Source organism: Dermacentor albipictus, chromosome 1 (genome assembly GCF_038994185.2).
Source record: "Dermacentor albipictus isolate Rhodes 1998 colony chromosome 1, USDA_Dalb.pri_finalv2, whole genome shotgun sequence".
Lineage (NCBI taxonomy): Eukaryota > Metazoa > Arthropoda > Arachnida > Ixodida > Ixodidae > Dermacentor > Dermacentor albipictus.
Genome location: NC_091821.1, coordinates 139,199,110 through 139,343,288, shown reverse-complemented (window position 1 = coordinate 139,343,288; position 144,179 = coordinate 139,199,110). Strand labels below are relative to the sequence as shown.

General features: G+C 45.2%; 2 protein-coding genes across 2 annotated transcripts; one reads left to right on the top strand and one right to left on the bottom strand.

Moving 5' to 3' along the window:
• Positions 1-11,529: 11,529 nt before the first annotated feature.
• LOC139050256 (proteasome subunit beta type-5-like) lies at positions 11,530-59,092 on the bottom strand. The gene is made up of 7 exons (XM_070526448.1): positions 58,897-59,092; positions 58,685-58,835; positions 47,761-47,872; positions 45,806-45,905; positions 40,208-40,237; positions 26,530-26,734; positions 11,530-11,675 (listed from the first exon to the last, which is right to left on the bottom strand). Exons 1-7 carry the CDS (start codon positions 59,041-59,043, stop codon positions 11,584-11,586), a joined length of 837 nt encoding a protein of 278 aa, XP_070382549.1. The 5' UTR covers positions 59,044-59,092; the 3' UTR covers positions 11,530-11,583.
• A 43,806-nt stretch (positions 59,093-102,898) lies between these two features.
• LOC139050263 (phosphoenolpyruvate carboxykinase, cytosolic [GTP]-like) lies at positions 102,899-124,023 on the top strand. The gene is made up of 10 exons (XM_070526456.1): positions 102,899-103,145; positions 107,791-108,057; positions 109,044-109,228; positions 109,489-109,692; positions 111,402-111,589; positions 111,959-112,172; positions 114,030-114,335; positions 118,217-118,312; positions 119,159-119,400; positions 123,380-124,023. The coding sequence occupies exons 1-10, from the start codon at positions 103,039-103,041 to the stop codon at positions 123,596-123,598; spliced, it is 2,028 nt and encodes a 675-aa protein (XP_070382557.1). The 5' UTR covers positions 102,899-103,038; the 3' UTR covers positions 123,599-124,023.
• Positions 124,024-144,179: the final 20,156 nt, after the last annotated feature.

Here is a 144,179-nt window from a genome sequence, read left to right as displayed (position 1 = left end):
TATTGCCTTCCCGGTCTGCAACTCCCTTCACAAAGGCGGATGGGGGATTGCTGCCAGGGCTTCACGGTGCATTACAGCCATCTTGCCTCGGGACCCACGTTACCTGGAACAGTGCCAGGCTCTCGCTACACTGTCGGGAAGTGTCAAGCAGTGAATAGCTCCACCTGCGGCGAGCGAGGTGAGGGACGCCAACTCGTTTGCACGTGCCGCGCCTCGGGAACGGGGTAGATCTGCTTCTGCTTTCCTTACTTAGGTGTGGCGCGATTTGATGTGGTCTGGTGAACTCGAAGGAGGCTCAGGAAAATGTCCCGTATCTAACACTACGCGAGGAAGACGGACATTTGGCGCTCCCCCGACCACCGCCCGCTCTGCTACCACTGCGGCGAAGCTGGCCATGTGTACCTGGGATTTGCGAGGCTTCGCCGTCAACGCAGCGCGCCCGAGGGAAGGTGAACGCGCTCGTGACATCGCCGACTACCTCGCCGCTACTCAGTGGAGCCCTCGACGACCGTCCCGTTCGCCGTCACCAGGCCGCTACCTGTCACCGCAGCGCCGTCCATACAGTGGCCCAGCCCGGGGCCGTAAGCCCATATCCGGAAAACTAAAATCAGCAACCGATGGAGGTACGGTTGCTGTTCGTCGACCTGACGAAGATCCTCCGCCGGCTAAGAAGACTACATAAGGACACGCCGTCGTCCCGATGAAGTCTGGAAGCAAAGAATACGCAGACGAAAGACCACCTGACGACGCCACGTACCAGCCACAGGTCAACGCGACGCAGCCGTGATCCGACGCCAAGGCCTAACTGTAACGAACTGACACGTTAACTCGTTTATCTTTTACGGGTCAGCGCTTTTAACGTTGTTAAGAATGGCCTGCTGAGGGGGCAACGTGCAAGTTATTTCAGCCCGCTGCACGTGTTTCGATCCACCCGCGGTGGGGGCGCCCTTCAGAGAACCAGCGAGGACAGCGCTAACCAACCGTGAACTTCCTTTGGAGAACTGCGGACTACGTCCACTCTGGAATTTAGAGGCGCCGGCTGGGGTCGGGCGTGACCACTTGGCTACGGGGACGCAGGACAATGGGCACCACGACGACTGTGCTGCCAAGGTCGTCTGCCCGCGGAGGGGGCACTGAAACCTGTGTGTGCGTGTGTGTGTTTGTAAAACGTCCCGCAGAGACGAGCTGTTGTCGGCGGCTAGAGTGTGCTCGTCGTCGTGCTCTGTGCTCGTGAATGTACTCGTGGGCTGTGTGCTCGTAAGCTGTGTGCTGTATGCTCGTCTTGCGTGCTCCATTTGGGAGCCACGCATAGACTGTCGAATGTATCTCGTTTAAACTGTAAATAAACCCTGTTCACCTAGTTCCTCCCAAGTTCCTCTCTACGACCTTCAACTCCTTCAAATGGTGGCAGCGGTGAGATCGTCCAACAACTCCTACAACTGGTAACAGCGGTGGGATTGTCCGACAACTCCAATAACGTCTAAGAAATGTTATCGCTCAGCGCAGGACGCGTCTACATGTATCGGAAGTTTCTAGAATGTTACCGATCACAATTCATGCTGGCTTTTCTTTTCGACCAACAAAGTGCGAAATGTACAAGAAAACGATACAGTTGTATGACAAAGGCGATTATGAAGCGATAAATGAGGGCCTTTGCACATTTTTTCCCACATTTGAGACAACTTTCCACCACCATAATGTTGACGCCAACTGGACACGTTTTAAAGAAAAGCTGAAGGAATTAACCGATAAATTTGTACCTAAAGTAAGTTTCAGAGCCAATCGTCACAAGCCATGGTTTACGAAAACATTAAAAAGGCTTGAAAATGAAAAGAAACGTCTATTCCGGGTTGCGAAGATTAGAGATCAACCAAAAGCATGGGAGAAATATTATGAAGCAGATAAAAACGACCTTTCTACTCTACATCAAGCAAAGCACTCTTTTTACCACTTAGAATTGCCCAAGCTACTAAAATCTAATCCCAAACAGTTTTGGAAAACACTGAAAGACGACGAACCACGAGAAATCGTACTCACCAGTGACCTGAATGAAAGAATTACCGGGCGTGGACTGTGCGAACTTGTTCAACACCACGTTCAGTACTGCATTTTCTGATGAAGGGACCGCACCCCCATGTTTACCTTTGCTTGACTTTCATTGTGACATGCCAGCGATAAATTTTTGTGAAAATGGAATTTCATCCATAATAGAAAATATTAAATTGTCATCTTCTGCTGGAATGGACGAAATTAATACCAAAATCTTGAAAAACACCAAACACAACGTCTCACTTTATCTCACCCTAATTTTTTCACAGTCACTTTCTACAGGAATCATTCCAGACGACTGGAGGACAGGGAAGGTCGTTCCTGTTTTCAAGTCAGGTATAGCAGAAATTCCCCACTAAATTACCGCCCTATCTCTCTAACAAGCGTCCCCTGTAAAATCATGGAGCATGTGATCTACTCCCACATAATGAATTTCCTTGACAGTAATCACTTTTTCTATCCTTCACAACATGGCTTCCGCAAGGGGTTGTCATGCGAAACACAGCTTGCAGTTTTTCTACACGACATCCACACTAACCTGGATAGTAACATACAGACCGACGCGATCTTTCTTGATTATGCTAAAGCGTTCGATAAAGTGCCTCACCAACGATTACTTGCGAAACTCTCCCCGCTAAATTTACATCCTACTATCTTAGCATGGATTGCAGAATTTCTTACTAATCGATCGCAGTACGTTGTTATAAATAACCACCTATCCACACCGGTTCCAGTAACGTCAGGCGTCCCCCAGGGATCGGTTCTTGGCCCGCTCCTATTCTTGATCTATATCAACGACTTACCTTTGCATGTATCCTGTAATATGCGCATGTTCGCGGATGACTGTGTTATCTACCGCGCCGTACTTAACACTTCGGATCAGATAACCCTACAAAGTGACTTTACTAATATTTCAGAATGGTGTACCACTTGGTTGATGACACTAAACGTTAACAAATGCAAAAGCATGTCGTTCACCCGCAGCCATAACCCTCGGACGTTTGCGTACACAATTAACAATTTCGCTCTTGAATCAACTGACACTTTTAAATACCTCGGTGTCACTGTATCAAACGACCTCAACTGGCGTACGCATGTGCATACCGTCATTTCAGCTTCTAACAAAACTTTAGGTTTCCTAAAACGTCATTTGCGGAAAGCCCCAAATCACGTAAAATTACTTGCCTACACATCACTTGTACGACCGAAACTAGAATACGCCTCAGCAGTCTGGAATCCGCATCAAGCATATCTCATCGACGCTCTTGAAGCGGTACAAAACCGCGCTGCTCGATTCATCCATTCATCGTACTCATATCACGTAAGCGTTACGTCACTGAAATCACTATCTGGGCTTCCGGACCTCGTTTTACGTCGGCGCATCGCTTCCATCTGTCTTTACCACAAATTCTTTTACAGTCCTATCCTTCATCAAGCACCATATATCACGCCCGCAGCGCGCATATGATACCGGACGAGCCACTCGCTGCAAGTTTCACGACCACGCTCACGAACATCAACATTTTTAACCTCGTTTTTTCTTCGCATGACGGCAGACTGGAACGGCCTCCCCGCCGCCATTGTCGACATAATCTGCCCATCCGTATTTTTACACCATGTTACTGACCATCTCCAACTACATTGTACATTATTTTTTCCTTATATGTGTTGTTTGTATTTACATACGTGTATGTTGGTCTACATATATAGGCTTTGATATGTGTAAATACATGTGTGAATATACTTGAATATGTATACTATGTATGTATATATATATGCGTGCTTGAACTTGAACGTTACTTGAACTAGTGTTAATTCGAATCTTGTACCCACCCCTTATATAATACCCCTGAAATCGGGGGTCTTTAAGGAAAATAAACTGAACTGAACTGAACTAATGCTTCTATCCGCTGTCTGTTGTGGCCGAACCTTGTGCATTTCTTGGACGTTAAAAGCGCTCCTCCGTAAAAGATAAACGAGTTCACGTGCCAATATTTCACATAGTTTGCGCTATCCGATTGCCGACCTTTCACGCAACAAGCCGGTTCGGGAGACTCCATCGCGGCGACCGTGTGCAGTGGCTTTCACTGTGCTTTCAGTGAGCCCAAAATTATTATTTAGACGGTAATAAAGTTCTCTAGTTTTGATAGTGCTCACAGAAATGTGCAGGAGGGCTGCCGCGTGTTTTTATTAAAAGCCAAACCTATGAGCGCGCCGCGTGATCTCTCGTACTACGCAAGGGAGGCGCTTCCGACAGGTGGCGACTCCGTAAGACTTCGCCCCCAATACTGTTATTGCAGCAAACATGCATCTTGCAAGTCCTTTCTATGTCGTGCCTGGCACATATAAGTTTTGAAGCACAGTGCCATTCAGAATTCTCTTGAAGGAATTCGTGAAGGATTTTAAGCACTATTATTTTTATTAGTACTTAACATTTAGAGCCATTTTCCTGGCACTTTTAATTGCGCATGCAGTGCACAAAGGTGATATGTAATTGTACATGCACAAGTTTCTTGCACTTGTACAGGATCATAGTAAAAACTGGAAGTTAGCACCAACATTTTGCCTTTTGGTGGGAGTAACGTCAGCCTCTTCAAGTAATCCAGTTCATGGATTAGAATTGTGCTATCGGCCATAGGCGATTTTAAAGAAGTCTGTATAGTCCAAAAAATAAACACCCTATATTTGCTATGTCCTTAGATTTATCAACATACAGCAATTTTCGAAGCACTCATACAAAAATGCCAAACTATTCAGTATATATCACAGCCAACCAGTCAAGCATCGACTAAGTTATATAAACTAAAATATGCAACTGCATACATATAAACAGCCCTTTCTTCCCAAGTGTGCCTGCCTGTGTGCCAATAGATTCTTGAAGCGTTGGAAGCCACGAGGCGAGAATGGGACAAATTTATACGCTCCCGCTCGTGATGCAAGGAAGAAAGTCATTAACTTTATATGGTGGGCGAATGGAAGCTAGAGGGCACACAAGTGCTTCGTTACACAGGTCTAGGTGCTCGACCGCAGTATGCGTCGGCATGGCAGAAGCCTGCGTACGGTTTGCACATCGCGCTGCTGTGCCTGCGGCATCATGGATGAAGTCATTTAAGGTGGGATGTGGGGCTAAAACAGCTATTATCACCAGAAAAGTCAATTTTCTAATTTTGTTTGTTTTAGATATCTAAACATACATGTAAAGAAGCCCCTTACCAAGTTTGGTTATTATCTGTCTGATAGAAAGGAGAAAATGAGCATTTGCTTTTACTTGGCGGTGAATGCGTTTCCTGTTGAAAGCAGCTACAAACAGTTTTCAAGATGTCGCCGTAGAGCGGGAGAGGAGCCAAATGCGGAGTCAATTCACTCGTTAGCAAGCTTGTTTTTCGCGCTTTCTACTGATGGAGACCTTTTGTTGAGAGTAATCAAAAACATGCAAAGAAAAATAAATAGACATCTTTGTTCACACCGAGTCCAGATTTTCTGCAATACCAAAAATGAAGCCGGGATTTGTGGATGCAACTCTCGACATTCCTTTCTTCCCAGCCGAGGGGTTTTTCTGCCCAGCCCTCTTAATCGACGGCGCTGGTAATCTTTGTATTATTGCTCTGGGTGTTTTTCTGCTAGTTCATTGTGATCGGCAGGTGGATGGCACTGTGGTAGACTATGCCTGCCACAATGTCTTCGATGTGGAAAAACTGGAAAAGCAATTGCCTGCGAGCAGTGTTGAGTTGAAGGAGATGGCTCATCCTATGCAGCAGGGGGCATTCGATTGAGCACTGCTGTCGAGACAGTATGGCACATTCTGAAATCTGAATAAATTTTCCTCAGTTGGCACTTTTTGGCCAATTTGGACTTACAAGACTGCATATAACAATTGTTTTAAAACTGCAATGACAAAAATTGTTTGCAGATAGATAGAAAAATGGCTGTGGCTTAGCTAAGGTTAAGCCCAGGATGCGAAGCATACTAGCGTTTATTTTAACGCGACAGCGTTACGGAGCTCGTGTCGCAGAAAAGCCGGTGTCGTCGGTGTCTGCGGCGTTGGCCGTGAGCGATAAATCCCAGCAGGCACTTCATGAATAAAAAACAACTTGCAAGATGGGCTGGGTGGGAATCGAACCAGGGTGCCCGGAGTGTGAGACGGAGACGTTACCACTCAGCCACGAGTTCTTTTTTTTCTTTATTGCCTGACTTTGACAAAGAAAGAACAGCAATAGCAATACATAAAACAAAACATAAAAGATACAATGAACACGTCGTATTGACATAAACAGCCTGGTGGGAGGCTGGCTTTGCCACATTAAAATTCATTTAGAGCCATCAATGGCTCCACCCACGACAGCCACTCGGGAGTATCCCCACCGGCCTTCAAATTCTCAACAAACCGATGCACAGTTTCACGAAAAAAAATTCGCGTTGGTCGTGCGTCGGGATCGCAGTAGTATCCTGCCATTCGAGAGCGCCAAATACTGTGGAGGCCAATTAACATTATTTAATCAAACGGAAAACCATCCTCGTTAGCAATGGGTCGATGCCGTATTCCATGAGGGTCGAGGGGAAACTGTTTCTTTAACGTTCTTTGTAGTACGTCCCCAAAAAATACCCCTCCCCAACAATGCAGAAAAACGTGATCCATTGTTTCTGGTTGTTTCGATGCTTCAAAGCGGTACAAAAGCGCCTCTAGTGAACGCGGTGTTGCCTTTGAAACGAGCTGTTTTTAAGGCTCAGGCGTGCGTCGCTTGCTCAGGCGCACATTTCGTTGTCGCGCCGAACGCTGCGTTGCTCGACGCTCACCGCGTCCGATGCGGGGCGCGTAGTCGCTGCGCCGTAGCCCATTGTCTTACACCCCTTGGCGGGTCGACGGGAACGCTGTCGCGTTCCACGCTTGAAGGCGAAGCTTAAGCGTCCGCTTTGCAGCTGTTATGACGTCATATGGTAGCTACGCGGCCGCGCGCGGCGCAGCAAGGAAGAGCGCGGTTGTGCGGCTAGTATGCTTCGCATAATAAACTTTATTGTCCAACGGATAAGGTGATCTACCCACCCCCCGACGCGCAGGTCAGGAGGCGAGTGCCGCCGCCTCAGATGCAGGCTGGGAGGTCTTGGGTCCCAGCAGCCTCTTCAGCCAGTTGGACGAGCCGGAGCTGGAGCTCAGAGTCCGAGCTGAGCAGCAGGGTCTCCCAGGTGTCTCTACTACCTATTTTGTGCGTTCCCCCGGGAGAGTACGGACAAGCAGTCGCGTGGAGACGACTGCAAACTTATACGCATCCGCACCCGGTTATGGCGAACCACATGTTCCCCAAGGCCAGGAGCGATAGATGTAATCTTTGTGGGGCGAGAGGGAGCCTCGACCACATAATATGGGAAAATTGTTTGCAAGATTGTTTCTAGGCAGGAATTTTGTGAGGAACAAGATTATAGATGTCTTGAATTTCTAAATTAGTTCTATCAGTTAGTCAGGTGGGGTTTAATAGCACAAAAGCGGCTAAGGCTATGCTGCGCCAAACACGAGGTGTTTTAAAATCCAGTTTATGAATGAAAAAGCTTTGTTAATAATCTATATTTTATGTAAAAATCCAGTGTCATCTAGAAATTTACGGACGTCACATAATGAAACTAGCGGATCATCACCTAAAATTAGAGCAGAAAGGTATGTGTAGTTGATATAATTTGTGCAAAAGTTTTCGTCTGTGTTTCAATCTGCGTACAGTGCTCACGGAATGAAACGCGACAGCGAGTATTTGGTAGAACCCAGCATATGTGCAGAGAACTCGAGAGTACCATGTCATGTCGCTAAGAATCTGGTCACTAAAGGCGACTCTGGCTCCGCTCTAGGTGTTCACACCAAAGTTACGTCGATGTGACACGAACTGCAGCCGGTGGAAACGAAAGTATGGGCATTAGTTAGCCCTAAATTGACGCGTTTCATTCCGTGAGCACGGTACATGTGAGTAATGTGCATAACTGTTAGTGGCTGTTGACATTTCTCGCATGTTGGTGTGTCTTCTTTCGTAAGTAATTGTGTGTGAGGTGTGTGTGTCCAATGCGTAGTCAGCATAAAACTACTTCGAAGAACCGTTCCTGGTGATGTCTTCCACTCGCCAACTATGGGTTTCGCGAGATGTAGCTTGTTGTCGGCACGATCCCATTCGCGTTGCCATTTTGCCGTTAAGGCTTTTCTAATCGCACGGATGCTATCTTTGTATGGAAGTGTTGTGTTTGCTAACCCTTTGTACGTTGCCATCGATGCACATCTATCAGCTGCTTCGTTACCTGGTATCCCAACATGACTTGGAACCCAGCAGAAACGAATTGACCTCCCGTATTCGTTAAGCATCACCATGTTTAAAATGTTTCCTATCAGGGGTTCACACTCAAATTTCAGGTGTAGAGACTTCAGAGTGCTCAAAGAATCTGTGTATATGACTGCATTTTTGTGTTTATCAGTGTTAATCTTTTTAACAACAACCCATATAGCAAAAACTTTAGCCGTGAAAACAGAGGCGTGTTGTGGCAATCGAATACTTATTTCCCAATATTCCGTTACGGCTCCCACACCCACGTGATTTTTTGCTTTAGAGCCATCGGTGCAAAATTCCATGTAATTTTGGTATTTGTCCTGAAAAGCGTGAAATTCTTGTATAATGTGTTTGTGTGGGCTGTCTTTCTTCTTTAAATGTGTCAATGTCCAGTCACATAACGGTTCAAAATCATACCACGGGGGCAAACGCTGTGGCGTTCTGGAAACCTGGAGGACTTCGCAAGGAATGTCATAATCCCGAACATATTCCTCATATCGCAGGATAAGCGTTTTAATCATGTTCGGTTTATTTGTATAGTGTAGGTGTGAGTTGCATTGTGTGAGGATGTTGTAGCAAATGTGTTGCGATGATGACTGAATTCCGAGTACGTAAAAGAAAGTGAGTAATGCTCTGCGCTGCTGTAATGAGGGTTCATTACACTCAACATATAAACTTTGAATAGGTGACGTTCTGTAGGCACCACTGGCCAGTCGCAGTCCAAGGTTATGTACTGCATCAAGTCGTTGGATGTAGGACTGTCTGGCTGAGCCGTAAACAATGGAGCCGTAGTCTAAAATGCTACGAACAAGAGACCGGTAAATACGTAAAAGACACGTTCGGTCGGAACCCCAGTGCTTATGAGATAAAACTGAGGATATTCGATGCTTTGTTCACCTTAATGTTTAAGTGTTTTAATTTGGGCTAGGAAGTTTAGTTTTTTGTCAAAGATTACTCCCAAGAAATTATATTCTTGTTTTACCTGCAGCGCGACATCATTCAATTATAAATCCGGGTCTAAGTACAACCCTCGTTCTTGCGAAAATAGCACTGTAACAGTTTTCCGAGTTGAAAAGCAGAAGCCATTTTTCTCAGCCCACTCAATTAGTTTATTTATTGTTATCTGGAGCTGCCTTTCACATATTGCCAAGTTTAAGGCGCGGCACGCTATTTGCAGATTATCGACGTATATGGAGCGCATAACAGAGGTGGGAATGACTTTCTTGATAGAGTTCATTTTTACTATAAAGAGTGTTGTGCTAAGTACGCAACCTTGTGGCACGCTGTTTTCTTGGACAAATGTGCACGAGAGCACATTGCCTAGACGGATTTGGAATGTTCTGTTGGACATAAAATCAGCGAGACATCAGCGCCGTTAACGCGGCGAGATCACGCAAGATTCCAAATCTCCACGTGGTGTCATACGCTTTTTCTAAATCGAAGAACACTGCCAGGCAGTGCTGTTTGTGTAAGAATGCTTCATGTATTTCGTGTTCAAGTCGGACGAGGTGGTCTGTCGTTGTACAGCCTTTTTTTATAGCCGCACTGATGAATATCAATGGAGTTCCGTATATGAAGCGTGAAAGTTAATCTCGCATTTACGACACTTTCATACGATTTCGCCAAACAGCTTGTCAGGGCAATGGGTCGAAAGCTGCTTGGGGATGTGGGGGATTTACCAGTTTTTAAAAAAGGCACAACTATTGCGTTTTTCCAACTTTTTGGCACGCTTCCACATTCAAATACTTGGTTAAAAAATTTAAGGAGAGCATCTACGGATGCTTGGGACAGGTGTGCAAGCATGGAATAATGGATCTGGTCAGGACCTACTGCAGTTTTTTTGCCAGCACAGAGAACCCTGTTAAGTTCGTGTACCGTGAATGGAGCGTTGTATTCGTCGCTTGACATGCTAGCAGTTGGTAGTTTCTTCTTTTCTGCCGACAGTTTGTATTTTAGGAACATGTTTGAATAGTTAGCCGAGCTGCAGATGTAGAAATGCTCCCCAAGTATATTCGCTTGTTCTTGTAGTGTTGTTTGAGTGCCTGAAGGTGTAAGTACGGGTATCGTGTATGATGAGTAGTCCCCCTTAAACTTCCTGACCTGTTTCCACATCCTTTTGGATGTGACGGTGCTATTAATTGTAGATACATATTTTTGTAGATAATTGTAGATGCATATTGTAGATACACAAATTGGTTCTATCAAGAAAAAATTATTATATTTCTTGATCACAGTAAAAACACACACATGCAAATTTAGTTACTTAGAAAAGCTTTATCTTCATAATCTTTAAAATGATAGTTTTCCTAAGGTAAGACATTCATTTGCTCAATGGGACTTGCAACTTTTTTTTTGCACTTGTGCTAGAGTAATGAAATTTACGACATGTTCTAAAGACAAGACAAGGAATTCTGACGAATTTTGTTAAAATCAGCATGCCTGTTCTAAAATTGACTTTTCAGCTCTGCATCCCCACTTAAAAGTGGTTGAACCAGGAACAGGATTTCTTGAACACATGAATAAACTAAATTGCCTTAAGTGATACAGTGCCTGTCAATAATGAACATCTTTTTCACCAAATAAGTGTAGTGGTGAAGCACCAATTAAGGAGAAAGGAAAAGAGGGCGTGGTTAGCCAGTGTGTAGAATCAAGCTTTCCCATCGTTTTGACCATACTTACGGCAACTTTACAAATCGTGAGCAGAAGCTGGCTACCGTTAACTATATCTGGAAAGAAGTGAAAAAGGCAACAAGTTCACAAAACCACAACTTCCAGCTACTTCCCAGAGAACCACATAACTGTCTGAATAAATACCAATATATATAACCAAATAATTCCACACTTGCACCACCAGTTAACCACCTATTGCAAAAGTTTTCAGTTCAACAAACTAGGAATATTGGACACATTGCTGTGCACGAGTGCTGCTGTTGCTGGACCAATTTCTGAGTTAGGAAAACTGACTGAACACACACCACATATACTATGCAATAATTTGAAGTGTACAAAAACCAAGCGTTACAATTAGTGCATGCATTGTGTTCATATGTAATCATGAAACCAGTATGCTCATTTTAAATCTTGCAAGACCGTGTGACATGCCATTAATGTCAAAAGCAATGGCGATTCAATTTTGGTCTGCATAGAACATCACATATACTTTAGAAAAGGAAAACTAATCTAGTTACAACTGGGATTACTGTTTATTTGTGCAATGAAAAATTGCAGGGACAAAGTATCACTGCATCTTCTCTGCTTGGTACTTGTAGTACAAGTCCTTGCAGTCTTCTTCACTGATGCACTCCCAGCCAGTTTCTTTCACACGGTACACTGCACAAGAATACAACAGGATTAATGATCTCCCTATCTCTTACTGAGTGGCTGACATAAACAGTGCAGGCACTGGCATAAAATTGTTTGTGCAAGTGTTGCAAGCACCTCTTATTCACAATGTAGGTATGAATGGCTTTAGATCTTAGCATGTGCCCTTGTGTGTCTTGAGAAATTGATCATCAGCTCAATCAGAAGAGGTGCTTTTGTAGGAAAATTTAGATTAAATTCTGCATCACAAACAAATGACGAAACCCAGCCTTTGAAGAAGCGTACACAAGATGAGAGAGAGAGAGAAAAAAAAAAGAAAGCCATACATACGGGATTAGCAAGAGAGTTTAATGAAACACTTGGTTCGAAAAGAACCTGCAGTTTTAGTGCCAAAACAATGATCTGATCGAGAGGCACGTCATAATGGGGGGGGGAGGCTTCGGATTAATAACGTGCATGTTTTTGTTCAAGCTAAGCAAGCTAAGGCAAGAACTTAAACATACAGTTGAACCCACTTAAACAATATTCAAGTGCCATGAAAGTTGCATGAAAATAGGGGGATGGCAGAGCTGATATGAGAAAACTATATCGGCAGGGAGGCCAGTGCCCCTCCCCACCACCTTCCTCTGCCCGGCTGCTGATTGTGTTCGCTCATTTAACTGTGTCCTGGGTGCTCCCATCGCGTGTAACAGGCCGTGGCTGTCGGCATTAAAGAATGGCACTGCTATAACTACAAAGAGGTGTCATGTGTGGCAAGCAATATGCGAGCACTGCCGAGGCATCATTTTGGTGGCCCCAAAAGGGGCCTTTCAAAATTGCGAGAAGGCTGCCGCGGCAGCCTGTCAGCTTGATAAATCCAGAAGAAACGCTGAGGAGAGATCGCCACAAGCATCTCACCATGCAACATGAAATTGAGGACTGCAGACAAAACTTGGTATTGCGAACTTTCCAGTGCACTCACCAATTTCAGTTTGTGTCTGAATAACAAATAAGTTACAGAGCTTATAGTTTTTATACTTTTGCTCATGGGTGTACACCTAGAGGACAATAACTTTTCCCTCTTCCTCCTTTCCCTTGTTTGTTGTATCACAGCTCATCTTCAGATTTTCAGCACTTGTGTTCTGCTTTGTTTTGTTGGTCTTGCACATCATTTTCCTTGATGCTGGTTACAACTGCTGCATGCACTATTGTGCATGCCAGAATGGGTATATTGCAAGCACGTGTACATTGTCAAAGTCATGGGGGCGTAACTGGTTGGAAAGAGCTGGGGCCGTATTCTGTAGCGGTTCCTTTGGGAACCGGTTCCTTTTGGCTGTTGCCATTGGTCGGCGCTTCGATGTCGTCATCCCTGGTGGGCGGGACGACAAATTTTGATGACGTCACGCAGGTTGCCAATCTTCTGGAAAGGAACCGGTTCCCTGCTAGGAGCGGAACCGCGGAGAAGTGGTTCGTTTGAGAGTCGCGCGCGGGGGCGAGCATGATGTCGAGGGTTGCTAGAGCAACCGCGGCTGCCGGCTAATCTCGCGCCAGCTGACGAGCCGGCACCTAGATGAGACGAGACAGAGACGGCAATGGCGGCTCCCTTGGTTGTGCTGCTGGCAAGTGCCAAAAGACAACGACGAGACGAGAGGCAACGACGCGACGCGTTCGGCATGGCCGAAGAAGAGTTTCGAAGGCATTTTAGTCTCTCCAAAGACATAGTGCGACGTCTTTGCGATGAGCTGGAAGGACATCTCGGACCTCAAAGATTGCGTGGTGTCGACACTACGATGAAAGTGCTGTGCGCGCTGCGGTTTTTTGCCACCGGGAGCTTTCAACAGTGCGTCGGGAATGAAGAAGCGATTGCACTGTCGTAGCCTTCGGTCAGCCGGATCATTACAGCCGTCGCCAAGGCCATTACGGTTGTGGGCAAGGAAAAAGGATGGGTTAGATTCCCATCCACGGCGCAACAAAAAGCCGCCGTCAAGGAAGGCTTTCTTAGCCGTGGAAAAATTCCAGGAGTTCTAGGATGTGTGGACGGGAGTCTGATAGCCATTGTTCGCCCTAAGAAGCTCGGCCCCGGCGAAACGGAATCGTACTGGAGCCGTAAAGGGTATTACACCCTCAACTGCATGATTGTGAGTATTGTTCATTAACAAATATTTTCGATATGTGTTTGCGCGAGTGCACGTTGTAAAAAACTTCGTTTCGTTATTTTTCATCAATTGCCGGTGATACTTCCGTTCCTATTAGAGAAAGTAGCGTTTGTGTTGTATGTGTAATGACGACTTTGATCTTTGCATAGAACACGGCCGCACTTTTTCAGTGCTCTCCAATCACAGTTGAATAGCCTTTTCGATGCTACAATGTAAACACATTACGCGCGACTTAAACCGGAATAGACGCCGTAGCAGTGAAGGGAGTCTTCGTCTGCGAGCGATCCTAACAGAAGACGAGCCCTTCTGATTCTTATTCGACGTAAAACTAAAGCATTGTGGCCAGCAGACTGTAAACACGAAAAGGAGCATCCCATCAATGAAAATGGTGTGAGGGAGAATGAGAATGTGTGGACACCCATTTGCTCTAGCTGTCAATACGGCACATGCTGTTTCCGCGTTCTTTCGCTTGTAATAGGCCCTTTGTCTGAAAAAAAAAAAAAAAACACAGGTGGCACTCTTTAGCAGAATCTTGTACAATATGGACGGAAGAAACCAAAGGAATTATTTTGCACATTGTGTTGTTACCGTATGCCATACATGAGCATGTGAACACATGCCAACATTGCATTTGTAGGTTAAGATGACATTGTTATCATGCTGATCATTAGTTCAACTGCCTACTGCGTATGTTGATATCTCCTTTTCTGTAATTGTGTTCACTGACTGAACAGTAACTGATTGTCAAGTATTGTTGTAAGCAAAAGGTTGTGCCAGATATTTGTTGCAGTGGCACTGACACCTTCTCTTTGCTTTCCCTTATGAGGTGTGCGACGCGAAGCTGAATATCCTGGAAATTGACCCACGGTTTCCGGGATCGTGCCACGATTCTTTCGTCTGGAGGCATCCTGCATTTCGCCGCCGCCTCACTCGTGGCCTGTTACTTCATGGAGAAGTCTTGCTTGGTAAGTGCACCTAAAGTAGCAGTGCTTCTTCCACATGTAAAACATACAGTCAAATAGTTTTGCATCCTAGCAAGCTTTAAGAAAGCGTGATTTGCTAGAAATGTGTTGTGAATGCAGCAGTACCTAATGAACCTGCAGCGACTATCGAGAGAAACAAGTCTCTCTTAAAAGGCAGATATTTATACCAGCATGTATACAACAGCTGACATGTTATGCTGTTTATTTATTAATTTCAATACACTGAATACCATGTGGAGCGCTACAGGCAGGGGTGGAATTCTACAGAACACGTCGAAATGGCAGTTTTCAAGTATAGTGGAAAAGGGTTGGTGACAATGGACTCGGGGACCTGGTCCCTGTCCTTGGAACAAAGGAATAAGCATGTGCATGAAACTTTCGGCATTGACGTTAGTGATAGGTGTAGTATATATTGTAGAATGGTGCAAGTTGCGTTATTTTGCTTTGCGTCGCAATGTGTGCGATTTTTTTGTTGCAGCGACATGTGGTGCTGGAGTGATTAGAAAGAATCAAACGGGTAGCTCGATTTTGGGTACCTTCATGAGAAGAGGTACGAAAGGTAGAGCAAGGATCCCAGATACTGGCAGCATATTCGAGAGTAGACCTTAGAAGTGTTTTATAAAATAACACTTCTGAAGAGAGAAGAGCTAATAAGTTTTAGTGGAAGATGTACATTTAGGGAGGGGCAAATAGGATGAACGGAGCAGAAAACCACGAGTATGAAATAAATATTACATGTCCAACTTAACCTGAGAACGAGATTTGCAGCCAAGACAACAGGTGAAATTGGGCTTTCTTTAAAATGAGTTGAACTTTCTTTACAACTTTCCGGGAAGGTCAATGTTTGATAGATATTGCAACAATAAATCCAAGACCCGCTCCTGTTGTAAAAGGGCCCTGGCGTAGACTGTGTTCTTGCATTGTACCTTAATGTATCCATTTCGTTCACTGACATGCAACACTTTACAGGGGACTCTGGGTACCCGCTAGAGCCATGGATCATGACTCCTGTGCCTGGTCACCCAAATCGCCTCACGGCAGAGGGGCGCTATAATGAGGCACACGCATCAATGCGAAATGCCGTTGAGCGGTGCATACGAGTCGTCAAGAACCGCTTCCGATGCCTGCAGAGGTATTGGGTGCTCCACTACTCGCCTCAGAAAGCAGCCACTATTGTTGCAGCTTGTGCAGCGCTGCATAACCTCTGCCTTGCAGCAGGCGTGCCTCTGCCAGATGACCCAGATGACGACGGTGCACATGACGACAGCGCACAGGGGCCAGCCCCAGGCACAAGTGCCGCTTCAAGTACAGGTGCCGCCGCAGGCGCACCCTGTACAGCCTTCTCGAGCTTTGTTTCAAAGAGGCCGTGCGGTGCGCGAATCCATAGTTGGTGTGTTTCGGCTGCCCAGAAATTTGCGCATTGCCTACCTGCAAAGTGTGCGCCGGCGCATTCGCTGGCAAATGAGACGGAGACATGTGCTGGTGTAACATGTTTTATTTTAGAGCGCAGCTCTTTGGCGTCCGTTCCTGGGTTTCGCGTCGGCGTTGTCGTCGGCCTCGTAACCAGCTCCGCCCCCCTTTCATCCCCCCAGCGCTAGCAGCGACCGACTGATACCGCTGGATGCCGCTGACGCCGCTAGAGAGTCAAGATAACGTGACTGCATAGAACACCGTCGCCGCCATGCAGAAAGAGGAGGAAAGGGTCCCCCCCCCCCCTGGTTTCCGCAGCTGGGGTTGACTCACTATCGGCATCAGCGGCATCAGTCAGTCGCTGCTATCTCTTCCCTCCTCCCTTTATCGTGTTGTCCGCTTGCTGCACGCGCTTCTGCCCCCATCGTTTGCCGCTGGGTGTACACGCCGCCCCCCTCCCAACCCTTCCTGCGAGTCTCCGGTTGTCAAAGCGCCGGCTCGAACTTTGAAGTTGGCGAACTGTGCGCCGCAAAGTTGCCCAACGGCTTGCTGGTAGTAGCTGCCTACTTCGCCCCTACCGCACTCACGAAAGACGTCGTGCACTTCCTGCAACTCGCATTAACCGTCCATCGATCCACACCGATGTTAGTAGTGGGGGACTTTAATGTTGACATAAAGACAAACAGCAATTTCCTAACAGTTATGCGGGAGAACATCCCGTTCCTCTCGCTCGTAACGCGTCCCACGGCTGTGACAACCTCGCGAGGCACTTGTATAGATCTCGTCTTTGAGAATCAAGCATTGGTGTACCAAGTCGAACATATATCAGTCTATTTCTCCGACCACAAAGCTTCCTTCATGACTGTCAAGAACTGTTAGTGGAGTCTTTGTTAAAGGAATACGTGTGAAAAATAAAAAAAAAATTTCTGTGATAGCGCATGCATGTGTTGCTCGATTTCTTTGCCTCAATCTATCGAAAAGGTGAAACAGCTTATTTGCTGCGCTCAAATTTCGCATTAGGAAGTAACGTAATCGTCGGTAATTTTTTTCTTTTCATGAAGTAAATAGGCCGTGCACTTCAACATAACACATTGCGTGTGCTCGCATGTGGCTAATCGTAGTATGCTGCATACTGCGGTAGTGAAAAGCACATGATTTGTCTATGTTAAGCATGACAGATACACATGCAGTGACAAATAACCATGTGCCATTATGTTACTCCTTTGCTTTGTTCACTGTGCTTTTGAATATTGTCTCGCCAGGGAATTTTCTTTAAATAAAGGTTATTTCCAAGGTGAATGGCAACCAATCTTGCATTGTTGAATATTGCTTTGCGATGCCTATTTTACTGTGCAGTATGCATTGTTCCAAAGCTGAAGGTGTCTGTTCATGTGTGACACACAAGCACAGCACAAGTTACACAGCAACTGAAATGTTGTTCAGAGCAATCTGTATAGCACATATTGAAACGTATAGCAACAAGCGAGACATGCCAAGCACTTTTTTTTGGAGCAGGATTTCTTTAAACAGCAGACACTCATGCTTCCTACTGCTTTGTTTAAACTCAAGAGTTGCTTCAACATTGCATTTCTTGCACGCATGATTTCACATAATGCTCGTAATTGCTGCTTAACAAGGTGCAACTACGCTATAACACAATATAAACAAAATCATGACAATGAAACATTTCTTTATTTTATTCATTGGGTACCTGCTTCGCCATTCAGGCATTACAACAGGGAGGGTACAACTCATACAAATGGACACTCAAAATTACATTCATAAAGCATGGAAGAAATCATCATTTGAACAAATACAGACAGTGTCAGGTGGTAGAGTATTTCAATCCCTTATAGTACGAACATAGAAAGAGTAGCGGAAAGCGTCGCTTTTAACCCTCTATTGCATGGCGTCCCATATTTGGCACATACCAGTTACCATTCTTTTTTGCGTGTGCGAGATTCCCAGTTGAGAATGTGATACCATCAGAGTAAATCTCATAGTTATGTGCACTTATTATGGGCAAATGCTGCCATCTCTTGAGCGATACGCAAAACAGAGGTGAAGTAGATTTTGGGATGCGACGTGAAACTCTGAGGGGGCAAACACGAGCAATTGTTTTTTTTTTCTCTGAAAATTTCGACCGCAGAAACATAGAAAAATTATTTTGGCATATTTTTTGGTCTCGTCAATTCAAGGCAGTTACTAGTTTTCTCAATTTTGCCTGCAACTACAGCAGAGAAACCGAAATCGGTGTGTGCCATATTTGGCACAGTATGAACTTGAAATACAAAATATGGTAACGTGCTGCCATCTGTTCAATAGCCCAAAGTTGCAGGTCACTCTATCACAAGATGGAATTTTGACGATCGGTACAGTAAGGGCGAATTGTCTACCAAACAGCCGCCTGAAAAGTGAAAAGGAACTGAAATGTAAAGGACGTGGTGCTTCAGAGGCACTCACAAGCGCGATAGATGACGTGGAGTTATCGTGTGTGCATTGATGCGATAACCGCGCCGTGACATTTCTGTCGAGCTTTGTTGGGAGAGATCCAGTCCAAAAGACTTAAGCGCTGGTTTACCTCCGCCAAGGTGTTTCACGAAATTGATTGCCCCAGCGTAGTAAAGGTCCATAACAGCTACATGGGTGGTGTTGACCTGCTGCACTCACTGTTTGGACTTTACTGCATACATATCAGAGGTCGAAGAAATGGCACTTTCGAATTTTTACGCCTATGCTAGACTTATCGGTAGTAACAGCATGGGTATTGTACAGGAGTGTGCAGGAGCAGCTTAGGAGGAGACAAGTACTACCGCTGGCTCATTTAAAAGCAGAAATTGCAGAATGCCTTACCTCGCATAACAAGTGCCTACCCAACTAACGACCAGGAAGGACTTCTAGTCAGCACATCGAATTCCAGGTTCAAGTCAAAAAAGCACAGGGACCAGCGGCCGCAATGCCACCCAAAGACGACCGATCTGACCAAGTCGGCCACTGGCCAGAATTTGACGAGAAGAAACAAAGATGTAAGCGGCCACCTTGCACAAAGAAGTCATTGGTAAGATAGAGGAAGTGCAACATTCATCTGTGCCTGAACGCAGCAAACAACTGTTTCATTTCATTCCCCACATCGCACTAAAAAGACTACCGTCCATGAAGCTTTGTTTTCCGCCCATGGCAGCAAGAGCGCTCAGCCATCTTCATGGTGTGCCATATTTGGCACAAAGCTTTATCTTTATTATTACAGTCGTGTTTGTTCATTCAATCAATAATGAAAGCTGAAAAAATGACTTTTCATAATTCATGCAATAGAGGGTCAAAAGGAATCTCACATATTTTTAATTTGTGATCTCTCCTTTTAGAAACGTGGGCGGCTGAAAATACAATTACCTGGCTATCCCTGTATTAGAGTGGTATATGTTATGAAGAAATTTTAATCTGAGGTTTCGGCGACGGTGTTCAAGAAGATGCCAATTTAATGCTTTTTTGCTTTCTGTCATGGTAAGCATCCTGTCATAATTGCCAAGGACAAACCGAACTGCCCTGTTCTGCACTTTTTCTCGTTTATCTACAAGTTCTGTAGTATATGGATCCCAGCAAACACACGCATACTCTAGTGTACTGCGCACATGTGTGAAATACAGTTACCCACTAAGTTTCTGTGGCAAGCTACTAAAGTTACGTTTCAAGAAACCTAATGCTCCGACAGCCTTGTTCCTAACATGAGTAACGTGTCTGTTCCACCTTAGATCAGCAGAAAAAAATACACCTAAGTATTTATATTCTGACACTTGTTCAAGAGTAGCATTATTTAGAGTGTTACGATTGCTGTCATATGAGCGCTTCCCGGTAAGGGTGACGTGGACACTCTTTTGCTCATTCAGTGACATTTTCCATTTTTCACACCATGTGGCAATCAAATCCAAATCTTGTTGTAGTGCTTGTTGGTCAGATTCGCTGTTGATGACCTTATGTACTATACAGTCATCTGCAAACATTCTAAATATTTATTTATTTATTTACGTGTACCCTACATGCCTTCGAGAAGGCATAGTGTAAGGGGGAAACACGGTAACATATTAGTATGGAATCGGGAAAGAAATAAACATCAGCATAATGAAAGGAGTGCACACAGAGCATGGAAAATTAATACATTAGCAAATACAATATGTAGAGCAATAACAATAAATGGTAAACAACAACATAATAGCATAATAACATTGCAAACGTTTTTACATGTTATACAGTAGTAAGTATTGTAAAAAAATTGGGAGCGCTGAAATTCTTTAACTTGTAGAAAAAAATGCAAGTAAATTACAAAAGACATGACGTGTTTAGACGGTTGAAATGGCATATTGATTGCTTAGCAGATTGCGAAATGCAGTGTGTTTAGATTGGCATGCAATGGTATCTGGTAGTGCGTTCCATAAACGGACCGCACGGGGCAAAGTTGAAAAATTAAAAGCGTGTGTGTTGCCATAAATTCGGGTGTAGCTGAACTGATTGTTCAGTCGTTGTGACGTCGAGGATGCTTCTTTCAGGTTTGATAAGGTTAGGTCAACTGTGTGAACAAATCTGTGAAATAATAATCGTATAGAAGATGATATATTGTTCGGCAAGTCGTTAATGTAAATTAAAAAGAGAAGAGGCCCAAGTACACTGCCTTGAGGTACACCAGAGGTGACGTCAGAGAGGCCAGAGGAAAAGTTAGCAACAACAGTGAACTGTTCGCGATTAGTAAGAAAATTACGAATCCATGATAGGGTTAGTGAGTTGAGTTTAATTGCTGAGAGCTTTGATATCAGGTGACTATGGGCTACACGATCGAATGCTTTCGAGAAATCCAAAAAGATGCAGTCAATTTGTTTATTACTGTTCATATGAAAGTGTAAGTCTGACGTGAATTCTAGTAGTTAGGTTTCGCAAGAAAATCCTTTTTGGAAACCATGCTGTAAATGATGATGTAATGCCCGAAGTGGTGCCATGAATGTGACTTCTGGGGTACCCCAGAAGTCACAGGTACGTATTCAGAGGAACATCCGTTGAGAGCCACAGACATCTGTCTTGAGCGAAGATACTCGGCAATCCATGCGATAACCTTCTCAACCAATTTGTAAAGTCAAAGTTTAGCGATCAGTAGACTATGCGTAATGACGTCAAAAGCTTTTTTGAAATACAGAAATATACAATCAACAATTTGTTTCTTGTCGACTGCTGAGACTAGCTCATGAGTGAATGCAAGCAATTGTGCCGTACACGAAAAACCCTGCCGAAACCCATGCTGACTAGGATGAAGAAGGTTATTGTTATCAAGATGAGACATGATGCAGGTATACACATGTGCCATAACCTTACATACATAAAATGCTAGTTAAGGATACTGGTCCGTAATTCTCAACTCTGTTCCTCTGTCCACTCTTATGAATTGGCACCACTCGCGCTAGTTTCCAATCACCAGGAACAACGCTGTTATTTAAGAAATTTTGAAATAAGCGACAGAAGTACAAAGATGCTCGAGCAATTTATAAGGAATGATGTAGGGATATCATCCGGACCACACACTTTTGTTCGTTTCAAACTCTGTAATAATCGCTCGATGCTCGTCACACTAAATACAACCTCATACATTTCGCCGGCTCCGACCGGAAAATCAACTCTATTAACCGCACCAATGTTTGAATGAGTAGACTGAAATACTGATGAAAGGTATTTAACAAAAATGTCGACCTTACTTGACGCAAGCGATAGTAAATAGCTTGACGATTTCCGCTCAAGCTCGGGCCATCTTCTGAGCGGCAACACTAGCGCGCGACCACACATCAGCCATAACGGCGGTGACTGAGCGAATCGCGACAGCACGTCGACTTGGCGTTGACCTATTGAAACCCATGCGCCTGATGTTCACCTCTTCGTCGGGCTCAAAGAACGGCGGGCAGACTCCGATGGCGCTCGCCCGCCCTCGCGGTCCGGGCAGGCTGCCTCCTCCGGTTCCTCTGTGATTAACACGTTTGTTAGAATATGGTGCGCAAAAGCTCCGTCAACGAGTGAGCTTACCTGGCTGCATCACGGCGGGCGTTATACACGTCTTTCTTCCACACGCCGCGCCATTGGGCTGCAGTTTTCACTGCCGGGCGCTCAGCGTTCAGCAAGGCAGTCACTTGCTGCCAGAGCTCCTCCTTGCGCGCCGCCGTCAGCTGTTGACCCAGCACACACGACGCCTTCGCAAGGTAGGGGTGCTCTTCAACAAATGACACGAGTATATCGCGTTGCCTCGCTGAAACATGAGGATCCAGCCGCCTAACCTTCTGCGAGGACATCGTTTCGGATCCGCGGCGCGCAAACTGACAAGTCCAAAACGTAAACAAAGCGAGGCAACTTGTTTGCATAACGTATGGCACACCACCTAGCGACTAAATAAGAAAACAACACAAATAAACTTACAACTCCCAGTAGCGGTCTGCGCCGCAAGCTCACATTTATTACTGAAAATATATTTGCAAGTGTTTTATACAAACCAATGTTTTTTTATCAAACCAGCAACATCCTTCAATTGCTATATCGTCCCCCTAGTACAAACAAAAATGATGACGTGATCGTCCGGCAGACCGCCGCTCGTTGATTGGTTCCCCTCACGCCGCCCCGTTCCACTCTTTCTCCGAGTTACGTAATCCAGACGTAACAGCCAAAAGGAACCGGTTCCCAAAGGAACCGCTACAGAATACGGCCCCTGGAAGGTGCTATGTTCATAACCAGTTTCAGGGCTATCTTCTTTTAAAAAATCTTTTACATGTTTAATTTTATAGTCACCATTACCAGGGAGCCACTGCAGCACCAGTGACAAAATACTGGTGCAGCTGTGAATAATTTAGGCTAGCAAATAACACAGTGGTGCATCTTTTGTTTACCACTCCTGTGTGGGTTATTTCTGTTGAGGGCCAAGCAAAATTGTGATGCTTAACCACATCTCTAAGTCGAGAAAATTGTTTACTACAAGAGCATTCCAGGGAAATGAAACAGTTTTTTTAAACCACTGCTTAGAGTTGTGTGTCCCAAATCTATGCCACAGACATTTGGGGGTCACTACGGTTGATGGCAATTGCAATGACCTGAAGTGGTAAGTTAACAAGCACGAAAATCTCGCCGATGTACATTTTTTTCTGAAACGTGGCGCCCACACAAGGTACTGAAACTGTGATCTTACACTAAGAGCAGCTCCAGACATGCCAGTAAGTTGGGAAAGAAAAGGTGGGCGTAGCACATTCTGACTGCACATGCTTTGAGAACACCAACATACTGTATTTTAGTGCATATAACTCGCACCAAAAGTCACAGTAAAGTTGGCGTGCAGTTTATTTGCAAATTTCACCGTAACGTGCGGCTTCACTGCAGCACATGCTTCGAATGGAGGACCTTGAGGTGTGGCTTCACTGCAGCGCGTACTGCGTTGCCATACCTCACAAGGATCTCCGCCATTCAAAGTTTCAATATCTCCTAGGGAAACCCACCCTCTACACACCCGTGCGTTGAAACTCCCTTCACGTCTCCTTCATGGCTGCCCAAACTTCTCTTCTTTACGGGTCGCCATTTTGCGTTTAGTAGTTAGCAAATAGCACATGCGGCACCGGCAAACTCGCACGTCACCCGTTCCTAAAGCGGTCTCTCAGTCTGTGCGAAGTGCTTAGTGATATGGCAGTCAGCTCAATCACCATTGAGATTTTCAACTCTGTCACATTTGCTCCACTACAGCTACCCATGTGACGGCCGCTTCATCCGCGCTGCCATCCTCTCTCGTGTGAATGCTAACTGCGAAGTGATCCAATTCAGGTTGCATGTACCGTGACTGATTTATCTATGATAATGTTCACCGTGTGAATCCAACTTTATAAGTATTGCCAAAGAATGGGGAACAGCTGCTGGCTGAAGATATGGTGTGGACCGTGACTGTCTTTTGCAGATTTGAGCAATGTTGTATGAAGTTATTTCCATGGATTATATGCGTGTACTTTCTTTACAAGCTGTTGTAACTTGGGGTGCACGTTATATGCAGAAAGATACGGTATATGTGATGGTGCCCAGCGAGATAGAGAGAGCTTGGCTTAGTAGCGCCTGTGGTGACCCCTTCACAAATGTTGAAGCCATGTGTCCATGCTGTGTGCAGCTCTGCTTAGCGGTCCACAAGAATCCACAAACACATTTTTGGCTAGTGAATTAACCATGTGGAATGCATTTTCAATGTGATTTTGCCTGAGGTATTGGTGCATCAATTTCATACTGGATAGTGATTACACTGTAGTCAAGGCAGAACTGCATCTCAAATTATTTTCAGTTGAGGCTAGAAACAGGCAGAACACCATACTGCTGCAATTACAGCATACACAATGCACAGTGTGAAATAGGTATGCCGACACCACACCCAAAAAGATACGGCAAATACAGGTGACTCACGAAAGAATGACATTAGCAGGGAAGCGAAAGAATTTGCTTTCATGAGGATTTTATCGATGCGAAATGAGACAGCGACAACAGTGAATGTTCTGCAAAACGAAACTTTAGCATCAAAATTTCATTAGCCTACTTTGGTGAGCCTTGCTTGAGTTATAGAATTATACCTCAATATAACGAAGTAGGTAAAATCGGCAATTTGCTTTGTTATATCAAAATTTCGTTCTATTGAAATTCGACCTTTTATGCAATATATATACACTCGCCAATTGATTTTTTCTTACATGGAAAGGGGGCGCAGAATTTTCCGAGTTATCTGGCAATCGAAAAAAGCAAATTTGAATGAGAAAACAATTCATTTTGATGAATCTGGGAGTCCGCGACGAATGATAAGGTTTCATGTTATGTCGACGATATATTCACATTGGCAGTACGAATTAAGCGAAGCCAACCCCACTTGTGTGCACTCTGCCCCCGCGGCTGCAAAGGGGAGCACAAATGCTTCGTCTGCCTCTCACTCCAACGGGTAACCGAAACTCAAGATTACACAACCTCCAATGCTAAACGTGCAGTGAGACAGTTTACACGGTGCCACGCCCTCTCAGCACGGCCACTCTTTGCACTTGCACACGTGGCAGATTACCTCTAAAGCAGGGTGCGCAGCTGCGTATGTGCTCAGCTGCGTATGTGCTCAGGTGCGCTTACAGCCCCCCATGGGCAGCCACCCCACACGCCCTCTCGCGCGCGTTTGATCATGTTACCGCGAGCTCGCTCCCATCCCACTTTCCCTTCGCTCACATGGGGGCGGTTGTTGCGCTGCGCGCTATTTGAGAGGTGCGTTTGCAAGCACCTCTCACATACAGTGCTTGTAATTCAATCGTTGGACCATGTGCATCTATGGAAGTTTTTACTTACTGTCTCGGCATTCCTTCATGGCGGTAGCGAAATTTCGTTATGCTGGAGATAAGGGGGATGATAAGAGTGGCAAAGAATTTAGCAGATGGATTTGCTAAATTTTACTGGCCCTGCTGTGACCACACCAGGCACATTGCAAAGTGTAAAATAGGTGTGCTGGCACAGCATAAAAGCACATGCCAATTACCATATTTCAATTACCGTCTTTGCACGATTCTACCGCACCACCGATTGTAACGCAGTTATCTTACCACCCAAATATCCTCAAAAATAACTTGGTGCAGATTCTACCATGCACATCAAGTGACGAAACCCAAGTAGACGCGTAACGTGTTGAAAAAATCTTATGGAATATACAAAAGCACACAGACACGCACACCGCTGAATCTTAGTGGCTAGTCATTGTCGAAGTCTTAGGACACCTCCTTTTCGCTGTCTGCCAACCACAGAAAGTCATCTTCAGTTCTATATAATGCATTAAAAACTCCTTTGTCACTGCCAATTGCAGACGCATGTCTCGGGAATGCATACACATGCAACCCTGCCCGGTTACCCTGTTCTTCTGCCAGAAGGATCGCCTTACGCTTGAAGGATGCCTAGTAATGAAAATGCCTTTTTTTCCATCCAGTCGCTGGACTACCAGCACAAGAGGCAGTTGAGCAGAAGCGCTATGACAGGCACATAGCAAACTGCAAAATGGCGACCATAAACCCAAGACGTAAGACGACGACGTCTGTTCGATGACATTGTGGCTAGCTATCTTGCAATGAGTTATTTTTAATGTGAGTATCGGTACTGTTTTTGATTTTGAGTAGAAATAATTACGACTAACGTGCATGTCAATTTGACCACACTTTTTATCAAAGACACATGTGCGTTAGAATCATGCAAATACGGCAATGCATTTGACTTTTCTTCTTTTGGGGTACGCCAAGGGATACACCAAAGTCATTTCAAAAAGCCAGAACTAGTACTTACCACGTACAATGCCTCCACTGGCAGAGTCCCTGAACGTGGCATGAAAAATGGCTTTGCGACCCAGCTCAAAGGCCTCCTCATCTGACATCTCGTAGCTGTATCCATTGTCAAGGATACCATAGGCATATGTTGATCCAGAGCCACATGAATACAGACTACCTGGAAGCCGGTTGCCCTCATTATCCACATAGTAGAGCCCAGGGCCCTGCAAATCCATAGAAGAAAGCCAAGGTTTTTTACCTGCAGTGCATCATCGCCGCTCGCAATCTCTGCCAATGAACACAGGTTTAGTGCCGATGCAGGCACCAGAGCATGCTCACTAGAAAAACATGCCGACAAAAACACGGTAGCTCACCAATATAAATATTCTACACAATCATTACAACTGGTTATTTTTCAAGCAGCAGATGGCAGAGGTAATTGATTATTCTACCATGTAGGGTCTGTCAGTGTAACCTGGCTGGGATGCATGTCAAAACTTTTGCACTTTTCCAACCTAGCTATTACAAAGTTTGGGTCAAGAACATGCTTTTTCTGCATTTCAGGCACCTACGTACAAGTAGAAGAGAGCAGAGGAAACTATTTTCATAGTACTCGGTTTCCAGAGTTAGAGACCAAAAAATCGAAAAAAAAGAAATGACTTTGAAACCGGTATTTTCAGAATTTACAACTATTATCCAACACTTCGCCAAATTTTGCGCACTCTAAATCAATATTTTAGCCATAATATAAATTTTTGGCACCAGTGTTGGCTAAATACGAGCCAAAGTTTCCATAAAAAAAGTGTTTTTTCCACGGCGCGTGACGACCCCCGCAGTCGTTCGGCTGCACCGACCTATATATCTTTTGAAAGAGTAGTCTCTCGTCTTCATTTTCTCGCCTCTACCGGTTCCGTCTGCGCATTGGCAGTGAAGAAATTCTGCCTCAAAAAGATGATCCAGTGCGTGCTGTAATTGGTCGACAAAGGCACGAGACCCTCAGCTAGCCACGCCATTAGCTGGACTTGCGTCGTTTGCATCACTCCGTGACCGCTGTACACACGCTGTGCGCGCCGACGACGTTTGCAACGCTGACATAGATGCTGACCTCAACTCCTAAGTACAAGGTCCGGAATATTTGGTCGCGCGTGTTCAAACAAAGATTTTGCGCTCACCGCTGCAGCGTTCTTTCTCAAATTTTGCAGAATAGGCGCATTTCGGCGTCAACTTCGTTTAGCATAACACTTGCCACGATTAGTCGCTTGTTTTCAAGACAAAAAATGAGAAACTTATCGTCTATGGGGAAAAATGGCGTCTGAAAAGCTGGTCCTAGATGGATGGATGGATGTTGTAAGCATCCCCTATGGAACTCTCCCAATCTCTTGCTATTATACCACCAAATGTCCTACCTAGGTTAAAAAAGGAAAGTTTAGCAAGAGCAATGCACCGGTGAGCACAAAATGTTTTTTTGAACATGTGCAGCCAGATATTCAGGACCCCGTACAAATTAAAGAGGGAAGGAAGAGGAAGTCTGCATACAACTTCAAGAAACGATGCGTGCTACTTCCCGATGACATCGATAACAGCCCACTTCCGCAGTCGAGCGACGCCAGAGGTCCCTATGGCGTGTTAGTCCTAGTCCCCCGAAGCGCTCCTGACAACAACAGAATTTCTTCGACATTTCGGCACGATGCTACTATTCTGCAGCCGGAATTTTTGCGGCGTATTGACAGTGAAGCTCAAGGAAAACTTTAAGCATTAGAGTCAACTCCTGCTACTGACTGAAAATCTGAACTACTAGATCGTGTTGACGACACCGCTGCCATGACAAACGAGCTGGCTATGTCTGCTGAGCATGCAGCTGCTGAAAACTTGCAGCGGGTGCTCAGAAGGCATCACCATAATGACACTAGCCAGACAGACTACATTGCTGGAGGCTACTAATGCAATAGCACTTGTATACATTCAAATATTTTGTGGTGTTCTGTTACAAAAATAGGCTCATTTTGTTTTTTCGAGTTTTCTCAGAATCTCATTTTTGGTGCTTTTTAAACTTGCCAAAGCGCTATCTCGGTCTTCAGGGCGCATAGAACCATAATTTTAACACTGGCATGTAGCTACATGTGTGTACTACACAATGCTAGGAGCACATTCTTTAATTTTCGCTTTTGTAAATTTTAAAACCTGGCTACTAATTGGACCACTTGATTGCCATGTCTGGAGACTGAACTTCAAATTGCTGTAAAACTGGCAATACCTGCAATATAAAAAAAGTAGTCCTACAGTTGTGTTGCTTACACTCTGTAGTATCCAGCTATATGCCTTTTAAACATTCTGGCTGATACTTTTAATACAATTGTTCCGATAAACAATAGGCGATTAATCTTAATTATATCTGGAACCACTCAGTCAATTTAAATAGTTATTATATTTTTGAAATCAGCAGGAAAAACATTCTGGGAGAAAATTATTAAACTTAGTTAAAAAAAAAAAGTTTCTAAACACCTTTTCCCCCTTTAAAGACGCCCTGAACCACTTTTTATCGAAGTGGAGAAAGGCATTTGAAGTGAAAATAGGCTATTTCAGAGCTACTTTGCTGCAAAAAGTACTTGAGTCCATTCGGCAGAAGCGGAGTTACTGGCAATTAAACACTGCCTCCACTGCGCTCGTTTCCTCTTCAGTGCCCTGCACTGTGAAGGCTATGATGGAGAGGGATGTGCCCTCAACGCTCTGTTTTCTAAATGTCACAGTGGCATGCAGGTAAAATTTCATTTTGGATGCCATGACTTCAGATTTTGGTGCTTGCAACCCACTAAACGTAAGCCAAACGCGGTTGTCCTCAGTGAGCTGCAGTGTGCTTAGCCAGTCCTGCTTAGCTCTAGCACGGACAAGCAACTTCAAGCCGTGGAGCGAGTCGAAGAGGTTGCCGTCACGCATCGCCTTGCGGCCATCTGGCCTTCCTGACGAGCCCATGAATTAGCTCCCCACTCTGATGAATAGAGTAGTCTCTCTCTCTTTCTCTCTCTCGTGGCGACACCCCGTGGTGGCTGCAGTACCGACACTACGTAGCAGACTGCAGCTACCAACAGCAGCCGTGTACGGGAATCCACTTTATTACAAAATAATGTGTCCAGAAGAGAGTGAGGAGCAGGCTTCTGTTGAAAAGAGAGCGTTAGAAAGGTGACTTCGCGCTCCGCTTGCGAGGTTCACGCACTGTGTACGACAGTAAACCTTGGCCGAGATATTCACAGCAACGTATGCTACCCACGAACTATGTTATTTCACCAATCCCGAGGGGGTGGTTCCTCGGGCTTGGCGGCCCGAGGAACCACCGTGGCCGGGGTGGATCCCGGCCACGGCGGCCGCATTTCGATGGGGGCGAAATGCGAAAATACCCGTGTACTTAGATTTAGGTGCACATTAAAAAACCCCAGGTGGTCGAAATTTCTGGAGTCCTCCACTACGGCGTGCCTCATAATCAGAAAGTGGTTTTGGCACGTAAAACCCCATAATTTTTTTATATATATATATATTTATATATTATATTTATAGAGCCTCTATAATGCTTTGGTGGTTTACTGTACCATTTGAACCATACCATTTGTACCATTTGATTTATCAACCACACACACATGCCAAGCTAAAGGTTCTTTTAATTCTGATTTTTTTTCAGCCGCAAAGTCTCTCCTCTAGTTCCTTTTGTATTTTGCCACTGCAAATGACCTGTAGCGGCCTCCCCTGGGCGGCACCTAGAACTTGGATAGCGCGCGCCAGCATGAGAAGAAAATAAAGACTACGCCTGGTCGTGGCACGTGAAGCCATGGCTCACAGTTCTACTGCGGCGTCGATTCAGGTCAGCTGTTTCTTTCCTTCACGCCTGAGGCATAAGCCTACAAGTGGTGACCTAGTACGAACACAATGACTGATCCGCCCGAACCCTTTTCAGAGCAGGATTCCCGTCCACGGGACAACCCGTTGCTGAAGCTTCGCCTCCCACCCTTCTGGCCTCAGAACCTGCATGTTTGGCTTCACCAGATCGAGGTGCAATTCTGCCTCTACTGCAGCACCTCCGAGGCGACGCGCTGCTACCATGTCGCCTCAGTCCTTCCTCCCAATGTTGCCAGCAAGCTCTCGAACGTTCTCTCTGCCCTCACAGGCACTACACCATATCAGCACCTCAAGTCCAAGGTACTGGAGAGATTTGTGCCATCGAAATGCACGCGCCTCTGGCAGCTTCTTACCAAGGCAGACCTTGATGACCGGTGCCCTTTCCAACTACTGCGCCGGATGCGACAGCTTCTCAGGAAGCACAACGTCCCCACGTGTTGCTTCGAGAACTTTTCCTCCGAAGCCTTTCCCAGCCGATCCGCCTTGTCCTCGTGATGGCTGGCGATGTCATCCTCGACCGCCCGGTGGACCTTGCCGATCAAGTTCATCAGGCAAACTCCTTGTCCCTCACTGCTGTCATCGATGCAGGCCTCAAGGCATTGATGATGTCTTGAGGCCTGCACCGATGACCTCGCCGCCTCAATCGCAGCACTCCGGAGCCCCCCCCCCCAAAGGGCCCAGTCGCCTCGTCTCAGTCACCGCACCCTTCCATGCGCACGTCAAGCTCAGAGTCCCAGCCCTCTGCCTCTCTGCTGGTACCACCAGTGTTACCGACATCGAGCCACAAAGTGCACACCTCCCTGTTCATGGCTGGGAAACGCCTGCCGGGATCACTGATGGCAGCGTGTGGTCTCGCTTGTTGTTCCAGCCGCCTTTTTATGGTAACTGACAAGTTATCCGGCGCCCCATTCCTTATAGACACGAGCGAAGAAATCAGCGTGGTTCTCCCAACTAAGGCTGATCGTTCCAGGTCGTCAGGGCAGTCGCTTCGTGCTGCCAATGCCTCATCTATAACGGTGTATGGACTCTGATCTCTCACCCTCGACTTCAGCTTTTGCCGCACTTTTTGATGGGCCTTTGTCATCACAGACGTAATTCACCCGATCATCAGCTCGGACTTCCTCTCCTGCTTTGACTTGGATGTCAGCGTGCGGCATCGTTGCCTCAGAGACTCGTCTTTCCATCTCTGGAGTCCTGTTTGACCTTGCTCCTATAGGCACCTGCATGCTGATATCTTCCACTCCATTCAAAAAGATCTTGGAGGATTTTCTGGAGTTAACAAAGCCATGCAACCTCACTCAGCCGCCTAAACATACGGTGACATGCCAGATCGTCACTCGTGGTCCAACAGCAGCTACTTGACCGCGCCGCTTGTTTGGGGACCGTCTACAGTCGAAACACGCGGTAACGAAATCCCGAGGGAACGAAATTCTTGCCGCAACGAAATATTTTCAGATCCCCGGTGAACAGCCATAGGAGTCAATGCATTTCCTATCTCGCGACAACGAAACTTTTTTCTATAGCAATCCCTCATCAACGAAATTTTCTGAAACGACAGTCCGCAAATAATCTACTCATGTAACACTAGTTGTGTTTGGAAACTGCTCAAATGCATTCGCTGTGCACTTAAATTGCATTAACTACCGCCACAGCACACTTGCGTGGCCGCCGCCATTATTGTTTACAATAAAAAAAGCCTCGCACCACCTCTCGTGACAGACGACAGCGATGATGATCATGGTGGTTGTTCGCCCATCGCAACGGGTGACTGCGCAGTGTCCGGGCCAAAAATGCAATTAGCATTTAAATGATACAAATTAAAAAAGACAAGAACCGTAGGCGATCTCGCAGTGAGCACATTTTATTTAATCCTGTGTGCCATTACAGCTTGTGCTAAATGCGGAGTGAAATGCCTGCGTGCGTGGCAGCCAAATCGACATCTACTACACGTGAAGGCTTTGATAACCCGGATGACGCTTTAGTATCAGTGGGCTTTGTGTACCGCCACACGTGGTCGTGTGCTCAGTGTCGTTGGTGCTAGAGTGCGTCAATTGTGTGTCTCTGTGCCAATCGGACCATTTGCTTTGACAGCCTGCTAAGATGCCGCCTCCAGCCAAAAAGAGGAAATTTATGACACTGCAGGATAAGGCTGCAATTATTGCCCAAGCTGAAAAGGGCAGGAAGAAAATGGATATCGCCGAAGAATTTGGAATTGCGTGCAGTTCGATATCGACGATTCTGAAAAACAAGGCCTCCATTCTCGGCGCGCTCGGAAATGGTGTGAGTGCGAAAAACAAAACGGTGAGCGCTGCGGCTTTTCCAGACATTGACAAGGCGGTGTTTGCATGGTTTTGTGAACAGCGTGCCAACAAAGTGCCGCTGTCTGGCAGAGTTCTTCAGCAGAAAGCGCTGGACTTCGCATGCATTCTCGGGCATACTGATTTTAAGGCTAGCCAGCCCTGGCTGGTTGAGCCGTTTCAAAGCCCACCACGAAATAGTGGCCAAAGTCATTTCCGGGGAGGTAGCAGCCGTCGACCCTTTGACAACGTCGTCGTGGCTGCTGACCAACGAAGAAGTATTGGACCAGTACAAGCCCTCGGACATTTACAACGCAGATGAGACGGCCTTACTCTACGAGATGCTGCCATCGAAGACCCTGGACTTAAAAGGCCAGAAATGCCGCGGAGGGAAACACAGCAAGCGGCGTGTAACAATTTTGTTGTACACCAACATGGACGGCACAGATAAACAGCCACTGCTTGTAATCGGCAGAAGTAAGAAGACCGCTGCTTCAAGGGAAATCGTCAGCTGCCCGTACAGTACACCGCGAACCCGTGAACCTGAAGGCATGGATGACCCGGGCCATATTTGGCAGCTGGCTCGAGGCCTACGATACGGACATGCGGAAGGCAGGCATATTGGTCTGCCTTTTTGTGGACAATTGCAGTGCCCATCATGTCAATGACGTGGAATTGGGAAACGTGCGCTTGGTTTTTTTTTCACCGAACTGCACTTCTGTGCTGCAGCCGCTTGATCAAGGCATCATTCGTAGCGTCAAGTGCGCCTACAAGGAGAGGCTGATTCAGCGTCTGCTGCTGAACCTCCAGTTGAAGCGTCCCACCGTAGTGGACATGTTCATGGCGCTTGAGATGATGGCCGCCGCATGGGCTGCGATGTCGCCAGCCGTGATAGCTAATTGTTTTAATCATGCCGGCTTCATTGCCACTTGGCAAGCATCATGCGCTGATCCAGTGGCATCGCAAGAAGATTCGCCTGAAGGTGCACTAGTTGACAGTGCTGACGGCACAGTGCCGCCATCGCTGGCCCACGCATGGGATGAACTTTCTGCCGCGACAGATGGTGTTCCGGATGGCCTCAGCATCGATGAGTTTGTTCGTGTGGATGAAAGTGTTGTCGTCCATGAAGAGATGACTGATGAGGTCATCATAAGTAGCGGTTGCCAAGGTGCTGACGACGCCGACGACCACCAGACACCAAATCAAGAGAGGACTGCGAACTCGCGGGATGTGTTGAATGCCTTCGATGTAATTCGCTCATTTTTTGGTGAGCATGATGACGATGTGGCAATGGACCACTTCTTGCAGTGCGAGTCGAGAGCAGTAAAATTGCTGCAAGGCAAGGCTCGGCAAAGTAAGCCGACTGACTTTTGGCAATAAATTTTTTTTTTTGCAAGCCAATTTCCTTCCCTGTCTTTTCTGCCTCATTCTCGCGCTAACGAAATTCCCGCAAAAGCGAAATGTTTTGCTTTCCCCGGCGATTTCGTTATTGTGGGTTTCGACTGTAGCTATCACCAAACGGGAGTTCGACCCCATTCTGCAGCTCTGCATTATATGCCCGTCGTCCAGCGCGTGGGCTTCTCCGCTGCATCTAGTGCCCAAGTATGATCCCGGTGACTGGCGTCCCTGTGGAGACCATCAAGCGTTGAACATCAAGACTGGCCACGACAGCTATCCGCTGCCTCACATCCAAAACATTACATCATGCCTTGATGGCTGTGCCATTTTTAGCAAAGTGGACCTGGTTAAGGCATACCACCCAATTCTCATCGAACCCACCAACATACCTAAGATTGCCATCACGATGCACTTTGGCTCATTTGAGTATGCGTGGATGCCTTTTGGACTTGGCAATTTGGCTCCAACCTTCCAGCGGTTCATCGCTGAGGTCACGTAGAGCCTCCTGTGTTTGCGTACCTTGATGATGTCCTCATCGCCAGCCCTACGCCTGAAGATAATGAGCACCATCTACTTGCTTTGTTCCAACATCTACAGCAGTACGGCATGGTTGTGAATGCCATCGAGTGTTTTCGGTGCATCTGAGCGAGTTTTTGGGCCATCACATATACGAGGGTACACACCCTCTCCCGTCCCACGTCAAGACCATCAAGGATTACCCCAGCCTACAACACTGCGCCAGTTACGCCGATTCCTGGGGCTTGTGAATTTTTCCAGGAGCATTATACCACACTGTGCAGAGCTGCTTCGTCTGCTCACCGGCCTCCTTCAGTCAACTGCCAGCCCGTCCCCCCGCGACTTCTTGGTTATCGAAAGCCCAGGCCACCTTTACTGCTGCCAAGCAAGCAGTCGCGAACACCGTGCTTCTTATCCACTCCACGCAGCAGCGCCCTCCCTTACTTAGTCGAAGGTGGATGCCTCCAGCGTAGCCGTCAGAGCCATCTAACAGCAGTGCATTAGCTCCCAGTGGAGACCGTTGTCTATTTACTCTCGGAAGTTACTACCTGCTGAGACCTGCTACAGCATCTTCAGCTGAGAGCTACTAGCCATTTACACTGCGATACAGCACTTTCGGCATTTTCTGGAAGGATGCCAGTTTTACGTGCTGACCGATCATAAGCCACTGGTATATGTTTTCTGCACCAACTCATCGAAGTACATGTCACGTGAACTCCGCCATCTCGCTTATATTTCGGAATTCACAACAGACATCCGCTACGCGAAAGGTGTCAACAACACCACTGCTGATACCGAACCCACAACCTTCGCATCCCATAACCATGCGAAGGTTGTGGGTTTGGTTCCCACCTGCGTCAAGTTGTTTTTTCATCCACTTTAATTTCCATTAATTTATCGTTTCTTCATTTCATTTATTAAGCACAAGTGATTTCCCCTATGTTGTCCTTGGTGTCAGTGTTTGTTGGCTTCTTTTGATAGGAGTTCTATAAAGATTTATACAGTACCAGTGGCACCCACAACGATAATTGAAGAGAGAATAGTCTAGAGGAATTTGACATCACCCAAGTAACGCCAGAAGAAGTAAAGAAAGCTTTGAGAGCTATGCAAAGGGGAAAGGCAGGTGGGGAGGATCAGGTAACAGCAGATTTGTTGAAGGATGGTGGGCAGATTGTTCTAGAAAATCTGGCCACCCGGTATACGCAATGCCTCATGGCCTCGAGCGTACCGGAATCTTGGAAGAATGCCAACATAATCCTAATCTATAAGAAATGGGATGCCAAAGACTTGAAAAATTATAGACCGATCAGCTTAATGTCCATTGACTACAAAGTATTTACTAAGGTAATCGCAAATAGGATCAGGAACACCTTAGACTTCTGTCAACCAAAGGACCAGGCAGTATTTCATAAAGGCTACTCAACAATAGACCACATTCACACTATCAATCAGGTGATAGAGAAATGTGCGGAATATAACCAACCCTTATATATAGCTTTCATTGATTACGAGAAAGCGTATGATTCAGTCGAAACCTTAGCAGTCATGGAGGCATTATGGAATCGGGGTGTAGATGAGCCGTATATAAAAATACTGAAAGCTATCTACAGCGACTCCACAGCCACCGTAGTCCTCCATAAAGAAAGCAACCAAATCCCAATAAAGAAAGGCGTCAGACAGGGAGATACGATCTCTCCAATGCTATTCACAGCGTGTTTACAGGAGGTATTCAGAGACTTGGAGTGGGAAGAATTGGGGATAAAAGTTGATGGAGAATACCTTAGCAACTTGAGATTCGCTGATAATATTGCTTTGCTTAGTAACTCAGGAGACCAATTGCAATGCATGCTCACTGACCTGGAGAGGCAAAGCAGAAGGGTGGGTCTGAAAATTAATCTGCAGAAAACTAAAGTATTGTTTAACAGTCTCGGAAGAGAACAGCAGTTTACAATAGGTAGCGAAGCACTGGAAGTGGTAAGGGAATACATCTACTTAGGGCAGGTAGTGACCACGGATCCTGATCATGAGACTTAAATAACCAGAAGAATAAGAATGGGCTGGGGTGCGTTTGGCAGGCATTCTGAAATCATGAACAGCAGGTTGCCACTATCCCTCAAGAGAAAAGTGTATAACAGTTGTGTCTTACCGGTGCTCACGTATGGAGCAGAAACCTGGAGGCTGACGAAAAGAGTTCCGCTTAAATTGAGGACGACGCAACGAGCTATGGAAAGAATGATGGGTGTAACATTAAGGGAGAAGAAAAGAGCAGATTGGGTGAGGGAACAAACGCGGGTTAATGACATCTTAGTTGAAATCAAGAAAAAGAAATGGATATGGGCAGGACATGTAATGAGGAGGGAAGATAACCGATGGTCATTAAGGGTTACGGACTGGATTCCAGGGGAAGGGAAGCGTAGCAGGGGGTGGCAGAAAGTTAGGTGGGCGGATGAGGTTAAGAAGTTTGCAGGGACAACATGGCCACAATTAGTACATGACTGGGGTAGTTGGAGAAGTATGGGAGACGCCTTTGCCCTGCAGTGGGTGTAACCAGGCTGATGATTATGATGACACTCTGAGGGCACCACTAGACAGTCTGATGAAAACTGCCTTTAAAGGGGTCCTGAACCACCCCTCGGGCTTGGTGAAAAACACAGTTCGCGAATAGCATACAATAATGTGAACATCTCAGCCAAATTTTGCAGTCGTGCGTGGTGGGTGGAGCTCACAAGTGGAGCGCATTGTCACCTTTTCCTTAAATGCTCTATTTTCAACAGAAGCCTGCTCCTCACTCTTTCCTGGACACTTTATTTTGTAGTATAGCAGATTCCCACCTACTGCTGCTATTGGTCTATAGCTGACATCAATCACGAAGGGTGTTTGGGTCAGTGCACTTCTTCCTACAGCTGCTGTGTACACACACACACACACACACACACACACACACACACACACACACACACACACACACACACACACACACACACACACACATTGATGCAGTTAAATATACAGGCTGAAGCGAGCGAAAATTTGCTTTTGAATTTCTATAATAATTACGAACTTCTGGAAGGACTCAAGTCAGGTCTCGCTAATTTCGACTAGTTTTGGGCACTCCACTAGCCTCAAACCATGCGGAACATAAGGTCAGACCACACGCAAGCTTTCCAGCGTGCGCTCACTTCTGGCTGCTCCTGGTTAGACGCCTTGGCAGACTCCGCTTCATGTTGAGCTGAGTCTGCCTTCAATAGCCCTTAAAAATTCGCAAGTTGGATGTGGCTACTATCCATCGGTCAAGCTGGTGCAGGACAAAGCTGGTCTGCACCACGTAACACGGCTAGACTGGAGTATACAAGTGTGAGCATACACCCAAGCCCTGTCGTGCATAAAGCAAACGCTGCGCATATGCACTACAGTGGCGTGTAGCTGCAGGGTGCCGCAACAAGTCCGCTGAGGACAACCGCATTTGGCGTGTTGTAGGCAGAAAAACCAGAAGTAGTGGCATATACTTCACATCCAAAGTCAAATTTAAATTGCGCGCCATGGTGACGTTCAGTAGGTAGAGTGTTGTGGGCACGTCCTGCTATGCTGTAGCCTTTGCAGTACAAGTCACTGAAGAAGTGGAAGCACCGAACAGGGGACATACAAGCCACGCTCACTTACAAATATGCGGTCAGCCACATTTCAATGTGGCATTATGTTTTAACTAAAGGTGGGTGAATACAGTAAAACCTTGTTAAACCGTACTTGCTTAAATAGTAGTTTCGGTTTAAAAGTAGTAAAGTCGAATCCACGACTCAGCGGCCATTGAACATAATGTGTTTTGTATCCGCATAAACCGTACCAGCTTATTGTGTACGCATAGGTTAAAACGTCGCGTTTCCACTTTTCGTCATGAACACGGCGATGCGTCGTCTCCATCGGGCGCCCCGGCAGAACAACAAGCCTCAGATTGGAACAACGGCTTTCAAGCGCCCTGTGTGTTTGCGCATGAAGCAACATCAACATCATTTCGACGCCGTGCCAGAGAGCATTGTGGCGTCGTGCAAGCGAGGACTTGCGTCATGCTGAAGCTCAGATAAAAAAGATGCCGGGAGCTCAGCATAAAAGAAAAATTAGACATCGTCCGTGCTATCGAACGTCACACGAAGTCTGCGCTGGCACGTGACAGGGATCTGCTGTTGACTACAGTGTGTGGCATTTGGAGTGCGAAGTTGCTCGGCAGCGCTGCTGCGACTGCGAAGAGATGTTGGCTACGAGGTTCGACTTTTCGCCATCGGTGCCTCCATTGTGGCCGAAGTGTTGACTAGCGACAGTGATGAGGATGACACGGAAAGTGACAGCACGGGTGATTCAGGCCAGACAGTGGCAGAAGCTGCGCGTTACGGCAGCCTCATGAATGCAATCGTCGCGACGAGAACAGGGGCGCGATAACCTAACTATTCCAAACGAAAAGTATTCCGAACTCCGGCACCCGGCAATGAAAAAGGCGCCCCGGGATTTCTGCGGCGCTACTGCGCGTGTGCACGGAGAATACGTAACGCCAACGAGGAATTTGTCATGCGAGTGTTTGCCGAGAAGAGGGGGCTGACTGAAAAGCTGGCATGCAGCTTCAGTAAGTTTGAGGCCGCTGTTGTCATGCTAGGCCGCTGCGGCATCAAACGAAAGTAACACTTTTGTCGCACGAAGTGAATGAATACTGCATGTTTTTTTCCCTTTCATCACACTCTCTCCGAGTTCCGTTTACGACAGTTAAGCGGGCCTCATACTATTTCGGTTAAACACTACTACCGTTTAGTATGTACTTTTTCCGAGCTCCGACCAACTACGGTTTCACAAGGTTTCACTGTATAATCTTTTTGAATAGGAATAGCAAGCATCAAATATTGAATCGCATATCGAGTAGTCAAATGCAGACGCATATATGTACAGCAAAAATACTTTTTCCGGTATAATTAAGTATCATGCTTGCAAAGATTAGTGAAAAAAAGAGTACCATCACGGACAGTTAGGATCACTTTTAAAGAAGATCACTAACTGTCATTAAAAGAACTGCCCGAATAGCCCCTCAACATCTTTATAGCCTGGTTGCAAACAAGCTTTCCAAGAACGAGTGACTGCCGTATGACTAGCTTTCCAAAAACACTAAATAAATTGTTAAAAGAAACAACGTAAATTGTGGAAAAATAAAAGAAAAAGCTGCTGAAGGACTTGTGAGCCATATACTACACATAAAAGGGTCCATTGCGAGGCAAACATAACTGGTTGCAGCACAAAAGATAAAACTGCTGCACGACTAGACTGCAAGAAACACTAAATTGCAGACTACAAGCAAAAATCACAGGTTTTCATGTAGGCTTACACCATAAAACCGAAAATGAAGCTTGCAATACCCATTTTGTTCTTGCAAAGCTTTAAAAACCTTCATTACTATTTCACTTCTGATAATTTGTGATACTTTGATTAGGAGGCAGAACAGTAACCAGACTTTACTAGTTGCCTGTTACGTAATATCTTAGTGTGAAATATTCAATGCATATTCAAAACCCCTACCTAGCTTTAACACAATAAAAAAAAAGGAGAAACAACAAATGCTTGTCTTACCCGTTTGTCCCAGCCACAGATCATGACGCCCTAGAAATGAAAAAGGAAAAACTAAATAAATAAGACGTGCACATAAGAATGAGAAATGAGAATGAGAATCAGTTTCTGGCGCTGATTTCGCTGTTACCGTTTAGAATATTTTGACTGGTTTTTTTTTGTCACGTCCCTTGGGCTACAGGGCAGCTCGTGACATTCTCGCTTTTTTATCTCAATGCGAAGGTAACATAAAAAGTGACACTCAAAGCCACGTCCCCACTTAAGAAGCACAGCATTTTTGAGACAGCAGCTTGCAATTCCAGTGAGAAAAGAAGAGACCACCAGGGACCTCAGCCTGTCACTGTCAACTATGAACAGCATTGTTTCCAAAGGACTGTGAATGCTCGAAAAGAAGCTGTTAGTACCGAACATGTGGCCCAAACAGCAGATGGAAATCGCAAGCTTCATTTAGTGCAATTCACGCCTATGAACACTTCAAAACAGTGTTAAACATTCAATCTAACCACCAGGTAGCGATAACGAACTTTATTTAGCGAGTTATCAGTAGTTTGTTGGCTTTCTATTCTATTTAAAATAAAGTTTTCTTTAAGAGTCCCTTTTTGCCTCATTAGAAGTGCTGCTACAAGTGTTATAGGATGTTAGATTTTCCCAGATCATGTATTCTTTTTCTGCAGTCCCTTAACAAGGGGGCCAATACTGTAGTTTGTTATGATTGCCCACCCTCACAGCTCACACTGACCACCAGTAAAGGCAAGGGGGGTGCTCTTAGTGATCACTGAGTAAGGCAATGTAAAAGCCCTCTGTGTACTGCCAAAGGATTGCAAAATATTGTTTTCTGCCGTATCTTCATCAGCGAGATGACTGCTTTCTCTAACCCAGCTGTCAATGCTAATCCTTCTTTGCATGCTCAAGTAGTGATGCAACACGTCTTACAGTGTTACCCGAGTATGCTGGCGAAGTTCTGCAAGCTTGATTTTGTAAAATGCTCGTTGCTGTACGCAAGTGGACATAGCCAATGAAGAAGAGGAGAAAGGATGGCAAATTAAATTGATTGTTATATGGTCCCTTGACAGCACATCTGCACATTATTGCGACTGCAGTTAAAGGTCAACTGCAACAGAATTTTGCACCGTGCAAAAAGCCTTGTTTAGAGAGGACATGACACCAATTTTCTATATTGTGCCAAGTGAGCATGTATCTTCCAGTAAAGAACCAGTGTTTCAGCTGTGCACGCATGCAGGAGACTTGCACGCATGCAGGAAACTTGCACGCATGCAGGAAACTTGCAAGCATACAGGAAACTTGCAAGCATGCAGGAAACTTCTGCTTTGGTCAGCTTGCCATGGCAATTGTTCAACTTGCAGCGGCTGAAACAATGCCTCTGTGGTGCCCATGTAGCTCTGTGGGGTGTCAAAGTGAACGGAGCAAGGAGTGCTCCGTATTGTTCTCAAGTTCCTCAAGGAGCTCGTCAAGTGTAAGGCTTGGGAGATGAATGTTGGCAAGAAAGACTGGCACTCACCTGACACTTTTGTATGGTTTTTGGAACACTTCATGAAACACGGCTACAACAATGATTTGCACCTGCTTGCCAAGTTTGGGATGCCCGTGAAAAAGCTGAGGCTGCGGCAAGTCAGGATGCCGGCTGTGTTCGCGCACCAACCCATCCGGCAGGCAGTGCCCCGGCCAAACGCCAGCCTTGCTATTTTTTTAGTCAATATCGGGTGTAATAATGCAAGTTCAAGTGAAGGTTCAGCCAAAGTGTACACTTTGCAAAATCCTTGCGCCGTGGACACATGTGCATGGGCATTTGTTTACATATGCCCCACGCAACTACAGAGAGAGAAAAAAAAAAATCTGGTGGGAAAGTATGGCAGCTTAATAAAATCATAGTTTTGTTGAGTATGGATCCAAGAAACATGCATGCATGGAATGCATGCCAGGAAACAATCTACACACATAACAATTTGCATTGTGGGATGCAGCACGAGACTGTCTCCTGTGAACAGCTGACTAAGCAGCACCGCACGTATGAAATATGAAAAATAAAGCTATGGTACTCTACAGTGCGGAAAGGCATCAGCAGCATTTCAAGCAACATTGATGTCGCAATCTATGTTGACCATGTTTACTACGCTGCCTTCGTCTATGGCCTCAAAGATTTGTGTGTGCCAGCAAACGTGCACAAATCTCAGAGGCCATGTTTTATCACTCGAGCTGGTGGCAATGGGGTCAAAGTCAAAATGCATAGCGTATGTGACGCCGTCACTGCTTCTGCTGCTCAAATATTTGTCACTTATTTCTTCATGCAAGTTGGCGATGTCGAAGACAAGGCACGCAATATCTGGAGCAACAAATGGCAGCCGTGCTCCGACCTCACGTGGTGTGGTGGCTGATGTTGCAAATGGCATGGCAATATGGCGGTCGGTGCCTGAGGGCGGAGCTTGGAGCCGGCGAGTTCTAGCTCATATTTTGGGCAGAAATGCACTTCTACTGCCCAGTTTTTACATGTGTATAGCCATAATAAACCCTCTACTACAATTTGTTGTGGAAAAGCGAAAATTTTTTGGGTGACCATGTCATGTCCCCTTGAGTATAGTGGAGATACAGAGGAGCACCTATGCAAAATTTTATACTTTAAGTATGAGTAAGAATCATGAAAGGCTCACAAAAGCAGACATTTGTAATACCAAAACTTAAAAAAAAAAAAAAAAAATTCAATTACTCCTTGCCAGAACTGACACATGACCTAGAATGCTTGGCATGACTTTCTAGATTAAGTGGTGCCTGTGGGTGCCTGTGGCTGCCTGCAGCGCACTGAAAAATTGTGGAGGCAATTTGCTGAGATTTGCGTCATAGCTGCTAACCACCAGGTGCACAAGTCATATACTATTAGGTGCTGTTTAGAGTCTGCTAATATAAAAACTTTACAATTACCAGAACTAAGGCTTTTCCAAGATTGCTTCAGTGGTATATAGTACATACTATTTATTTATAACCAATTTAGTCAAAGTAAAATTTCATTGCAGTTGGCCTTTAACAGGGCTTCTACTGTTGCGCGTTGGGTGCCTGTGGATGCAAGCACGCAGGCAATGCTTTGGTCTCACAGCTACGAATGCCTGCAACAAGTGTGGTGAAGTGGAGACGCTCGAACACCTGCTCATGTTGTGCAGTGCTTTCAAGGTACCATGATAGGAACTCCTGAGCTGCTACCGCGCGCACAGGCTGGCGGCCGACAGCGCCAAAATGATGATATGGCCACATGGCCCCCCTCACGTCTGGGAGGCAGCTCACAAAACAGTGTGTGACTTGGACAAACAGTCGGGCCTGGCCACCCTGCAGCTCTACACGACTTAGCCGTGTTGGTGCGCAGGGCAGAGTGACAAACTCTTTGTGACAAACAAAGTCGCTCACAAACAAACTACTGATATTTTTACCAAGTCACTATGTTGCACATACATAAACAGTTCTTCACTTTATACGCTTTCCCTGTACTAAGCAGCCCACAGCCTCTATTAAAGGGACTGACAACCAATTTTCATGGTATTCATTTTTTTTTTTGTGCAATGGAAAGCTTGCCAGTCAGAGTGTCTAATCATGAAGTGGTAACGCAGAAAACGCTGCGGAACATTCATCAGAATTTTCCCATCTGCAGTAAGTATGTAGTCATTCACTGCAAGCATGCTGAAAACAGTGATGGGTGATTGCGATGGCAATTATGCGCCGGCATTAGTGGGAGGCAGACAAGTGTGGCCGTAGCTGCGAGAAGGTATTAGTTTCTTTATCAAACCGATTTGTTTCTGCGATTATGTTTTTCAAATCGTTAAATTATTTCTGCGATAAGAGCTACGTGTTTTTGTGGTTTCTTGTCCAACTGCTTTGGTAATTAACTAATCAAGAATGTTTTTTAGCAAGCTCTCGAAAGTGAAGTGACGCTACAGATCAGCTTATAGCTGTAGCCACATGTGTACAAATATTGTAGTGTTGCCACCCATTTATGGCACTAGTCGATAGCATTTCAAATCTCATAGGGAGAGCACACAACTCTGGGTACTTACTTGCGAACTCGTGCACATACAACAGCATTATGTGCGCTACCACGCATAGTGGGACATGTGTGCTGCTCGTTAGTGTGGACTTTTCTTTACCTCATAATATGCATAGAATAAATTGCAAGTGCCTAATAATATACAAGCTGACATTTTACGTGCCACCAGAAAGTGGTTTTGGCACGTAAAACCCCAAATATTATTATTATTATTACATTTTAAGCAATAAGTATGCTGAACTTAGTAACAGCAGACTTACGTAATCTCGTATACTACATCCGGAGTACCATGATTTCACCACCAGGCCACACCACTTACTGGTTTTTGAGACTTTCTTTGCCAATTTAAAATTATAATTCCTAATTAAATCACGAAAAGCGTGCTGGATTCTATCACTAAATTTCATTTCCATCAACATCACAACAAATACTGGCCAGTTGTCAGTTCCTTTAAGGTCCACAAACACTGCGAATATGCAGAAAAGATACCAGCGATAGCATTTGAAAAGCATGAACAGAAAAAGTGCAACATAGTCCATAGAGGCTGATTATGAATATTTGCAACCCCTTCTGAATTTAACTGATCTTTAGTGGCATGATAGATGACAGTACTTCTTTAGCCCCTTTCGTGCCACGCTATTACCCAGAATTTCGACCAAAAATGGCCCGAATGTTTATTGCGAATTTTTTTTTTTTACAAACACTGCTGAGAATGTTTTAGGTATTCATTTATTCAAAATCTTTACTATTATTGCAAAACTGAATCTTAAGAGCACTGTACCGTATACTGTGCGATCGGTATAAAAAGAAAACATGAAAATTTATGTTTGCCTGCAGAGTACACATTGAAGTACTAAAATGAGTCACCTGTGTCCTCCAAATCAAACGTCGTAAGTAGAGCCACCAAAAATGGGAAGCGAGACGGGCATGGAGGGGATTTATTTACATAGAGTTCACACCAGTGCCTTGTGACACCAGTCACTAAAAGTGCAACTCTCAGAAGACGAGCCGAGTCCACTGAAAATCTCAGTGTCTTCAGTCGAAGAGCAGTACACTTCAATCACTCGATTTTTCGTCAGCTTTTCTTTTTCACAAGGAAACCAACAAAGCTTCAGCTGCCGGTAACACTATTTGAAAGACCCAAGTTGCCAACCTGTTTATGCTAATCTGCAACAATAAACTCACTCGTGTTTGTGCTGCCCCACAGATTGTGTGCTTCCATCTACAAGAATTACGACAAAGCACCGAGACAAAACCAGCCTGTCTGTAGCATTGCTAGAAAATAACAAGTACGATCACTCGCCCTTGGCCGTTTTCTACCAGAAATGCGTGGATGAACTTGGCTCGTCTAAGGCATAGAATAGGTTACCTAACAGCACCACTGAAAACTGTGGTTGCATAGTGATGAACAGTAATAAATGCTTCAACACTGGTGGTGTGACAATGTGGAAAGTTCATCCAAATGTCACTCTATATGGATGACAAAAAAGCGGTGCATAAAGATATACAGACAAGTGCCAATTTCAAATTGAAGACATTCAGAGCATTCGACTAACCAGAGAGAGCCCCATGCCCTTGTAGTTGTAAAGGATGTTTGCCAGTAGCTTGGACGCTGCTGCTACAGAGATCCGTTCTCGGTTTCTGAGTTCATATATGCTGTGAAAAGAGAAGGCAGGGAGGAAAAGAAAACGAGGTAAATGTTTGATACTGAAATGCCCCTTACAAGAAATGCAGATGGCCATTAAAGAAATAATTATAAATAAACGATAACACAAAACATATCATATACAATGTCATACAGCAAGGAACTGACCACAATTTTTCATCCCTACTGGTAAAAAAGTGGTACATTTAGCACCAAATGGTGCATAGTGCAATCTCTTGTGCAGCCTTCAATGCTTGTAGTACAGGATAGAGGGTATCCCATGAAGCACATTCTCCAGCCATCCAAATGAAGTCATGCTGTGATGCAGTTGCTTCACTAGGCACTGAACAGCACATGATGGACTTAATGTCACTGCACTTGAATGGGTGGTAAAAGTGCCAAGGTGTGTGCGGGGAATAGGCATGCATTCACAATGCACATGGACTATAGGAGGTGCACGAGATGATCCATGATGGCCTGCACAAAGATTATCAGGATTGCCGACTGCATGTTTGTGTCATAGCACGCCAAGCTTATTCCACCGGCTGCGGAAAAAGGTAGCAATGACGCTACATTTTTGCAAAGCAGATGTCTTAAGCAGACATGATGGAGCACATTCAAACCTCTAAAAAGAGAGAGAGGGGAGGAGGAGGAATTTCTGAACGCCAGCTATCTCATTTGTTGCGGAATTTGTCAAGATGTGAAGCACTAAAGCTGCTACTATTCAAGGGCTGTTTGTACAGACATTGCACATTCAAGGCAAGCCTCATAGCAATGTGAGTTTAGTTCTGATGAAGGCTGTCGTATCAATATGCATGAGCTTTTTGTTGTATACTTCAGTCACACTGTCAGCGTGCCTTGCCACGCTTTGCACACCTCACGTAAATACATAAATGGCGTTCTTGAATTTATAACATTTCGCACCCTGCGCAAGTATAAATGACTATCATGCATACTTAGCATGGTGTGCTCGCTTGTTGCATGGTACACAGGCATTTGTGATTTCACTCCCATCAAAATGCAGCCATCGTGGTTGGGATTAAGGGAAATTAGATTACTAAAAAATCAAAAGGGATAACCCACCCCTGTTTCCAGCACAATTTTGTAGTGAACTATGGCAGGCCACATGCAAGATCCACAAAATAACATGTCCCGATTCTCGTCATTTCACCTTTCATCGAGAAGCAGGAACGCAAGGATGCGGCAAAGCTTCAATGTGGAGAAAAAAGTGGAGGTTGTCCAATGGTACTGAAAGGCCAGCAGCAACATAAAACCGCATGCCAATTTGGGCTAGATCGAAAGCAAGTCAGGCAGTGGAACTATGCTTATGAAACTTTCCTTCAGCAGTGTCATGGAAAAGGAAAGTTTAAGCACTTGTTAAACAGCGATCAATCTGCGTTTCTGAGGCGGTTAGTAATCGTCTGCTACAAGAGCATGCAAGGAAGCTCGCATGGTCCGGCACCTGCTTGTCCTGGACCAGGCCCCAATCCCCAAGACCAACGCCATCTGCAAGGCCCTCACGTCAAAGGACATCGACATTGTGTTCATTCTGGGCTGCTATTTTGTAGTGATGCCTTATGCCTTATTCTATGCTATTCTAATCATCCACCACACACGGCCGCCTGATCGTGTTGATAATGTGGGCAGACCGTCGCTCTGACCAGTGGCCAAGCGCAAAAAGCCTGAAAAAGCACAGATTCGGAAAAGGCATCGGTACAAAAGACCGGCCCTGGGTGGCTGCCATTGCAAAACCAGTCCTGGCCAAGGTACAGGCAGGGTCGGGAATGTTAGGAATGGACAACTGTAGCTTCAGATGCTTGCCTTTCATCCTAGAGTACACCCAGAAATAAAACAAATGTATCCTACCGGCACCGCTCAGCAAGAACACGCTGCCAGTAGACACAGTCTGCAGCCCCGCCAGCCATGGTTCCCAGCAGGTATTTGTTGATCACGATAATCTTCTTCACCGTCTGTGAGCCTGCGCATTGGCAATGGTATTAAACTATAGCTATTGTTCAACTCGAAAAGCATATGAAGTCCCTGGTCCAAGTCCCTGCCATTCATTGGACATGGAATGAGGATTCATTTTTGCAGAGTAGTTGCATAAGCACTGTGCGCATGTCTTGTACTTCTCTGCGTCCATGTGTTTGCACTACACCGACAAGCCCAAACCTCCACACTGATCAAATACTACCATATCAATTACCTACAGGCTGCAAATCAAAGCTGAAATATAGCAGCTTTTAATAATGAAAGATAAGACATAAAAATATGGCAGCTTAGTCTTTTATGAGACATCATGCAATCTTCTCTGGAATTTCGATTGACATAATAGCTACTCATAGCAACGGACCAAAACAAGGCAGTAAGAGTGCTCAAATAGCAAGATTTAAATATGAAATTCCAGATTGCGTGGAGTACCTTTGATTTTTTTAAAAAAGCTCATTTAAATTACTTGATACGTGTAATGCCGTTTACAACCACACATTCGATCAATTGAGGAGTTTGTAAACAAGAATAACTAAAAAGTGATTGTGATCATCTCGTGCACCGCAATAATGGCAGTAATGAAACAATACATGTCACCAGGTAGGTTTGATGAATGGGTTTGACGAAAAACACAGTACATATGCATGCTACTGGCGTCAGCGCATGCGCCGCGCAGACGCACAATCAATGTGCAAGAGGTGCAGGAGCATGGCCAGGGTCGGCTTAGCGCTGTTGCTATAGCAATGGGCGAGAGCCACCCTTGGCACCGCAGTGCACCCACTCCATCAGTGATTTCTTTGCTGCTACTTATTGTGCCACCACAAGGAATACAATAAGTTAGTCAACGGTTGCCCTGTTCGATTTACTGTTTCTATCTCCTTAGACCATTTCAGTAAGAAAGCCAAATGCACCACTGCTACAAAGCTAATATCTTCACTATTGAAATCGGGCACAAGCAAAAAATCATACTTACTGGTGTCAGAACTACTAACAGTAGTAAACAAGCCGTAAATATGAGGCATTTCCCATTATGATATTAAAACTTGGCAAGTATACATAACTATGTTCAGATTTCTGAAGATGTGATTATATTCGAGATATAGCAACCCTCCCTCATATATATATATATATATATATATATATATATATATATATATATATATATATATATATATATATATATATATATATATATATATATATATATATATATATATATATATATATATATATAATATGCTCATATAACATGAGGCAATTCCAGGTAAGAAGAATGTTTCACACAATCAGAACTTCTTTTAATTTTTACAACGCTAACAAAGTGCAAAGCAACTGGTACTGTGGAGAAGACTAAAAATTTCAAGAGAAGAAAAATTTCATTTTATCTTGCATAATGGCACACTTTCATTGTCAATCCTTCACCCAGGAGTTAAATAATATAGCTAACAACATTTGACGGATCTAAGAACAACTTTAAAGTGGTATGACACAAAGATAATGTGGTGGACATAAGACAGACAAAAGAAAACAAAAACAGGAAATTCTTAAATGCGCAAAAGAAAGATTATTTCAGTTGTACTAGCGTATTACTCTTTTCTAGCACCAAAAAAAAAAAAACCCACTTATATTGTGAGAAGATGCCTGACACGAATATAGGCAAAAACGAAAGCTGGTGGCGACGCCACCTTGCAGTTTCCACACCCGCTTGGCATGATGTCATAAATTTTGATTGCATCTGCTCAGGCTTAGTAATTTTTTTTATCAGTAACAAACGACTGCAATAATCTAGAGACTTGGCTAGTTCCAGGAACCTTTACAAGGCGGAAGCGGCCAAAATACGAAAAAGTAATTTGAAATCCCTGATGTCACGCTGGCACAGGTCAAAAAAAAGGAGAGGGGGGGGTGTTTAAGCTAAAATGTTCATTTTCTCTTATAAAAATCAACCTATTACCATGAAAGTAACTAATATATGGTTATGAAGTAAAACTTTGTATGTCGAAAGTGGTTTAGTGTTTCTGTTCAGTTTAGAGTATGGGACTTCAAGTCCTTGATTGTGCGACTGAGTCTCATTTACGTCAACTTTAATGCAATCATTGAAGCCTTCCATTATGTTACGCATGGCTTCGCATAGTGTGTGCCAAGCACGACTCCTCGTGATATTACCGAAGGAGGTAGTCACCATGTCTTATCGCAAACCATTCTTACAGCAGCTGCAAGTCATACCAAAAATGTGTCATTGAAGCCTGAACATCTGCTGCCATATAAGCAAATTCTTCCCTCCTTCACCATGCACTTATTTGCATTCAACACGGGAGAAGCCTAGTTCTCTGCTATCGCTTCTTACAGAACACACCTTTCACCTTTTGCCTATTATCCAGTCTTGGCTTTCAGTGAAGTTGTCACATCACAGCCTGTGACTAAGGCTTTACTCGATAACTGGGCTAACTGACCCATGTGTTGTTTGGTTGTGATACAGTGAACTCTCCTTAAAACGAACTCGGTTAAGGCGAAAGTATCCCTGTCGCCATTTTGCGTGTAGTTCGGATTCTCCCACCAGGCGATGCCACTCAGTCATGTTTCGACAAAGGGAACAAAATCTCCTCTTAGCTGTCGCAACATGCTCCGGTCTGACCAGGTTGCGACACTGCGACAGGTGATCTGCTGCAGTTGAGAAAATTACCCCCTGCCTCCCTTCGTTTCAGGACGAGTTGTGCCAGGCATCACTGTTTTGTTGCTGCGCGTGGTGGCCTTCTGACGGCTGATGCTTTCAATAGTGGCTCGGTTGAACCTTTCTATGTGTAATATGATCAGTGCCGCTGATTGATTGTGGCTATATGCGTGGGAAGTGGTTAGTCACTGCCACTTTATGACGTTGCTGTCACGTGAGTGTGGGCCGCTGCTGCGGAAACCATCTCGGTTGATGGCCTGCTGACTGCAGTGCTCACTGCCCTGGCAGAACACAACACTAGCTGTAATAATGGAGACAGATTGAGACCGAAAACGGCGGAACCTTGAATGACATTGATCGTCAACTAGTTTTGTTTCTTTTTCTTCCTAGCGTCTCCTTTTTTTTTCCAGCATCCTCCAAAGTACAGGCCCGCTAAACGAAAGTTTTAGGCTTGAAATGATAAATATAGCTTTGCGCCTCTGAACAGATAGATAAATAAAAGAAAAAGAAGGGAAAGAAATTGCTATCGACTGCAGTAGCTATCTGCTAGTAGCAGTCTGCTGACACTTGAACAGTATTCAGCAGTGGGAGAGGGTTGGGGGTAAAACAGTAAGGGGAGATGTTAGTAAAGAGTAAAAAAGAACTACTTTACAACAGAGCGACTAAGATAATAAAAAAAAGAGAAAAAAAAAAGGCAGTTCGTTTGTACAGCGACTTCCTCGAGAAGGTTTGCCATTGGCATTGTTAGCTCCTGTGGAAAAGCCCAGTGTTGATGCCTGACTGCTAGAGGAAGTCGGAGTGTGTTTGTAAGCTACCCCGGAACATGTGTAGGTGCATAGAAATTAGAGTTGTTTGCACTACTGACACCAATTTTGTTGTGACTGTAATATAGTATGGGTATCGCACATGCATGGGTATCATGGTTTGCAAGCTGCATGAACATGAATAGGGATTAGAGTAACATCGGCCATGTTCTGGTGCAAGAGTGCCAGCTCCTGCAATCACCGAAGCTAATCAGTGTTGATCTGAGCTAGTACATGAGAGGGAAACCACTTCCAGGAACACCGACTGTTGATAGCTTTGCCTCCCACGGAATAGTTCGAATGTGCGCTTTGTGCGATACAGTTACGGTTATGGTCAGGAGAAATGTCCCCTTCCCCCACAATACCAACAATTCCTCACCACCAAGAATGCACCACAAACTCAAGGAAGACGAGCAGACGTTATCCACACAAAGGTCGGGGTAAGCGGACACCGCAGCCAGGAAGCACCCCTACTCCCTGTCGATGCTCTGCTTCCCTTCTTGCGTGCACAAGTCCCCCTTCTGAGGGACTTGTGTTTGCTATGGTCCCATGAGCCAGCCAAAGGGGTTTAGGCACTCGTCGGCATGTAAAAGCACGTGGACGAAGCCGTTGCAATCTTTGTTATCAATATATGCAGTGCTCGAGCACCAATAGACAGATGTGATAAACAGAGATTTGCTGTCTGTACCACCCACGGATGAAGCGCAGACGGCAGCACTCGAGGACATGGAGTCACGTGATCAAATCGAGATTGTGAAATCTTTACTAACCGAAATACAAGCTGGTTGTAACAATTCGTAACGGTAATGACAGCACTCGTGTTCTTTTATTCTGTCATTGTCTGCGGTTGCACTACCCTCATGTATGAAGCTGGCTATCACTTTGTGATCCGTGCAAGTATTGTCGTATCTGGAGGACAATCCCATTTGCTGCCGCCCAGATATTTGGACCTTGCCATTGGGTGCGGGAGATGGCCGAGGTTGAGGAGGTTTTGAGATGAAAACTGGAGGTTTATTTACATTATTTACAGTGAGAGTACCAAGAAATTAACAGTCATAAAGTCATTACAGGCCAGCAGCAACTCGGACGCTGCGGCCCGTGGCAAGAAGCTCGAAAGAGATGAATGAAGTAATGCTCTCTTGCTGCTCCCGGTCTCTGGCTTTTAAGCCCTTCGGTGTCTCGAAGACACGTCACGTTCGGCCTATCGGCGAGCCCGCTCCGGTGACGCCATTTTCAGCCAATCGGCGAGCCTGCTCCGGTGTCGTCATTTTCGGCCAATGGTAGGCGCCCGTGCGATTGTGTCACACCCGGCGCTCAGGGTCGCTCCTTGGGCCCCAATTGTCCGAGCGCTTACTTCTCTCTGCGATATTGCCGTTCCGACTTGCAAGCGCCGTCACAAAGGCGGATGGGGGCGACATTTCAGTGCTACAAAGCAGCTTTGCTCGGGCCCTGCGTTACCTGGAACTGTGCCAGGCTCCCGCTACACTTTCGGGAAGAGTCAAGCAGTGAATAGCTCCACCTGCGGCGCACAAGGTGGGGGACACCAACTCGTTTGCCCATGCCACGCCTCGGGAACGGGGCAGATCTGCTCCTGCGTTCCTTACTTAGGTGTGGTGCGATTCGATGTGGTCTGGTGAACTCAAAGGAGGCTCAGGAAAAGGGCTCGTATCTAACAGCGTGAACAAATGTTTCCAACCACAGGCTATTGTACTGAAATTTGAGGCTCCAGTTATGTTCAATCATTTTTCTTGTTCCTCAATGAGGTGCATATTTACTGTTCTTTCGCATTTCATTTGAAACACTTCAGAAAACCTTGTTTTTCAGGCGTTCACTTTGCCAGGCATCTAAAAACCAACTTTTGTCAGTAACTTGTGGAAAACACGGGACAGCACCATGTCCGAAGAGAAGAATGAAATCGGAACGTAAGCGTGGCACCTGGGGCGTAGGACACAGTGGCTGCATGATCCTGTCGAAATTGTTACCTCCTGCCCATCCACCTACCCCCGCCGCCCCATCTATTTCTCTCTCCAATGATGTCTTGCCATCACGGCCACAAGGGAGAAGAGAACCGGTCGATTCTAAATTCACGTCCAGCAGCACCTTCGTTTTGTCACATGCCATTATTGCGGTTTTATGGAATCTACCAGTTGCGCCGCAAGTTGACAACCTGAAGAGTGCCGGTCCCCAGGGAGTGCTCTCTCTCCTCCACTCTCCCTAGGCCTGCACCTTTCGAGGTAGCATTGCGGTGTGCTACAGAGAATCTACACTTCAGCATAGATTCTTTTTTAACGCGACAGTGTTAAGGAGCTCGTGTCGCAGAAAAGCCGGTGTCGTAGGTGTCGGCCTTGAGCTAAAAATCCCGGAAGGCAATTCATAAATAAAAACAACTTGCAAGATGGGCTGGGTGGGAATCAAACCAGGGTCTCCGGAGTGCGAGACGGAGACGCTACCACTCAGCCATGAGTTGGATGGTTCAAGAAGGGGCAAAAACGGCTCTAGTGAATGTGGTGTTGCCTTAAAAACATGCTGTAGAAAGTTATACTGCCGTGTATATCGGTAATTATAAGCATGTAAATTACAGAAGTCGCAGTTAAACGTGTAGCGAAGTACGTTTCCGCTACATTTCTCCTGCGCTTGCCACACACGCAGAACCATCCTGCGGCAAACACAGAAGACCCCCTCCTCGCAATGTACAGCGCTGCCCTGACAGGTGGCGCGCCACTCGCCCGCTTCTCACCTTCGTCTCGTTTGAGCGCATTGGGGGCTGTGTGGGGACAGGTGCGAGGCACGTCGCGGCTCAGCTGTCCGTGCCAATCACGACGTTTGGCTCGCATAGATTGTTTCCCCCTCCGAGACACTGAGTTCTTTGGTTCGTGCCGCTTGCTCAGGCGAACGTTTCGTCGCACCAGACATTGCGATGCTCGGTGTTCAGCACGTGATTGGTGGGTGTAAGTCCGATGCGGGGCGCTTCGTAAGTAATCGCTGCGCTGTAGCGCATTGTCTTACACCCCTTGGCAGGTCGACGGGAACATTGTAGCGTTCCATTCTTGAAGGCGAAGCTTAAGCATCCTCCAATTTTGTTTTCTTAGCCCTTTGCGCTCTTCACCAGTGAAAACCTTACCCCGACTTTGTTAGTAAATGCTGATTACTGTTCTTTGAGCACTTTCCAATTAACACACACACACGTGTACGTGTGTGTGGGTCATTTCATCTCAAGTGACTCGTTTTTTCAACCATTTTTGATTCTGCTGAAAAAAGATCATACTGTTTTACCTCAATGTGGGAAGTAATTATTCAAGCAATTATTTTTTGAAAAAGTTTTAATGCCGTGAGGATGCTTCGAAGGTTGCGCACACAAGTGAAACTATCCCAGGCAGAAAAATTTCTACGAAGTTATTGCTTTGACCTGTTACTGCAAATATTTTTCTATATAGTCGCCAGATGGTACTCTTTCATGACTATTGTCGTTTATTACCTTTTGTTTTAATTTACATAATTTTGAGCCGTAAGAAAAAGCCGACAGTAGCCCCTTGTTTAATATTTTTTATAAAGGAAGTAACTCTTTGCATAAGGAATACATTCACAATATGGGCTTGGTACGTGTGTATACAAGATGATAAAAAATACTCTAAGAAATAAAACCTAAACATTTGCTTAATGTGAAGGCAAAAATGAAAAAAACTACATTCTGACTCAATTTGTGGCTTCATTTTCACAATGTAGCGTTCCAAGTAAAAATATGGCTTAGTCAGCATTGCATTGTATGCTTTGCTGCCTATCTATATAAAAACATTTAAAGGATTAAATTTTGTTTCAAGTGTGAAAAAAATTTTTGAACTGCACAATCGCAGGGTTGTGCGGAGCATCTCTTTGTTTCGCCTTCACTGCATAGCTCGTCGGTCGGCGTTTCAGCCTGGCTCATTTTACGTATTTCTTTTTTTTCAAGACAAGGTCTTCTTTGGCAACTTCAGGTTGATTTGGGGTTCGTGGGGGCTGAGTTTCTGGCCATTGTCATCTTGTAAAATTACATGATTTCAGGCCTTCTAGTGCACGTAGGACAAGAAAATAGGCATCTGAGTTAAGCTTGGAACAACAAAGATGCACAAGTTAGTGTACAACTATATACGGAGAAGTTATAACGCACAGAAGCGCCAAACATCCATCACAGACTGGATGAAAGCTAGCAAGAGTACACTTGAAGACAGTTTTCTATTAAGTTCAGCAAAATAAATGCTTATGTAATTTTTGCCCCGTTGTAAGCCTACTTCATTTATCATTTTGGATGCACCTGTTCAAGTTGCCAATTATTGTTCTGATAAGCCGAACTTCTGATAAGATGAACAAATTTTCGCGGTCCCTTCGAGTTAGTCAAAGGGGTCTACTGCACCATGTAACCTCCATCATCTGTGTCCAATTTCTGTGAGGCAACAAGGAAACCTGATGAGGTCTCATAGAAATTATTTTACATATTTGAAGTTGTAAAACTCAGTCCAGGGAGCATCCTAGCACAAGAATATAAAAGGTTTAGTAATAATAGTGAATATTGACACAAATTAAATGTTGCGTTGGGGCTCCCATGGGATGGGCTTCCTTAAGTGGGAGCCCATCTGCTCAAGGGAGCCTCATACGGGGCTCCCTTGCATTAGGGCTTCCATATCGGAGCCGACATCCCATGTAATGTTTATGTTATGACAAGGGTCCTGTGTTTTCGGATTAATCAGATAAAATCCAAGAAACACTCACCTGCAAAAAAATTTGATACAGGTTTATCCGAAAAATTGAATTTTGGGGCCCTCGGGTGTGGTGCGATTCGATCATGTGACCGTGCCCCAATCACACTCGCATGGAAAAAAAATAATAATAAAGAAGCAGGCGGTGCCCATCGTGGCAACAAACCTCTCGCACACCCTGCATCTCAAGCTGAGGCTCCTGGATAGAAATCTAAACAAACTGCTCCAATAATTAAGGAACTGGAAGCTGAGTTTACTCTTTTACACAATGTGCACTGTCTCCTTGCTATGTGCCTGCAGGTGCCACTAACCCCCGTGTGCAGAAATGCAACTTAAGTTGAAGCCCATGCTTGACTTGATCCGAGTGACGCCTATCGGGAACGCGCCGAAGGAAACGCAGTGAGCGTCTTTGGGCACATTAACGCCAGGCGTCATCTAAATCAAGTCAAGCATGTGCTTCGACTTAAGTTGCATTTCTGCATACGGGAGTAAATCAACGGAATGACAAACCTGCGACAGCCTTTGTATGGATGTTGACTGCACACTTGACATTGTAGATGAGGAGAGAAGCGCTGCGAATTCATGAACAGCTTCCGAGCGTACTATGTCGCTATTGCAGAAAAGTTAAATAGTACTGTGCACCAAAAAGTCCAGCACGATTTGAACACCGGCAAGTCACTCTAGTATCACGCTCCTAACGTGAACCCAAACACAGTTTTCTTCCACTTTACCCCGAGCATGACACTACCTTGCTGTCGAAAGGGTTCTTGGCATATCAGGTGCTGTGGAAGAAATTATTGAGCCCATAGTTTTCTGCAAGATGAACGCCCTACACTGGTCTGCCCTTTCACATGCTGCATTGGATCTACAGGCTTTTCGAGTATTTAGCGCGAATGTTGCAATGGTGTTCTTGATGCTTTGTTCCGTACATCGAGAAAATAGTGCTGCAATGAACGATTCCAGCATCACTAACTATGGATTTATGTTCTTTTTTGTAATAAAGTTTGCCCTGTGACTAAGTTGTTAATTAATGAAAGTGTGGATGCCTTTCTCATGCATAAATTTCAGTAGCGGCATGGCAAAGTTTAGAGAGAGAGAGAGAAAATAAGGGGGACAAGAAACTTCCAAATTTCTTTGTGCCATAAAAGAAATGTCCAATAGACTTAGATTAAAAATAAACTCTGAAAAACGACCTCCGATTGTGCACCACATAACTCTAAACATGCAGAACACTCGTTATGGCCTGGGCCTTTTTTTCTCGCTTGCTGCATGGTGCACTTCCATTAGCGGTTTGTGCATGCTGCGTTTGACAAAAATCCCCGAGTTCATGTTTCTGCTGGCAATTTATGTGCTATAGGTGGCGCATATTAAGGTCACCAGATAAAAAGTTTCGAGGTAGTGCCCTTTTTTCATCTAGTTGCTGTCCTCTTCATCATCACGCTCTCCTGCCTTGCGCGTGCATGATTGGCTTAGTGGGGTTAGGTGGCATTTCCATATGACTGCAATTATCACTAGCGCCCCGAAAGATTCTAAAGTATTTTTTTCATGTGGCATGGTTTACAAATAAAGATTTACTGCACGGAATGCAATTTCAAAATTAGTACTGATAATAAATGTAGTACGACACATAGAAGCTACTTGTTTATGATTTCATGTTGAGAAGTCCAAAACCTTCTGGGAGCAATTGCAGCGCTCCATGTTGGAGGTGGATTAGAGGAGGTGGGAGTGGGAGTACTGCGCTACCTTGAAGCTTATCTAGGGACCTAACGCATGTTATGAAGAGGAGACACCTGTGACATTTTTGTTGACAGGGGTAGTGGCTCATCTGACGAGGAGGGTGTGCACAGTTTTGTTTGAATTCTACACATTTTCGTGGTACACATCGGGGTGCAATACTTAGCAGACACTATTGTCACTCCATGATCTACTACATCACTTGTCTGTTTGCAATGCCCAACATGGTAAGAGCACTTTAATGCTTGTACAAGGCATAATAAATTTGTCAAAAATCATCCAGAAGAATGAAATATAATATTGGACAACATTAAAATGGTGTAAATATGTCCTTTAAATTTCACTCGAATCAGGCTACCACTTTAAATGTTCATTTCCTCGCACTTAAAGCAGTGCAGCTTTGACAGTACCATCTTCTAAAACATACAAAAGACTTTGTATACAAAGGAACACAGGGGCTAAAACAAGGAAAAAAAAAAACTGCATGGTGTGTTACAAATTCAATAAAGCAAAAGCAAACAGGCTTTTTACGTGTTAACTCATCACTTACAAGGCTAAATGTGAACGAAAAAAAGACTTCTAAGTATGACTACAGCGAACTAATTTAGTTCAATATAGATATGACACTCAAAATGCCATGTGACAATCTGCGATGTAACAAAAGTACAGGCACTGAAAATAAAACGAGTATAAATGATGACTCATGTATCATGACCAAGCTGTGCATCAACACTCGTGCAATGTGACAAAACAGCCTTTGTTAACGTCGGTGCTTTGAAGCGATACATTTGTCTTTAATAACTAGAGGCAATTTGCACGCAATATTAACGAAATTTTGAACTGGACGCGTCATGTTCGCTGCTTACCGATATATTCTCCACCAGTGGCTCGGGAGTCTGCCGCCACGATAACTCCACCCTTGTACTTGAACGCCAGCGTAGTCGTACCCTTGTCGTAGTGGATCTTGATCTGCTTTCCAGAATCATCTTTCAACAGCGCTGCCATTCCTTCCCGAGGCTGTGCATCATACCGGTAACCCCGTCAGCAAAGAAAACAAGTGCATGCGAGGCTTACTCACATTTGCAAACGGAGGCAAAGCCAACTGTGTGTGGCATTTGAAGTTACATCCAAAGGCATCACCAAAGGCCAGAAGGTCTTGCTGATCAAATGATGCTCTGCCAAATCCAGAGCGCAAGTCCACATTCGCGAAATCTTCGAGAGCCATGATACAACAGAAATAGCGTACGGTCAGAAGATGTCCACTAGAATCAACAGGCGCAATCAAAGCATCTCTGAATAGGATGGTGAGGCGCTGCAAGCTTGTTGTATACTAAAAAAAAAGTATTTGTAATTGTACTGAGTTTCATACTTTAATGTCAGTACGTTGTTAAAATTTGGACGTATAATATAAAAAGTTCAAACTTATAAACAATTTGAAAGGATGAAAAAAAAATCGATACGAGTGCTATGGATGGGTGGATGGCGCTTGCGTTTATCAGACAATATGGCCACTTCCACGGAATGAAAGCTGGTGATAATTCGTAAATTTGAACGACGATATTCTAGTTGGTTATGAAGAATGTTAAACGTTCTTTTAGCGATAGTGTCGTTTGTTTTCGCCTTGCTGCTCGTTCTTTTGCTGGTGGGCATCGGTGAGCACCCTGGTATTCGTGCGTCGCAGAATAAGATTTGCAAACAAAGCACGGGTTAGAAAAAAAAATGTATAGATTTCCAGGAAATATTTTGCTTGGCTGTTTGCCTCTCTTTTTAACTGTTCAGGCGATGTTAATTTCTGAAACCTAATTTAGTTCGACAAACGCACTTTTGCACGCTGATTGGCGTTTACTGTGTCCGTGACTAGTTCATGATTGGAATTATTCGTTTGACCCGTGTTTCACTGTTCCTTTGTCTAAGTTTCGCATTCTCAGAATACTCCTCGAAAATGTAGTCAATTGTTATTTATTTACATCGACCGCAACTGATTTAAGCAACTGGTGCACTAGGCTTATTTTATGTGTGTGTATTACAGGATGGTACATTGTGTGGAAGCTGTTTCTATCACGGTTTCGATTTGTGCGAGAACTCCTGGTTGCGAACAACGGTGCTTCAGAAGTTCAAGGAACGCCACGAACCCGGAACCGCAAGCCCAGAATTGACTGAAGTATGAACTGGCGGGTTGCCGTTACTTCGCCAACACACATACCCAACAATCTGTATTTTTTTTGGATCAAGAAACGGCTTAGAGCATGCCCATAATTGTGATATAATGCTGTGCCAACTGGGGAGGGTGCACGGCAATGCTGTTGATGCATTCGTGATGTGCATCGTGTGAAATCACCCTTGATGTCCTGAACATCATGTGTGATGTGTCGCGTATATCCTCAACAGAGACGAAGTCTTATTGTCTTAATTATGACTTGTGTGTTTGGGACGCAGCAGCTGTGCATTGCAGGCATATGCTGTGGTACATATGCTCAAATGTTGTGTGGCTATTGTGTGTGGCTTTTACTCAGCTTCGTTTGTTGAATGATTGCATGTGATCGCCCGGTATGCAGCCTTACTGCTGGGATGTGTATATATATTTATATAAAAATTATGAACTATAGAAGCAGTGCAGCTAAAAGAAAAATAGATTGGTCATTGAAGTTTGCTGATTAAAACTCCATATTTCTGAGAGCTTCCTGCACTTGCTTCTTATTCATAAATGAAGCTAGTTGCTTTGAGCGGGGGTTGTATGCATACGAGTTTGATGTGAATAAATGTTTTAAGAGACATGACTTCGTTGACTCAAATTCTTGTGAGCGTGGTATCACCGTTGGCAGTAAGTGCGTAATTGAAGTTATGTGCAGGCTTTCTGTTATTACGGCAACAAAGGTTCGCTGCAATACTGCCAGGTGGGAGCAAGTTTGACAGCCACCAAGTGACACGTCGGAAGTAGCAGACGACAATTTTGTCTTCCAACAGGAAGCCGAGGAAAATCATATTTGACCAATAGCGAATCTAGTTTCGCGTGACATCACACAACTTTTCTATCGCTGTTTTTTTTTTTCTCCGTGCATCATGCGGCTTCCGCGATGGAAGGTAGGTCTTCGCGCTAAGGCCATATAGAACGGAGCATTGCGAATCTTTGTAATTAGTGCACTGGCTGCTGATTTTGTGTAACAAGGATGTGAGTTTGGACTTTGCCATCGCGAAGCTGGCCGCCGAGCCACTTATCAGCCTTGAGTCGCAAGGGTACGTGGAAAAATTCCGTGGGACCGCCTTATCGCAAGGCGGTTGGATGGAAGTGCCTCGCCGCCTCACTCTCCCTTTACCTAGCGCGACGCACGCCACACGGCACCTACGACCCGGTGGGCGCCTACACGTGACGGGCTTCACTCCGAATACCTGTAGGGAAATCACGTAGAAACTGTCACGATGAAGATCATCACATGTCTACCGCGGTAAGCCTAGGAACCAATCTTTTGTAACTTTCCGCCGTTACAATGTTCAATGTGCTTACGTGCACTGTGGTGTGCCGCCATGCACTTGAACCGGCAAGAAATGATGTGATATAATGAGGCGACAGCTGTTTAAAATCTGTCGCAAGCTTAGACAGATGTCGCTGACCTAAGCTGTGCATGCGTCTTTGCTCAATAGTTAGGTATGAGGTGGTTTTACGGAAATTCGTCGACGCAATCCAGAGAGAGTAAATTTAGCGGTTTGGGACCATGCGTAGGGAAAGGCTAGCCACTTGATGTGTTGCGCAACCGTAGATTAGCTCGCGAAGTTGTTTTTTCACAGCCACCAACACCCGCTTTGCGAGTCGGCCTTGTAGCATTTCCGAACGTTCCTGACCAGGTGTGAAAGCTAACTTGTCAGAAGATGCATTTATCGCTTCTCGGCCTTTTGGCTAAGATCAAAGTGTAGAAGATGCATTAGCTTGTCTTGAAGTCGTGCAGAGGCGGCAACTGTAGAAACTTATTGTTGATCGACACATATCGTCTCGTCTTCTGATCTTGTCGCAGCCGCCATAGCTTTCATGCCATCGCCTATCAGCTTTCTGTCTATCGTATCACGCCTGAACCCTTGGGTAGGCGGACATCCACTTCTCATGCTCATTCTTTTTGGGCCACAGAAAATTGGTATTCGCATCCGCCGCTTTACCGGCGTTCTCGTGACGTTTTGTAGTTTTATGTAAAGAGAACTTACTTTTTAGATACCGTCTACACGAGCCAAGTGTGAGGCAATTTTGGACCCAGTAAAAAGAAACATTATTTTTTGTCCCAGTTTTTTAGCATTCTTTCTGGTGGCCGTCGAGCCATGCCGCACTGGCGCAGCTGATTCGTGTAAGTTTACAAGCGTCTTCAAGGGCATGGCTGATGTTAGCATTCCATTAATTGGCACCAGTTTTCGTTGACACGCACCGGATGGGAGCAGTTCGTTGTGGAAGAAGAGTGATCCGACAAGTCGCTTGCGCCGAGGGCCTTACGAAAGAAATGTTTTTAGACGCCATTCGGCTAGCTCAAATTCGTAATCGTTTGACTCGCAGCATGTTGCCTAAGCTTGCTTAAAAAGTTCTTCTAATTCAAAAAAGAAAAGGAATCGGATATTAATAATGTATACGGTATATATAATAATGGTGTAATTGTCTTGCTACATTTCTACAGCACATTCGCGCAGTCTATAATTTTTTCTTCATATTTTCAAGCTGGTGGTTTTTTCACATCTTCACAGTTCGGTCATACCCCATCTCTGCTATGTCTTGACTATTTTATGTCACCAGCTACTTTGCATGTGTACTTTGCCGAATTTGCATAGTTGTTTCTGTCTGCTTTATTTCTGAGATTAAAGCGTCTTTATGCTTCTCTCTCTTGGGCTGCAAACCTTTTATAGCAACATGTTTTTTTTCTTTCAACTTCAGTAGCTTGTTTGTCCATTAATCACCAGTGCGCTTTTTATTCTAAGCCACTCAGTATTGCTTTCTCCTTGTGAATCAATTTGAAAACGGTGTTCTTCCAACTCCTTCAAACTTTGATTGACCACTGTGACTCTGCTGTTGTGCTAATTAATTTTGATCGTATAAATAATGATGGATGAGGTGGATGAGGTGACAAGATGAGAAAAGTCATGGAATATTGGAGTTCAATTTGCAAAGAAGCATACAGCATTTTGTAAGGAAGGCCTTAGTATTGTCATCATCAGCCTATTTTCCACTGCAGGACAAAGGCCTCTCCCTGCGATCTCCAATTACCCCTGTCTTGCGTGAACTGATTCCAACTCTACCGCCTGCAAATTTCTTAATTTCATCATCCCACCTAGTCTTCTGCCGTCCTCGACTGCACTTCCCTTCTCTTGGCACCCATTCTGTAACCCTAATGGTCCACCGGTTATCTAATACCGGTGTCACATGTACACTTATAATCACGATCGGGACCTATCCGGATCGAAATTCTCGACTGCGATTGGCTCTCCTGCGCATTTTGTGCGAAGGAGCCAATCACGACCAAGAAAGTCGATCCGGATCAGGCTTAATCGCGATCAACAGTGCGCCGTGTGACACCCGTATAACCTGCGCATTAAATGACGCCCAGCTCCATTTTTTTCTCTTAACGTCGATTATAATATTGGCTATCCCCATTTGCTTTCCGATCCACATCACTCTCGTCCTGTCTCTTTAATGTTACACCGAACATTCTTCATTCCATCGCACTTTGCAGAGTCCTTAACTTGTTTTAGAGTTTCTTTGTCATTCTCCAAGTTTCTGCCCCATACGTTAGCAACTGTAGAATGTACTGATTGTGCACATTTTTTTTTAGATAATGGTAAGCTTCCAGTCACAATCTGACGGTGTCTGCCATATGCGCTCCAACCCATTTTTATTCTTCTGTAAATTTCCTTTTCATGATCAGGGTTCCCTGTTAGTAATTGACCTAGGTAAACATACTCCTTCACAGACTATAAAAGATGACTGGTGATCCTGAACTCTTGTTCCCTTGCCCGGCTGTTCATGAGTATCTTAGTCTTCTGCATGTTAATCTTTAACCCCAGTCTTACAAACTCTCTGTTAAGGTCCTCAATCATTTGTTGTAACTCGTCTCCAGTGTTGCTAAACAGAACAATGTCATCCGCAAACCGAAGGTTGCCGAGATATTCACCGTCGATCCTTACTCCTAAGCCTTCCCAGTTTAATAGCTTGAATACTTCTTCCAAGCACGCAGTGAGCAGCATTAAAGAGATGGTGTCTCCTTGTCTGATCCCTTTCTTTATAGTTATCTTCCTATTTTTCTTGTAGAGAATCAAGGTCGCTGTGGAATCTTTGTAGATATTTTCAGAATATTCACATATGCTTCCTGTACTGTTTGATTACGTAACGCCTCTATGACTGCTGGTATCTCTACTGAATCAAACACCTTTTCATAATCTATGAAAGCCATATAAAGAGGTTGATTGTACTCTGCAGATTTCTAGGTTACGTGATTGATGACATGAATGTGATCCATTGTAGAGTATCCCTTCCTGAACGTTGCCCGTTGTCTTGGTTGACTGAAGTCAAGTGTTGCCATTATTCTATTTGAAGTTATCTTGTTGATTATATTACAGTACTGGAAGTAAGATAATGGGCCTATTATTTTTTATTTCTTTAACGTCTCCCTTTTTGTGGATTAGTACAACGTTGGCATTCTTCCAGTTCTCTGGGACCCTTGAAGTTGATTGGCAGTTCATACAGAGAGCCGCCAGTTATTGAAGCATTATGTCTTCTCCATCTTTGATTAAATTGACTGTAATTCCACTTTTACCAATTTCATGTCTTGTAAGGCCCTTCTAACCTCATCGCTAGTTATAGGAGTCTCTGCAACCTGTTCATTACTGCTTCAAATGGAGGTAGCATGGCTCCTCTGGGTACTGTACACGTCAGTATAGAATTTATCCACTGCTTTTACTATACCTTCGAGATTGCTGATGATATTACCGTGCTTATCTTTCAGTGCATACATCTTGGTTTGTCCTATGCCAAGTTTCATTGTGATTTCATGCTGCGTCCATTTTTTCCTCAGTTTTCCTCGCGTTATTTCGAATATCCCTTATTTTCTCCTTGTTGATCAGTTTTGACAATTCCGCAAATTTTATCTGATCTCTTTTGTACACTTTCATTCTTTGTCATTTCTTTATCATGTCCTTTGTTATTTAGATAGCTTACCCACCGGTTGTTTTGGTCTTCAATTGCTGCTTCTAAAGCTTGCCTGGTTACGGTTTCATTCATTATCTCTTTGTCATCTTCATCTCTGTGTTCTAAGGCTGCATATTTCTTTGCAAGTAGCAGCCTGAATCGGTCTGTTTTTACCCTTACTGCACCTAGGTTGGCCTGTTTCTCCTTGACCAATTTTACTACTTCTCTCTTCAAATTGAGATGAATCCCAGACCTCGCTAACCTATGATCACTGCACTTTACCCTACCTAACGCTTCTACAGCCTGCACTAAGCTGGGATCAGCAGAAAGTATGAAATCAATTTAGTTTCTTGTTTCACCATTAGGGCTTTTCCAGGTCCACTTTTTGTTGCTACACTTTCTGACGAAGGTGTACATTATTTTCAGCTTATTCCTTTCCGCAAATTCTACCAACATCTCTCCTCGAGTGTTCCTAGAATCAATGCCGTAGTTGCCAATTGCTTGTCCACCAGCCTGCTTTTTCCCCACTTTTGCATTGAAGTCGCCCATTACTACAGTATACTGAGTTTGCACTTTTCTCATCGTTAATTCAACATCGTAAAACTGGTCTAGTTCATCATCATCACGACAGGATGTTGGAGTGTAGGCTTGTACTACCTTTAATCCATACCTCTTATTAAGTTTGATTACGACTACAGCTACCCTCTCATCAATGCTGTAGAATTAGTCAATGTTGCCCGCCATGTCCTTATGGATCAAGAATCCTACCCCGTATTGCTTCTTATCTGGGAGACCTCTATAGCAGAAGACATGGCTGTTAGTCATCACTGTATAAGATTCACCAGTTCTAATCTCACTGAGGCCAGTGATAAAACAAACAATGACTGAGAGTTCCTCAAAGAGCCCTGCTAAGCTAGCTTCACTCCAGAGAGTTCGGGTGTTAAATGTTGCCAAGGTTGTAAGCTTATTTGTGCTGCTGATGATGGTGACCTGGAGATTTTTGTCACCAAATGTCTGACATTTATTTAGCTGCATACTCAATGCATCTTTTACAGGTTGCATAGCTGCCTTACAAGTGCTCATCCAATTTGAAGATCATTTTGGCTTTTTTCCAGTGCAGAAGTGGTTGTTTTCATGAAATCGAATGACCTCAGTTCTCAACTTGCTTGTTCCAATGGATGCTCTTTAATGTATATCTAGCACACTGTTCAGAATTACCAAATCAAGCATTACTGAAAGCCTGAGGTAGCCCACACATGGCATGCACCTTTCTCCACACCAAACTATAGTGCAAGTAGCTTCATGAACCGTTGTGGTAGCCCAATGGCTATAGTGTTGTCCTGCTGAGCTCGACGTCGCGGGTTCGATCCAAGCCACGGTGTTCACATTTTGATGGGGAGGAATGCATGGACCCTTATGTACTTTATTTTTGGTGCACAAAAGAACCTTAAGTGGTCATAATTAATCTGAAGTCCCCTACTATGGCATGTTTCTTCAGATTGTGGTTTTGGCATGTAAAACCTCAGGATTAGTAAACGTAGCTTCAGCTTTGAGCCAAGCCTTAGCCGATAGCGAATGAGAACTTACATTTAAGAACTAGTTTTATTGTGTGGTGAACTTAATTGCAATTGTGATGCTACTAATATATATATATGTAATGTTGCACTCTTTCACACATCACATCTTTTGTGCAAGCTGTTTTCATGTAGTGATGTATCGCTAGTTTTTCAACATCAATCAGCAATAACTTCCTTTCCCGGTGCTGTCCAGTTAGGCCTTGCCTGCCTCATCATCCTGTCCTATACTGTGGCTCCTCCACCCATTTTTTTCTATCTTTGATCCCTATTCTATTACGATAATGCACCACTGGCCATGCTTATGTTGTGCATGCCATGTCCATGCTTACATCTTACTCTTAATATGCTGCCTCTGACTACCAGGCTCCATAGCAAACAGAGTGCTGATTAGGGGCTCTTGTGATTCTTATATCGCTTTGTCATGCTCTTCACGTGGGCTTGCACTTGTTCATGCTTGAGCATCCTGTTTGCTAGATTCTCGAGTGTTCAAAAAGGCACTTCTGGAAATCCACTACTTGCATATAGAAACCACAAAAGCAGCCTGGTTACTGTAACTATCACTTAGTGCAATATGGTATGCTGATCAGTCAAACCATGTGTGGCCATTATTCGTGATTCATTTGATCATTTGCCATTTTTCAAACATGTATGGATATTTCAAATAAATATTGCATCTTCATCTGTAGTGATCCAAATAAAAAAAGAATTGTTAGGTGAAATGCTGCACTTATTTTGTGCTGTTCTTGAAGATACTGCATTGCTCATGTGGGCTTGTTTTTAGATGGTTGTCCTCTTGCTGGCCTACTTTTGTGCAGCTCTCTAGTTTGGATTATGAGTTTTGCCAATGTAATTTTTGTGGCTATGATGATCTCCTGCTGAGCATGAAGCTGCAGGTTAAATTCTCAACCCAGGTGGCTACATTTCAGTGGGGGCAGAATGCTAAAGCGCTTTCGCACTGAGCATTGGAGGCACATTAAGTAACCCCAGGTGGTCAAAGTTAATTTGAAATCCTCTGGCTAAAGCGTCCCTTATAGCCCTTGTGTTGGGGTGTTAAACCCATCAATAAATCATTTCTTCTTATGTTACTGCTGACCTCTGTTAGGTTTGCATGCTGTGTCTGTACAGGGCAATATATATTTTTTTTCCAAAAATATTGTGTAGTATGTGAAGATGGGCTGGAGCTGTATTAAAGACGTAGTCTAAAGAATGTGGATCAGCTAATGTCTGTTCAACAGAGATTTGTAATAAATAGAATTGATTATTTGCGCTTCCGGTAACAATTCCCTGGAAAGGAATCGGAGTGAAATCGATGGTTTGATTTCTTGTGATATCGGCAACTCAGCCCCTTTATATACAGCAATTCACGACTAATAAATGGAGCTGGTAGGGGCTGTATAATGTTATCCTGACTGGGAAAATATTACTGGAATGAACCCTCTATGTAAACATTTGCTTAAAAAAGTAGACTGGTAAGCATTTATGTAAATAATATGCCTGTTGGCTAAAGACTAGTGTTTCTATATGAAAATAAATATCGTGCTGAATTTTTAAATATAACAAGTGAAAATGATACAGCTAAGATATAGCACCTACTGAGGGACGAAAATGCAGTAGTCAAAGTTATTCTTTCAGCGAACACCGTAAAATGCTGCAAGTATGGCTAGTAGGTTTCAGCAATCGTTATGCATGGAGAAACAGGCTTATTGTCTCACTTTGACATTGACATGACACAAGTGCAGTGCTGGCACTTGTGTGTGTTTGGACGCTGAATGTACTGACAAAATTCTCGTTAGCTTAGTTACGAAGTGATTGTCTCCAAACAAAAGTGTGATTTAGAAAAAAGGATTTGGCGCCAACTCTACTCCTTCGTTCGGGGTTAAACGACAGGTAACAAGCAGTGTAGCTTTAAATGAAGGTCTTGAAAATGGGGGGATGGGAATGGTTGATGTAGGTTGGCATTGCTCATTTTCCTGATATTGTTGATGGGTGGGTGAAGTGGAGGAGTGAGAAGGGGGTAGTGGTGCTACTATAGTTGTGCATCACCTCTCCTTTCCTTGTTGAGGGCCGCAGGCCACAAGCATACATGGTGAAGTGGTTATCCTTTTAATTGACGCTATTTGATGTGCTTGAATATATAATGTTTCCAGCAACAACCATTTTTTTACAGGGGGGTTTGCCTTTGTAGCTTCATTGAAGGTGATTTTGTGGGCAGCATCCTTTGAATGTTTGGTAACAGCACTGCTTTTTTTTTTTTCTCTCAAGTGATCTTGCTGTCATGACATTTGTTGAAATTTTTCTTTTATTTTCTTTCCTGACATGTGGCATATGTTATTCAGCTCCTAAGGTCTTATAAACAATGCCTTGGCCCTTTTCTCTTGTGGTATGGTCTCTCGATTGCAGGAATATGTTTGTGTGTGATGCTCAGGCCTTTCTTCAACATTTAAGAAATAGCTTCACTGGCACCTTTAGCCCAGGGGAGACCGATTTCTGAGGATGCGGTGAAAAAGTAGTTTCTATAGTTTGGCTATCTCACTTTTTTTTCTTCTGGTTGATTTGTTTATCTTGAGTAACCTCTTGTACCACCTCTTTGCTGTGACCTTAGTATAGTTGCAATGCAAGCAACATAAACATGTCTGAAGTAGTGACGAAAGCAGTGTTACCTTCAACATCAATAAAACAAACATTATTGACAAATATATGTGATGAATGGTACATTTGCAAAATATATCACTTTTTTCATTACAATTGCTCCTCAGCACACTTGTGCACTTCTGGATTTGGTTGGGCCGTAAGCATTATGTGCACTGAGGACATTTGTGCAGGCTTTGGGCTCTCTGTAGGTTGTGCCCAGTTCCTTGTAATCTATTTTGCGTCGCAAGGAGCAGTGCAAGGATAATACTGACTGAGAGAAGGACCTAAAACATACGTTGCTGACTGGGGTTTTCTCGGTTGCTGTTGTCCTTGCACTTATTCCCACAATGCAACCATACTAACTTGCCTAGATAAGCATCCAACTACTCTACAGGGTGTTCCAGTCTTTTAGGTGCCAAGTATTAAAGATCCACATGTGCGTTATGAGAATGCAATCAACTTAGTATTGTTCACTGTCCTCTGCTGCATATTTTTTTACAATTAGCTTAGGTAATTAATTGGAAATTATTCAGTAAACTTTTGAAGTATTGCTTTAATTACAAAATCTTCTATGGAGAAGTTGTAAAGCCTATTGACTGAGGAATACCCAAATAATGTCTTTCCATGATAGCTGCATTTTTTTTCTGGTTTGCAAAAGAAGTGCATGTGATCTGATAAAAGTACCACATGACTAAGCACTAGTGTGCAGCACCATTAGTACCCTCATCCAACAATACTAAGTTGGTTGCATTCTCTTAACGTACATGTGGATATTTAAAGGCTTGGCACGAGTTAGCTGAAACACCCTGTATGTGCAATATTTTGCAACAGCAAAAGCATTCAGTCTCTAGCTTCCCCATCAATCGGTGCTCTTGCTGTGGACATTGCTTATAGCACCATGAGTTAACCTGACACATAGAACCGAGTAAGGACTTCACTGTAAATGGATGCAAACTTGTCAACTGAATAATAATGTAGGAATACACCCTTTGTTTTAAGCATTGCCTACTTATGTGGGAAAAACACTTGTTCATGCATGTTTTATCTGAATGACATTTTTCTAAAATGGCTGCGCTTGTCATTGCCCACTTATGTTGAGTCAGTTCCTTTGTTTGCTTGTAGGCAGTGTGTGAAGCCGATGACCAATCTAGAAGAATGTTTTTTTTTTAACGTAGTTCTTTTTGAGTACTGCGGTATAAACTTGAAGGATTTTAGCAAATAGCCCAGCAACATGGTCACAGGGATTTCTCTTGATAGTTTGGTAGTATAGTTTGGTAGTGTGCAACGACATTCTCAGTGTGTGAACGCAACTGTCATATTCTTATGCATCCATATGTATTACGTGCCGTTTAACCACCTTTGACGCCGGGGGAAGGGCGGGAGGGCAGTATTGCCGTTGCGGTGTTTGCTAATTAGCCACTGTAATAACCTCGTTCGGTACGTGACCTTGCGCGATGTACAGGAGGGCTGCAGGGCAAAGCGTTTCGTCGAGGAGCGTGCGTGTGGCTGGAGTTGCTCGCGCCGACCGTTGTCATTGGGACAAAAGCGCGTGGAGGGCTTCGTCATCGTCCCATCGGCTGTGCCCGGGGAGGTGTTGGAAGCCTGCCACCGCGTGGCAGAGAGGACAACCAGTTTGCTCCAGTCTTGGCGCGCGGGGTGGCTGACGTTCGCTCGGGTTCCAGGCGGCTCGATTAGCGCATATGGCGATCTCGATGTAATTGGTCATTTGTACTGAAAAAACGGGACACCCACTGGCTGAGCTAGACTTCCAACTATTTTGACAAAGCACACAGTTTTTGAAACCCTCAAACGATTTTAAAGAACTCAAGAGCTATCTCTGTTATTCGTTTCTCTCTCTCTCTCTCTCTGCGGCCGTGCACATCTGTCTGCTGTTCTCGATGCAGTCTATTCTCACTGAAAAAATGCACGAAAAGGCTCATTGAGAGTACTCGCAGTACATGGCAGTTCAACAAGATAGAAGAAGATGCCGAAAAAAAAAAGGGGGCAACGAACTTCGTAATTTGTGCCTCGCTCGTTTCCCCGGGATAGAACAGTTTTGGAAGATTTTATTCGACTTGTATGCATGATCTTAGCGAGCCGAGGAAGCAGAAACCTGTTCAGCCTGTTTGACCAGAGCACGTTTCTGCACCTTCGCAGTTTCCTCTGCGTCACTGGCGCTAATGAAGTCAAACTGTGTGATCGCCGCTGACAAAAGACGCCAGAATGAGCTTCAAAAGACGGCTTTGCCTTTCCGCGTTTTCGTCTGCCTCGCAAACCGCGGAAGTGCGCGCCCGACCGCGCTGAAGTGAGCTAGAATGGATAAACCGCGTCTGCGTTCACTCTGCTAATTTAACTTGTTCCGAGGAGCCCCGTATATTCTCAAGAAAGGGCGGACTTGCGAATAGTAGTTGGTATGAGTTCACTTTGAAAACAAGTGTGCGTAGATCGAGGGACAATGTTATCAAAGAAGCCACGTGTCCCGTCTTCTTTACCTTGACCCTCTTTCTACGCGCCATTTCGAACGTCGGCATGCGAGTGGTTCCACCAATGGCCACGATGGGGCCCTGCGTCAGGACGGTGCTGGCCACGCCTGTGTTGGGATATATTGCCGAAACGGTTGAGTGCTCTGTTCTTGCAGCATTCCATCCGGCGACCGCCGGTTGCCGTTGTGGAAGCTGGTACAGGCTTCCCACTTGTTTTCAATGTACAGCTTGACAATTGCATCATGGCATGATATAAAAGTTCACATCGGTAATCGAGAAGGAGAGGAGCATGGAGCGGTAAATGAAAAGCAGCGCTCATAGATAGATCTGTGCGCCTGTAGGTAATATGTGCGCCAGTTAAACTGAACAGCCCGTAATAAGTCGTTTTTGCGATAACTCTTGTATCTCGGCTCTTCGTTTCATTTGAAAGGCTGTTCGCTATAGTGACGTACGAACGGAATTTGTGACCGGCTGACGCGAAGAAGCGAAATTCGTAACCTTGAAGTACGTTTCCCTCTACGGACTATCGCATGTGGCACTTCGCCCTGTCCTTTGTCTCTCGAACCACCCTCCTCGAGGCATTTAAAAATTAACACGCGCTCCGATTCAGATGGGCGTAGTAGCAGAAAGGGAAGTGTTCAAGTTGTCACTTTTTTGTACTTAATTTGTCCTGCAAAGGGCTTCGGAAACATAAGCGTGGAATTGTGTGGATTGTTCCTAGAATTTCTTCTCTTGACTTTTGTTAACTTCGTTCCTTTTTTAGCTTTTTTGCTGACTGTGCTGCACGGTGGCCGTACTTATTTGCTTTTTTTGCTTGATTCACTCGTCTTTCTCACGAATGACTCGAGAACAGCGAGGCCAACTTTGGCCAATGCGTAACATGCATTGTTTATAGCCTTGGGTGTGTACGCTCCCAAGGCCATAACCTGATACATGTGACTGACAATAACACTATATATTACACTACAGGCTGTAAAGATGTCAGAGGTTGTCATGTAGGCTTCCGCCCCGAAAGCAAAAATTGTATGAGTCGCTACTTATACAATTTTAGCTGTGGGCAGAGCCAGAATGCGTGTGCGTACAGTTTCACTGAAATACCTTCACATCGACACGAAACGGCTACCAGTATAGCTTATAGCGGTTACAGAAAGATGACACAATAGACAAATTACGAGAGAAATCGCGACACAAGTCTTGTTTTCGCGACCATTGTTTGGCAGGTGAATGGCACTGTGTCGCAGTAGACAATGTTCTACGACACGAGGGAATGTATTCACCCCCCCCTCCCCCCCCCCCAGCTTTTTTCATTTTTTTCTTCCAGGTCATGATCGAAATTCGGTTAGCTGAACCCGCAGTTTCGACCTGCAGTAGCTTCTGAGCATCGCATAGCTGGCTGTATTTCATGGTACAGCGGGTGGAGTGTTGAAACCATGATAAAAAGTTTGTTCCGTAGTGTTTCGCGAGTATATTATAATGATTTTGTGATGCGCTATACATCGGCGTCGTCTCGTCGTCATCCGTTGCGGCAGCCATTGGGAAGTACACTAGGCCCCAATTTTGTAACGTTTTATTTCATTTTGCATTCTTATCAAGCCCAGTGCCGATGCCAGCAATAGCGGCGGTGTGCGAGAAGTGTCCGAGCCAATGAAGGGCGAAAAGAATGGAAAATGAAAACGAGCGTTAGAAAATACAGCCCCGGGTGTACTGCACTGTTCTTTACTGTCACGCGCCCTGATTTCTGCCTCAATGCAAACAGACGGGGTGCTATTGTGGACATTGTAAAATTCCGCCATATTGTCCAATTCTGTAGCGGTGGCGTTTTGAGCCAATCGCCCTGGCAGCCCTGTGGGCCAATCAGGGCTGACAATACGGCAGAATTTGACGTTGTCCAGAATCCGCAGGTGTTTTCGCGAAACGCGAAAACACCTGCGCACTTAGATTTAGGTGCAAGAACTCCAGGTGGTCCAAATTTCCGGAGTCCCCCACTACGGCGTGCCTCATAATCAGAAAGTGGTTTTGGCGCGTAAAACCCCATAATTAAATTTTTTTTTTATCAGCATGACAGAGCATTCTCGACAGGAAAGTAGCGAGTACAGCGTTTTCAAGAAAGGAAACGCAAGCGAAACAGATGACGATTATTGCTGTGTGGCAAATATACACCTCGAAGGGTGTACATTTGTTTAAGAGTGTACATGTAACGACCGTCTATGCTGAGCTGACAAGACCCGAAAGAGCAGCGTTCGATGTAGGCGCTACCGATCAGTCGAACGTCTACGCGGTGAAGCAGATTTACTGCTCTTGTAGCTCGGTAGCACATTGTGAGAATTATAATACCCTGGTATTCTCCAGGGACGTTGATGTGTACATTTTGTGCGTGTGGAGGTGTGCGCTATTTTACATTAGGTTTCATTTGTTTTAGCTGTGATACGTATGCGTTTCGTTATTGCAGAGACGGAGCACATACAATTATTTTAAGAGTGCCTCTTTTAGAAGGCAGACAATAGTTACGTTGAAATGTTTTTTCATAAATCTTTCTGCACGATTGACTTCGTGAGACACTGAAAAAAAATATTCAAAGGGCATTGACTAACCACCTTGTATACCGTTGTAAACATTTTACGTCGCAAGCATTTTTTTTCCTTTCGCTGTCGTAGGAATTGATGAATTTCGGAAGTTTTTTATAGCGGATTTTTAATATTTCGAGGATTCTAGCGGGTTCATAGCGTTTTCGAAAAAAAAAAACGAATTTTTCTTATTGGTACAGGTGTCTTCGCTGCTGTACAGTCATTAGCGTGTTTTGCGTGGTCGGAGCCGACTGTCGACTTCGTTATATACAGGCGCCGACAAAAGTGGTGTACTCCACGCAGCGGGAGCCGGAGCAGCGGCACACTGCATCGCGACGCCATCTACATTGACACGAGTCAAGCGACATGCCTGCAGATAATAAAGGGCACCCATTGGCTGTCTCGATCCCAGATGCTGCCTGTAGATGGCGTTGCGATGCAGAAGAAGCATGTGCTTGCTGCGGTAAAGCTAGGGAAACGACGGAGCATATTTTATTGGAATGTGAAGACATCTATCCAGCGGTCGATTTAGGCACCACTGGCCTCCTTGAAGCCCTCGGGTTCAGCGGGAGCAGTGGTAAAGCAAACAGGTCCGCAATAGACATCAGTAAGAGGCGATTGGAGGATTGGTGGAAGAAAAGTAGGGAAACGACAAAGGACGGAGACGTACAGAAGCACATTTCGCAATAGGGTATCAGAAAATTTGTACGTGGTAGTTCATAGTGTGTTTTTTTTTTCTCATTGGTTAACCTAGGTAGGATATGAAGCAGCATAGTAGCAAGAGCTTGGTGGCGCAAGCCACCGCCCCGTTCCAAAGGGGACGCTCATAACATCCATCCATCCATCCATCCGTTGCTCCGGCTCCCGCTGCGTAGAGTATACCACTTTTGTCGGCGCCTGTACATCTATTAGCGCTCTATCCATTCGTAACATGGCACATTGCATGTGTGTTTCTGTGCCGAGCGACTCAACGTTTTTAGAAAAACGGAGCGACTGACGGCAGCGATCAAAGAGCTTTATGTGCGCATCGCTGCTACTCACGTACCAAAGCCCATTCATTAGCTGTTCGGCAGCTAAAGTGGTGGTGGCGCGCGAATGGAGGGGCTGTACTAATGCTACTCTAGCGCACAACATGCTGTGGTAGTGAAGGTAAAGCTGCAGGGGCGGAGCTTGTGTGCGGGTATCACTGCGCCAAGTATTTTGGCGGCGTTTGTGCGTACTTTTCATAGCGCCCGCGTACGACGGTTTCGCATTTGTCCAAAGCGGAAGAGAAAAGTAGAAAAAGAAAGTGAAGTTTACCACAGTGTAGTCTGTTTTGTAGAGGTGGACGAATATCACCTTTTTCGAATAGATTGCCAATGTTAACCCTTTCAGGCGCCACTTGCAATTATGCATAGAAAAAAATCTTTTTATATATAAACATTCTTTTTGGGACCTAAGAAACACAAAACCATCGAATTCTTGAAAGTTATCTTGAAACTTTATTATTTGCAACATCGTACACAATTGTGTACACAGCGCCTCGGTGGTCACAAAATTCACTTGTGGAATGCGAGGAAGCAATTTCTCTCTTTCGTCAGGCACAGTGACACGGCGCATTTCATGCAGAACATCCGGGCGCCTCATGTGCACTTCTCGAGCTTGCACCTAATTCGCACCTTCTGGTCGCCGGTTTCGGGCCAATGGTCAAAGGAGTCGCAGTGCGCGTCGGTGTAAGGAAGCGATATTCTTGCTTTTTTGCCCTATCTTTGGTTGTGGTGCTTGGATCTCTGCAAGAGAAGGCCTTCCACGCTTTTTCTCGGGTAGTACCGACTTAATGTTTCGGTAGCTTGCAAGCGAAAATTCATCAAATATAGGAGTTTAGCTCTAGGCAGCGTTTGATTGTCGCGGTGGTAGTCCAGCAAAGAATTGCAGGTACCCAGGTTCACAAAAGGAAAAAGCACTCTCAGTGTCCACTTCTTCAGCTTGCGTTTCCCCTGTAGCAGCATCTTCCTCTTCTGTGAGGTTGGTGAACGCAGCTGCAACGCAGGCGTCGGTCGCTTCACACGTGGCTTCTTCTTCGTCACTTTCTCCGACATCTGTAACATTTATCAGCAATGAGCTCCAAAAGCCTTTCAGCTGTCTTTTGGGTTTTCTTATGCTTGTTTGCACTGTAAAAAGAAGAACGACGAATGACCAAAGAACCTGGAAAGAAAATCAAAGCAACTCTCAGCGTTCTTCATTTCTGCAGCGACCACGGCGCTTTGTACACAATCGTGTACACATGCGCGTGCGAGCGTTAGCGTTCGGTCATCTCCTCAGTATGGATGAAATTATCACTCCTCGGTACTTCATATGATGCACAAGCGCGTCTAATTTTTTTCGCTTGCCATAATAAAAAAAAGCGGCTCTAAAAAAATAAGAACTTGACTCACCGCTCTTTGCTGCTCCAGCGTCCGCCATTTCTTGTTTCGATATGAACATCTTCACCGAAATGCGACAGATGGCACCCAAAATGCATATGGTTGTCAGTTTAAAGTTTGGGAATGCGCTAAAGCCAACCTAATAGGAAATTGCGCGCCCTAAACGTGAAAAAAAAAAACACCAGAAATACAATGTACACAATTGTGTACAAGGCGCCTTAAAGGGTTTAAATATCGAATATTCGAGTATGGACACATATATTTAAGAAGGAATGCTGTACTAATGCAAACAAGATAGCTAGCTTTCAGGGACAAATGATCAGTTTTAAACATAAGGTCACTAATTGTCATTAAAAAATGCGCGAATAGCCTCTCAACAACAGTCTAGTCGCAAACAAGCTTTTCAAGAAAGAATGGCTGCTGTACGACTAGCTGACCAAAAACGCTAAATGGTTGCGGAAGAAAACTCAAACGTTGTGGAAACAAAATTACTGTAGTACGAGGACGAATCAAAGTCTTTGCCCCTATTTCTTTTTTAGCCAAATTACGGCTGTAAATGCGAAGACAACATACCCATTCCCAGCGGTGGACCTTGTTTGGACTGGCCCGACATTATCTGCTGGTAGCTCCGCGGCACGGCGCTGCTGTCAGTTGAAGATGGTGGTTGTGCTTCACACGTCCACGGCGTACGAGTATGATGGCTATATAGTAAGAACAACGAAGTGTGATCCTTTTCTATGGGACTAGGGACAAGCGGCCCATCGAAATCAAAAGGGAAATTCACCCCATGTATGGGGAAAGGCGTCTCGTTTTGAGAACTGTGAGGTGGTGGTGGTGTGAGTTCGCAAGCGGCCGTGAAGGCTTGTATGACAATGAGCGTTTGGGGAGGCCACGTGCGTCGCTGACTGACGACATTTCTCAAATTTACTGCTGCGATGGGAGAAATGTCTGAACTGGTGTGGGGATTATGTGGAAAAATAGTGTAAGGTACGTAGAATAGCACGTGTATTTGTAATTACCTGTACGTAGCTTATTTTGGCTAATAAAAAATAGGGGCAAAGATGATTCGCCCTCGTACTTGTGTGCCGTATAGACGCATGTAAAAGCGCCAGTTGCAAGGAAAACATTGCATGTTGTAGCGTAAAAAGATAAACCTGCTATACTTGTGGACAACTTTCTGTGGCTATGAAGGGAAAGCTACGGAGGCAAAGCGTGTACAACTGCGAGCGCTTCTGAAAAGAGTCCCGCGTTTTCATCCGCGTTAGCTTAAGCATGGGGAAGAGAAAACATACACACCTTATTAGCAGCAGTTAAATAAAACAAAACGCACCACTGAATGTAAAAGTTTACTTATTTTGCGGCTTTTCCCTTCCGCGTCTGTGCAAACGCGAAGCGACACCGTCGCACGTGGAAGCTGCGTCGATTCAGCGTCTGTGCCGAGCAGCCAAAACCACTGTCGAACGCTAGCGGACTAGGCGCGGTAACACATGTGCAGAAGGTCCGCTTCCGTAGCTTTCCCTTCGTAGCCACAGAAAGTTGTCCGCGGGTATACGTGACTGTACTCTTAAACAGAATTGCACCCTTTGGGTCGTATCTTGCCACACAACGATAATCGTCATGTCTCATCCGCATTTCCTTTCTTTAACGTCTCGAACGGCATGCGCGTTATCAGCATGACAGAGCATTCTCGACAGGAAACTAGCGAGCGCAGCGTCTTCAAGAAAGGAAACGCAAGCAAGACAGATGACGATTATTGTTGTGTGGCAAGATAAGCGCCAAAGGGAGTACTTTTGTTTAAGAGTGCGCACTCTTAAAACAGTTGCACCCTTTGGTGTGTATATTTGACCCACACTCTACATTCTTAAAAAAAAGTTAACACCCTTGGGGCGTATCTTGTCCCGCAACAATAATCGCCATCTGACTTGCCCGCATTTCCTTTCTTTAACGCTGCGAGCCCGGTATACTTTCCAGTCACGAACGGCATGCGCCTTATCAGTGTGACGCAGCATTCTCGACAGGAAAGTAGCGAGCGCCGAGTTTTCAGGAAAGGAAACGCAAGCAAGGCAGATGACGATTATTGTTGTGGGACAAATATACACCCCAAAGGGTGCAACCGTTTTAACAGTGTACAACAAAATTACTCTTTGGGTTGTATGTTGCTACACAACAGTAAACGTCATGTCTTGTCCGCATTTCCTTTCTTTAACGTGGCGAGCCCGGTACTTCCCAGTAACGAATGGCATGCGCGTTATCAGCATGACATAGCATTCCCGACAAGAAAAAGGCGGGCGCGACGTTTTCAACAAAGGAAACGCAAGCGAGGCAGATGACGATTATTGTTGTGTGGCAGAGATCCTTGCCTAAGAGTGTATCTCGAAAACGCTCCGCTCGTCAACTTTCCTGTCGAGAATGCTCTGTCACGCTGATAACGCGCATGCCGTTCGTGACTTGGCAAGTACCGGACTCGCAGCGTTAATGAAAGGAAGTGCGGGCAAGGCAGATGACGATTATCGTTGCAGAAAAAGATAAGCCACAAAGGGTGTAAGTTCTTTTAAGAGTATTCGATTCGTACTTGAAACTTGGGTCTATTCGACCACCCCTAGTGCTTTGTCTAATTTTGCTGTTGTAAATTAGATGTATATTTTCCCCACTTTAAGCATGACACGGATGAGAATGTGGGACTTTATTCAGGTACTTGTGCGCTCTTTGCTTTCGTATAGCTTTTCTTTCATTCCCACAGGAAGTTGTCCGCGAGGATTGTTCGGGTGTAAAGCTGCAGTCGTAAGTGACGCCGTGGAATGACGAAAAGAGGCAGACATGCGCGATACATGCAGGATTTCGGAATCAGTTTCAACAGGGAAGAGCCTCCTTTTGCAAGACTTCCTGTTATGTGAAGCAGAATGGAAACGTGGCAGGTTGCCTATTGAAATGGAGCAGAATGGAATGCATTTCTCCCACCTGCGCCTTTCAGGCCTGCGACTGAGCCCTTTTCGCGCACGCGCATAGCGGTGTCGCTACGGGTGCTGCCAGTGATGATTCAACTGTTTGGTACTTGCGTCACCACGTGCACTGCTCGTTTTCGCATTAACGTTGACGCTGTTAAGTAATGGTGTAGTGCGTATAGGTGCCGCTTAATTGTCCTTGTGTCGCAGCCAAGGTGGAGGCGCAGTCCGCGGAAATGACGGATGACCCTGGTGCTGGCTCATACGGCCGCGTAGATACCGGTGGGCAAAGGGCTGTTTTGTCGCATCGTGCGTTTTTACAGCTGTCGAGGTGAAGTGATTTGCGCTCCGGAGTATCTGAGCGCTCGTTAGGCCTGCCGGCACTCCCACGTTGGAGCACCTCTGGCTATTGTGAAACCGCGCCGGAGGCTGGAACGTTGGAATATTTTATCTCACTCCGTTTATCCTTGCGGTTTGGCGCTTTTATCTCACTTGGAAACGGGTTGCGGCACAAGATACAATTATGTGGCCTGCAGTATTGGGGTTGGCCGCGTTGCATTAACCACTCTCTCGTGAGGTAATTCCCGTCAGGGCTTTCAGGTATAACCACTTTGGCTGCTTCGTATACTAACTGCGCATATAAAGAAAACAGTGAATGGATTCGGCGAAGATTTTAGAGCCACCCTTTTTTTGGGCGATTTTTGTCGGTTGCCCCGGGTTCTTAAATGCACGGGGTGTATATTTTTCTTTTCGCATACATTACGCCGTGAATTCCTTGGAGCGAACTGGTTGCTGTCGCTGATGCCCACTAGCGCTCTGCCAAGGTGCTCTAGTCTTCCTCAAAGTAGCAGCAGCTGGTGTCTCATTCTGTGGTAGTATAGCTTGCACTGCCTGTGCTCAGTTACCTCCGCTATGACCCTCGCTCTTTTTGATCCCGCATCGTGCGAGTGCATGCGCAGCATGTCATCTTTGCCGGAGGCGTCGACTTGTGGACGGGAAGGACGGTGCGCGATTTACCGACTAGTTTGAAGCCGTCGTCACGATAAGGCGATTGCCCTACGGAGAAGCTCTCCCAAGGCCGCTGACGGAGGCGCCGTCAACAGCGTCTGAGGGGAGCGGGTTATCTAGCCGACTGCAAGGTGACTCCGGTGACGTGGACGATGCAGCGCTTATCGTCGGCGCTGCCAGACGGCCGCATGGCCAGCCTTGGCGCGTTTCCGAGTGCGAACAGGCGACAGGACACGTGAACGAGTCGGCCCACGCCGTGATAAACCGCAGTGGCGGTGCTCTGGAGGACTCACGCGGCCTGCGCGTATAAGACTTTCGCGTAGTTTGAACTTTCGAGACGCCCGTTAGATAACCTGCTCCGGCACTCAACGGAAAATCTGGCAGGCGCCATTGGGCCTCTGGGTATTTTTTTTCTTCTTTTATTTCTCAGCCTAATAGTGACGCTTCTTCGTTATCTCGGCATTAATGAGATGTCCTGGGTGGGTGCCGGCTGCCGGAAGAACTAACATCAAAGTATCTTGCTCATTCCGTATCACCCCGATAGAATGACCGGCGGTAGCCGTTGTGGTTTGACAGAATGCGCACATTAGTTAGTTTTACGAGTAGATTATTACACAAGAGCATAGCATCGTTCATGTTCCTGAAACTCAAGGACACATGAGCTACTAAAGTGCGTCGCTGTTGCTATGACAAATGTTTACATAATGAGTTTGCAGCCACTATCGTGTGCACTCTGGTGAGCCGTTTCGAAGCTTTCTTTGCCCCTTCCTTCGACCTTTGCGCTGCTGCTGCTGTTGTATTGCACGCCGCGTCAAGGGGTGGTTCAGAGCGTGTATATGCATGGCAGGAGCGTGGCAGGAAGGAAAGTCGACGCGAGAAACTAGTTTGGACTTTTCCATCTCGTCGCGTGTGCACAATGCCCTCTGGAGCTCCCTGGTTGTCACCACATTAGTAGCCTCTTGACAGCTGTAATTATCCGTGACCCCCTCAAAAGCATCGCATAAAATACAGCGCTTGCCTTTCTACTAACGTGCAAGTCCAGAGGGCGTGTCGATAGAACTGTAGAGAGGAAGCAGGGTGAAGACGCAGAGGATGCGTAGAATCGGCGCAGTCGCGAAACGAGTGAATAACATCCTTGCCACTCTTCGCTCGCAGTTCCCATAAAGGGGGGGGGGGTGTTGGCGGGACAAAGATGACGCGAGAAGGCAAGGAATCAACAGTTACGGGCAAACTGAAGGGTACAGGCACGCTTATGCTATTTATGAAAAATAAACACCATGTAAATTGTCCAGTGGACAACTGACACAGTGCATGCAAACGCGAAGCCGCATTAAAACACCGTAGGGTCTAAGCGACACTACGGAAGCGGTCGCACGTCAAATCAATACTTCTGTGCCCGCCACGGTAGTTTGACTGCTATGGCATTGCTCGAGGTCGCGGGTTCAATCCCGGCCGTGGCAGCCGCGTTTCGACGAGAGCGCAATACAAAAAGCGCTAATGCACTTAGATACAGGTGCACGTTAAAGAATACCAGGGTGGTAAAAATAATCGGGAGTCCGCCACCATGGCGTGCCTCATAATCCGATCGTGGTTTTGACACGTACAGCCCCATAATTCAGTTAAAGTTTAACACTTCTGCCACGATGCGGCGTGCCATGTGAGGCTATGATAATGATCAACCCTCTGAGATATGAACGATGGCGTGCAACAACGCCTCAAGCGAATGCCCCTCCCTGTGTGTTCTGTGTACTACGCAGACAGCAGTGATGCACGCAAGGTAACGTTTAATATCAACTCGCCACTCTTGTATTGGACTAAACACTAAAGAAATTGCACATTCGCCGTCAACATCACCGCTAATTATCGTCAATCAAAGCAAACAGCGTAGAAAGCTTCGCTTACATCGATTCCCGCAGTGCGTGGGATCCGTATTTTTTCTCGTGATACTATTTTTACAGCTACTAGCTGGTCATGGAAGCTCCACTATGAAAATGATGCGTGCTCAGCTGTGCATCGGACTTTCACTTGAGCCGTTGTACTGTTCTCAAGGCTATAATGTAATAATCTCTGAACTTCTTGCACACAAAGGCTTGCTGTACACTTGTACTATTCTTGTGACAATATCTGGCAGTCCTTCACACTGAACACCATTACGTGTGCGAGAGCATCGCACGCGTAATGCGAAGACGTGGGATCATTCCCCACCGCAGCAAGTTGTTTTTTCATCCACTTTCATTGCCAATAATTTATGATCTTTTAATTCAATTATTAAGTACTGGTAATTTTCCTTATGTTTTCCTCGGTGTCTTTGTTTGTTGGCTTCTCATGATATGATTAAAAATCGGGCCCCTCGGTTAACCCCCTTTCTTCTCGTGTTTGCCTCAAGGAGGACACACATAAAAAAGACACATTGACAACAGTCTTCCTTTTTGTGTCGTCCTACTAGGCAAATACCTTAACACTTGTCGTTGGGCTACTTGATGCATGTTTCTTACAATGAAAACGACGCAACACACCGAGAGAGAGACAGGCGAAGGGAAAGGGTCAAAGGACCACATAGGCCAAGAAGCAGTTCGTTGAACACCGTTGTTAAGTTATCCTTGTCTCTACCTCCCCCCCCCCCCACCCCCTTTCACTTAAAATCCACAGCGTAAGCCGCGTGTGTGATATAGACAGTATTGGTTGGCGTCCACCTCTCTATAATATGACGGGCATGCGCGAATCCATTCGTCCCCTCAAAAGTGCCGTATTTAGCACTGAAAAACGGGCTGATTGAGCAACCCTATAAATCGCCATGCTCTACTGGGGTTAACGGAAGAAAAAAAAAGTATTGCGCGTGGGCGTGTCCACACACACGCACGCACACACGCGCACACACACACCGGCAGAGGTCATCCGTCCCATCTTCGAAATGCGAACTGAATGAATGCTGTCGCAAGTATCACCCCCCCCCCTTTTTTTTTTATGCAGAGTCTCCGCAAACTACTTATTTCAGATCTATTCGCGACTCCAAGGGGGCGAGCGACCATTAAGCTCGCCCTCCAGCGACCGCGCCGAGAAGCAGCCGATCTAGGTTAATTCAGCCACAGGTTTTCACATTACAGCGCGCGCTGCAACGTTGCCTCGTAGTTCTCAAATCGTCGTGATGCCGCCGCGCAGAAGCCTGAAAAATAAAAAAAGGAAGTCGAAGGAATTTTTGCTGTGTACCATTATTGCGTGTCATCGCGGTGGAATACCAGCCATTCATCATTTATCGTTTCCCGAAATTAGCTGACGGCGCGCAACGCTGAGCGACATGGGTAAGAAACTTGCGCATTCGGAAAAGGGTGATTTACACTATGGAGTGTTTTTTTTTTGTTGTTATAAAGAAACACTTTACTCTGGACGACTCGAGTGGACCATTGCTTTCTTTTGATATATTTTAAACATTTCGCAGGCGTTCCAGATCACGGAGGATACTTTGTTTAGGCAGGCGCTTCGATAAATTAGCGATGGATGCTTAAGCTTCATTTGGTTTGGTTAGTTTAGTTTTCTTGCCCTGCATTAGTGTTACAGGAATATTCTCGCTAATGGGCTTTTGTCCGCAGGCACCGGTAGCAGGAACGATGACTAGCTTGGAAAGTCTCAAGTTGGTCATGACACATGCTATGCCGCGAGGCGACATATCGTTTTGGTAGCATGCTTTAGTTTAGCGGTGTAGGAAGATGCTGTTCTCTCATTCAGCGCGGTGAGTTGTCAGTTTATCTGCGCGCAAGAAATTTAGAAACTACTGCAAACAGTGTTTGTTCCAGATTTGGAGCGTTTGACCTGGCCACAGCACCGCTAGTTAGCTGTCCGACACTGTGCACACAGCGAAATTCCATTACGACTGTTTCGATTCTTTTCCAAGTCATGCAGTTACACTAATACAAGTGACACGGCTCGAAAGAAAACCTTCACTAAATTTCGGAAACCTGTTGGAAGAAATGCAAGTTGGCGGCGATTGGTTATTACTTCTCACGTTTCAGCGGAGTTTGAGAATTCCTACGTGTGGCCGTTGTCTGCTGTGTACCCAAGCCTGGACCCTACCTCGAACACTGCGTACTGCGAGCACGGACAAGCGCCAGTCATCAGCCTCGGACTACCTTATTACACGGATCAGCTCTACTTACAAAGGCGCACCCCGACTTACAAACAGAACAGACGTTACTGCCTGTATATTGTGGGATGCTGCGTGATATACTGCAACGCGAATCACAGTGCGGAGTTGCCCATGAAAGTCGAAAACAGTCAAGTATCATACCTGTAGCTGTGAAGCAACGCCGCGAATAAGTGCCTGGACCTTTCGGAGGCCTGCTACGTACAATAACTTTACATTTTTGTAATATCTGGCTCGCTTGAAAGGCTCTGTGTCTCAAAAAAGACTGATGCGTCTCGCTAAGCAAGCCGGACGTTTGCACGCACAGCGCAACGATTCCGCGGTTTCATCGCTGAAATCCTTGAGGCCGATCAAAATAAGGTAATCGGCACTAAGGGCCCTTTCGGCTCCGACGAAACACCTCGATTCTACGCCACAAGCGAGAACTTTGAGCGCAGCACCAAGTGAAACAGCCGCAAAGAACCACTGTATGTCGTAGCCACCTTTGTTTATATTTGGACAATGTTGCCAGAACAAGTAACGGAGTTGGAGTTGCCAATAATGGCCGCGGACACGTGTGACGTCATAGAGCAGGTAACATGACGCGTCGTTATCATGAGCATGACCCGACAAGCCGACTCGACTTTATCCGGTCCATCTAAACGAAGCTATTGGAGAAATGGATGAATAGTATATAAGCTTCTACACACCTAAAGATCGTGAGCACAGTCGTGTGCCAGCGTCTTTCGTCTTCTCCCTTTTTTTAATTCACTTTCTGTTTCTAACCGCTGGAAAATATTGGTGGCACTGCTTGGAGGAACGCAACGTTTTGATTGCACCGTTGGCTTCTACGCTGTTGTGCCTGGCGGTCCTTCAGAGCGGGGGGATACCGCACCAGTGACACGCAGCTGTCACGATTGATGTTCACGCCTCATCATTCACTTCGCTTCAAGACAGCAACGACGCCCTCCTGACCGTCACGAAGAGGCTACTAACCGATGACAGGGTCATTGACGGGGACTCCCGGGAAAACCAACGGTGGTTTCACGGTTTGCCACGCGGTTGCCTCGCAGTGTTGTGCCAGGTTGGAGACAGGTGCACCGCGTTGGAGACACGAGCAGCACGTAGAAGACAGAAGCACCACGTTGGAGACCTGTGAGGGGCGGTAGAGGTGGTGAATGATTCGGCGCCTGTGATTGGCCAGTGGATTCCCTTAACGAGGCAGAGAGGGAAGAACATAAAAAGCGAATCCGGAAGGCCGTGAAGGGAGAGAGATGCTCGGACATGCAGAGACTCTTGGACATGCAAAGACGCTAGCATGTAGTGTGCTCCGATAGTTGGAGCCGCGTTGTAAAACTGAACCATGTACCTTTTTTTTTTTAAATATAATCTTTCTTTTTGTTCGTTCTCTTCAACGTCGCTTGGAACCCTTCTTTCTCCCGGCATCTGGCACGGCACCATCCATGGAACTTCCGTTGACTGCACGGACCCCCGATTTCACGACAGCGCACGACACTGTTCTGCGGCAGTGGACGTTACTCAGCGGTATGTTTCGCCGGCGCCTAATACAGTCTGTGTGTGTATCTTATTTGGCGGTGCTGTGGAGCATATGCCTTGCGTTGTATGCTGGTTTATGCCATACGTGCACTGCGGCGCATTCATCGTGTGCACGGTTGGCGCGCCTTGCGCCGAACGAGTCTTTTCGGGAGGATCAGTAGCTACGTTTTCGTGCAACCGATATAGTTGGGTTGAGGGAGCTTTCCGCTCCGAAAACCGGCCGTCTGGTTCATGAGCGTTTGGCCGAGCGTCGAGGCGACTTCGACCAACCCGCGTGGCAAGATGTGTCTAAACGCGGTCGGGTCGGACTCGACTCGCTCGCGTCTAATGCGGGAGACACATGGTCGAAAGACACACTCCCTGGTCGAAACGAAGGTCTCTTTCGCCGCTGACGGCGGCACATAAATAAGCAGGAATTTGTTTCTGACACGAAGTAACTTATCGAATTAAGTGGCCTCGAAAGAGTGCATGTTATAAAACGTTGTGCGATATAGTAAATCGTTGGCGTGATTTCTAATCGGACGCGGTCAGCGCAGACGCGCCAGCAATCGTCTATGCGAAGCGGCTCGCCTGACTGGCGTGTTTACTCATCGCTACTAACGGCACCGAGAAAACTAACCGTATTTTCACTTAAGAGAAACATAAATGTTCAGGCATTGATTGTGCTGATCAATTTAGGCGCTTTATTACGAGCTGCGGACGCATCGGCATGGGCCCTCGGCCTCGGATAGACGGCCGGCTAGCTAGGCCTACACGGTCTCCGAGCGATCGCAAGCTCGCCTGGCAGCTCGTTCGCTTCCGTCGGCACCAATGAAATCAAATGTTCTGCAATTTAAGCGTGAGATAACTTTGTACATGTTGTGGCGCTTCGTTATACGAGCTGCAAGCGATCGTGTCACAAGCGCCACCGGTGTTGGTTTCGATGGCCGAGCGAGCTATGCCATCGGCGGCTGTCAACGAAGCCGTTACTGCTAACGCGGCCTTGCGGAAACACGTCTACAGTGCTTCCATAGGCGTGTTTATATTGTCATCGTTTGTTTCAAACAAGAGAGCTGTGCAAATACGATTGCTTTCACTATCTGTTCGAAGTTATGCAGCATGCCGAACTTCTACGCAGGGGCGCCGGTTCTGGGCGGAGCTAACCGCCGCTCGCTCATTCGTACCATGTGTCCCGAATCGGCGCATGCGGCAAGTCGCACACGACGCGCCGTACGACAGATCGCACGGAAAATCGCACCATGTGTCTCCCGCATAAGCCGTGTATGTAAGCGAAGCTAGTGAATGTTAGGGCCGACTTACGCTCAATCATCCACACGGCCTCCCACACGCGTGCGGAAAACTGCCCATGACGCACGCAGGTGCGCAGATTTCGGTTTGCATCGAGTCCACTTGAGCTTTGTAAGCCGAAATTTGCATACTTTTGTGCGACATGTGCAGTTTTCCGCATGCGTGCGGGAGGTGGGCGGAAGGCCGCGCGAATTGAGCGTGACACTTGCCCACACGTGCGCCTTGCATGCTTGCTCTTATTACCCATTTCTGATGTGCTGGAGAGCCGATCGGGCCACTGGCTATTTAATTGCGTACGCTGTCAGTTTTGCTTCCTTCGCAGACGCTCTGGTTTAGAAAGAGAAAATGTGCTGCCTGCACACTCCGGACACTTATAAGGTTCGCGCGTTCTTCGAACGATATTGGTATTATGTTTGCACTATTTACGTTGTTTGTGCCTGGAAAACATAGCGCTAACTCGTACGTACTAACGGTGATTAAACATACGATATTCGAGGCCACAGTGCAGGTCTACATGGAGAGGGGTTGAAAAGGACTGCATATGTTATAATGGAATTATTGATAACAACACGCTGCTTCTGCTGCCAGCTCCATGTCCAAGTTGCCTGTTCGGAATCTTCTGTGGTTTGCTGGCCTCTGGACACAGACGGTGCTCACTTTTCCCCGCACTGTTCTTTTCGTCCATGGAGGCGAAACCTCTTTATTCAAACAACTATTGCAGAAGCTGGAAAAGTGCTACGCGTGTCCTAAGCTGCTCGTGCACATGTGGGCGAGATACCTTTATTTCCTGTTTTCAGTATACGATTTGCCCTATGCGCACATTCTCGCTCCCAGACCCGTGGCAGCGTCACGGAAATGGATGGAACGTGTCTCATATCTTTACGTAGCTCCTCCGTTGTCGCGCACCGCCCTTGGCTTTCTGATCCCCGAAGCGCAACTGCCGTGTCTGGCAACGCTCCCCATGATACAGGCGCTTGGCCTTGGCCGCGAATCTCCGCCTCGGAAGGGAACATGCTCTCACGTGCCGCTGCCGTCGCGGCTTTCTGTGCCTGCGACCACAACTGCTCGAAGCGAGAAGTGCCGGTCTTCGCGGCCACCGATGATCAATGGCGATACGAGCGGAGGGGTGCACGCGGGAATTGCCCGCCGCGAGTGCCAGGTCGCGGTGCGACGTTTGGCATACCACACGCGTGGCGGCATGTAATGATTGCGGCAACACGCGGTGTAGGTGCGAAATCAAATCGGTGAGCAGCGCTGATGCTTATAAAACCCGACCGTGTTCCATTGGAATTGCGAACGTAAAATGCATTTAAAAACTGTAAATCGCAATCGAATAACTAGGCAATCATATGCAGTGACGCGCGAGGAGCACGCTCAGTGCGAGTGCACGCTTGTCTTCTGCGTCTTCTACCGCGTCAGGCACGTACCCAAGCCCCCCCTCCCTCCCCCCACTCCCTCTGCCCACACCACCACTCCTTACACACATTCCTGAAGCGCTGCCAAATCAAGCTTGAGACTTGACAACGGTCAACATTTTGCTGCACCTTTCACTCCTTTTGGATGGCGGTAGTTATCGGCATCTCCTGGGATGTGAAGGCCAGTTTTCTCATCGATTTGGTGCCCGCGCGATTAACTCGAGATGCGTTCAGTTGTCACCATGCAACGGTCACGCGATGCAACGGTCACGCGCATCGCTGTTCCTTCGTTAGTTCGACCTTCTTTGTTTAGACTCATCCAGGGACAAGGAAAGGGATTCAGTTCGTTGTAAGCTGGTCTGCACGCTCTTCGTGGAACGATTTGCGGCTGGAGAAAACGCCAGCTGCCTTTAACTTCTCCTTTCGCCTCGTCACTTTCTCGAGTGACGGCTCATCGCAACGCTGGCAGAACCTCGGAACCATGATACGGGTTAGAAAGAAGGAAAATAAGATCATGGGAAACAGCGTCCGTCATCAAGCCCTGCATCAACCGCTAAACCCATAAGCAATATGAATGTAACCCGTTACTTCGTCTGGTTTTTCCCTAATTGTAGAGCACTTCTCGCGCAAATTGGCAACTGGAAAGAAGAGTCGCAAGGAGTTCAGAAATTACGCGATCTACTAAAGGAGAGAGTCGAGGCAACAGCCGAACAGGAAGAAAAAGCGAGAATTAAGAAACTTAACCGTTGTTTGTGAAGACATTTATAAATCAACATCTTTTTATTTAAAAAGGAAGTACAGGAAAGCCGTCGGAAGTGGAGAACACTTCCGCGTGCTTTGAATGACGATCCCGCGCGACGCTATTGCTTCGTTATTCCAACCTTATTTGTTTGGCCTGATCTAGGGACTAGGAAAAGGATTCCGTTCGTAGTCAGCTCGTCTGTATGTTCGTGGAACGAGTTGCGGCCGGAGAAAACGACAGTTGCGGTTAACTTTTCCTTTTCCTTCATTATTTCCTCGAGTGAAGTCTGGCCGCGACGCTGGCAGTTCCTCGGAGCCATATACCCGCTATATGGGTCAGATAAGGTCGAAAATAAAATAATCCGAGACAGCGTTCATCACCAGACGCTGCAATAACCGTTAAACCCATAAGCAATATGACTGTCCCCGTTACCTCTTCTGGTTTTTCCCTAATTCTACAGCACGTTTCGCGCATAATTGGCAACTGGAAACAAGAGACACAAGGAGTTCAGAAATTAAGCGATCTACTAAGGGAGAAAACCAAGGCAAATAAAAAATTAACAAATTTAACCGTTGTTTGTGAAGATATGTATAGATCAACATCTTTTTATTTAAACAGGAAGTAGAGAAAACGCCTGTGGAAGTGGAGAATGATTCCGTGTGTTTTGAATGACTACAGTTATCAGTCGAGCCACCTGACGTAGCCACTTCTCTGTTGTGCTTATGTGGGTTTTTTTATAACCATCCGCGGTGGGCGCAGTACGACTAGAACCGTAGCGTCCGGCACTCAACGCGGCTATACGGGACCGGCAGCTACGAATCGTTACGCAACTTCCTAAATAACAATACGAGTGGGTTTTGGCACTTGGTAGAGCAGTAAACGATGGATTCAAAAGAACTTTGATTGTTCCGCAAATATGTATTTCTCTATTTCTTCCAGAGCTAATTCAAAGAACACTACTAGAAATCTTTATATTAGGCTTTCGCTTGTTTACTTGTTCTTGGCAGTGTTCTTCCTGCGCGAGTCCATTTGATGTGATTCCTTGTTTTTCAAGTAAAGGAGAGGTGCATCTCACAGGCGTACCTGTGAGATAAACCTTATTTCATCTCTTTTGCGGGTGTACGCGTCTTTATGGCGAACGGTAGGCATTATTCACGTTTGTACTAGTAAAGGTACCCCCCCCCCCGCCTCTCATTTTCATAGAAATGTTACCAAGGGTTGGGGCCCCCTCCGAAAAGAAATCCTGGGTACGTGCCTGTACCGCGTCAAACATTTTAGATAAGCAACCGGGACGCATTTTCAGTAATTCGGCGAATCCGTTACGCTGGGAAGTATTCGCATGCGGCGGCGCTGCATGGTGCCACACACGCGCGGATGTGAAGCAGTCGTTTTGACACCTTCTAGAGCGCAGCAGGCGCCCGTTCCTGCAGCGAGCGCAGTGAAAGATGAGACGCGAGCCGCGTACGGCGGAGACCAGTGAGGGCGGCTTCTTGGGTGACGTGCGCGCGGTAAACTGGTGTCATGCGGACCCGGCCGACCGCTCGGTGCGTATCAACCTGGTCTCAGCCAGACCGCCCGTTTCGTACTATCGTCTGATCGGGTCAGCGCTCGCTCGCGCTTGTTTGGTTTGCTTGGTTTGGCCTCTTTCATGGGCTTGTTTCGATTGTCATAGTTTACGATTATTTTGTAATCTGATTGTATGCGCGACGCGCATTGCGTAGTACTTTCTGGAAGCTACGCGGCACCAGCGATTACACTGGAACCTTCGACGAGTCATGCATAAAACTCGACGCGCTTGACCCGCAGATTAGATATTCGACGATTGCCGACTCTGCTATATGTCTCAAACTCTTTGCCTCAATATATCGCGAAATGAAAACACGTGTAGAGCTGCGCTCAAATTTCGCTTAAGGGAGTATCGTAATCGTCGGTGAATATTTTTCCTCCTCGCTTCAGTCTGCACTTTATACTGTATACTCACATGTTGCACTAAGGGGTTAAACTCGTCATAGAAAAATGGGGCCGGAGGGAGAGGCGTGCCGTGGGTAGTACCGGAAGCGTAAACCATGCACGTCGCTTCTACCCCACTGCAGTGTCCTTGGAGGATGTGAACAGTAATAGTGTGCGAATCTGAATTTTGCTCTTTACGAACAGTGCTGTGATATAACCGCACTGAGATAGTTTTACGCCTCTATCCACGGACTGTATGATCAGATGTGCGTGGTGTGAAAAACTCGCATGAGGCACCTTACCCCAGCAAAATGGACTCGACCATCCAAACATCATCAAACGCGCCGATTCAACTCCAAAGTGTTCTCTGGCGTCGTTGATCGATGTCGCTTCCCTCTCTCTCCACTTGCAGTATTAACCTTCCTCTTGAGCGCAGTCGAAGTGAGGCGCAACGCTTTGCCGCCCAATATTCTTGCAGTGGAGGCTCTAGGCACTGCTATTGCCGGTGTTGCAGAACGTTGCACCATTTTGAGGTGGAAATAATGATTCTGAGTGCTTCGGGCCTTTCTCTTTCTTTCTTTGTTTTTTTTCTTCTTCTCGGCGTAGTAGTTTTAGCCTTAGTACGGACGCTTCGGTAAAATAGTAATACCGAAAATTTTGACAGTTCTCTGTAAACGTCCTATCTTTCCCAGTCTAGATTGTGCCTTTTATAGCCTGGCTGGTTTCAGCGGCTTGCGTGGACCACCTTCCGGTCGTGTGTACAAGATTGTTGAAAAGAAAAAAAAAATGTCTCGCATGTTGGCTCTCGTCTTGAACTTCGTGCAAGAAATGCAACGCCATTCTTGATTACATAGGGATAAATTCACTTTGGGCACACAGCAACCAAGCAGTCTTTTGATTCTCTGCCATGTATACCAGTTCTTGGCTTCAACTATATACACATTATAGGCGGCTGAATCAAGCGACATTAGCCCGTGCATTTGCCAATTTGCCAGCACATCATCATCATCAGCAGCAGCAGCCTGTTTTATGTCCACTGCAGGACGATGGCCTCTCCGTGCGATCTCCAATTAATGCCAGTCGCGGCTATTTGAAAGGATTGAGGTGCAGCGAACTGGCGTATGAAGAGAAACTATAGCGCAGGGCATCACCGGACTGTGCGGTCCGCGTGCGTTCATCGCGTCTTTTTCTCGGGGATGCGTGTCGTGCTTAGTACGCTTGCTTCTGAAATATTCCCGACTTTCGTTTCCCGTCAGTGGGGAGTTCCGCCAACGGTGGCCGCACGTTTAAGGTCATTACGTGAAATATGTGCCTGAAAGAAATTGCACTGCCGCGCACTCGAGAAACCTCTTGTCTTGCCGTTTTCACACGTTATGTTGAAGTTTCGCAAACCAACTGTAACATTAAGTCTGTGTTTGAGCGTCCGAACGGAGTGCAGGCCATGTTCTCAAATTATGCGTCTCTGTTTCGAAAAGACATCTTCCTTCCCCCCCCCCCCTTTTTTTTTTGTGTCGATACCGTTAACCGTAACCTCTTAGCCGAGGGCGTGCACACGCTGCGCACCCGGTACTTCCAGGTCACGAACGGCGTGCGCGTTATCAGTGCGACATGGCTTTCTCGGCAAGAAATTAGCGAGCGCAGACTCTTTAAAAAAAAAAAATAAAACGCAAGCAAGGCAGAGGACGATTTATGGACTGCAATATGCATCCGTGTTTCGTTTCTGGCCTCTTACGACGAACTCTAGTATTATCTAACTTTTGCTGGACTTGAGTATCGCAAAAGTTGCAACGAAACGTCAAGAAAGTTTCTCGACAAATATGTACAGATACCTATATGAGAACTGCAACATGTCCGTTGTGTGGCGTAGTGGATAGTGTCCGACTTCCAATTGAAAAGCTATTGTAGCGCATACAGGCCAGGACTATGCTCATAATTAATCCGGAGTGCTCCACTACGGCGTGCGTCATTGTCACATAGTGGTTTTCGCACGTAAGACCCTACAATTAGAATAATTTTTTTTCTTCTTTCTCAGGACCCGTGTTCCGTAAACTTACATTCCTGATAGTGTACGTATTGGCGACAGCTGTAAAGAACACAGTGCACCTACGTACACAGTATTCAAAACTCCGTGAAAAAGCTATTTTTTTCTCCTTGCTTCAAATATGCAGCGGCAATCGAGACGCGTACAGTCGACCACAATAGTTTACGGACCACGGGATCTCGGGAAACGTATTTCCGAGCAGCCTGTAACAGTAGCCAATAAAACCCTACGCCAGGTGGCTATGGTGTTGGGCTGCTGAGCACGAGGTCGCGGGATCGAATCCCGGCCACGGCGGCCGCATTTCGATGGGGGCGAAATGCGAAAACACCCGTGTGCTTAGATTTAGGTGCACGTTAAAGAACCCCAGGTGGTCAAAATTTCCGGAGTCCTCCACTACGGCGTGCCTCATAATCAGAAAGTGGTTTTGGCACGTAAAACCCCAAATATTATTATTATTAAAACCCTACGCCAGAATGTTGTTCGCACATGCCATAGTAGAGGCAGGAAATGCGTTGTGAGGCACTGCGGAGATAATCAGATTTTTATCAGATCCCGTGCACGGGTTCGTAAACTTTTTTGGTCGACTGTACGTGATGTTCTCTCTGCGATTGCGCACGAACCCCGTCAGTTACGGGCTCGCCGGTATTGCTGCTAGAAAAAAATCGGCTCCTTTCTGTGTATTTTTGTCTGCATGTGTACAGTGTGGTTCACTTTTGAAGGAAACACGCGAGCGCAACGAATCTTCCCTCTGTAGCAAACCTGGCTATAGGCAACAGACGACTGGCGGTAGTCGGGGCTACTCGGTGCACGTGTACAGTATTTCCATTACCTGCAGATGGAGCAATCCTCTGTTAGCCTAAATGCGCGTTTTCTCGTTTCTTTAGCGGCCCTATATGCCATCTGCGCTAAAATTGCAGCAGTTGGATATTTGCCCGTTAGCTCCCCAAATAGCTAACATGAGAAGTCTTACTGGTGCATGGCTGACTTTACCGGCAATTTTTGGGGGGGTCTAAGACAACCCACAGATATACCTTACGGACATCCAACCGCATTCGGAATTGTGCAGTTTTATTATTTGCTATATCCGCAGTACCGCGTAAAGCTGGGGAACACTCACTCACTCACTCACTCACTCACTCACTCACTCACTCACTCACTCACTCACTCACTCACTCACTCACTCACTCACTCACTCACTCACTCACTCACTCACTCACTCACTCACACACACAGTGTATTACTTCGGGGCACTTAAGCGAGAAACTAAACCAGTTTTGGCCGATCTATTATTCTTTCAAGTAATTTTCGTATTGTAGAAGGGTAATTTACTAGTACATGTAGTTCAAATTGAGCTGTGTTAGTATATCCGCGTTTGGGCCAGACTCAAAACCGACGTCGACGTTCCCGCATCGTCTCGCCGTGACGTCGTGGACTTTTGACGGTGTCTGCTTGGTGCCCGACCTAGGAGTCAAGATAAACTACATTATATTGTAGGAGACAGACTGAACCTGGCAGAATTCGATAACTGAGCAACAACGGCCCAATTTCGAAAAATAAATGACGTCGCACAACCTACTGGCGCTGTGGTTTCGGCGCTAAATTCAATAAATGGAAGGAACCATGACCTTCATTTTCTGCTCTAGTCAACAACCTCTTATTGCGAAGTTAACAACAATAGTTTTGAATGAGTATATACTTTGTCATCGCATACGGCAGACGGGCAGGGTAGGTCACTGTTGCATAGAAGTTGCATTTTTCGCTTGACAGCTTTTTCGAAAGCACGCAGTCAGCCTAGTCCGTGGCGTTATTGAACGTGATAGCGGTGGAACGTGTCAAAACCTGTTCGCTCTGACAGTCTTATAAACAGTACTAGGCCATCCTAATACGAACGACTAAGTGATAACGCAAGCCTATAGCCATAGCAGCGTACTTTAATCAGCACAAACAGGCCAACGGCTGTATGCCGACCAAAACACCGAATTATGATGCCAAAGGTCTTTGCAGCTGTGGCAGCACTGTAGTAACTTCATCAGATAATTCCCATGGCGATGGGCTATTTACATATGCTGGATACACAAGCTGTTCTATATACTGCAAAATGTTGAACCGGCAAGTTCGTATCTTGACAATGACTATCTCTAAAATTGGGGTGTAGCGTCACAGGTTGTTCTTGTACTTTAGTTAGCATTGTACTTGTGGAAGATAATCCTTCTGCACCTTTTATTTAGTGTTATCGAAATTCTACACCTTAACCTGCTTGATACGGGAAGTTGCCGGAATTAATACTGCTTCACTCTTATGCCAGTACAGACCGCATTCTTGGGGGCACAAGCAGGCGTCACAGCTGCACGCAAAAGCATGATGATTAAAGCGAGGTGACCTGGACTCTGAGCGCGCGTTGCTGCATGGGACGAGCTTCACCATTCTTAGTAACTGCAGACACACGGCTTGCTTGCAAGCTGTCTGTTTTGCGGGAACTGAGACTGCCTATTGTTTGCGTGGAAGATGGGAAGTACGTGTGCCGCCATTGCGGCATGTGCTTCGCCACTGGGAGGCCGTCGTGCGGTGCAGTTGCATGCCGACACCGGGAGAGGGCAGCAGTCGCGCCGCACTAGGATTACGTGTGATGCAATAGAGAGTTTTAGCCCAGCGGGTTTACGGCCAGCGGAGCGGAGCGGTCTCCACCGTTGCGCCAGCGGAGCGGCTCGCGAAAAAAGAATTTTAGCCCAGCGGATCACCCGCTCGAGCGGGGTAAAGAGCGGGGCGCTCTGCTGCCCCACCTAGTGGTTCGAATAGGAGTTACTGAGAAATGAAATTGAATTACGCTTGCTTTTATTATGGAAGAAATGTTGAATAAAGATATATTACATGTTCTCAGTGCATTATTTGTTAATAATGTACTGAGTACTAATGTACGGGTCAGCGCGGCAGTCACCGTCCTCGATGCAGAACTGCCGGCGTTCATGTTCGCGGCTGCCGTCTTGCATTTCCCATACACGCCCGCGCGCCCTTACGCACGCTCGCGCGCTGCGTATACCCTCCGCTGGGGAGTGCTTTCCAGCGGGCGTAAACGCTGCTCCGTAAAACCGCTGGCCGCCTCAGCGTGGTGCGCATGCGCAGTCGCGTCTCCGCTCGCCCGCTCCGCTCCGCTGGCCGTAAACCCGCTGGGCTAAAACTCTCTAATGGTGCGCGTGGTTGCTTGATGCGCAGGTAGCATGACACGCAAGCCTTCCTCTTTCTTTCTGTTCTTTTTTTCTTTTTCTTTGTTCTTTCCTTTTTTCTTTTCTCACTGGTTGATTTGCGCGGCAAGCTTTCTGGGCTGTCGCATGAAGCGGAGGGACACTTTTTGTTCGTTTTCTTGCGTGCACGCCAAGCGATCTTGTTATTGTTGAGGTGGCGAGAACACGAAGGTTTATCTCCGTGCTCGATTATACGCCAGGCTTCTCTCGTAGCATAGATTTCGCGCGAGTTTACGGATGGGACGGTGTAGAGTTGGCCCGAGGCCAGGCGCGCAAACTGTCTGACTAGTGCCTCTGGCGGGCAGACACCGATCCAGAGAACGTTGGCGGCAACCCTCCTATATAGCACGATTGTTCACACTCGCAGCGTGGTCGACTGGAGCTCCTCCTTGTTGGCTGGGTTGCTGAGTTAAGGACACCCTATACGGTGGCGAGCCTCAAATATGGCGTGTCTGGCAGTATTACCGCGTCTGAGTTTTATGGCAATTACGATGCTGCTCCGGAATGTGGCGCATGAAGGTTTTCGCGCAACCGGCTTAATGTTAGCTGGATAGAGAACTGCCGCAATTTGAGTCGCTGGATGCTTGTGACAAATACAACGACGCTATATTTTTTAACGAGCCATCTAGCAAATGTGCAGGCATACATCCGCTACGCGTGGAAATAGACAGTTTTAGTTTAGCGTACGCAACTATAGCGTACGCTATACGCTATAATATAGCGTACGTGAAGCAGCGCACGTTTCCTACAATTTTAGTTGGCCGACGATATCTTCGGATCTCTGAGGCCATATTCCGTCGTTGCGGCTATTTCGCGCCTGTAGCGATAGGTGGCGCTGACATCTCGAACGTTTAGAGCTTGGTGGCGCAACCCACCGCCCCGTTCCAAAGGGGACGCTCATAACATCCATCCATCCATCCATTTCTTTCGTTAGGCTTCGACTCGTTCGAAACGAGAAGCGATCTCGAAAACACCATGAAGTTATCCATAATACTCTGTCGTTGAAGTGGCCTGAGACAAAGCGAAAGCCGTTTACACAGTGATTTGCTACGAACGAAGTGCATTTTACAAAAGCAACGCCAAATTCAATTCGAAGCGGGGAGCCGGGATCGCCGCCATGTTTCCCGCAAACTCCGCAAACCCCGCAAAAACGCTAACGCTAACTCGTTTGCGTTGCGTATGCCCACTATACCCGCTATTTCGTTTAGCGTTCAGCGCATGCGCAGTGACGACCCGCTATTTTTTAGCGTACGCAATGGAATAGCGTACGCTATACTAAAACTGTCTAATGACCGAAAGTGATCATATTCGAAAATATTTGTTTGCTGGCTTATCTGAATGACCGTTAATGCGCTTAATCGCTTCATCGTTGAAGTAACATTTTTCACTGGAAGTGAGAAAATTAAGCGTCCTAGGTTTGCGGACAAGTTATATCAGTTGTGACGCACGCCGCTTGCACCCTCCTGGTATCAGCATAGTAGTAGGATTTCGCAAATCTTTGATTCGAGCAAGGTTTGGCAAGGATCCGGCGATGCGTCAGTGCGAATGCGGACGCTTGTGTGTCGTTGTAGAGCACGGAGCAACAATTTGTGATCAGAAGTGTAAAAATGTAGCAGTGGCATTATGTCGCTCTCACATGTGTTTTGTAGGGTCAAAGCGCAACCAAAATTTGCGCTTGTAACGCGGAATGGAATGCGTACGTGCGCTTCGCTATATAGTGGTGCAATATGTTTGTGCTTGGCTTCGCGATTATAACACGGAGCGAGAAACTTGGTGGAGGATGCGGTTTCGGGAGTGTGTGTATTGCATTGCCGGTCCGAACAGGCAGAGTGGCGCATTTTGCCACGTCATTACTGCGAAAGCGGTTGACACTTTGAAGTGGGAGGGAACGCGACAGAAATGTGTGTTTTGCGGCTCCGCTGTCGGGAGGAGTTATGGCCGCCTTATATTATTCCAGCGGTAGTTCGAGCCCGCTGGATTGCGCCGTATGGTTTTGACCCACGGACTGCGCGGAGTGGCGGCTGCGTGTTGCACTCGTCTGATTTCCTACCGCTTTAGAAGCAATAATAACGTAAAAATATGATGCCATAGGGGAAATGTGTGCGCGTGTTTTTAAATGAACTGCAATGTCGTGCACTCTTGTGTAGAGTGCACGACCTGAAAAAACAACTGCATTATTGCTTGAAGAGACACTTGTGTACGAAACTCTGATGCCTCCTCGCTATATGCCCGTGCTTGTACGCATACGCTGATTTGCTATTGGAATATACTGAAGCGCACCTGCCAGCCGTCGTGTATTACCCGTATGCGAATGTGGACGGCGTTGAGCACTTGTTTTGCAGCATTCTTGTACTTTAGTGCCGAACTGCGATTCGAGCCCCACTGGCGTGTGCGTGGCCGCAGTCGCCAGCTGTTCTGCGTTCACATACCTCAGTGCATATACCAGTTCATTATACGGCGCGGCATGTACGAGCAGCGCTCTGGAATGCGCAGCCGCTGGGGCCTTAGCAACCGAAGCTGTTCTGTCATACTAGCACCGACACGACGATACCGCATCTGCCCAGGCGCGCGGCGAGTCAGTTCCCTCCGTCTGATGCGAACGCGCGAAGACAATGGCTAGGCCGGGGTACTGCTGTGGTAGACGTCGCTTTCGCGGTTCCATTGAGACGTCACTAAAGGGGTGAAATTTAAGGTGGCTGGTGCCTGCGCTGCTTTTCTTCTCCTAGAGCTGCGGTATAGCGCTGTGGACTTCTTTGTATATCGGGTTGTGTCGGCGGTGATTTGGGCACTCCCTGTCTCGCCTGCATGAACACCTGGCGCACTCAGCTGCGCGCTGGGATTTCTAGGGTGTTAAACCCACGCGCTCAGGTCTCATGGCGGGATGTTAATGGGGTATATATATATAAACGCGTTCTGTTTTTACTCTTTCCTATGGATCGTTCAAACACCGATGAGGCCACATATACCGTTCACGCTTGTTTTTACGTAAACATGCTTCGCCCTGTCATTTAGATTATGTGCGTTACAAAATTCGGGAACTTGAAAGAAGCGTGATGGATTGGGTTAGTTTGTCTTCATTTGCGTTGTGCCCAAGCACCATGCAAATTGAGAGCTTCGGGCATACCGACTTTACATGCAAGAGAAGCTGCTTATCGTTATCTGTAAAAAGCGATTTCCTGCGGTTTTACGCTGTGCTTGATCAAGTGAACGACAGTCTTTCACCTGTCATGGAGGTTTCAGATATTGCAAGGTAGTGTCGTGCTTTAGTACAACTATATGTGTGTTTTCCGCAACGTTTACCTTCAGCGCGCGCCTGTCTTGTCTGGGCGATTACAGGTAGGTTTCTCGCGTTGAGCAACGCTAGGCTTCATTGTTTTGTGACGTTCTTTGTTGAAGCTGTTCGCCTGCCACACGTACTGCTTCTCTTGGCCGCTCACTTCGGAGGCATTCAGTAGCTGGCATATATTCGAATACTACTCGCAGAATATCAGAATACGGTTTGTAGAATCGAATGCTGCCTGTTAATTTCGAATAACAACCGAAAACCTCGATATTCAATTCGTCATCCGAAATGTCCGAATATGCGAAACCTCTAGGTGTTACTTTATCGACATGATTGTTTCGATTCCTTCTACTTTTGCTAGGACAAGAGCTGCGGCTGCAGCTGTCCATTTGGCGTCTGTCTGGGGTGGTAACACGTTATAGAGCGGTGCGCTAAAATCTCCCTACAGTAGAGCCGTTGCTATGTAGGCTGCTCACGGGAAGCCCAGAAATGTGTCTTATCGCCTTGCGCCGAAATATGCTCCTACGTGGCCTGCAAGGCATGGGTATAACACTCACGAGAGCACACGAGAAACAAACGTCGAATTTTGCGGTGACCACACCAAGAGAATCTTTCTGTAGCGTCTGCGCGAGTGTGTAGCCGCACAAAGCAGCCTGCTTGAACGTTTGTAGCGTTTGTGCACCGCATTGCGGTCCTCGTTTCACTCGCGTGGCCTTTCTGTCGACAGTGTAGAGTGTCAGCTCTGGCCGCGTGGACCGCTCAAGCGTGTGATAAGGCTCGCTGCAGCCTCGCCCACTTTCTCTAGCAGTCGGTACCTGCCAGCCGGATTCTTCTTTCGGACTAGTCTAATAGCTCGAGTGCAATGGGCGTGCCGGGATGTACGTCCTACGTAGCAATGCGTGGCGGGCAACTTCAGCTTTTAGAGCTGCCAAAGCCTCGCCTCGCCACTCTTTCTCCTCCTGCGGTTACACTGCTGTGGATGCACATTTATGACGCGTTCAGCAGGTCATTCAGCAGCTCAGCCCTGCTTTGCATCGAGCGAAGCCGTGTTAGCATGTGGCCAGCGGGAGCTAGCGCTTTCGGATCCTGTTCTGATGCCGCATTTCCCTGTTTGGTAAAAAGCAGAAGCACGCGCGCTGGTGATATAACACTTCGTGCTGAGAGCCCGTTACAAGGCACCAAGCATCATCATTATCATCAGATTTTTCTGCAGTGCTGCGCGTGGCGCTTGTAGCGTTGAGTATGAATAGGAGACTCGAGAGCCTGTTTTGACCAAGCGAGTTTTAATTGCAGCTTACGTGCGCACGCACGCACGCACGCGCACCACACACACTATTTTCGCACTTGTTCGGTGTAGTTGGCCCGTATTTTCGCGCCGTGGTAACTGTTCTCTTGTCTTCTGGCAAAGTACAGTAGGTTGAAGATTTGGAATTTTCTCAGCAAGGTAGCGGCGTACGAGAGGTTCGTCATATTCGTCAGGTTCTCTGACCTCAGTGCATATCCTCACGCGATGGAAATATTGTATAACAGGTGGAGGTTATTCTTTTTTTTTTTACTTTACAGCAAAGAGCGGGTTTTATTACCTCCGGTGTTGTAAAGTTGTACTACGCTTACGTTCACTGCGTTCATGCCCGTAATCATCGCGGTACTGTTACTTGACGTAGCATGTATGTGCATTAGCTTCTGGCAGCAAGACGATGACATTAGATAGAACACAAAAACGTATCCGTGGTTTTCAAGTGCACTGAAGCGGCGGCATGCTTATTTTCGAAATGCTGGGAGCTCTCAAGAATAAGAAAAAAAAAATTCATTGTATCATTCGCCAAGCGCTTCGCGCTGTTTCGTCGCTGGCTAAAGGGATGACCGTTGCCTTTCCTAAAGAAATTTGTCTTGGGTGTTGTGCCACTTGTCTCGTTTAGCGGTGACGTTATGTACGCGGATAATAAAAGGTACCTCGTCGGGTAACGTGCGCTCAATTACTGCATGGAGCCTGTTCTAGAAACGCTCAGGATGCCGACAGGGTGCGCTTCCGTCGTTTATTGCCTCTGCGACAGTATCGAACTTGCATGTGCGCGTCAAGAGGCCCTGCTTATCTTCATGTCTTTCTTCCCTTCTTCCTGTTTAACGACTCGGCATTGCCGTAGAACAAATGCGCCGCCAGCTAAACCCAGGAGGCATCGTACGTGAGCAGTGACCCTGTCGCGAAGGCGTTTTCATTTTTGTGCTGTGTTTTTGACATTTATCAATTCTGTCACATGCACGTGAAAACTACTCCTTAGTACACGCAATAGGACAGTATCTGCTTCCCTTATCCTTGAAGCGCTGCCAACTCGTTTTTTTTTTTTTCTTCCGATCATCCTACGTAGTGACGTTTATATCGCTCTTATACACGTGCATGATGATGCGCTGTTTGTGCTCCAGATGATGTCCTCTGCATTGGGGATCTTGCCAGCGGCAAAGGGGAAAGCAGATAAAAGAACAAAAAGGAAGCAAGCCACGAGGATAAGGGGCACCAGAAAAAAAAAAATACCACTGAAAAACCACTTGTTAGCCGGAGGGGGGGGGGGGCGAGGCGGTGATTCCCTTCTCAGTTTCCATCCTTCGCTGATGTTGGGAGGCAGTTTTACTTCAGCACCGCGAAGCAACGTCACGGAGTGTGTGACGTTGCGTCAGCCGCTGGCTGCCATTGGATCAGCGATGCTGGGCGAGGATGGCGGCGAGGGGTAGAGCGGCGCTATAAGAACGGCTGGTATGGCGCCGTGACGGGCTAGTGATGAGCACAGCCAGGACCGTAGCCGCCCACTTGAAGTACTTGTCGCGTGTAGTTCGGAAATGTCTGCCTCCGGATCGACGCAGTTCTTGGTCCGCCAGAGGACCCCCGCCTCCGCGACTGGCCTGCGCGTAGGCCCTGCCTCGGACAGCGTACGGGACGGCGGACGGTGAGGGGAACGCTCCTTCTCTTGTCGGCGAGCGGTCTCCATTGTTTCGGTGCGCCTTGCATAATGCGCGCCCGGCCTGATCTTCGTTAAAACCTGCGATTTGAGTGTCCAATTCGTTTCCTCTATTAACCTTCGTCCCCTGTTTTGCTTTGTTTAGCCGGCCGTCGGCGCTTGCTGACATATCTAGATGTGCACTATCCATTTTCCGTGTCATAACTTGCCTCGAATTGCTGTCTGTAAACCTTAGCTTGCGCCGTGTTTTTGCAACGAATATTTAAACGCGTTGTCACTGTTCGAAGTGATAGCTGCTTAAATGGTAAAAAAAGTGATTCAGTGCTGAGATTTTTTATAAAATTTTATTTACCGGTTGTGCAACGAAGCGTTGTTTGACGTTTAATATATGATCGTGTTATAGAAGTGGCCTTTCAAAACTCGCTTTTGTCTTCTGATGTCGAGCAGGGTGAATCGCAGCGCTTTCATTTCCGCTTGCCTTTCTCGCCAGTACTGTCTGAGTGCTTTCGCAACTCGTGCCTTGTTCCAGAAGCTCGTCAGTATCGCATGGTTGACTAGTACTGTTGCACACACCCAGGCTCGCTTTTTGTGCCTTCCAGGTCCGCATTGCCCCTGATCCAATCTGTACTGCCAGTTAGAATTAATATTGCGGACTCTCCTGTGACAAAGGTGGGGGCCATGTGGGGCGAGGGAGGTGATCGGAAGTTATCATAGATTTTCGAAAAATCAACTGAAATGTTTTCGGCACCATTTTCATTCTGCGAGTGTGTGCGTGTTCTAATTCTGCAGGATAACATAGCAACAGTACATGTTTAGTACCTTTGGCGTGGCGTACTATTTGATAATTTCTTAGCTCTACAAAAGGCGCAGGACAGAAATGCGTTGACACACAAGTGTCTGTGTGTGTCTATGCCTTCTGCCCTGTGCGTTCTGTTGCGCTAAGCTAATCAATTATAACGTTTTGCTCACAAGAGGCTCTGGTATTCTAGATGAGTTACTATTGACTCCAGACTGTAATAGGAAGTTCCAAATTCTATTTCTCTTTCCTTGAGCTTTTGATAATGGATAACTATCCGCCGCTGCTTAAGAGGAAGCTTTAGCTCGAGCCCAACTCCGACGCGGCCTATTCAAATACATGTAAAAACGCAAAAACGTTTTTCTGAGATAACCCCTCGACCGATTTCAATGAAATTTGTTGCAATTGAGAGAGCAAGTTAAATTCTAGTGACTGTTGGAAGCGGAATTTTGATTTAGGGCTTGAATTTTGTTCAAAAGATTTTCAAAAATGCAGAAGATTGAAAAAAATAGAAGTACAAAGTTTACAAATTCATAGCTCTGCATCTAAAACAGACATCGCGGTTCTGTAAACGGCATCCATTAGATCATTCAAAGCGGACAAATTTGATATGTCATTTTGCACCTTACGTAAATTTGTTACGTTGTTCACGAGGGTTCTGCAAAAGTTGTAATTAAATATTAATAAATTTTTTGAAATTCATGTGTAAGATGTCAAATTTGTCCGCTTTAGATGTGCTATCAGATACAATTCCCAGAATTGCGATATCATTTTTTCTTGCTGAGTTACGGAGTTGTAAACTTGATAGTTTCGTTTTCTGAAAATTTGCGATTTTTGCCAATTTTTAATAAAAAATTGACAACCTAAATCGAAAATTCGAAACCAACAGTCACTAGATTTTAAGTTTTTCTTTTAAATGCGTCAAACCCCGTCAAATTTGGTACAATGGTTGCCGAGAAAAACGAATTCTCCTTTTACATGTATTTAGATAGGAGCACCCGAGCTAAAGCTTCCTCTTAACTGACAAGGGCGGAGAAAAAGCGCGAGTTTGGTTCAACACCCGAATTGTGAAGCGACATACGGCTACGAGTACCGCTGTACCAACGGTAGGATTGGCCGTTGTAGGATTCGGGAGTTGTGGCCTCGGAGTCTTGACGTCGCACAGAAGGTCGTTCTCGAGCCTACGCCGTCGTCCGTGCTTTCTTGACGAGGGTTGCTTCTTTAGTGAAGAGCAGGGGGTCGAGAGGATTGAGTAACGGAACAGGGAGTTTATTTACATATAACAACGGGTACTCGTACCGGCCGGAGCACGGTGTGCAGTACAACGTTCTCGTGGTATGAGCTCCAGGTCAGCAGACTACATCTTTCCCGGAGATCACATACCACAGCACACCTGAGCAGCCGAAAAAAGACCGCTTAAAACCCCTGTCCTCCCTAGGTCCCTAGGCCAGGAAAATCTGCCGTCACACCCTCGTCCAATCGGAGCGTCCAATGTAGCCGAAGGATCCGCCTTGGGAGGGCGAGGGGGCGCACAGTCACTCCGGCACCCTTGTTCGTTGAATACAAAGAAAGGAGGGGAGTCTCGTAGACACGGGTTGTCGTGCTGTCGCGTCTTGGTTCCTGGGATCACCGCACAGTTAGCTGGAGCGTTTGTCAGACGACCTTGGAGGTTACGGGGGCCCTTGAGGAAATTGTCTTGGAACACCCTTCTCCAGGAGTTTTCTTGCTCCCATTAATCCGTGAAGGCGACAGTGACATTAACCATGGCTCTTAAGTAGACCGCTGAAGTGTGAGTAGGCTTTTGCAAAACCCCCGTGAACAATGTAACCGATTAACCTAAGATAAAATGGATATATCAAATTTGTCCGCTTTGGAGTCTCTAAAGGATGCAGTTTATAGAACTGTTCTTGGTGCAGAACTACAAATTTCTGAACTTCTTGCTTCTATTTTTTTTTTCAAACTAACCACTTTTTGAAAATTCTGTTTGAGAATTTCAGGCCTTATGTCAAAATTCCGCTTCCAAGAGTCGCTAGACTTGAACATCCTCTCTCAAATGCAACAAATTTCTTTAATCTCCGAAAAGTGTCCCTGCGTTTTACATGTATTTTAATAGGCTGCATTGGAGTTGGGCCGGCGCTAAAGCTTCCTCTAAAGTGGGGAATTCGGGGCGGTTCTGCAAAATCCAGGACGGTTGGCAACACTTGTTCATTATGCCTCCTGGCCAAGCCCTGGTTGATCTCATGTTGACTCGCACCTCTGAAGTGTGACCTTTCACGATAGGAGCTGCACGAGCGTCTTGTGAACTGTTGCACTGGCTGAAACTTGCTGGCCTAACATTGCGCCTATACGCTCAGGACCCGTCGCCTATTTTGCATGGGCACCTCTTCCTCGGGCAAGTTAACCGACCTAGCTGTTTGCCAGGACACAACGGGACGTTTGCCATTGTTTAACCACCTGTATGAAAGCACTTGCAGTGTCGAGTCAGTAAACCCATTTTCGTTTTTTTCTGCTGCCGTACTGTACCTTCCCGCACGAACCCTGTCAGTGTGAATTACCCTTGTGTCCTTGCTGATAGTCCCTGTAGTTCGGTTTACATGCAGTGTACCATCGTGGACATTGGTCTAGGCATTCCAGCCTCATCGACGTTCGCACGCGCTCTCCTGGAGGCTTCGTTCTCTGCAGCTTTCTTATTATACTTTAAAACTTATCCCGGTCCTCGCGCGCGGCAACGGTGCTCGGTGTTGAACTTATGCCTGACCAAGGTACACGTGTGGCTGTTGTGACCAAGTGGACGGGCCGCCGTGAGATAACCTTTGCAGTGCACTTGCAGGCTGCCGCTTGCATGCGAGCGTTTCCGTGGAAATTCACGGGCATTCGTCCGCATGGATGATCGATAAGATAACTCGCATCCATTCTTCAGTGCAATGAGGTGACAGCTGATATCTTTTAGACTCTGCGTCTGGGTGGTATCAGGAAGCCACTCGCACGAACTTATCTGTGCGCCTCTTCGTCATGAATACTGTTCACCTTGAATAAGTGTCCTTAAGACGGCTGGTGTGATAACAGGGCGTATGTCTTCTGCTGCGCGTCGAGGTGGTGAAGAACTAGTGCGGTTTCTCTGACCTCGGCTGCATGCGTTGCGAGCCATACAATATTGGAAATAAGTGGTCTGGCTAGTCGTCCGTTCTTTCGGTAACGAGACGTTGCGTGTGGTCTTCCTTGATTTCACTTGTCTCGGGTGGCGCGCAAAGTTCGTTCCAATCACCCTCGCTCCTTGAACTATACTAAATCTCGTAGTGCCACCATTTTTGCAGCATAAATATCGGTTGATATAAGGCGGCGTACTGACCTAGCCACAAGTTTCTGCATATTGCTAGTACGTTGTGCAGGATTCGTACAAGCGGTGCTCGAATCGTTTTTAACAGCAGTTCATAGTGCACGTTATTCGATGCAGGCTCATGCCCGCCTGGCTCTCTCCAGGGGCATAAAGTACGAGGGGAACGATTAACCAAGCTGTACTGTGCACTGATAACGCATCGGCTTCTTTCTTTCTTTGTGTATTTTTTGGGGGGAACGTTATGGGGGGTATAGAGAAGCGGGACAAGGGTAGTGTTAGCTGCCGGTAAAACAGATGCCAGTGTATTCTCGTCCAACCGGGCATTGGTTTAACCCTTCCTCCTATGACTCGGCACACGCACACACGCGCGAGCGCTGGCAACACATGACGTCTGAACGACCTCGATTCAGGGCATTGACATACTGAGCGGCGAATTTGCTCGTTATGCGGCAGTTGCAGCTCTCTACATTATCTGAACTGCAACGTGTCGTTCTGTGCAGGTCCCTGAAATGTTTGCAGTCGCAACTGGCTCCCGTGAGCGCGTGCGCTCGCGCGCTGAGTACCTCGACGTCGTTCCAACAGCAGCCGCAGCCGGCCACGTTGTCGGTGCTGCCGAACCATGTTCGCGCCTACGTCGAGGAGAAGCAGCGCCTGTGCCAGCCCAGTGCCGTGCACATCTGCGACGGCAGCGAGGCCGAGAACAACCACCTTCTCGACCTTATGCTCAAGGCTGGCAGTATCGTGCCTCTGCCCAAGTACCGGAACTGGTGCGTGACGTGTCTGTATTGTGGTGCTGAGCATGTCTAAGCTCCTGCATGTACGATTTTCTTAATCAGGACAAATATATATATATATATATATATATCTATTTCGGCTCGCACCTGTCGCCGAAGAACGCGCTGTCATCAGCCGTTTATTCGGATAAACAAAAAAACCCGGATCGAAAATTCGGATCGACAGCAGGCACCGAGCCACCAGACGGCGCGCGCATGCACACGGCCACGGGCTCGCATGGTCTCCAAATTTATGAACGCGACTGTACATCTCGTTGGAAGTGCCTGGGTTGGGCAATATTTGTGGAGCTCCACAACTTTCCTATTGACGCCTGAACGTTTCAAGCTATATTTAAAAAGTTGATTTATCTCGGCTAATTACTAAAAAAAAAGACGAGCAATAGAATTGTACTGTACGTTTAGATAAACGCTAACAGCATCCACGCGATTTCTGTTCTGCAGAAAGCATAGGTTTTTTTTCAAAATCTTGGTCAAAGTGTGTGTGTGTGTGTGTGCGCGTGTGCGTGTGCGTAATATAATATAATGACAGTGCTGACTGTCAGGTGGCTACTACAAGAAAAGTTATATGCGAATTCTGTGCAACTGCACACTTTGCTTCTGAGATGAGCACTTACACAATCTTTTTTTGGTAGTAGCCATCTGACAGTTGGCACTGTGATGCAAAGATTTCATCTCAAGGTTGTGCGCTCTGACATATGCTCCTCTGGCAGAAACTACTGTTTGCACCTGTGGACCAGATATTGGGCTGTTGCAATATTGTAATGCAGGAAAACTTTCGGCACCCATAAATAGTCATTGGTTATTAGTAATATTTATGTAATACATACTGCTCCTCTGATGCTTAACCCATCGTTCTATAACCATTTCGAAATTTACACACTAGCAGGATCTTATGACAAGTTTGTTTAAACAAAATATTGATACTTAATATTCCTCCCCAACTCCTCTGTTTGCATCAGCTACTTGGCCCGGACAGACCCAGCTGATGTTGCTCGTGTTGAGAGTAAGACATTCATCACTACGGAGAGGCGGGAAGAAACCATTCCAACACCAAAAGAAGGCATCAAAGGCACCTTGGGCAACTGGATGTCTCCAACAGATTTACAGAAAGCCCTTGGCGATCGCTTCCCTGGTTGCATGAAAGGTTAGCCAGTGTTCGCCTTCCTACGCATACTTGGAGTGCACTTGTGTGACACAAATCAGTTGCATTTGTTCTTACGGCCTGCTGTTGTGCTGGCTTCATCAATAATGTGTACAATTGGCAGTGCAGTTATTTGAACTGCTACTGTGCATTAATCACAAATGCAGACCTTTGCGTATTACTTTTTTCTTGCATGATAATGGACAATGTCTTTATTGCGACTCTTCATTGCGACTCTTCATTGTATCTGTGTGGTTGTGCAGGTCGGACCATGTACGTGATCCCATTCAGCATGGGGCCTCTTGGCTCTCCATTGAGCAAGATTGGAATTCAGCTCACAGATTCGCCGTATGTGGTTGCTAGCATGCGCATCATGACTCGCATGGGCTCAGAGGTGCTGCGGACTTTGGGAAGTGGCCCATTCATCAAATGCTTGCACTCTGTGGGACAGCCACTGCCCATGAAGAGTGAGCATGTGACAGCCTGTGTGCTTCCGTTGCTTTGCACCTAACTCTTTTGTTACCATGCCTATAGAAACCAGTCGCTTTGAATTCTACCAGCAACATCATGCGTTGTCTGAAATGACAACTGAACTGGAACTATTTGTCAAATTTGACCATTTTTCGCAGTTGGGGAGTCTGGAAAATCAAAATTTCAACTGGAGGTATTGTAGGAAGCTAGCCTCCAGTACCCCTAGCACTTCCTCAATAAAATGGCACAAAATTTGCGCTTTGTTTGACTTGGCAACATAATTTTAAAGTGAAAGTAGCACTGAATACACAGCTTTTTTTTTTTTTTTCGCTGTATAATTTTGATTCTATGTCTAGGCTGTTTTAGTGATGCCTCAAAAAATGGTAGCTGCTCATAAGTGCATGTCATGTTGATAATTGTGTTCGAATAATATCGAATGCAACTTCATTTTCCTGCAGTGGGTTTAATTTACCCATCTGCATTTCAGTGCCTTATGTACAAATTATTACGAGCAATTCTCCTCGTATGGGGGTTTTCACTCGCACAAGAGCATGCAGTTGATTTCAGACTTTATTCATTACTGTACAATATTGTGCAACACTCCACATTGCTGTACAATACTGTAAGGAACAGAATACAGCACATGGAGGCTCCAGAACCAGTTCAATGCACACTAGACCACCTTGCTTGCCCAGAAATGCAATAATCAAGTATGACGAGGCTTCTGCGTGCTCCCTGACCTGAGAACCATTGCTTCGTGAGCTTAAAGAATGCAGTAAAAGATATGAACCAGATGCCTGCTGCCATGAGCAAAAACAAATTCTACCTGTAGAACATGAATTTGCCTGCTTTTTTTAATTTGCGAAGCTACTGCTTTCCCATGTAGTATGGGTGTTGCTATTGCTAGTATTGACGCCAACAAACCTTGCCAATTTTATTTTTCTGTCATCTGACTAACCAAAGTTTGGAACTAGGGGCCTGGTGCATATTTTGTATATTTCGGATTTTTTAAAATTCAAAGTACTTGTACTAAAAATGCCAAATTGTTACTTTCATTTGTGTTCCTTGAGGTGCTACTTTGAAGTTTCACATAAGAACTCTCAAGCTGTCTAATCAATTATTACTGCATTACATCCATTCAAAACACCAGTGATCATATTATAATTGCATGTATCGCAGTGTATGTTGCAATTACGTCTTGAAATAAAATGTAAAAGCACCGAAATGAGCACATTTCTATCGGTAACGAAAGAGTTTAAGTAGCTGGCGTCCCTTTCGTCGCCCTCCACATTTAAGGAGATTCTAATTCTTACCTGTTCTTGTGTTAAAGCTTGAGACCTTGGATTATTGTGTGCTGGTTTTATAAATTGCATGCTGTATTTGTGGCAACCAATAGCATATTTCATCATCTGTCCTTCAATTAGCAACTGCATCTTGCAACAGTCGATGTTTGCTTGCCTGTATAACAGCCAGATACTTGCCTCTTGCGTAGTTGTATTGTGTGTGCCAAGCATGTTCACATGCTGTGGTTTTGGAAAATTTTATATGCTGTTTCAATAATTGAGTACTTCTGTGTAGCACAGGCATGGTATGAGCTGTGTAGCTTTGTCATTCCATTGACTTTTCAGGAATGAGGAGATACAAGCTGCACTTCTTTGTTGTCATGTTTGGCCTACATAATTACGCCTCCTTTCTACTGTTTCAGCACCTCCTGTGAACAGCTGGCCTTGCAATCCTGAGAAGACTATTATTACGCACATTCCAGACAACAATGAGATCTGTTCATTTGGTAGTGGCTATGGTGGCAACTCTCTGCTTGGAAAGAAGTGCTTTGCCCTACGTCTTGGTTCTATACTAGCACAGAGAGAAGGCTGGCTGGCTGAGCACATGCTGGTTGGTAACTTTGAATATACTTTATTAGTAAAGCATCATTTGATAAGTATTAGTAAAACTTGACCATACCCTAATTGTTCATTGGGCACATAAGTAGCAGATTGCTCACTTTTGTGCAGCGAAGCCGTTGATTTTTCATGTTTTGTTCACGTCCAATACCTATTCACTTGTGGCAAGCAGACATTTATCACTAGCACATTGTATTAGATTAGTTAGTTGTATGTTTTCTTGTAAGCATTGTGAATTGTGAATCTGTATCCTAAGTAAGGTAAAAAATCACAAAAAACTATCACAAATAACATTTTACCATTTTTTTAACGAAGGTAATTTTCATACTTGGTATCACTTTTTTGTTCTTTTTCTCTCCAGATTTTGGGCATTACAAACCCTAAAGGACAGAAAAAGTACGTTGTTGCTGCCTTCCCTAGTGCCTGTGGGAAAACCAATCTGGCTATGATGACCCCAACTCTCCCTGGCTTCAAAGCAGAATGTGTTGGGGATGACATTGCTTGGATGAAATTTGATGAACAAGGTGTACTCAGAGCCATCAACCCTGAATACGGATTCTTTGGAGTGGCTCCTGGTTAGTGCATTATTTTCTTCTGTATTAATTCAAAGCTAGTGGTGTTAGTGCAAATTAGGGCTGTTCAGGTAATTTAAATCCAATGAGTATACTTTGCAGGAAAAACGGACCTCAAATATTGAATCTAATGCCAAAATATTTTTCCAAACATCATTAAATTGTGCATTTCATTAAGCTGAGGTTTCTGTGCTTCAGCAGTAAAAACCACTTTGCAGGTTCCTAGAATAATAGATAGCATCTTGTCAGTAAGAATTAACGGAATCCTACAAGAAACTCTACAAAAAATGACAGCATCGTATGCCACCATCGCATGGCATGCATACATGTGCATCATAATTTTCACTGTCCACACATTGTTTACAAAGATGTACTGTGTCGCGGGGTCAGGGTAGCTGTCCGACCCTATGTCTCTAGACGATGCTGCCACGAAACTGCCAACAGTGCAGATGATGGGACAAGAATTACAGGGTGTTTCAGCTAACTTTAGCCAGAGTTTAAAAATATGCTGATGCACTTTAAGACGACGCAACCGAATGCATGTTGCTCACTTTTGTGTGTGGTGTCACGCAATTTTTTTTTTTTATTTTGCTTGATTAGATATGTAGTCAAGATTAATTAACCAACTTCTGATGCAACGAAGCTAGGCAAGAAATTCCGATTAGAAAGTTGTAGAGCGATTTGCAAAATGTCCGATGAGACAGTTTCTAACTTTCTATCGATTAAGTATTAGTGTTTTTCAGCTTGCTTCGGTTGCCCACAAAATTTAAAAAAAACTTGCACACCGTGATTGCAGCGCTCCCAAACTGTCCATATACAAATGAACATAGCATCTAGCAGGGCTTGCTGCCGCTTAAAAGGCGACAGGGCAGTGACGAAGGCATTGGCTGTGTGATTTACGACAGTGATGTGCTTCCCTCGCGGCGGTTCGTGGTAGCAATAAGCAGACGGGTGTTCACACTGGCCAAATGCTATGTTCGTTTGTGCGCGGAACGTTTGGGACGTTTGGGACGTTTGGGAGTTCAATCACGACGCGCAAGCGGGCATGTCACGTGGTTTTTGTATTTCGTCGGCATCCACAGTAAGCTGAAAAACACTAATACTTAATAGATAGGAAGACAGAAACAGTTTATTCGGATGTTTTGCAAACCGCTCTGCAACTTTCTAATTGGTATTTTTTTCATAGCTTCATTGCTTCAGAAGTTGGTGAATTAATCTTGAGTAATTATGCATTTAAGCATAACACAAAAAATAGTGTGACATGCTACATGCAAAAGTAAGCAACATGCATTTGGTCGCATCGTCTTAGAGTGCATCGGCATATTTTTAAACTCTGGCTAAAGTTAGCTGAAACGCCCTGTATACAAACAAGATCTTTGTGCTAGGCTCTTAATATTTTATTAGACCCTATATATAAGATGGCAAGATTGCAGGCACAAATGTATGCCGTCTTATCTCTTGATCTCTTGTCCAATTGTCTGCACTGCTAGTGCTGAACGAAGGCTTCAATGCTTCAGCACGGATATGAAGCATATTCTCTTTGCTGTTGCTGATGCACTTTAGTGCATTTTCATGTCCTTACTGGCTGGATTAAGTGGCAAGTCCCGAGACCTCTAGCACAATTGGTGCACCCCATTCTCCACAAGCGGAAACATTTGAAGAATGAAGGATGCAAGCAAAGGATGCATTCATTGTTAGGCAACATTGTTGTATTTTGTGTGTCACAGAGGCAGCGCATGCATGCAATGCACACACACTTTATTTAATCTAAACTATTGAAGAAAATATTTTGGAAAGTACATTTTCATTGAACCAAAGATTTTTGTAAATTGAGACGGCTGAATATCTGGTTCTGTGCAGGCACTTCCATGGCTACTAATCCCAATGCAATGAAGACCATAGAGGAGAACACCATCTTCACCAATGTGGCTGAAACAAGTGACGGTGGCTTTTGGTGGGAAGGCATGCCAGAACCAAGTCCAGGCATTCGCATCAAGTCGTGGCGTGGCGAAGACAACTGGACTCGGGCACATGGCACACCTGCTGCACACCCCAACTCTCGGTTCTGCACTCCCGCTGGCCAGTGTCCCATCATAGACCCTGCCTGGGAGGACCCTAAGGGTGTGCCCATCTCTGCCATTCTCTTTGGTGGACGCAGGCCTCAAGGCAAGTTCTTTGGCTACGCCATCCTTGCTAACTTTCTTGCCTCAATTTCGCTACTCGGTTACTACGTAACCCTTTGAGCCATTAAACTACTCTCGTCTTAGAGCAACCTGCAGTGGCTGCATAAGACAGCAAATAATTTGTTTTTTCAGCATGAAGTTGAAGTGCTACTTAACTTGTTGACCTGGTTACAGGCAAGACTAGTCTGTTACAGAATGTCATTTGTAGTATGCGCCCAATTTTGATCCGTCTCTGGTCCGCACGCGTTATTGCTTTCCTTTCAATTGTGGCATCCTGATGAACTCGGCATGTATTTGCAGTCCGCACTTCCATGTTGATAGAGCGAACGCAAAAAACGGGAAGGCGGACGGTGGACTGACCAACCTAAGCACACTTACTACCGCGCATGGAGGAAGCTACGGCAGCTAGGCTCGAAGCGCGTATGAGGCGGCCATATTGACATGCTGATGGCGATATGGTAATGCAGATTTAGGGTCGTAATTGATTCTAATGCGCATGCAATTTTCGGACCGATTATATCGCAAAAAAAAAAAAGTGCGTGTTAGATTCCAGTAAATACAGTATATCCTGGGGGTGAGTTCTTTACTGCAAAAAGAGAAATTTAATCACTGTAAGGCTTGCACATAACCTTGTGTACAAGGCTCTTGTCAGAATTCTTGCTTCCAGAACATTATTAGACCTTTACTGTGCACTCATTCACTGTCAGTTCTGCTGCTCTTCGTTTTTCGAATCTTCCAGTGGATAGTCATCCTCTCTGCTTTCCAGAATCCTGCACTTTTAGTATGTATGAATGTGCCACCTCATTCAGGCTGTCTTTGTGACCCTTAAATTGTTTACACTACACTCTTGCCTTGCAGTGCTGTTGCTGATGGTTCTGCTAGCCAAAATAGCTTTCCTTTTATATGCAGCTCAGTGTAGCTGGCATTTTGCTGCCATCACATATTGCAGTGTCGGGGATACAAATAAGTGATAAATGAAATGCCTCAATATGGTGCATCATAGTGCACGGGATTAGGGGCATGGCACCTAGCTTGCTTGTGATGACAATAGTGATGGGTGCTGCTTTCACTTTGCGATTTTTTTAAGCTATATAAAGACTCGTTTCCATATAAGCGACTTTGGTCATGTAAGAAACTTCACAAGCCTTGGACTAGTCCTCAATTACTTAGTAAGATCAAAATAAAGGAGAACTTGTATAAGAAATCTCTAAAAAAATGGAATCCCGATTTGTTAAGTGTTTAAGTCTTTTCGGAACAAATTAACAAAAGAAATAAGATCAGCAAGAAATCACTCTTTCCATGAACTGCTTTCTGCATGTGCCACAAGGACAGATATAACATGGAAAATGCTAAATAAAACGCTCTATGGTAATACTGACACAAATGCAATTTATAAAATTACTACATACAATACAAAATAAAAGATAAAATGAAAATACTAACGGGAAAATGCTTACCTGATGCGTTTAACGATCATTTTGTCAATATAACCACAGATTTCGATTGCAAAGCACTCGGTTATGTCGATCATACAAGCAGTGACTCCTTTCTTCTGAATCCCCTATCTGATGAAGTGGCAATTTTTTTTAAGGATTAGTAATAGTGCCAGCCGCGATGCAGATGGGATAACTATAAAACCCATAAAATATGTTCAAGGACTAATAACGCCATTTCTAACACATATATTTAACTTATGCTTATTAACAGGAGTATTTCCAAAACAAATGCATATCGCAAAAGTAGCAGTCATACATAAAAAAGGGAGTAAAAATGACATGGGGAAACTACAGACCCATATCAATATTACTCGTTTTTTTCAAGGGGACTCGAAAAAGTAGTTCTTTGTAGAATGAAAATTTTTTGCCATAAATGTAACATACTAAACTCTGCACAGTTTGGCTTTCGAAAAAACTGCTCTACAGAATTAGCTCTCCTAGAACACTAGAAATTCATTCTAAAATCATTTGAGGACGAACAGGTGTCTATAGTAATATACACAAAGGCATTCGACCACGTAAATCGCACGTTATTATTGAAGAAATTAAAATTGTACGGCTTCCGTGGTACTGGGTTAACATTGCTGCAGTCTCATCTAAGAAGTCGACGTCGACATGTCAGCCTAAATGGCCATTAATCGGAAATAAAACCCTTATCTGGCGTCCCGCAAGGCAGTATTCTTGGTCCACTACTCTTCAACTTAGACAAAACCAAATAGGCAAACTAGACAAAACCACCAAGTTAATTATATATGCTGATGACACCACATTACTTTTTTCTGATGCATCACAAACACAACCTTTGTAGAATGTAGCCTGCTACTGTTGCCACAATTGTACTAACCCCCATTTGTTTCCTGTTTAGGAGGTCCCCCCGACAGTTTTTACTTCGGGACCTCCGACTGCAATTGTACTTCACCTGTTTATACTACTGTTTGTACTACTGATGAAAATAAATTCAACTAAATTCAACCAAAAAAATCACCTTTTCGTCTTGCTACAAGAGCAAATGATGCCCTTGACGAACTAAGCAAATGGACTAAGTGCAATGCCCTTAAAGTTAACACAAATAAGATTAAACTTTCCACCCCCCCCCTCCCACCCCCCCCTCCCCAAAAGTGCAACAATTCGGCAATTGTGATAGTTAATGCATCTAAAACACTTAGGGTTATCTTCACAGAAAAAATGACCTGGGACGATCATATCAACCATATAAAATCAAAATTATCCAGAATAGTTGGATTAACCTTAATTTTAAGACCATACTACCCACTGAAGTTAAAATAATTCTTTATAACTTGTTGTTTTACTTGCATATTAACTATTGTCATCTTGTGTGGAGAAATGCCACTATCGCAAATCTACACACAGTCCATGCCTTGCAAAAGATTTGAAGAAATATAGCTATTGTCTCTTTTGATCACCCCTTCACTGAGCTCTTTCTGAAACATAACATAATGAAAATACATCACCTGTATTCGTATCGCTTAGCCATGAGTTATAAAAAAAAGAACTTAAACAATAAAGAAATTTTCTCTCCCAATTATCCTCGCTAAATGCAAAAATGAATCCATATCCCACACGAACTAAGGAAGTTTGGGAAATTAACGTTTGCAGAACAAATTGTGGGACCCAAATGCTGAAACAAAAACTTGCAGAATTCCTAAACTTCTGTTGCACAAACCACATTAATGTCGCGAAAACGGCCAAGGAATTGCGTGCCTTTTTTTCCCTTTTATACCAAGTCTCCCAGTTCCAATGATTTCTACCGGTTGTAATTCATGTACTTTCCTCTGCCTACCTGTCTTAACCGCAAGATGTTCTTGTTGTGTAACTGTTTTTCTATTTCTTAATTTACTTTTTTTTAACTCGTGGAATAATTAACCGGGACTGTTGTGTGTGCTTTTTGTTGTGAAGACTGCATGTAAAAATGCGTTGAACCGTGGCTGTTGCGCACTTTCTGTTATAACAAAGACTACCGTTTTTTTTTTTTTTTTTGGTTATGCTGTTCCATGCTTGCACTGTACGCTGCTGAAAACATGTCGCATTGTATTTCATGTTGGGGGGAGGGGGGTGGGGGCAGGAGCAAGTCAAGCTGTTCGTACAGCTTTTTTTCCTAGCGTCCCTCATTTCAAAGGATGGAAAATAAAAGGATTATTAATATTTGTGCGCCCTTGTGCAGAGCAGCAACTTGGTGAACAAGATGACCATTCAAGGTGTCATGATCTGTATGTAATTTAAAAAGTAATGATATGCCGAAATTCCCTTTAATAGGGTATATAACTATTTTGGAACCAAGCCAAGTTTCTCATTTTTCATTTATAATGCTAAGTTTCCCTCAGAATTTGTTTTCGTGTTTCACTTGCAGGTGTTCCATTGGTCTATGAAGCTTTCAACTGGCAGCATGGCGTTTTCATTGGATCAGCCATGAGGTCTGAAGCTACTGCTGCTGCAGAGCATAAAGGTGAAATATGTACACATTTACCTCGACTGTGTAGGCCTTTTACGGTTACAAATAAGCAGTGTATTATACATACTTGAAAATAAGCTGATGTGAAACTTGATTTGTCAAACCTCGCTTGGGATGGTGCTTCCACATGTTGGGTTTGTTGACTGTGTAATGGTGCATTAATGGTAATGCACAGTGCTTCATCTGGCCATTTTCAACCACTTCATGTCACCATTATTGTTTAAGGAGAAGCACTAATTGTGATGCTGAGAGCTAGACATGTGAACCACTAACTTTCATACAACTTGCTCATTTTACAGTTTGTGTAGTGTTAGTAGTGTGTGCAACATAGACTTGCGGAGGGAGAGAGAGTGCCTGCATGTGTATTTTGAGGCAGCAGTACAAAATACACTTGCACAAGGTTGCTTGTGCTGCCTTGAATTTGTAAATTGGAGTCATTGGTGAGAGATCTTGAGTCATTCTCCACACATGATGTATCTTGCTGAACCAGCTTTTTGCTGCCAGTCGGTGAAGTGTTGTCATGTCACCGTTGTCATTGTTGTTGCATGCAGTTAGGGAGTTTGCACAGGGTTGCACAACTTTAACAGCACAAAATTGTGGAAATGGGGGAAACTGAGGATTTTGGGGAGTAACTGCTTTTGCATAACTGACAGCCTGAGGAATTGCTGATTCTGCCTTGTTGTCTACTTAGAATGATTTTTATGTAGTCTTTGCTATTACAATTTTTCGGTGTTCCTGTAAATTTGAGCAAATGCTTAGTCGTGCAACAGAATCCTGCATGAGGGGGAGCTCATTCTGTTCTTTGCACTTTCAATACAACTCACTTTCATTGTTTTGCAGGCAAGGTGATAATGCATGACCCATTTGCCATGCGACCATTTTTTGGATACAACTTCACTAACTACCAAAGGCATTGGCTGAGCCTTGGTACTGAGGCAGGAAGGAAGCTTCCAAAGATCTTCCATGTCAACTGGTTCCGCAAGGGCTCTGATGGAAAATTCTTGTGGCCTGGCTTTGGTGAAAACAGCCGTGTGATCGACTGGATCTGCCGTCGTGTGGATGGTGAAAATGGAACTGCTAAGGTAGGCTGTTCCTGTACTTTAGCAAGGTACTGCTACTAGTTTATAAACATGTCATTGCATAGTAACTCCCTTATAGTAACACATATTACTTGAAAACGTGAAGGATTGTGGCACTGTCACAATCGCCAAGCATTGAATTTATGATGCTTCTTCCAATGTCATTATATGGTAGTAAACTCGTTGAAGTTGTTAAATCCTGAGTGAAGAGTGGAGTTCGGGATGCTGGCAACATCTGTTTATTGTTAAGGGGCATGACACGGTCATCCAACAATTTGTGGTTTCTTGCGAGAAATTGTAACAGAGGGTTTATTATGGCTATATACGCATAAAAACTGGGCAGTAAAAGCACATTTCTGTTCAAAATATGAGCTAGAACTCGCTGGCTCTAAGCTCCGTCTCCCACCGCCATATTGCCAAGCCATGTGTGACGTAATGGGCTGCTTGGAACCGAGCTATCATCTGCTACCAAATCGGCCACCGCGCCATGTGAGGTTGGGGCATAGCTGCTGCCGTATTTGCTCCAGATATCGCATGCCATGTCTTCGACACTGCCAATTTCATGTGGTGAATCAAGTGAGGAATCTTTGAGCAGCATATGCAGTGATGGCGTAGTATACGCTGCGCATTTTGACTTTGACCTCATCGCCACCAGCTCAAGCGACAAAACACGGCCTCGGAGATTCGCGCGCACCGGCTGGCTTGCGCAAATCTCAGAGGCCACGGATGAAGACTGCATAGTAAACGTAGTCAACATAGATGGCGGCATTGCCGTTGCGCCAAATGCTGCTGGCACCTTTTCGCAATCTTGGTATTTCATGCGTTCAACACTGCTTAGCTGTCCGTTCACGGGAGGGGAAGTCTGGTGTTACTTCGCACAATGCAAATTGTTACGCGCATACATTGTTTGCTGGCATGCATTTCTCTGGGATCCGTACTCAACACAACTACAATGTTAATGTGCCGTGCATTCCCACCTGTTTTCTTTTTCCCACTGTAGTTGTGTGCAGCACATGCCAACAAATGCCCGTGCAGATGTGTCCGTGGCGCAAGGATTTGGCACGATGTACTCTTTGGCTGAACCTTCACTTGAACTTCCTTTATTGCACCTGATATCCATAAAAAAAAAATGACAAGGCTAACGTTTGGTCGGGGCGCTTCCTACCGGATGAGTCTGTGCGCGAACGCGGTCAGCATCGCGTCTGGCCACAGCCTCAGCTTTTTTACGGGTATCCCAAACTCGGGGAGCAGGTGCAAATTGTTGTTTAAGCTGCCTGGCGTGAAGTGTTCTTGGAACACAACAAAAGCATCGGATAATTGCCAGTCCTTCCTGCCCACATTAATCTTCCAAGCCTTAAGTTTGACCGGCTCCTTGGGGAACCTGAAGTACGATACGAAGCACTCCTTGCTCGGTTCGCTCTAGCACCCGACACTGCTACATAGGCACAGTGGTGGCTTTGTTTTAGCTGCTAGAAGTTGAACGATTCCAGTGGCAAACTGAACAAAGCAGAAGTTTCCCGCATGCGTGCACAGCTGACACACAGATTCTTTGCCGGAGTATACAATATATATGCTCGTTCGGCAGGCATGCGACCTGCGACATCATGGCTCGGGAGCATGCCAGTGTTCCCCCACTGTTATGCCGTTCGAGTGCAATATAAAAAATTCAATTACAAGTTACATGCTGGTTCAAATGTGCTAAAATTTAGCCAACTTGTTCTTGAACACACAGATTATCTCGCACAATACAGATTACGATTGAAAATTGGGTGTCATGCCCCCTTTAAAGGGAAGCTGCAAAGTCTGTAGAATTCAATAAGGCGCTTATATACGGATGCGGGAACCTTATAAACCATGAAGGTAAAATTTTGGGGGGGGATTTTTCCCTTAGGAGCGACGCATTCGCCGGTTAAAATTGCGCTGTCGCTGACGATGCGAGCCTAGACCGGAAACCGTGGCGTAGACGTCAGCACTGGTGTTCCGTTCCTTCGCAGTCTCCACGACCGTGCCTGACCATGTTCGTTTCTGCGTGCGTGCCGTCATAATCTGCTTCCCTCGACCTTGCCTTCCTTTGCGTGTATGTAGAGTGGTAGTTCGCATGCGCAGCATCAATTGAAGTGGGGGGCTGATCATGCCGGCATTTTGTGCAGCCTATGGTTGCATAAACACCAGCGGCCACGACGATGTTCCTATGTTCCATTAGTTCCTGCAAGACAAGAAGCTTTCAGCTAAGTGGGAGGCTGCTGTGAATCGAAAGAACTTCAAGCGCTCAAGAACAACAGTGCTGTGCTCTAACCACTTCCATGACGACGATTACTACCAGAGTTTACCAATAATGAGTGAGAGTACGACTTGCTGCTAGCAGGCTTTCTTAACGCAGCGCGAAAAGGTCTGGGCAATGAACACACAAAGACAGGACGGGTGCGGGTGGATGGAAGGTAACTGGTCTTGGAAGACCTTATGAATACACGAACTCGTACAAACCTGGATTTTCATTTACTGCTAGCTCCTTCATGTTAGCACGCTGAACGGAAGGTGCATGTTTAGGTATTTCCCACCCTTGACGCAGGTTTCGTCGCAAACTGCCATTAATTTTCTATTCGTACATGTGTTGTGAAACGGCGTACATGCAGCTGCTATGATGCAGTGCAAGTGTACAGTTGCATGTGTTTGAAAGCCAGTGCACGCCAGGATGCTGTGCTCCTCCTTTTCTCGCGCACAGAGAAACCGACTGTTTCGCGTAACCGACGGAATTCGCCGCCTTTACGGCTCCGGTTGCGAGTAGCATGCGCATGGCGCGCTGATCAAGGTCACTACATGTGCTACAAGAGCCGGAAAACTTTTCCCGCATGTAAATCGTCTGTGTAGATTGCCGACAGCTTTGGGGCAGCGCACAAATTCCGACGATCGCATCCCCGTTTACGTTCCATGAGGAGGCATACAGGAACATAACAATACATTTGTTTGCCCGGCAGCGAACTCGCTGGATCGCTGAATGCGGCTTTACAAAAAACATACTCGCCAAAGGACATTTCTAATACAAGGAGATGCTCACACTTCGCTTTCGTTCCCGTCAAAAGCACTGCTTGCTACCAGCATCATTTGTATCTTGGAGAGGCCGGTTCCTCGCAGTCGGCTTGTACATGTGGGGAGCAACAGAACTCCTCGGAGAAACGCAAGCTCTCGAAATTTACCATAACTGTCTCAGCAAAACGGCGCCAACGCATCTTGCACCGTGCTTCATGTGTAGCAGCAGCAGTAGTAGCGGTCGGTCTGGACGAACACCAGTGTTGACTTCACAAAGCGCCCGACCAATCGCAGGCGGAAACGAGGCGCGCGAGCTGCCCATAGTCTGCTCTGCTGCAGTTTTCGTCGAAATAAAGTCTGTTTGCGCTTTCTTTCACTCAATTTTGATGCGATATTCAAATTAGGAGGGTTGAAAACCATTACGTACAGCTCTTCACTCATTTTTTCTGGAAAACCCTTCAGCTTCTCTTTAAGGCTACAGTCAATGGGAAAACAAAGCCACGGGAGCTTGGATGCCTATATCCAGCAACTCACTGCTGAAAGTAGTAGTAAATTCTACCCATGCTCAAAGGCACAGTTTGGGGCATTGAGCTTTCCCACTTTTACTGTTCCATGATGGCTTTGCCACCTCACCAGCTTGTCCACGGTGCATGATTTATTTCTTTTCAACACTGTAGGCTCATATGTTTAGCCTGCATAGTCTGTGTGTAAATGTGCAGCCTCGCGCCTTATTGAAGTAAAGTTCATTGATTACTTTTTTTTTTTTTTACTTTGCACGAGCGAGCACTGTGACCTGTTGTGTGCTGTAGTCGAAAATATTAGTCTGTTTTAGCTTTTCTGCATAACTTGGTTGTGGCAGTAATCGTTTCTAACCATTAGAGCTGTTTGATACTGTTGTGAGAAGTTTTGACTGCAGTCAGCATGAAAACATCTAAAACTTCTTTTTCCACTTTAGGAATCTCCCATTGGCTACCTCCCTTCAGATGGAGCTTTGAACCTGGATGGCCTTCAAGAGCCTGTGAACATGAAGGAGCTGTTTGATGTGAACAAGGACTTCTGGCTTCAAGAATGCAGTGAAGTTCGCAAGTACTTCGACGAACAACTTGGCAAGGACCTGCCCAATGAAATTTCCCAGGAGCTGGACCAGCTGGAGCAACGGGTGAAGGCTATGTAGGCTCTATAAACCAATCCCCTTCGTTGTCTCCCCCATATCCAATTTAGCCTTTGTGCCATGACAAATCGCCTCAAGCTGCCTCATGACTGTAGTTGCTAATAGCCAGTTAATTACAGGCGCCACATACGTGATTAAGGTACGTTACCACTTTGTATGATGTACTGTTCATTAGCAACGTTGAAGTGCCTTTTGGGACCACACCTGATATAATGAGCTATTCCATTTGGAGAGAATTCTTACATGCTCTCCTGGCAGTTTTGCATGCCAATGTTTTAAACGGACTATGTGGTCTAGTCTATTTCAGAAACTTGTAAATAATGTGAAAATTGTTTTTATTTATGAACATTTTAGCTGTTGGAACAGGTTCTAATGCCTCCTTGGGCATTTTCTGGAGAATAAAGAGCGAAACTATTTTTGACGCAGGACATTTGTCTCGTTCTTTCACCCCCTGCTGGCAGCTCAGTCTGGCAGCTCGTGACACGAACTTGAAACTGTGGGCTCAGTGGAGCTATAATCAGTGTCCCCCTCAATTTGTTAAAGACTTTGTACATTCCAGTAATGGCATCGAGTCAAGAATGTGCCTACCTTTAATGGATATACAGTATAGGCTACTTCAGGATGTCCTCATTATGCTCGGGAGTAGGTGAGCAGTTTATACCCAAGTGTCCTTCATGGGTGGATCTCTGGTTGGCAGCTCATGTTTGAAACATGTGCATGATTGCAGAGGTGGAGTTCTACTCTTCAAAGCCAGAATTTATTTCTATTGTACTGCAGTCATGGCTATTGCCTTCAAAATAGTTCACAATGGCCTTTCGTGTCAAGGTACAGGCCCTGCAGGGCTCAATTTTGCGAGCCCTGATGCAACAGCAGTAACATTCCCATGCCCACCCTACAGACCCGTGCAGTGGAATAATAGTGTGTGTGTGCATGGGTGGGTTAGTCTGTTTATTTTGGACTAACTGGCATTGTGGGCATGCACAGCAATATCGGTACATGCAAACGATGTCAACACTCTCCAGGGAAAGCAGATTTTTACATGGTGCCTGTGCTGAAATCGGCCCTTTAATGTTCAGTGATGAGAAAGGGATCATAGGAAAGGAACTCTAGTTCCGTTCAGATATTTTGCAGAACAGGTACATGGGGTTACTTTATTAAATTCGGAATATTGCAGGAATTGCCTTATACATCTACCTGCATGCTCATTAACATGCTCATACGAAGGCAAACAATTGCCCACCTTTGATTTGTTGAGCCAGTTGAATTTTTGTCCAATACTAAGCAACTCTTGTTTGCATAAACTATGTATTATAAATAAATGAAATAAAAAAAAAATTATCCAATAGCAGCAAAAAAAATAGTGACACTGAACATTTACATTAAACATTGCATCACAATTGAACATATACATTGATTTACATTTTACATTGATCTGCATCATTATTATTCGGGTATAAAACGACCTTCCCAACATGCCATATGTGTCTGGCTGATGGACACTGTGCACCGCTGTGAAACGTACTTTGTTCAGGAACATTGTAAACAAATGAAATTGCCCTAAACCAAGACTCTTCTATATACAGTTAGAGGTTGTCATCGGTGGCTTAATTTCGAGTCTTTCTGCCTTCTCAAATGTTTCTTCGCTTCTTTACATCATGGCTACCTGTGAAGGCCTTACGTTGCCCTCGCCCACACAGCCATAGCAGTGTTGTCATGGTTTAACAAGGTCACTGATAGGGCTAATGCGCTTGGTGTCATCTTGACATTCTTGTCGTCCTTTTCCGTTTTTGGCTAAGAAAGGATCGTATTGCCAGTGGCCAGGCACGTGCTTTGAATTCTACCAAGACTGCAGTTATAAGGTATGTGCTGTCTGTCGGCCCGCCCCGTTATGCTGCAGCTTCCTTCGTTGGGCCGCGATGCATGCATTGCTCGTTTTCTATAGGGTACAGATAACACTTGTACATATTTTAATGCTATAGCACTCGAGACGCTAGATCACTGTCATCACCATCGTCGGTGCCGGTTGTTAGTGCGTAACTGTATTTGCCATCATGTTGGTTGCCATTGCTAGTGTTTTGCATTGTTACATACAGATGGGAAATTTCATCCATATTGCAGGAACTTGGCACAAAGTTGTGGGTGTTAGGTTTAGTCGGGGAGTAACTGCCATTGTAATGAGTGAGTTCAGGGCTGGAGGAGCTGCTGAAGTTTTTTTAAGTGATGACGTAAAAATAAAGAAGGAAAAGTGAGTAGGGAAAATGTGCGAACTGCAGCAGATTGGTCGAACCGCTTGGTGACTGAACTAATAGTGTGGACAAGAATGTAACAAGCAATGACTTCGAGCCTAGGTTTATTCCTATGCAATGTAATTTCTACAGCTTATTTCACTAAGTTTGCTATCGAAACAAAACTGAAAGCTATGAAAACACTGACATTGGTGAAGCATAGATACTGTTGCACAGCGCAGGCATACATAGGTCACCGATGAACAGTATTGCAGTTGCCAGGATTATAAACACCCTAGCACAGAAAATGGTGCAAAAATCGTGTGCTAGTACGCTATGGCATTTCATTGTTTAGTAAGTGCATGGATGTACAGGTGCATGCATTGATAACCTGCCTGTGAAAGCAAGACTTCCATTAACTCTGATCCATATATGATGAAAAAGAACTGACATGCCTTGCAACACCTCAACCACTCTGTCAGCAATGTAGCACCAGGTAACAGAACATTTTAACAAGTGCTCGTGAAGCCAGATGCTCATTGCATCCAGTCTGGCCAATGCATACTTGGCGACATGTGAATGAAACCTCGTAAACCACCCTTTTAACGCCTGAAACAAACCGAAGGCCGTGTTTAATTTTACAATTTGCTTGTGCCGGCTCTTCAGTCTTTAAATGCCTTTGAAAAGCGAGCAAATTATTTTTAGCTTATTCTTGGCTGAAAAGACCACAGTTGTCAACCAGTTCAGTTATTTGTATCTGTATGTGCTAAATCATAGAATGGTTTCATATACACACGGACATCTAACTATACTCACGGAATGAAATGCAACAGGTAAAATTTAAAGAACACCCAATAAATGTAGTTAAATGAGAGTGCGACATCACACTACTACACATCTGGTCTGAAGTAGCTTGGACTCTCGAACTCGACATCAGCTCTCGACAGACATGAAAGTATGCATATATTAGTTTATCTTAAGTTGACTCGTTTCATTCCGTGAGATTCGTACATACGGAATAAAATGAGGCCCCAACTGAAGTGCACGGTTTAACGGGAGCAGTGAACATCACATTTGCCACCAATGTAATCCAGTGCCAAACAGCAAGATCGGATACATCCAGTGTGTGCATGGCCATGCATATGTAAGTCAAGTGGGCTGTTCCTTTCAAAACCCTCAGCCTGGAACAAGTGGCATTCCAATTTATGTTTTCAACATCAATGCCACGGGAAAATATCCAAGGCACGGTGTACACTTGAACTGGAGATGTTATAGCTCTGGGCTGTAACTAGAACATATAAAAATGTTTTAAAGCGAAGCTTTCTTTGCCTCTTCTTTCGACTTTTCCACTGCTGCTGCTGCTGTCTTGCACGCCGCGTTGGGGTGTGGTTCAAAGCACGCATCATCATCATCATCATCAGCCTGGTTACGCCCACTGCAGGGCAAAGGCCTCTCCCATATTTTTCCAACAACCCCGGTCATGTACTAATTGTGGCCATGCCGTTCCTGCAAACTTCTTAATCTCATCCGCCCACCTAACTTTCTGCCGCCCCCTGCTACGCTTCCCTTCCCTTGGAATCCAGTCCATAACCCTTAATGACCATCGGTTATCTTCCCTCCTCATTACATGTCCTGCCCATGCCCATTTCTTTTTCTTGATTTCAACTAAGATGTCATTAACTCGCGTTTGTTCCCTCACCCAATCTGCTCTTTTCTTATCCCTTAACGTTACACCTATCATTCTTCTTTCCATAGCTCGTTGTGTCGTCCTCAATTTGAGTAGAACCCTGTTCGTAAGCCTCCAGGTTTCTGCCCCGTAGGCGAGTACTGGTAAGACACAACTATTATACACTTTTCTCTTGAGGGATAATGGCAACCTGCTGTCCATGATCTCAGAATGCCAGCCAAAGGCACCCCAGCCCATTCTTATTCTTCTGATTATTTCCGTCTCATGATCCGGATCCGCAGTCACTACCTGCCCTAAGTATTTCGCTAGAATAGCAGCTTGGGCTTGTTGGTTTTCCATTTTTATATTGTTTTCATTTTTTTTTTAGTTTATAAGAAGCCGTGTTTCTTTCGAAATAAACGTTGTTGAAAGACAGCGCTTGTTGTGTCTTCTTGTCTCGTCCCTTGTCTACATTTTGCGCTGTTACTAGCAGGCTGCCCTAAGTAGATGTATTCCCTTACGGCTTCCAGTGCCTCGCTGCCTATTGTAAATTCCTGTTCTCTTCCGAGACTGTTAAACATTACTTTAGTTTTCTGCAGATTAATTTTTAGACCCACTCTTCTGCTTTGGCTCTCGAGGTCAGTGAGCATGCATTGCAGTTGGTCCCCTGAGTTACTAAGCAAGGCAATATCAGCGAATCGCAGGTTACTAAGGTATTCTCCATTAATCTTTATCCCCATTTCTTCCCAATCCAGGTCTCTGAATACCTCCTGTAAACACACTGTGAATAGCATTGGAGAGATCGTATCTCCCTGCCTGACGCCTTTCTTTATTGGGATTTTGTTGCTTTCTTTATGGAGGACTACGGTGGCTGTGGAGCTGCTATAGATATCTTTCAGCATTTTACATACGGCTCGTCTACACCCTGATTCTGTAATGCCTCCATGACTGCTGAGGTTTCGACAGAATCAAATGCTTTCTCGTAATCAATGAAAGCTATATATAAGGGTTGGTTATATTCCGCACATTTCTCTATAACCTGATTGATAGTGTGAATATGGTCTATTGTTGAGTAGCCTTTACGGAATCCTGCCTGGTCCTTTGGTTGACAGAAGTCTAAGGTGCTCCTGATTCTATTTGCGATTACCTTAGTAAATACGTTGTAGGCAACAGACAGCAAGCTGATCGGTCTATAATTTTTCAAGTCTTTGTCGTCCCCTTTCTTATGGATTAGGATTATGTTAGCGTTTTTCCAAGATTCCGGTACGCTCGACGTTATGAGGCATTGCGTATACAGGGTGGCCAGTTTCTCGAGAACAATCTGCCCACCATCCTTCAACAAATCTGCTGTTACCTGATCCTCCCCAGCTGCCTTCCCCCTTTGCATATCTCCCAAGGCTTTCTTTACTTCTTCCGGCGTTACCTGTGGGATTTCGAATTCCTCTAGACTATTTTCTCTTCCATTATTGTCGTGGGTGCCACTGGTACTGTATAAATCTCTATAGAACTCCTCAGCCACTTGAACTATCTCATCCATATTAGTAATGATATTGCCGGCTTTGTCTCTTAATGCTTACATCTGATTCTTGCCAATTCCTAGTTTCTTCTTCATTGTTTTTAGGCTTCCTCTGTTCCTGAGAGCATGTTCAATTCTATCCATATTATACTTCCTTATGTCAGCTGTCTTACGCTTGTTGATTAACTTCGAAAGTTCTGCCAGTTCTACTCTAGCTGTAGGGTTAGAGGCTTTCACACATTGGCGTTTCTTGATCAGATCTTTCGTCTCCTGCGATAGTTTACTGGTATCCTGCCTAACAGAATTACCACAGACTTCCATTGCACACTCCTTAATGATGCCCACAAGATTGTCGTTCATTGCTTCAACACTACGGTCCTCTTCTTGAGTTAAAGCCGAATACCTGTTGTGTAGCTTGATCTGGAATTCCTCCGTTTTCCCTCTTACCGCTAACTCATTGATCGGCCGATCAAAGCACGCATATACATGGTAGAACGTGGCAGAGAGGAAACGTGACGCGAGAAACTTGTTTGGACCTGCATCAAGATGCTAAGTTGGGCCAGTTGGTTAGGATTCATTGTGAGGTTCGTAATGGTGCAACACAAGACACGGACAAAAGGAAGGTAAAAACGATAACACAGTGCTGACTCTTAACTGATATTTTATTGAAGAAACGTCTAATATATATATATATATATAGGTGCCAGTTCAAAAGCCATGACATGCGTGAGACACAGAGGTACATGCGCATAATTGAGAGTGGCGAAGGTAACGACGTTCCTTGTCATGAAGAGCGATAGACGGTTCATTGATACACGCCTCGTCCCTAATTTTTATATAAGCCTCGGCGATTTCTCTTGTCAATCGGCTAGCGTGTTTATAAATGAGATCAGTTTTTTGAAGAGATAGCTCATGCTCCCTAAGTCAAACATTCACGCAGCGCTCTGTTTGTCCCACGTACTCGCTACCACAAGATAATGGAATGGCATACACAACATGCTTAACACTAGTGCTAAGCTTTCCAGTAACATTTCCCACTTTGTTGATTTCACGATATTTTTTAATAATGACATTCCCCCTCAAGGGTGTTGAAATCTTGACAGTATTCAGGAAGCACAACATAAGCTTTGATTTTACTTTCGAAGTCCCTTAGCATCGTAAACTACAGTTCGTAGACCTGAGGTTAACCTTTGATAAAATCGTGTGCTGAAAATTTGATCCCAGGTCTGTTAAGTCCATTTTGAACTATAAATCCAGTCATGCTGAGGTAATGAATTCTGTAGTGAAAACTATCCTAAATGCTGCACAAAAGAGGTTGTGCTTTCATATGTCGAAGGCTGCTTTTTCTGACAAGGTCAATCGTTTACTTCGACACTGGTTACCCTGAAGTGATTATTTGGTCTGTGTGTGAAAGTACGGTCTGTGCTGTCAAGAACATATATGACCAAGGTGGTAAAACTGGTAAAAGTAAAGGCGAAGTGCACTGTCAACCATGTGAACGGGCACAATATTACAAACGATAGAGTTCTTCCTCAACAGTTGCCATGATTGTTGTGCTAAGTTACAGCTTGAAAAAGAAAATATGAATTTAAATAAAACTAACAAAGTGAAACACCTTTGCGCGCTCGTCATTGCAACATATAAACAGCATCACAAGCGGCTGCATGAAATCAATTGATTTATGCTACGTTATGGGTAACATACGCACGCATGCACACACACACAAATGAAACTGAAATTATGGCTTCCGGGATTCGGCGGCGTGCGCCGACCATCTTGGAGGCTGGTGCGTTTCGCAGATTCCACTAGGTGCGCTAAAAGCCAAAGTTGGATCAGTCGGAACAGAAAAAGGAGGAAAGCAAGAAAGAGAGCTCGCCATGCAATAGGCTACATAAACATGCAGGGCGGCAGAAGAAAGGAAAAGTGGGCAGAGGTTGAGGAGCAGTTACATAGAGAACAAATAGGGGTGTATGCGGTTACAGAAACGCACCTTAGAGACTCGGAAGAGCCGCCAGTGATTGAGAATTATGTTTTGGAAAGGTGCAACAGAACTAAGTCGGAAAGAAAGGGAGGGGGGAGTCGGAATGCTCATCCATCAGGCAGCCAAATGGAAAAGAGTAAATTCAAAATGTCAAGACCATCTTTGGTCATCAGGTACAATGAGTGGGGAAAAAACTTGGCTGGGCGGTACGTATTTGTGGACCAGAAATAATTGCACAGAAAAGAATAAAGGGGAAGTGGAATGCATAAGTGCTGATACTAAGGGTTTTGGGAATGATGCTGAAATTATCCTATTAGGTGACATGAATGCCCACATACAGGATTTAGATGGCTATACCGACAACAACGGGAAGTCAATGCTAGACCTTTGTGAGCAACATAACCTCGCTATCGAGAATACAAAGCCTAAGTGTGAAAGGCAGATCACGTGGGAAGTGGGAAACCAGCAATCCACCATTGATTACCGTCTGATGACAGAAGGGATTCATGATAAGTTGAGAGAAATGGTCATTAAGGAGGAAGGGTATATCAGCATAGAGAGTTAGCATAAATGCATCATTTTGAAAATGGGACATGTAGTTGGGAAAGAGAGCAAGGAATGCAAAATGGCTTGTGCAAATTTGAACGCTGAACAAATAACAAATGTAGTCACTAGAGTCGAGGAAGAACTTGGCAAATGGCCAGGTAAAGAGTGGGAGTATAGTGAGCGTCTAAGTGTAATAACGACAGAAATACGGAAAGCGAAACAACATGTTTGTTGGAAAGGAAAATTTCAAGAAACCGAAAAGCAGGTGGAACAGGGAGACATGAGAAGCGATCGCCAAACGACAGAAAGCATCCCGAGAGCACAGGCAGGCAAAGAAGGTGCAGTTGCCACAGGATGAAGCAACTAGTAAATGGGAAATATACCAGGAGAAAAAGTCTATGGTTCAAATACTGGTGCAAGCAAAGATTAAAGGTAATACTGAACTTTGGTTGTCAGACACACGTGATAAAAAGAAGGCCGGACCTAGAATATTTTGGAACCACATAAAATTATTTGGCAGGAAGTCAACAGCAATACAACAATATATCCTAGACGAAGATGGAAACAATTAACTGGAAGGGGAAGCGGCAATAAATTACATCCGAAAAATATCCGAATCTTTCCAAGGCAATGACGAGGTTATATTTGAAGGAAAAAAGAGCATGATAGAGACCCAGGTGGAAAAGGAGCTGGTGCTGACAAATTTCAACTGGAAGAAAGCTGAAGAGAAAATTCCTAAGTGCACAGCCACAGGGCTAGACGAGGTTCCCGTTAGGCTGATTAATGAACTAGGACCAATAAGTAAGGAAGCGCTGGTGAAAGCAGTTGAAAAAACTTTAGAAAATAAGCGAATACCAGACAGTTGGCGACAAAGTAGAATGAATTTAATTTATAAATGTAAGGGGGAGAAAGAATTCACTCGTATAGACCGTTGACCATTACATCGGTAATATACAGGCTAGCAATGCAGGCAATCAAATTAAAGCTGCAAGCGGGGGCAGAGAATGATGGCATTTTGGGACAACTTCAGAACGGCTTCAGAATAGGTAGACGTCTGGATAATAACTTATTTGTTCTTACTCAGTGTAATGAGACATCAAAAGTAAAAAACAGACCGTTATATGTGTCCTTTTTAGACATTACAGGAGTATATGACAACGTAGACCGCGACATTTTGTCGGATATTCTGGAAGGGGAAGGCTTAGGTGACGATTGTCTACAGCTCTTGAGAGAGATTTACCTAGAAAATACCGTTTGCGTTGAATGGGAAGGGATGAGAAGCGAGGAGAAAGTTCATGTCAACAAGGGACTGAGACAGGGGTGCCCTTTATCGCCGCTGCTGTTTATGATGTACATTGTGAGGATGGAGAGGGCGCTAGCAGGAAGTAATATCGGGTTTGATCTCTCATGCAAATGGGCGGGTACAGTAGTAGAGCAGCAACTTCCAGGTTTATTTTATGCGTACGACATTGTGTTGCTAGCTAGCTAACAAGAAAAGTGATTTGCAACATCTGGCTTATATCTGTGAACAGGAAGGCAACAATTTAGGTTTGAAATTTAATGTTAGAAAATCAGGTGTTTTGGTATTCAATGAAAACAGTGAACAGACAGTGGCAATACAGGGCAAGGAAATACCTCGGGTAAGAGAATTTAAATACCTTGGTATATGGATAAGCGAAGGCAATAGATATATGGAGACACAGGAAAAAACAGTAACAGTGAAGGGGAAGAGAAATGCAGCCATGATGAAGCACAGAGCGTTATGGGGATACAATAGGTACGAGGTGCTCTGGGGTATTTGGAAAAGTGTAATGGTTCCAGGACTTAGTTTTGAAAATGCGGTTGTTTGCTTTAAATCAGGGGTACAATCAGGACTCGACGGGAACCAAAGGTCAGTGGGACGCCTCGCATTGGGCGCTCAGGGGAAGAATACAAATGAAGCTGTGCAGGCTGATATGGGCTGGACTAGTTTTAAAGTGAGGGAAGCTCGCAGTAAAATTGACTATAGTGAATAACGACTGAGAAATATGGAAGAAAGTAAATGGGCTGGGAGAGTGTTGAGGTATCTGTGCAGGAAAAACATTGATTCACAGTGGAGGAAATGAACTAGGAAGCTCACCAGCAAGTATGCGGCCTGTAGGGTGGGCAACACAGCAACATAGAAGGTCAAGTGGAAAGTCAGAGGGGCTGAAATAATCTCATGGGTGGCGGCAATGGAAAAGAAACATGCCATGAGTGACTACTTAAGAGGAAAAAACGAAATCAGGAAAGAAACAATTTATGATAACTCAAAGGGAAGCTCAGCTGTGTCATATTATTAACCTTTCACTAGAATCGTGTGTTTTCCCTGCAAGAATGAAACTGGCCAAGGTTACAGTCATTTTCAAGTCAGGCTCGAGAAACATCATGAGTACGGTAATTATTGCCCCATCTCAATTCTACCTCTTTTTTCGAAAGTGCTAGAAAAAATTCTCTCAATTCAGCTTCCGTAAAGGTTTTTCTACAGAATCAGTTTTATTAGTCCAAAAAGAAATTATTTTACAGAATATTGAAAACAAACTCTTAACATTAGGAATCCTTGTGGATTCCTTCGATTGTCTAGACCATAATATTCTCTTAAATAAGTTAAACAAGTACGGCATTAGGGGAAGGACACTTCAAATTTTTCGTTCATACCTTAAAGACCGTGAACAAATAGTGAACATACGGTTTTTGTTCATCCAAATTTTATCTGAAATGCGCCGTCCCTCAGGGCAGCATACTAGGACCTTTTCTTTTCAATGTCTATATAAACGATGTGATAACAACTTCGACAGAAGCTGATTTTGTAATTTATGCCGATGATGCTTCCCTATTTATCTCTGGTCTTTCGGCTACAGAAATAATTTCAAAAGCAAACAATGCCCTAAACAGCCTTTTAAATTGGTCTAAATTAAACAATCTCAAAATGCATACAACTAAGTCAAATTAAGGCTGTTATTTTCCGCGCTATAAATCGTCACATAGGGACTAACTTAACCATTAACCTAGGCAATAATATTATTGAGGTCGTTAGCCACCATAAAACACTGGGTGTTGTATTTGATGAGCACCTTCGATGGACTGAGCACACTAATTACGTATCCCTAAGTTTATTTAATGCTGTTGGAGCACTTTCCCGGTGTCGTGGCATTCTTCCAGTGCACATTAAAAAACAAATATATGTTTCATTATTTCAATCACACATTGCATATTGTCATCTTGTTTGGGGCACGGCATCACCGACTAACATGAATAGAATTGTGAGCCTGCAAAGCGATTCGTGTCATTGCAGACGAAGAGTACTGCGCACACTCCAAACCGTTCTTTATTCGGTTAAAAATTCTGCCCATCAGTGTTATGCTACTGCACATTATTGTTTCTTTATTCACCACAAAAACCACGTTTCGTACTAACTTCCTTATCAGAATATCAGCACTCAAGGAACGTGTACCGGCAGCCAACACTTGACAATTAGAAAAGTGGTGTCTTCCCAAAACTCGAACGAATTACGGTCAACAAATGTTAAAGTATATAATACCTTACATCCTGAACAATAATACAACCTTAATTGATGGCCCCGAAATAAATAAACGTGCTTTAATTGAGTGCTTTTTAAACAGTATAGCTTAATGGGCAACACATTTATATCATACAGCTTACATTCGGCATTGTGCATTCTTTTGTGTGGGTTAGTATTGCAGGCATTGTCTAATTTCACTTTTTTTTTCTCACTCCGTTTTTCTAACAGTTCATTCTTCATAAAATATTTAACTTAACGTTATACATGTGTGCACTTGAATGGTGTGTGTATATATGCCGTGTACGCGTGTATATGTAAATGTATATGTAGGTGGACATATATGTATATATAGGGGCGTATGCGTGCCATGTCTACGGGTGTTTGCATGTGTATACGTGTAAATATAACATGTCAGTGTACAATATTGGTTTGTTATTGGTGTATGTATATGTAAGTATATTTTTTTCTCGTTCGTCACAGCTTGGCGCGAACAGTTTCTTTCTTTCTTTTTTTTTCGTTTTTTGTTTCTCGAGTTGCTTTATTTTTTTCTTCTAGTATGGGTGTACGACATACACTGCTGTTTTGCCGCTTTTGCCACTGCCTGTAGGGCCTCAGGCCTCGTCAAGCTGCTCAATGAACAGCTTTTTGTCTGGGGTCCATTTTTCCTTTCCTTGAGGAAAAATAAAACTGGTTCTGATTACTTTTCGAAGCGAGATCGGGATGCCTTGGAAGACGCCCCTGTAAAGCGAGATATAAGAAGGAAGAAGAAGCATGTGCTTGCTGCGGTAAAGCTAGGGAAACGATGGAGCATATTTTATTGGAATGTGAAGACGTCTGCCCGCGCAGCGGTCGATTTAGGCACCACTGGCCTCCTTGAAGCCCTTGGGTTCAGCGGGAGCAGTGGAAAAGTAAACATGTCCGCAGTAGTGATTAGTAAGAGGCGATTGGAAGATTGGTGGAATAAAAGTAGGGAAACGACAAAAACGGAGACGTACAAAAGCAAAGTTCGCAATAGGGGATCAAAAATTTGGTTGTGGGAGTTCATAGGTTTTTTTTCTTGTTTTCTTTTTTAACCTAAGTAGGACATTAAGCAGTATAATATCAAGGGCTTGGTGGCGCAACCCATCACCCTGTTTCCAAGGAGACGCGCGTAACATCTATCCATTCATTCATCCGGATATTATTATTAAAATTATTAGTAAGAGCCGATTGGAAGATTGGTAGAATAAAAGCAGGGAAATGACAAAAAACGAAGACGTACGAAAACAAAGTTCACAATAGGGGGTCAGAAAATTTGGTTATTAACTCACCGTGCGTTTTTTTTCCTTTTTTTTTACCTAGTAGGACACAAAGCAGTATAATAGCAAACGCTTGGTGGGGCTACCCACCGCCCCGTTCCAAAGGGGACGCTCATACCATCCATCCATTCATCGGCTGAGGGACCTTAAAGTCGGCTGCAGACGCCTACGGGAGTGTCCAGTGGATGTCCACTATTTACGTTTAGGCGTAAACTGCTGACACGCACGTGGTAGGAGTTTCGTGGAGCGAAATGCCATACTAAAACGCTGCTGCCACGCACGGAAGTGACGTCACAGTTATGATGACGTTTTTAAACAAGTATGGCATGTTCCGGTTTATAGTTTTGCGCGCGCTGCTGGAGCTGCTTCAGCTTTTCAGCTTAGCTAAAACAGAATTTTACGGCTTCTTACTGTGTTGTGTGATAGAATGTTGTTCTAGTTAGTTGCGCTGGAAGAACCGGATGGTGTTCGAGCTTGCGATCTCGAGCCACACTTGGGCGCAACGCTGGAGCAGCTCGTTTCTTTATGCCTTGGAGCGCGTTTATGGTTGGTAGTGTGGTCATAGAATAAAGAACAACTTTAGAGAAGGGAAACTGTACCTTTGGCAGTGGTTCGAAAATAAGCAGCGGCAGCGCATGGAACTAACTTTCGGGGACGCCAGATGACGTTGCTCAATCCGGAAGCGGAAGTGCAAAATTTTTTTTTTTAGCGCAAAATTCAATATGGCCGTTTTTTGCCGGTCGCGTACGCTGGTACGTGCCGTGCTTGCCCTGCAGGCTATGCGGCAAGCCTCAATGCCTTCGCTGCCGCTTAGCTGGTGCGTTCTAATTGCCAAGAGCCTCTACTGACGCCCATACAAACAAGCCACAAGTGAGTGAACAGAACGCGCGACTTTATTGGCAGAAGACAAGCAGTGTACATCCTCGTGCAATAGCAGAAATAAAATTTGCATGTCGAGATACGCTGGAATCATTGACGCGAGCTCGTAAACGGCTCACCGTCGTCGTCGCACGTGGTGGTCAGGTTAACGAGCAAGAACCAGCAGCGGAAACATATTGGACAGAGTGTGCCACTTATTTGCAGCGACAGTCGCCGTTAAAAATGCCCAAATTGCATTGCGAAGCAATCGGGAGACGCAGGCATCTGCTGCCGCAGCCTACACAGCGACATGGGCTACCCCAGATTTTAGCCGTTCACTCCTTTCCAACCTGCACGTTTCTTTTCTTTCGGGGGCCGCTAATGTGTGGCTCACACTTGGTGTCTCACATTGTCTCGCTATGGACAAGTCGCTTTCGTGGGCATCGCCTCCATCAGCTACTTTTGCGGGCCTTTCCACCCATGTAGCTATCAACTTCATACGCATCGGACTATGTAAGCACGTATGCTGGTCTCCGTTCATGCCTAATCGCGGCCGAGAAAGGCCAGAGGCACAATATGCCCATTGCTGCAGCAGGAAAGCGCGAACGGGGAGCACGAATCACGGTGCATGAAAATTGGGAGTCTATGTCGCTGTGCAGGCTGCAGGAGCGAATGCTTACTTCGAGAGACTGCTTCCCAGTGCAACCGACCAGGCCGCAATATTCTAAAAACATAACACTGCGACCATAACCAAGTGACATAACAGCAAAATTAAACAGCAATCAGTCACCGCATGAGGTTCAGACAATACGTTATACATTGGCGACGAACTATATGGCAACAGTGAGCATTCACATACACGGGTCTCTTAGGGTACATTGAGCTGCCTACCTACAGGCGTAGTGCCCGACTTCGTCGCACGTGGTGGTCTACTAACGAGCAACAACCAGCAGCAGAAACAGATTGGACAGAGTGTCCCACCTGTTTGCGGCGACAGTCGCTGTTAAAGATGAGCAATTTGCAGTGCAAAGCAGTCGGGTGACGCAGGCATCTGCTGCCGCAGCCTACACAGTGACATGGACTACCCATCATTTTAGCATTGACACCTTTCCAGCCTGCATGTTTCTTTCTTTTGGAGGCCGCTAATGTGTGGCTCACACTTGGTGTCCCACATTGTCTCAATATGGACAAGTCGCTTTCGTGGGCATCACCTTCATCAGCCACTTTTGCGGGCCTTTCCACCCAACTTCATACAGGTCCGACCATGTAAGCACTTATGCTGGTCTCCGTTCATGCCTAATCGCGGCCAAGAAAGGCCAGAGGCACAATTTGCCCATGGCTGCAGCAGGAAAGGGTGAATGGGGAGCACGAATCACGGTGTGCGTAAATTGGGAGTCTATGTCGCTGTGCAGACTGCAGGATCAAATTCTTACTTCGAGAGGCTGCTTCCCAGTGCAACCGACCAGGCAGCAATATTCGAAAAACATAAAACTGCGACCGTAACCAAGTGACATAACAGCAAAATTAAACGGCAATCAGTCACCGCTTGAGGTTGACAATACATTATACATTGGCTACGAACCATCTTACAGGCATAATGCTTGCCTTTGTCACATGTGGTGGTCTGGTAACGAGCGACAACCTGCGGTACAAACAGATTGGACAGAGCCTTGCACCTGTTTGAACCAACAGTTGCCGTTGAAGATGAGCAACTTCCATTGCGAAGCAATCAGGTGACGCAGGCATCTGCTGCCGCAACCAACACAGCGACATGGACTACCCGGCATTTTAGCGTTAACTCCTTTCCAACCTGCACATTTATTTTCTTTCGGGGGCCGCTATGTGTGGCTCACACTTTGTGTCCCACTTTGTCGCAATGTGGACAAGTCGCTTTTGTGGGCATCACCTTCGGCAGCCATTCTTGCGGGTCTTTCCACCCATACGGCTATCAACTTCATACACTTCGAACCATGTAAGCACATATGCTGGTCTCCGTTTTGAGCAAATCATGGCCGAGGTAGGCCACAAGCACAATTTGCCCATGGCTGCAGCAGGCCAGAACGAACGGGGCGCACCAGTTACGGTGTGTGTATACTGGGAGTCTATGTCGCTTTGCGGACTGCAGGAGCAAATGCTTACCTCGAGGGACTGCTTACCAATGCAACTGACCAGGCCCCCACATCTGTAACACAGTTACCACAACCAAGTGTGGCAGCAAAACCAGATTCTGCAATCAATCACTTCACTGTAGCTTGCACAAAGACCCAGGCTATCAAGGAAGAGGAGCAATCATCAACGAGACTAGGAATATGGAAAATGAGAAAGCTTGCATTCAAGAGAGAAGCCACTCTGCTCTGCAAGCATTGAAGGCTAAAAACACCAAGAAAAGTAAAATGGTGCATAGCACATGTGCATAGGTTAATGCAAGACGCATGCCGATGCTGCATCAGCTATTTCAGGAGAGTAATTGCGCATGACAACATACACTAGAAGATACTGCTACAGATATGTTAGGCTGCTAGACAGTGACTGGTATTAAGTATCAGCGAAATATCCAAATATAAAGGTTGACCTTTATATTTGGATGAGGATGAATAACCTCTAACAAAAATGGGCAATGAGAAAGCTTGCATTTATAGAAGAAAAATTACACTTCGCACAAACGGAATTAACATGGCTTGGAAGCTGATTAAGGACGAACTGATGAAACTCAATCTTTTGGCCAGCGTCGTCCGTGCTTGGTCAGATGTTGCAGGTGCATCTGAAGACGAAGAATTTCTAGAAAGTCCTTTTTGAGTTACTTGGATGACTCAGCCAAATGTCCGTGCTGGTGGAATGGTGGCTGAAGCTCTTTGCAGTCTTAACACAGTCCTTTGCAGACTTGATATCTCATCCATATTCTTGTGCATGTGCTTCTTTGTTCTTGGTGTAAAAGCCTTGCAAATTCGGCTCCAGCCCCTTCCTGTTGGTGCAGATAGGAGCTCCTGTGATGACCAAGATGTGCTTGGCATAGACTCTGTTGGGGCAAAACGGTGACACGTGAGATATAGCACAGATTAGCCAAATTTATGTGGGTTTTATATGTTCGAACCAATTATACTGAACCATATATATGAACAAACATTCATATCTGCTGCAAACGGCAAGCCAATACAGCATAGATCAAACATATTTATTTCTGAACCATATGTTGTTTACCTTGTAGTAGTAGCCAATGTCCACACAATGACCTTGTCGTAGCAGGCAGCAGCTTCTGTTTAGTGCGTGGAGTGTGTTGCTTTATACTGGTGCCGTCCTCATTACTGCATGTCTGGAACAGAAATTTTGACTGAATCAGAAATTGAAAAAGCAAAGTTTTGCAATATGAAATGCAAAAAGGTGTGACATATATGTTGTAATGATTTGCGACTACAGAACACATGCAAATGTACACTGTCTATTCTAGGGTGCTTAAGCAGCATGTTAAATAAATATTGCTATTGCCCATAAAATTGATGTCTGCCTAACTACAATGCATGTCAACAGCGCAAGTACTATTAAGATCACAAATGAGAACATTTGTGGGTTCATTTATGCTCTAGAAGTGATCACACTGCTAGTTACTCAAGCAAATGCATGAAAGTCATGAAGCTATTAGAACTGATGCATTATTTTTCTCCACGAACGTGATGCACCGCTTCACTACTGCAAAAATAAATGCCCTACGGTAAACCAATCTGAACAGCAAGAACATTTGGAACCAACAAGTACGAAATATGGGTATCATGCTTGCAACTGTTTAATACATTAAATTCTGTACTTTCACTTCATTTTACCAAAGGATTATTCGGTTTTGTGGACGAAAGACGTTGCCGGCCGACTCGAAAAAAAGTTTAATCTGTATATTGATAAGGCTACTCAGTCACCTACAACCACGGCTACAATAACATGAAAAATGAGACGCGCGTTCCGATATCGCTCTTTCTTTCCTGGTTGTGTGTGTAAACCAAACGACAGCCTCGCAAGTAAAGGTTTATTTAGGAAACAGCAACTGAGATCCTCACTGCCCATATGTAATGCAGGATCTAGTTCGTTAACTTGTGCCCGCCTGGAAGGTAATGAGACAGATATTATATAACGATTGAAGCAGCGGTGTTAAACGACTCACCGTTATTGCCGTTGTCAGCCGCAGCAAAATCCAGCTCCCGTTTCGATGCAGACCTGTTCCGAATGGCTCACGACCGAAACCCAACTGCCGGGCTTACATGTCCGCTTGCAAACACGTAACTTCACCCCAAGTTACATAGAAGCGCAAGAAACTAGTTTTAGAAACAAAGAAGCAACCAGTCTTGAGTGTACGAACGAATGAATCCGTGCCGCCGTGCACTCGGAAATACCGGTAAAAATTTTAAATCCAGGCCAGAGGTCACGTGAAAGATCGATGATGCTGAACGCTATTTGCGTTCATAATGGCGAAGAAACAATAAACTTACTAACAAAGAGTACAATATCTAATTAGCAATGATAATTTTGCCCTGTTTTTATGTAAAAGAAAATGCTTCGGTAATTGTAAGAGAAAGTTTGTAAGATAAAATTGCGCTTATTACGACGCCTCTACCGGGAAATGTTGGAACTAACGAACGAATCCCGAGGTGATGCTACTAGGTCGGCTTTGTTAGCAGCGGCGCGCGGTCGATTTTTTCGCCCTCTGTGGCCATTAGTTGAACTTGAGAGTGTACGGGGCCTGGTGTGGTCTTGTGCAGCTCCTGTTACGTTTTTCAGTGCTGTTGCTCTTGTTTGTTGAATTTACTGATGTGAATGGAGCATATGTGGGCTCTCAGTTTGGCAGAACTTTTTGCTCTTATGGTAAAAAACGTTTAAACTCGTTCCAAATGCTTGTTGCTGCAGTTGCCGCTTAGTGTTGTGCATCGATCGCGAAAAAAAAAAAAAGTTTCATCCTTCGTAGGATTGCTGTTGCAGATATTGCCTAAGTAAGTGAGCTGTTGCAATTTTTATATGGCACTCGATGTCGCATTTACCTGTACTGTTTCCTGTCTTGCATGTTCATACTGTTTGTTTATCGGATTTTGGCGGCTAGCGAATCGCGACTTGCTTGAGCACCTGCTCGCCACAGTTCTAAAGGAACATGTTGAGCAACCCCAATGTAAACTATGAAGACAAATATTGCAGAACGTGGCCCAGCCGCTCATAGTTCTACTTTGGCTCAATTTTGTTCTAAAGCTTGGCTGTCTTGAAGACCAAGAAATTTTCTTAAATTTCTTCCAGCTAGTTTGCTAAGCTGCTATTTAGTATTGCTTCTTGTGATGGCGCTATGCGAGGTACCAGGTTTGCGCAAATGTTCCTCGCAACTTGTTTGCAAACATGATGTAGGTTCATTGCAGGAACCTACATCGCCGAAGATGTAGGTTCCTGCAATGAACCTACAATTTGCTTGAGAGTGGCAGAAAGCAAATTCCAAGTTTCCATTGTATGAATCTTCCTTGACTTCGCAGGGCTTGTTTGGTTAATCCCTTCATCTGTGCAATAGAATGCTCATTAGTCATGAGCCTTACCCTGATCCTCTTGTCCAACAAAAAAAAAAAATCTTTTAGGCATTGCATTAGGGAATATATCTGAGTGCCAATGTGACAATTTTTGCCTCTGTAACCTTTTTTTTCTCCCATCTTATCAGTGAAGGCCTTGTTCGAACAGAGTGCCATGCAGTGACAGAAATTCTCATCACAGTAAGAAAACCTCTGAAGGAGATTTTTGAGTCTGACTAGGACTTCGTCTTGGGCAAATTGGTGAAGTCTGCTGCACATTGTTTTTGTGTGCGAAAATCTATTTACAGAGGAAGGACACATGAAAGTGCGAACTACTAACTGATTTAATGATTCAAAGGATGAAACATAGTGTACAAATTTTGTGCACAGGCAAGAGGTGAATGTTGTGACAGTGCTAGTTTGTCTTTTAATGCTACAAATAGCCATTAAACAAGTGCACCTCTGGGGAATTAAGGCAATTGAAGTGCTACTAACATGTGCACTCTCTGATAAAATATACCTTCGTGAGCTCATGCGATGTTTTGTTGCTACTCCTGCACAGGATCATAATGTGCGAAAGCACGGCTCATATGAGCAGGCCTTGCAATGTGTGCTGCACCATCCGGTTTATTTAAATTGTTTGAATGCTCCCTCAAATAGTCATTCAGGCATTGGGCCGTTTGGTCCACGTAGAACTTGCCACAGCTGAGAGATAGATATCTTATGACCAACCCACAGCACAATGCTCAATATGGTTGGCGTGATTTTTCATACACCCTTGTCTTTAGGTACGATAACACAATTGGGCTAATTTGACAGGTGTATAAAGGAACAAATGGGACATTGCATCTAGCAGGCATGTTCTTGAAGCTGTGGGTAAATTGTGCGCATATTTGTACATGAGGTGTACAATTTGTACACTTCAGGCCTAGTGGCGTCTGTTCCGCTTACATTTGATTAGCAAGTCCTTGTCAAGCTGCTCTTCAGCTTTCAGGAAATGGATTCGGCCATGGCACGCATGACCTAATTCTCCCACCTGTTCGCTAGTTGCGCTTCTGCTGTGACGGGTGTTGCGACGCTCGCCACCAAGGTGCTCTGTCAGGAGCATATACTAGATTGAGAAGTAACCTTATTTCCGCATTTCTTGTCAGCAATTTGGGCACACTTAGCTAAAACTTTCATGTTTAGTGCACTAGTGAGTAGTTACTCTAAGCACCTTTATGACAAGTTGACTGTCTTTGCTATGCGCTTAGCTGAAAACCTTCTATGTTTTTAAAGCTGATTCTGAACAGTATCCACAATTGCCAACCAAGTCACTTCCTTTGGCCTCCTCGGATGTTCTTATCTTCCAAGCTGAATTAGCCTTTATCGAGCTGAGCCATAATTGTTTGACCAGATGATAAAAATAGGTAATGAACTCGGAGAAAGCAT

Bases quoted from the DNA above. Each gene is read 5' to 3' on its own strand.
- LOC139050256 (XM_070526448.1), bottom strand. From the start codon at position 59,043: ATGGCTCTCGAAGATTTCGCGAATGTGGACTTGCGCTCTGGATTTGGC. The intron at 47,873-58,684 runs GTAAGCAGCGAA...GCCAATGCGCAG, and splicing joins CACTGGTGGAGAATATATCG to GCTCACAGACGGTGAAGAAG. The intron at 26,735-40,207 runs GTAAGACAAGCA...ATGGATTTGCAG, and splicing joins TCTGTGGCTGGGACAAACGG to GGCCCTGGGCTCTACTATGT.
- LOC139050263 (XM_070526456.1), top strand. From the start codon at position 103,039: ATGTCTGCCTCCGGATCGACGCAGTTCTTGGTCCGCCAGAGGACCCCC. The intron at 108,058-109,043 runs GTGCGTGACGTG...TGTTTGCATCAG, and splicing joins CTGCCCAAGTACCGGAACTG to CTACTTGGCCCGGACAGACC. The intron at 114,336-118,216 runs GCAAGTTCTTTG...TTTCACTTGCAG, and splicing joins TGGTGGACGCAGGCCTCAAG to GTGTTCCATTGGTCTATGAA.